General features: G+C 39.9%; 1 protein-coding gene across 2 annotated transcripts; it reads left to right on the top strand.

The window, feature by feature from the left end:
* The first annotated feature begins 34431 nt into the window (after window positions 1–34431).
* Window positions 34432–118249, top strand: CNOT6 (CCR4-NOT transcription complex subunit 6). Of its 2 annotated transcripts, none has more exons than XM_005208378.5 (12): window positions 34432–34799; window positions 53569–53682; window positions 90938–91124; window positions 93082–93167; window positions 105121–105210; window positions 105307–105375; window positions 106651–106808; window positions 107583–107737; window positions 108470–108624; window positions 109519–109749; window positions 111497–111699; window positions 113752–118249. In XM_005208378.5, exons 2-12 carry the CDS (start codon window positions 53571–53573, stop codon window positions 113962–113964), a joined length of 1659 nt encoding a protein of 552 aa, XP_005208435.1. In that variant the 5' UTR covers window positions 34432–34799; window positions 53569–53570; the 3' UTR covers window positions 113965–118249.
* The last annotated feature ends 25930 nt before the right edge of the window (window positions 118250–144179 follow it).

Raw genomic sequence — 144179 nt, 5'->3', positions numbered from 1 at the left:
ACCATAACTGTCTATAAAAGACTTAAGAAGGCACATTTAAATCTGATTACAGTGCAATTGACAAAACAAACTGGTTGCTGCTGTGTCATATAACACTTTCAGAAAACAACTAGAATTATGACTGATAATATTCTACTAGGACATATCAGATTTTTAGGAACTCCATATGATCTCTAGAATATCTGTATCATTTACCACAGAATATAACTTAAAACATTACTCATTTGACAACACTCCCCTTATATTATAACATACCAAGTGAACCTAATTAGTTTAATATCTCCTTTTGGGGTGTTTCAGGGTCCTTATGAAGCACCCTGAAGCTGAAACTCCAAACTTTGGCCACCTGATGCGAAGAACTGACTCATTGGAAAAGACCCTGATGCTGAGAAAGATTGAAGGCAGGAGGAGAAGGGGACGACAGAGGATAAGATGGTTGGATGGCATCACTGACTCAATGGACATGAGTTTGAGCAGGCTCTGGGAGTTGGTGATGGACAGGGAAGCCTGGCATGCTGCAGTGCAAGGGTCTCAAAGAGTCAGTCACAAGTGACTGAACTGAATTGAACTGATGAAGCACCCTAAAGTTAGATAGAGGTCAAAGGAATTTTATTAAAATTGAATTGGGAAGCCTTGTCAAAAGAACACTTAAAAAAAATTTTAAAAATACAACAGGACCATAGGTCACTGTGAAACTTAGCCTAAGTGATAATTAAAGATTTCAAAGGCAAATACAGATAGCTTAAAAGGTAAATAAACAAAATCTGTTATAAAAGGCAGTTTAGCATTTTCAGAAAACTTGTCTGTTTTAATAGAGAGAAAAGCCAAATTTATATTTTGCACTAGCTTAATTTTAAGGTTCATTTACTCAATTAAATTTGTTTTAAACTTAGTCAGTCCTAACTGATCATATACAAAACCCTTTTGGGGTTCTATTTTCCATAAACCTTTCATTATTTAACATACTTTAGCACAATTTTAATTTTTAAGTTGTAGAATATCTAAAGATCATTAAACATATTTCTAAAGGTACACGCAAAACTCTTGTCTCATTTGTACTTTCTTTCCTCAAAAGTTTCTTCACACTGAGTTACTTTCCCTGCTGACAAATTTGTAACAGATGTAATACCTTATTTACCTCATGTTAAACCTAGGCACAATTAAAGTACTATACTTAATATTATATTTAATATGTTGATGACTCACAACATGTCTATATTATATATAATTAGATCAACAAGCTTAAACATTAATAAAATGAAAGTGAAAGTCTCTCAGTCGTGTCCAACTCTTTGCAACTCTGTGAGCTTTACAGCCATGAAATTGAAAGATGTTTACTCCTTGGAAGGAAAGTTATGACCAACCTAGATAGCATATTGAAAAGCAGAGACATTACTTTGCCAACAAAGGTTCTAGTCAAGGCTATGGTTTTTCCAGTGGTCATGTATGGATGTGAGAGTTGGACTGTGAAGAAGGCTGAACGTCGAAGAATTGATGCTTTTGAACTGTGGTGTTGAAGACTCTTGAGAGTCCCTTGGACTGCAAGGAGATCCAACCAGTCAATTCTGAAGGAGATCAGCCCTGGGATTTCTTTGGAAGGAATGATGCTAAAGCTGAAACTCCAGTACTTTGGCCACCTCATGTGAAGAGTTGACTCATTGGAAAAGACTTTGATGCTGGGAGGGATTGAGGGCAGGAGGAGAAGGGGACAACAGAGGATGAGATGGCTGGACGGCATCACTGACTCTATGGACGTGAGTCTGGGTGAACTCCAGGAGTTGGTAATGGACAGGGAGGCCTGGCGTGCTGCGATTCATGGGATCGCAAAGAGTCGGACACGACTGAGTGACTGAACTGACTGACGGAACTGACTGAGCTATACAGTCCATGAAATTCTCCAGACTAGAATACTGGAGTGGGTAGCCATTCCCTTTTCCAGGGGATCTTTCCAACCCAGGGATCGAACACAGGTCTCCTGCATTGCAGGTGGTTTCTTTACCAGCTGAGGCACGAGGGAAGCCTTAAATATTAATGCCAGGTACTAATTTGATGTTAAATATTTCCAAGTTCATGTGAGCCTGAAACTCATTTTGTTGGGGCCAGTGTGAGTAAAGCAGGAGAGACACCATCGTGAAGCCTGTCATCCATCTTAAAGACAGGATGTGAACTGGGCCTGAACCCTGCCCAAGAGTGAGGAAACCATTGCTAATGAATACCAGGTCTCCTGGAGACTTCCCTCCCTACAGATGGCAAACAGAGATTGTAGTTGAGGTCTGGCTGCCCCTATTAGATTAACCATGGAGACATCCCCCCTTGATGTATAATCATTGTCCCCCCATCACCAACCTTAACTGTTTGTTCTCCTAGCACCCACTTGTTGTAAAACTCAATCATATACAACATACACAAAGAGTTTGCTAACACGTAACCAGTCACATAGCAGGGGGCGTGGGGGAGCAGGAAGTGGGGGCGGGTATAGAACTGGGCCTTTCAGAAACACCAGGGTCCTTGTTGGGTACTGATTTTCCTTGGACCTGCAGGCATAATAAACTGTACTCCATTGTCTTGAATGTCCTCTGAGGTGTGTTTTGTGACTCCAGATTCCACAACATTTCAACTTCTCTTTTATTTAGAATTGTTTGGTTTGTAAGCACTTATTACTTTTATTTAAGCTAATTAAATAGAGCTCTTTTACAAATCAACCATGACAGTGCTATCCAAAGACAAAGACGCATACAAATACAGGGAGGCCTCAATTCTTCTTTCAAGATTTCAGTCCTGAATCAGGTATAGCAATGTAAACCCATCAGTTTACAAAAGAGGTTGGGTTAAAATTGGGTTCTGACAGTTGGAACAAATCAAACTCACTTGGCTAGATAGCTAAATATTTACCAAAAAAAAGCAATTTCTAATTACCTTGGACAAGCCAATTCTAAAGTACTTTACCCTATCTAAAATTTGCATTTTAAAAAGACAGCAGAGATAAAGGTTCCTGAGAAGATCAGATAGGACATTTGCATCTCAAAGCTACAGACAAGTTTTTCCTGCTGTTGTTCATTTGTTTAGTCTGTTCAACTCTTTGCAACCCCGTGGACTATATCCCGCCAGGCTCCTCTGGGCATGAGATTTTCCTGTCAGGCATACTAGAGTGGGTTGCCATTTCCTTCCCCAAGGGATCTTCCCAACCCAAGGATCAAACCTGAATCTCTTTTAAGTCTCCTGCATTGCAGGCAGATTCTTCAGCACTGGGCCACCAGGGAAGCCCAAGTTCTTCCTAAGATGACTTTGTTACCCTTTGTTTAATATCTACAAGCCTCTTAATATAAACAAAGGAAGGTTTGGGGAGTAGTAAAAGGATTTTTGGAGCCACCCTTCTGGTCTTGTAAAGACTACATTTGTAAAAACAAGGACAATTTTGTTTTTCCTTTTTGTTTTGAAAGAATTGGGTGGCTACTTTAAAACTGAAGGACTGGCATACCCATTTACCTATGTTGAAAAATTTTACTTTTCCTTCTTTGGCTTAGGGGAGAAGGCCTCTTGGGAAGACTAAGAGGCAACACCTTGGCTCCTGTAAATCAATCTGGACTTAAAGGGAAAGAGGTGAAGGTAACAGGATTCTTCAGACTGAAGAATCCACCTCATAGTCCTGCTGGGAAGGCAGTGACCAGGAAAGTGGGCTTGAACCAGTATGTGCCTGACACAGTACACGGAGTTTTCTTGTCGGGACAGATGCTCTAAGAGCCTGGTCTGTTCTGTGACCCTCTTATCCTGTCATGTTACTACTGCTGCTAAGTCACTTCAGTCGTGTCCGACTCTGTGTGACCCCATAGATGGTAGCCCACCAGGCTCCCCTGTCCCTGGGATTCTCCAGGCAAGAACACTGGACTGGGTTGCCATTTCCTTCTCCAATACATGAAAGTGAAAAGTGAAAGTGAAGTTGCTCAGTCGTATCTGACTCAGCGACCCCATGGACTGCAGCCTACCAGGCTCCTCCATCCATGGGATTTTCCAGGCAAGAGTACTGTCATGGGAGTCTTCAAATGGCAGGCGCCCTAATGGCTTTTAAGTGTCTGACCCCATGACCTCACCATATTGATTGGCCTGGTCCTCAGTTTAAGGGAGGAAGAGGAAAGGAGAGCCCTCACCCACTTGGGTGGCAGCTACCAGGGCACAGTGGGCTGTGAGCCTTTAGAACACACAGGAGAGTAACCTCAGCCAGAGTTCTTCAGTCACTCCCACAGCTACTCACCTGTTCACAGAGGGTGTAAAGGAGAAAGAAACAAACTGTAGAGGAAGCCTTAGAGGAAACAGTTAGTACCAGATGTCCATGCATCACCAAAGTAGCCAGAATAAGCCAGAACCTCACCAGCCAGAAAGTCACATTAACTAACATGATTTCCCAGGCTCATTAGACTTCTGACCTTTCTCTAAAAGGTTGGAGTTTTCCTTCACAAGGGAAGCTCTCTAAACTGGAGCTGAAACTCCCCATTGTCAAATTTACCAGGGACTCCTATAGGGGAAATTAGAATCAAATGTTTCAAGTCCAGGCGAGCCTGTAGGGTTATTCATTATCACAGTGTTCCTCTACTTTGCAAGGTGCTTCTAATTGTGAGACTGTAACATGCACTCCAAAGAGCTTTCCTTTCAGTTCAGTACAGTTCAGTCGCTCAGTCGTGTCCGACTCTTTGCGACCCCATGAATTGCAGCACGCCAGGCCTCCCTGTTCATCACCATCTCCTGGAGTTCACTCAAACTCATGTCTATCGAGTCTGTGATGCCATCCAGCCATCTCATCCTCTGTTGTCCCCTTCTCCTCCTGCCCCCAATCCCTCCCAGCATCAGAGTCTTTTCCAATGAGTCAACTCTTCGCATGAGGTGGCCAAAGTACTGGAGTTTCAGGTTTAACATCATTCCTTCCAAAGAACACCCAGGGCTGAGCTCCTTCAGAATGGACTGTTTGGATCTCCTTGCAGTCCAAGGGACTCTTAAGAGTCTTCTCCAACACCACAGTTCAAAAGCATCAATTCTTCGGCACTCAGCTTTCTTCACAGTCCAATTGTCACATCCATACATGACCACAGGAAAAACCATAGCCTTGACTAGACGGACCTTTGTTGGCAAAGTAATGTCTCTGCTCTTCAATATGCTATGTATGTTGGTCATAACTTTCCTTCCAAGTAGTAAGCGTCTTATAATTTCATGGCTGCAGTCACCATCTGTCATGATTTTGGAGCCCTAAAAATTAAAGTCTGACACTGTTTCCACTGTTTCCCCATCTATTTCCCATGAAGTGATGGGACCAGATGCCATGATCTTCGTTTTCTGAATGTTGAGCTTTAAGCCAACTTTTTCACTCTCCTCTTTCACTTTCATCAAGAGGCTTTTTAGTTCCTCTTCACTTTCTGCCATAATGGTGGTGTCATCCGCATATCTGAGGTTATTATTTCTCCCAGCAATCTTGATTCCAGCTTGTGCTGCTTCCAGCCTAGCGTTTCTCATGATGTATTCTGCATATAAGTTAAATAAACAGGGTGACAATATACAGCCTTGATGTGCTACTTTTCCTATTTGGAACCAGTCTGTTGTTCCATGTCCAGTTCTAACTGTTGCTTCCTGACCTGCATATAGGTTTCTCAAGAGGCAGGTCAGGTGGTCTGGTATTCCCATCTCTTGAAGAATTTTTCACAGTTTATTATGATCCACAAAGTCAAAGGCTTTGACATAGTCAATAAAGCAGAAATAGATGTTTTTCTGGAACTCTCTTGCTTTTTCAATGATCCAGCAGATGTTGGCAATTTGATCTCTGGTTCCTCTGCCTTTCCTAAAACCAGCTTGAACATCCGGAAGTTCACGGTTCACGTACTGCTGAAGCCTGGCTTGGAGAATTTTGAGCATGACTTTACTAGCGTGTGAAATAAATGCAATTATGTGGTAGTTTGAGCATTCTTTGGCATTGCCTTTCTTTGGGATTGGAATGAAAACTGACCTTTTCAAGTCCTGTGGCCACTGCTGAGTTTTCCAAATTTGCTGGCATATTGAGTGCAGCACTTTCACAGCATCATCTTTCAGGATTTGAAAGAGCTCAACTGGAATTCCATCATCTCCACTAGCTCTGTTCATAGTGATGCTTTCTAAGGCCCACTTACCTTCACATTCCAGGATGTCTGGCTCTAGGTGAGTGATCATGATTATCTTGGTCATGAAGATCTTTTTTGTACAGTTCTGTGTATTCTTGCCACCTCTTCTTAATATCTTCTGCTTCTGTTAGGTCCATAGCATTTCTGTCCTTTATCGTGCCCATCTTTGCATGAAATGTTCCCTTGGTATCTCTAATTTTCTTGAGGAGATCTCTAGTCTTTCCCATTCTGCTGTTTTCCTCTATTTCTTTGCATTGATCGCTGAGGAAGACTTTCTTATCTCTTCTTGCTATTCTTTGGAACTCTGCATTCAGATGCTTGTATCTTTCCTTTTCTCCTCTGCTTTTCACTTCTCTTCTTTTCACAACTATTTGTAAGGCCTCCCCAGACAGCCATTTTGTTTTTTTGCATTTCTTTTCCATGGGCATGGTCTTGATCCCTGTCTCCTGTACAATGTCATGAACCTCATTCCATAGTTCATCAGGCACTCTATCTATCAGACCTAGTCCCTTAAATGTATTTCTCACTTCCACTGTACAATCATAAGGGATTTGATTTAGGTCATACCTGAATGGTCTAGTGGTTTTCCCTACTTTCTTCAATTTCAGTCTGAATTTGGCAATAAGGAGCTCATGATCTGAGCCATCGTCAGCTCCTGGTCTTGTTTTTGCTGACTTACAGAGCTTCTCCATCCTTGGCTGCAAAGAATATAATCAATCTGATCTTGGTGTTGACCATCTGGTGATGTCCATGTGTAGAGTCTTCTCTTGTGTTGTTGGAAGAGGGTGTTTGCTATGACCAGTGCGTTCTCTTGGCAAAACTCTATTAACCTTTGCCCTGCTTCATTCCGCATTCCAAGGCCAAATTTGCCTGTTACTCCAGGTGTTTCTTGACTTCCTACTTTTGCGTTCCAGTCCCCTATAATGAAAAGGACATCTTTTTTGGGTGTTAGTTCTAAAAGGTCTTGTAGGTCTTCATAGAACTGTTCAACTTCAGCTTCTTCAGTGTTACTGGTCGGGGCGTAGACTTGGATTACTGTGATATTGAATGGTTTGCCTTGGAAACGAACAGAGATCATTCTGTCGTTTTTGAGATTGCATCCAAGTACTGCATTTCAGATTCTTTTGTTGACCATGATGGCCACTCCATTTCTTCTAAGGGATTCCTGCCTGCAGTAGTAGATATAATGGTCATCTGTGTTAAATCCACCCATTCCAGTCCATTTTAGTTTGCTGAGTCCTAGAATGTCGACGTTCACTCTTGCCATCTCCTGTTTTGACCACTTCCAATTTGCCTTGATTCATGGACCTAACATTCCAGGTTCCTACACAGTATTGCCCTTTACAGCACTGGACCTTGCTTCTATCACCAGTCACATCCACAGCTGGGTATTGTTTTTGCTTTGGCTCCATCCCTTCATTCTTTCTGGAGTTATTTCTCCACTGCTCTCCAGTAGCATATTGGGCACCTACCGACCTGGGGAGTTCCTCTTTCAGTATCCTATCATTTTGCCTTTTCATACCGTTCATGGGGTTCTCAAGGCAAGAATACTAAAGTGGTTTGCCATTCCCTTCTCCAGTGGACCACATTCTGTCAGACCTCTCCACCATTACCCACCCATCTTAGTTTCATTGAGTTAGACAAGGCTGTGGTCCTAGTGTGATTAGACTGACTAGTTTTCTGTGAGTATGGTTTCAGTGTGTCTGCCCTCTGATGCCCTCTTGCAACACCTACCGTCTTACCTGGGATTCTCTTACCTTGGACTAGGGGTATCTCCTCATCTTCGCCCCTCCTGACCTTGAACGTGGAGTAGCTCCTCTAGGCCCTCCTGCGCCCACACAGCCGCGGCTCCTTGGACTTTGGGTAGCTCCTCCTGGCTGCGGCCCCTGGCCTCAGGTGGTGGGTAGCTCCTCTCCACTGCTCCTGTGCTGTCGCAGCCTGGCAGTCTCGGCTGCCGCCCCTGACCTTGGATGCGGGGTTGCTCCTCCCAGCCACTCCTGACCTCAGATGCAGGGTAGCTCCTCTCGGCCACTGCCCCTGACCTCGGAGGCGGGATAGCTCCTCCCGGCCGCCACCCCTGACCTCGGATGTGGGGTAGCTACTCTCGGCCGTTCCTGCGCTGTCACAGCTTGGCACTCTCGGCCGCTGTTCCTGACTTCGGACGTGGGGTAGCTCCTCCCGGCCGCTGCCTCTGACCTCGGACATGGGGTAGCTCCTCTCGGCCGTTCCTGCGCCATCACAGCCTGGCACTCTCGGCCACTGTCCCTGACCTCGAACGTAAGGTAGCTCCTCTTGGCCGCCGCCCCTCGGGCATGGGGTCCTCTCGGCTTCTACCCCTGACCTTAGACGTGGGGTGTTGGAGTTTTCTCTCTGGGACTTGGAAACGGCGAACCTGAAAGAACAACACTTGGACAGTCTCTGCAAGGACTGACAAGTTTATTTTTGCAGTAGAGCCTTTTTATAGGAACAAGGAACAAAGAGCTTAGAGCATACGGCCAGCAGAGCACTTACAAGGCTAAGACATAATCAGTAAAAGATACTTCAAGGAACAGCACATTCTTAACCACCCATGTGTTTATCCATGACCCATTTTCTCAAGCAACATCTTTAATGTTTAATTGTTAAATCTTGGCAGGGAGCATAGCCAAAGGCAGGAAATGTTTTTCAGCTATCAGAACATAATGCCTGGGTACTTCTGGCCCTTTGCCATTTTCCCAAGGACCTTCTCCTTCAAGGCTATTTTGCACTGCGCCTCCCAACATGGGGTATCTCCCTCCTCTCGGCCGCGCTTTAGTGCCATCACAGCTTTCCTTTAGGATAGATGAAATATGTCCCATTTTTATAAGTGTCATAATATTAAAACAGAAAAGATTTGGCAAATTTCAACCAAAACCAGCACAAATAAATTGTATCAATGCTCAGATGATCTGATTCCCAACTCAGGTAAATAAATTTACCTTACAAAAATGAACTAGTTTCAACTAGGGTAGGCTTACCCCCATAAGAACTTTTCCAATGAACCAATTCCAACTCAGATAGTCCAACATCTCCCCCATCCAACAGGGTAGCCCGACCAAATTGGCTTGTCCTGTAAAAGAAAAAGCCCAAGTTGAGGGTGAAAGATGTTCTTGGTGTGCACACCAGAGTGATCTACCCTACAGAATCAAGCCCATCAACTCATAACACAAAAAGCACACACAAAACCACAAGCAAATGAACTGCTATTGTATTGGGTAGATTTATTCTAAAAATAAGTTTTTTCAGTTCTGTTTCACAACTGCCAAGCACTGGGACAGTTGGCATTGTTTCAGGGAACCTTGAAAGAAAGATCCTCAGGACAAATGGTCCCAACAGCTGCTTAGGGCCGTGTCTCAATACTTCCTAATAGGGGCTGGCTAGCCATGAGCAGCAAGGCTCCTGAGTTGGCTCACCAAACTTGTTACCAAGTCCAAGCTCACTCTGCTTGTTGCACGATAGGCCAGTGAGATGTTGAGGCAAGGAATGTGACCTGAGAATCCTGAGAAGAGGAACATGAGCCCCTGAGTACTTGGGAAGCAGATGCTGACCAGGGACAAGGACAGATGCGGAACCAAAAGTCATGAATGACATCACTCCTAGTCCTCTGCCCCACTTGGTCCTGGCAGTGAGGTGGGCTTTAATCCTTGCTGCTCTAATGAGGAGACAGAGGGGCTCAGTCCTAAACAGACCCATCCCCTAGAAGGCTACTCCCCGGGCCCAGAGATTCGTCTCTTTTGTTCCCAGAAGTGTCCTGAGTACCCACTGCAGGGCCTGGCACAGGATGGACCACTCATCAATACTTGTGGAACCAGGGGAATACTTGCTGGTCACTAAGCAACCACTCTGAAGGGACAGGTGAGTCTCCTTTGGGGTGGCCCCAAGGCTATAATGTGGCTACTGCATTGTCTTTACAAGGAGACTGTATTAAGCATCAGAGATACCCAGGAGTGGGAATAGCTGTGAGGACCAGGCCTTTCTCCTTTTCCCATTATGGCCCTAAAGGCAGGATCCAGCCTGATTGGGATCCTGCACCCACTAACTCCAAGGGATGGGGTGAGCCTGAATGTTTGTTGAATGGACAGTCCTTCAGACCCTAGGAAAGCTGGTTTATGCAGGAAAGCATCAAGGCTGTATACCCAATCTCAGTCCCCTCCCCACCACTGCCTTCAGCAGCAGGTCTGGGCACCAGCAAGAGTGGAAACCCTGGAACCTTAACTCTGTGAAGACTCCCTGGACCTCCCTAGCACTCTCCTCAGGTGTTCTGGTCCTATCAGCAACTCTCCTCATTTCTGGGCTCAGGCCCATGACTCCTCCTGCCAATCTTTAACATCTGTCTCACATCCACACTTCTGAAGCCACCCTTATGCCCACTCAGCTGGATTCCCACAGCTGTGCTCCATGCTTCCAGCAGGACATCAAAGCTCTGGCTTCAGCCACTGGACTCTGAGCCCTGCTGTGCAACTCCAGGGAGAGGTGGAAACCAGTGCTCTCTGGGTCCAAGATGAAAGACACGAGTTGCTTGCATCAGTTGAAACCTGAGGGTGGGCTACAGGCATCCCTTGGCCAGGGGCTGGTCCCATCTCCAGGCCCACGCATCTCCTCAGGTTCTCCTGCCTTCTTCCAGCTCTGCGCTGACTCTCAGGAAGGTCCCAGCACTTCAGACTTCCACGTGCCCAGCTTAACAAACCTACAGGAAATAGTCCCTACAAAAGTCTTCAGATAGTGTCCTCTCATTCTGGGTTCAACGGCTGCCCACCTCAGAACCAGTAGCTTTGTCAAGGAATGGAATTCTCTAAATCAGTCTTTGGGCCTTGGCCCTGTGCTTAGAGTGGGGGTGCTGGGAGAGGTAATCTTGCTTGGACCCCATATACTGAGAGTGGGGCAGGGGAGATCTCCAAGGAAAACCTACGAAAAGAAAAGGTGGATGCTGAGTGGGCAGAAACAGCCAAGAGCTGTTTCACCAAAACACATTGGTGTCCGCTGTGTCCTCCAGTGGCACCCCTCAGCACGCCTCATGTCTCTACTGCTGATGCTGCCTAGACATGGCTATGGAACTGTGTCTGGCCACTGGATATGCCATTTGGGCTTCAGGGCCTCTCTTCTTTGTTCCCTCTGCATGCAAGCACCTGCCCCAGTCCCAGCCCGATAGGCCCTTTTGTGGGGAATAGCCTGAACCAGCTGAGTCCTGCAGTGGAACCCTCCCCACATTCCCCACTGGAAGAGTCAGTGAGGGGCATCAGGGCAGGGAAACATGCCTGACACTTAATATTCTGGAGGACCGAGTCCCAGCCTCTCTGGTCTCTAAATGGAGATTAGTGGCCCAGGAGTGATCAACTGAATTCTACTCAGAGGCCTTTGTGGCTTCCTGAGTCTGGTGTGGTCACCTGATGTTTGAGGCCCCCTATGTTCACATTCCCAAACCCTTCTACTCATTACCACGATTCTGACTTTAAGGATGAGGATATCTTCTTAAATTAAGGGTGAGGATAGCTGTGGGAGGATTATTCTTTGCAGAATAAGTCATTCTTGAATATAAGCTGGCCAATGTGTCTCCCAGGCAGTGCTTCTAATGAGGCAGTAAGCTTGGAGAACATGCCTTAGACATCCCTAGATGAGCTACTCCAGGTTGGAGTGGTTTAGGCGAACCAGATTATTGTTTTCAGGGACATAAACAGTGGTTCCTAAAGGTCATCCACAAGTAGAGGGTCCTCTGGAGTCTGGAGCAGAGGTAAGGGGTGAAAATGGTCCGACTGAATTCAGTGACTGAATTCAGGGGCTGACCCAGCTCCTCCTTCCCCAAGCTTCTTGCACCATCTCCCCACAACACCTGTTAAGAACACAGCGGTGAGGGGCAGGCCTGCTCAGGGCCTTGCCTCTTGCCCTCTGACAGGGCTAGGAGGGACAGCATTTGCTTTGGCTTCATTGGCTGATCAACACCCCACTCAAACCTGTACATTCAGAGTGTCAGGCCTATTCCACTCAGAAGAGAGCAACAGTGAGGGTGGAGAGAGTTCCCCAGTCCTTCCCTTGGTGGGACTGTACCTGATCCTTTCTGAGAGCAAGAGACCTGGAGGGCTTGGAGCATATCAGATCTAACAGTATGTGTGCATGGGGCTCCTGGCAGCCCTTGAGCACTGGGAACTTAGCCAAGGCACAAAGGGAAGACTTGGCACAAAGCCCCAAATTGATGAATGAAGTTCTGCATAAGGCCCAACATTGTCCATTCCAAGTACTATCTTAAGTGGCACAGACAACTGAGTTCAGTCCGGAGGAGAGCACTAGCGGGTGGGGCTCATCCAGGAAGCTCCTCAGAGAAAGAAGCCTGAAGTTAAGAGAAGGGGAAGCAGCAGGCAGTGTGTGTGGGTGAGGTCACAGTGGTGAGAAGGTAACAGGCAGGAAGCCCAAGGGTCTACAAACAGAAGAAATAGGCTGCAGGTGTCAGACATTTTTTATCTCTCCCTTAAGCTGCAGGAGGAAACAAACTACAAGTGTCAATTTTTTTTCCTTCTCTATACAAAATTAAAAGGAGGTTTCTCTTAAAATTCTGTGTTGCCGTGATGACACCTGGTTCCACCTGAACTTAACTTTTCTCAAACCTTGAACTAACCAATGTGTTTTTCTTATAGAAATGTTTTTCTTAACCTATGTTAATGAAACTACCTATTTGCTTTGGAATTTGCCTTTCTTCAAAATCATTCCACCTAAGACTAACTTTTTTTTCTTTTCTCAAACCCTGGGCTGATAATAGCTCAGCCAACCAGTATTCATATCAATTGTTTTATGGCTGGGGGATGACACACCTCGTGCCATGCTATGTCAAAAATGCATATTGTGGGAGAGGGGCCTCGTGAAACTCCCTCAGCCTTAAGGTGTCTTTCCTATCTGATTAATAGCTTTCTAACAGACATAAACGGAGAAGGCAATGGCACTCCACTCCAGTACTCTTGCCTGGAAAATCCCATGGATGGAGGAGCCTGGTAGGCTGCAGTCCATGGGGTCGCTAAGAGTCAGACATGACTGAGCAACTTCATTTTCACTTTTATGTATTGGAGAAGGAAATGGCAACCCACTCCAGTGTTCTTGCCTGGAGAATCCCAGGGACGCAGGAGCCTGGTGGGCTGCCATCTATCAGGTCGCACAGAGTCGGACACGACTGAAGCGACTTAGCAGCAGCAGCAGCAGCAGCAACAGACATAAAACATCTGTCTAAAGACTAAGGGCAGCACCCTGCTAAGGGGGGCACTCTTTCTGCCCTCTTCTGATGTCTATGTCAGAAGCTTTGTCTATCTCTTTTATAATTTAATAAAACTTTGTCACACAAAAGCTCTGAGCAACCAAGCCTTGTCACTGGCCCCGGACTGAATTCCTCTGCTCTGGAGGCCAAGAATCCCGGTGTCTTTCACAGCTCAGCAACAACCTTACAGTGGTACTGGGAGGCAAGAAACGGTGACTCAGGTTAGCAGCAGTAACAATCTTGGAACTCCCCAGGGTTTTCCAGAAGTCAGGGAGCCAGGGTGGAAAGGGTTATCCCTCCTGTCTCGTTCTTCCTGCACCAGCTCCAGCTAGGAAGCCCTGGGCAGATACCCAGGGGCAGCTGGCACACTCTGCTTTTAGCAGAGATTCGAGGTGGGCTGGGAGGACTAATAGGAGGGAGGAGGGCCTGGGGCCCTGAGCCAAGGCCCCGCCCTGCACTCAAGATAAGAATTCCGAGAGCTAAGGGGAGAGGGTGACAAAGGGGGCCAGCCCATCCAGCTATTGTGCAAGAAGAAAGGAATGTTTCTGGTCAAATTTCAAGGCTTGTGGAAACTGTTTACTGGTCCTGGGTTAGCTCCAGCAGACCCCCTCCCCACTGACCTAGATCTGAAGTATGGAAGATAAGGGAAGCATTTCTCATTGTCAGGGAGAAGAGATTCTCATCCCAGTTTACAGACAAGAACATTGGAACTCAAGGAGTTGATAAAGCAGCCAAAGGGTCAGGCAAGTGGGAGCAGGCTGGGAGAAGCCCAGGGTTTCTAACTGCTGACACTGGGCTGTGGAAGGAGGGGCTGGATGGGCTTATGCTGGGAAAGGGCAGACCTCTGGGGCAGTTGTGATTACTGACTTGGAGAACAGGAGGGTGAGAGTTGGGAAGACTGACAGGAGTCAGGTTCAGAAGCCAAGGCAATCTTGGGTCAGCAGGGGCAGAGCCATACTGTGGACTGATCCAAAGGGTATGGTCAGGTCAGGAGGCAGGGCATCAGTAGCGGCCCAGGAGTATCACTTGGATCCTACTCAGAGGCCTCGGGGGCTTCCTGGACCCAGCATAGTCACCCAGTGTTTTTGTGTTCACATTCCTGAACGCTTCTAGTCAATCCCATGATTCTGTCTTTCGATAGGTCTGTCTTTTATCTCACCGTAAGCACTTTCAGTCCCATCTCACGATTGACTGCCTGAACTAGTCTGTACTTACAAACTGCAGCTTACCAAAATTCTGAGCTTCTGCCCCCACTTCCAGTTTTATCTCACAAACGCCTTCCAGGAAGCACTCCTGCACCCGGAATTTCTCTGGGTCCTGGAATATATCAGTGAATCACTCAACACTGGCAGAAAAACTAGTGTGTGTCAGACACTCACAGAGAAAAAAGTACCTACCATCCTCACTTCTTGGAGCTGACATCGTTGAGAAGACAGCCAGCCAGGGGAAGGAGCAAATACACAATGGCAACTTTGACATGGACTAGTGAAGGGAATGATCAGTGTGTTGAGAATGGAGATGAGAGGGGAGGCCTCTCTGAAGTGGGGAGGCCTCTCTGAGGTGGGGAGGCAACCTGCTGGCATTCCTGCGTGGACCTGAGATGGAGCAGGAGGGCAGGAGGCTGGCGCTGCCTGTGGGGGATAGAGGCCCCGGCAGAGTGGACAGATTGTGTGCACTGAGGGCCTGATGGCAGGTTTGGGCTTTGCTCTTAGGTCCATAGGAAACCACCATAAACTCCTGGGAAGTGTGTAATAATGATAATAACCAATTTGAATTTGGGAAACTTCTCTGCCTGCTGTTGTGGGATGAACTGGAGAGTTCAAGGTTGGATCCTGGGACATATTTGAGGCCATGGAAGTCGTCTGGTTCAAGATGATATTCTTGGACCAGGGTGGTCGCAGTAGAAATAAGAAATAAATGGATTTGGGAAGCAAATCCTTCACTGCTACCCACCCTTCCAGACGGATTTCATTTGTACTGGGGACAGCCATCGCAGGTATGTTCCCAGTTCCCAAACCAAGCACTTCTTGCCAGATCTGGACCAACTCCCAAGCTCCTTCCAAACACTACACCTCAGGGTCCTCAGGCACCCCAAATCCCATAGGGCCAAACGAAACGTACATATCTCCCACCCTTCCCTCAACCCCTGATTGCCCCTGGCTCCTGTTTCTCCTCCTGCATACTCTATCAGAGGAATGTCACAACAGTCACCACTCTAGACCAGGGCCTTCAGACTTGAAGGTACATGTGTGTGTGCGTGTTCAGTCGCTTTAGTTGTATCCGACTCTTTGTGACCCTATGGACTGTAGCCCATCAGGCTCCTTCTCTAGGCAAGAATACTGGAGTGGGTTGCCATGCCATCCTCCAGGGATTCCTGGCCCAGGGATCAAACATGAGTCTCCTGCAATTGCTAAATTGCAGGCAGATTCTTTACTGCTGTTTACAGCATCAGACCTTGCTTCTATCACCAGTCATATCCACAGCTGGGTATTGTTTGTGCTTTGGCTCCATCCCTTCACTCTTTCTGGAGTTATTTCTCCACTGATCTCCAGTAGCATATTGGGCACCTAGTGACCTGGGAGTTCCTTTTTCAGTATCCTATCATTTTGCCTTTTCATACCGTTCATGGAGTTCTCAAGGCAAGAATACCAAAGTGGTTTGCCATTCCCTTCTCCAGTGGACCACATTCTGTGAGGAAATGGAAAAGTTCAGTTTTCATTCCAATCCCAAAGAAAGGCAATGCCAAAGAATGCTCAAACTACCACACAGTTGCACTCATCTCACACGCTAGTAAAGTAATGCTCAAAATTCTCCAAGCCAGGGTTGAGCAATACGTGAACCATGAACTTCCAGATGTTCAAGCTGGTTTTAGGAAAGGCAGAGGAACCAGAGATCAAATTGCCAACATCCCCGGATCATTGAAAAAGCAAGAGAGTTCCAGAAAAACATCTATTTCTGCTTTATTGACTATGCCAAAGCCTTTGACTTTGTGGATCACAATAAACTGTGGAAAATTCTTCAAGAGATGGGAATACCAGACCACCTGACCTGCCTCTTGAGAAACCTGTATGCAGGTCAGGAAGCAACAGTTAGAACCAGACATGGAATAACAGACTGGTTCCAAATAGGAAAAGGAGTACGTCAAGGCTGTATATTGTCACCCTGTTTATTTAACTTTTATGCAGAGTATATCATGAGAAATGCTGAGCTGGAAGAAGCACAAGCTGGAATCAAGATTGCCGGGAGAAATATCAATAACCTCAGATATGCAGATGACACCACCCTTATGGAAGAAAGTGAAGAAGAACTAAAGAGCTTCTTGATGAAAGTGAAAGAGGAGAGTGAAAAAGTTGGCTTAAAGCTCAAGATTCAGAAAACTAAGATCATGGCATCTGGTCCCATCACTTCATGGGAAATAGATGGGGAAACAGTGGAAACAGTGTCAGACTTTACTTTTTTGGGCTCCAAATCATTTCAGATGGTGATTGCAGCCATGAAATTAAAAGACACTTACTCCTTGGAAGGGAAGTTATGACCAACCTAGATAGCATATTCAAAAGCAGAGACATTACTTTGCCAACAAAGGTCTGTCTAGTCAAGGCTATGGTTTTTCCAGTGGTCATGTATGGATGTGAGAGTTGGACTGTGAAGAAAGCTGAGCACCAAAGAACTGATGCTTTTGAAGTGTGGTGTTGGAGAAGACTCTTGAGAGTCCTTTGGACTGCAAGGAGATCCAACCAGTCCATTCTAAAGGAGATCAGTCCTGGGGGTTCATTGGAGGGACTGATGCTGAAGCTGAAACTCCAATACTTTGGCCACCTCATGCAAAGAGTTGACTCATTGGAAAAGACTCTGATGCTGGGAGGGATTGGGGGCAGAAGGAGAAGGGGACAACAGAGGTTGAGATGGCTGGATGGCATCACCGACTCGATGGACATGAGTTTGAGTGAACTCTGGGAGTTGGTGATGGACAGGGAGGCCTGGCGTGCTGCAATTCATGGGGTTGCAAAGAGTCGGACATGACTGAGCGACTGAACTGAACTGAACTCTTTACTGCTGAGCCACCAGGGAAGTCCAAGGTACACATAAACCACCCAAATACAGGTACTGATTCAGCAGGTCTGGAAGGTCCAAAATTTCGAATTTTTGATAAGCCCCCAGAATGTGGCTTGTGGTCTTCCCTCTCCCTCACCCACCCACCTCCACATCCTATATACTTTTTGAATCTGCCGTCTCCTTTCTTCCTACCACACCTACTTTCAGGTCCCATGATCGCTAACTTGGGCTGTTTCAACACCTGCTGATCACTCTTCCTTAGGTTCATGTTGCTAAGGGGTGTCCCCAGGAGAAATCAAATGTTCCATGAGAAGTACTACTTGGTCAGGCATCTTGACCACAATTGCCAACAGGGTTCTTGCCAAGGGCAGGCTGCAGAGTTGAAGATGTTCCTCACCACCAACTCTGAGCAAGGCTGGAGGCTGTGCACAGAGTGGAGTCCTGCAGGGGCATCAAGATCCAAGCCAGCAAACGGGCTTGAACGGAGTCATCCCATCAACCCTGGGACCCATCGGACAGTGGACCCAAAGGTCCTGGGCTAAGGAAGGACACTACATAATGATCAAGTGATCAACCCAAGAAGAAGATATAACCATTGTAACTATTTATGCACCCAACATACGAGGTTCTTAGTACAAAGGTAAATACTAATAGCCATAAAAGGGGAAATCAATAGTAACACAATAAGAGTAGGGGACTTTAACATTTCACTTACACCAATGGATAGATCATCCAGATAGAAAATTAATAAGGAAACAAAGAGTCACATTTTGGGACAGCAAATTTTGCTCTTTTATGATATATGGACACACTGCACAGGAAACATCCCTAGGTCCTCCATAAACTAGTAGTGAAAGTTAATGATGTTTCTGGCATTATCATCTTTCACTTGATTTATGATAATTTTACAGGATAGATTTAAAGCAAAATTTTTTATTTTACTTTTTAATCCTAGCAAATTTTTAAATAAGAGATTATATTAGATGACAATACATTTTGTTTTTTTCTCTTTTTTAAATTTTTATTGGAGTATAGTTGCTTTACAATGTTGGGTTAGTTTCTGTTGTACAGCACAGTGGATCAGTTATACATATACATATATATATAGCTAATCTTTTTTAGATTCCCTTCCCATTTAGGTCACCACAGAGTACTGAGTTCCTTGTGCTATACAGTAGCTTCTCATTAGTTATCCTTTTATATATAACAGTATATATATGTCAACCCCAATTTCCCAGTTCATCCCACCCCCTCTTCTCCCCTTGGCAACTGTCAATTTGTATTCTACATCTGTGACTCTGTTTCTGCTTTGTAAATAAGTTCATCTCTACCAGTTCTCTAGATTCCACATATAAGAGATATTATATGATATTTGTCTTTCTCTTTCTGACTTACTTCATTCTGTATGATAATCTCAGTATGGAATTGGCATTCTTTTATTCCTTTGAACAAAATAAAATTCCATTGTATATATGTACCACATCTTCTCTATCCATTCCTTTGTAAATTATAATACATTTTGAATTGGGGAAAGAAAAGAATTAAAAACCCCAAACTTCTATCAGTCTCCTCAAAATAAAAATATATATAAAATTATATAAATATAGGTTAACTCTTCCCACTATGTAAATTGATGCTGCTGTTTGAAAGGCTTGAAAATTATTTTTCAAGTTTTTAACGTCCATCTCAATCCCTCAATAAAGTATAACTATATTTTCTGAATGCTAGTTTCTGGGAAGGCTTCCTTGGTAGCTCAGCTGGTGAGGAATCTGCCTGCAATGCAGGAGATCCCAGTTTGATTCCTGGGTTAGGAAGATGCCCTGGAGAAGTGATAGGCTGCTGCTGCTGCTACTTCTGCTGCTAACTCGCTTCAGTCGTGTCCGACTCTGTGCGACCCCATAGACGGCAGCCCACCAAGCTCCCCCATGCCTGGGATTCTCCAGGCAAGAACACTGGAGTGGGTTGAAGTGATAGGCTACACACTCCATATTCTTGGGCCTCCCCGGTGGCTCAGGCAGTAAAGAATCTGCCCGCAATGCGGGAGACCTAGGTTCGACCCCTGGGTTGGGAAGATTCCCTGGAGAAGGGAAAGGCTACCCACTCCAGTATTCTTGCCTGGAGAATCCTCATGGATAGAGGAGCCTGGAGGGCTACAGTCCATGGGATCTCAAAGAATCGGACACGACTGAGCGACCGAGCACAGTTTCTGGGAGAGAAACTACTCCACGTGCTCAATCAGCGGGTCTCAGATTTTCATAGTGTGTGCTAAAAATCACTTGTTAAAATGCAGATACCCTAGCCCCAATAGAGACTGTGATTCTGTCTCCTCTGGGGAATTAATATTTTATAAGAAAAAAACAACAAACCAAAAAAACCGTTCAGGAGACAAAGATGCGCATTCAACTTTGGTTCTGGCTGCTTTTCTTCCCTGATGCAAATGGCCCCATCTGGCGGTCTTAAGGTGAATTACAGGCACTCCTAAAGGAAGGTTACCAGACGAAAGGTTACCCTTTCTAGGGCAGGGTACAGGCTCAGGACATACAGTATCTCTTCTAATTTTCCTCAGAACTCCTTTCATGAGATAGCCTCATCCAATATCACTGATGGAAAAACTGAGACTCAGTAAGTAGAGGTGACTTGCCTTATTGATTGCTTTGCAGTTTCTACAAATATCATTAAGCCTGAAACTAATATAATGTTATTTGTTAATTATACCTCAATAAAAGTAAAGAGGAAAAAGAAAAGGGAGTATTGACAGTTAAAGGTTTCCACAGAGAAATGGGGAGTGGGTGAATTGGGTTGCAGCAGAACCTCCTGAGGTCCTCAAGGTCACCCAGCCCAAAGGGAGTTCAGGAACTATTGCCAGCTGCCCAGGGGGCCCAAAAGTACCAGGCTTGCCAAGGCCAGGGGCACCTACTCTCTCCCAGGACAGCTCTGTGGTGGCAGCTACTAGCCAGCAACCCTGCCTGGTTTTTCTTCCCTGTACATGCAAACAGAAGAACAAGAGCCATTTGGCACTTAAGGAAAGACTAATAGAATCCCCATATTGCATATTTTATCCTCACCTAAATGATGTCCACAGGCTTCCCTGATGACTCAGACAGTAAAGAGTCTGCATGCAATGCAGGAGACCTGGGTTTATTCCCTGGGTTGGGAAGATCCCCTGGAGAAGGGAATGGCTACCCACTCCTGTACTCTTGCCTGGGAAATCCCATGGATAGAGGAGCCTGGCAGGCTACTGGGGGTTGCAAAGAATCAGACACAACTGACTAACACTTTCATTTTTTTTTCCAAATACATCCACAACTTGCTTTTTCTTTCTGTGTGTTTTTTCAGATTCTGTTGCTGTTTAGTCGCTAAGTCATGTCTGACTCTTTGCAATCCCATGGACTGTAGCCCACAAGGCTTCTTTGTCCATGGGATTTCCTAGACAAGAACACTGGAGTGGGTTGCCATTTCCTCCTCCAGCAGATCTTCCTGACCCAGGGATTGAACAGATGCTTGAGAGGTGGATTCTTTACCACTGACCTTCCTCTTGAGAAACCTGTATGCAGGTCGGGAAGCAACAGTTAGAACTGGACATGGAACAACAGACTGGTTTCAAATAGGAAAAGGAGTACATCAAGGCTGTATATTGTCACCCTGCTTATTAACTTATATGCAGAGTGTATCATGAGAAAGACTGGGCTGGAAGAAGCACAAGCTGGAATCAAGATTGCTGGGAGCAATATCAATAATATGATATTTAATATCATCATAATATCAAAATTATAATATCAAATATCTCAGATATGCAGATGACACCCTTATGGAAGAAAGTGAAGAAGAACTAAAGAGCCTCTTGATGAAAGTAAAAAAGGAGAGTGAAAAAGTTGGCTTAAAGCTCAAGATTCAGAAAACTAAGATCATGGCATCTGGTCCCATCACTTCATGGCAAATAGATGGGGAAACAGTGGAAACAGTGGCTGACTTTATTTTTCTGGGCTCTAAAATCACTGCAGATGGTGACTGTAGCCATAAAATTAAAAGACGTTTACTCCTTGGAAGGAAAGTTATGACCAAACTAGAGAGCATATTGAAAAGCAGAGACATTACTTTGCCAACAAAGGTCTGTCTAGTCAAGGCTATGGTTTTTCCAGTAGTCATGTATAGATGTCAGAGTCGGACTATAAAGAAAGCTGAGTGCCGAAGAATTGATGCCTTTGAACTGTGGTGTTGGAGAAGACTCTTGAGAGTCCCTTGGACTGCAAGGAGATCCAACCAGTCCATCCTAAAGGAGATCAGTCCTGAATGTTCATTGGAAGGACTGATTTTGAAGCTGAAACTCCAATACTTTGGCCACCTGATGTGAAGAGCTGACTCATTTGAAAAGACCCTGATGCTGGCAAAGATTGAGGACAGGAGGAGAAGGGGATGACAGAGCATGAGATGGCTGGATGGCATCACCAACTCGATGGACATGAGTCTGAGTGAACTCTGGGAGTTGGTGATGGACAGGGAGGCCTGGCGTGCTGCAATTCATGGGGTTGCAAAGAGTTGGACATGACTGAGTGATTGAACTGAACTGAGCCACCTAGGAAGCCCTCTTTGAGATGTATTCATTGTAAATAAATCAAGTAGTTAAAATTTTCAAAATTCCTATGTATGCATGTTTCTCAATTTATTAAATGACATGTAGGTTGATTTGGTATGGCTTTGTTCTGGTTACTATAATTACAAATAATGCTTAATAGCCCTGTGGCTTTGAAAAGTTACTTCGAACCTCTCTGAGCTTTTGTTTACAGAAGCTCAGTTTACAGATATTGATCTGTAAAATCAGGGTAACATTAGGTTTGCAATTAGGAGTAAATGAATTCATAAATGTAAACAGCATGTCTCAATCAGGATAATTTTGTGCCCAGGGAAAATTTGGCATTGTCTGGAGACAATTTTGGTTGTGACAACTTGGGGAAGAGGCTGCAGCTGTTACTGGAAGGTAGGTTAGAGACTAATGTTACTCTGGTAGGCAGAGGCCAGGGATCCTACATTGTACAAGACAGCCCCCATGCACAAAGAATTATCCAGCCCAATATATCAGTAGTGCTAAAGTTGAGACATCCTGGAATAGTGCATGGTACAAAAAATGCACTCAGTAAACATTAGTTTTGAATTGGTGTTGGAGAATACTCTTGAGAGTCCCCTGGACTACAAGGAGATCACACCAGTCAATCCTAAAGGAAATCAGTCTTGAATATTCATTGGAAGGACTGATGTTGAAGCTGAAACTCCAATACTTTGGTCACCTGATGCGAAGTACTGACTCATTGGAAAAGACCCTGATGCTGGGAAAGACTGAAAGTGGGAGGAGAAGGGGTCGACAGAGGATGAGATGGTTGGATGGCATCACCGACTCAATGGACGTGAGTTTGAGCAAGCTCTGCAAATTGGTGATGGACAGGGAAGCCTGGCGTGCTGCAGTCCATGGGGTTGCAAAGAGTTGGACATGACTGAGCAACTGAACTGAACTGAAACATTAGTTATTTTTCAAGAGCAGCAGTGAAGATTCTCTTATTTTCTGTATACAAGCATAAGAATCTCTCATAGAAATAATCACTGCCTACAAATACTCATAGAACATTTACCAAAATTATTTTACTCAGCCATAAAGAGCACCTCAGCAAATTCTGCTGCTAAGTAATTTCAGTCGTGTCCGACTCTGTATGACCCCATAGACGGCAGCCTACCAGGCTCCCCATCCCTGGGATTCTCCAGGTAAGAACACTGGAGTGGGTTGCCACTTCCTTCTCCAATGCATGAAAGTGAAAAGTGAAAGTGAAGACGCTCAGTCGTATCCGACTTTCAGCGACCCCATGGACTGCAGCCTTCCTACATCCATGGGATTTTCCAGGCAAGAGTACTGGAGTGGGGTGCCATTGCCTTCTCCGCAGCAAATTCTAGAATATAGCAATTGTGCAGAATATTTTCTTACCAAGAAGCAGTAATAGGGAATTCAACTACAGAAGGAGAGCTTCTTCCTGCCCCACCATTACCTCTCACACATACTAGAATTCCAAGGCCACAAGAATTTTTAAATTTTGTAAGTAGCTCTTTTTAAAAAGAGTGACATAGAGTGAAATATTAATTTATAAAGTACTATCAATAATATATCATATATTAAAAGCTATTGAGCATAACCAAAAGAAAATGCAGGAATAAAACACACCACAATCTTATGAAATTTTATAAAATAAACATTTTTTAACTTTTTAATTGAAGTATAGTTGATTTGCAATATCACATTAAGTTTCAAGTGTACAGCACAACAATTCCACTATATACGTGTGTGTGTGTGTGTGTGTGTGTGTGTGTGTGTATATATATATATATATACTCTTTTTCAGATTCTTTTCCCTATAAGTTATTATATGATATTGAGTATAGTTTCCTGTGCTATACAGTAGGTCCCTGTTGGTTCCACACTTGGTTTTGATGTAACAAATGTTATCTTTCTTCTTCCCCTTCTTTTCTCCTTCTCCTCCTCCTTCTTCTCCACCACTGCTGACACCATCACCACCACCACCATCACTCAGCCCCATCCTGGGCTACACACTTCCATGTGTTGCTTCTTAACCGTTTTCACTGCAACTCCAAGAGGGAGAATTATTATTTTATAGATGCAGAAACTGAGGCACAGAGAGGCAAAGCCATCCACCAAAGGTCCTAGAGTCCCAGTGTGGTTGGGACTAGAGGGCAGCAAGTGAGCTGAGTCATACATGTGGAGGGTCTGCTTTGGGCTTGATTGAATGAAACAAAGAAAATTCAAAATAAATGAGTTAAGCATTCACTTCTATAAAGATAATAAGTAGTAAATACCAAGATAGTAAGAAGAGGAAAGTAATAACAATAAAAAATGAAATAAGAAACAAAAACAGCCCCAATAAATACATATTTTTGTAGCCCACCAAGTTCCTCTGTCCTAGGGATTTTCCAGGCAAGAATACTGGAACAGGTTACCATTTCCTACTTCAGGGGATCTTCCTGACCCAGGGATCAAACCTGAGTCTCTTGTGTCTCCTGCATTGGCAGGTGGGTTCTTTACCACTAGCACCACCTTGGAAGAGAGGTAAGAAACCCACAAAACAAAAATGCAGAGAAGAGGGGGGAAAACTTTCTGTTTTGGAGTACTTCCATGGTAGTCCAGTGGCTAAGACTCTGCACTCCCAATGCAGGGGGCCCAGGTTCGTTCCCTGGCCCAGGATCTATATCCCGCATACCGTAACTAAGACATGACACAGCCACATAAATAAATATATTAAAAAGTTTGGAAGCTAGAAAGCAGATATTGACACATAACTGACTTAGACTCCAGATAATCCACACAATAAGCCAATGAGGAAAGCTGAGAAACTCAATTAAAACCTTGGATTAAACCCCTGAACCACAACCTGAACCACGTGATCCACCAGCAGCCACAGAGCAGCAAAGTCCCTGGCTACCACAGTTCTCACTCCAAAAACAGTGCATGGGTGGTGGTGGTATCTGCCTGCAGCAGCAGCCAAGTCTCGGAGTGTCCCAAATCGCACAGTATAATCAGGGACTAGCAGGCCCTGCAATGGCACCAGCAGGAAAAATGCTATGCTTCCCTGACTTTCAACAGTGGCCAAAGGAAATCCAGCCCCAGTATCTTCTGCTGTAGACATCAGTTCAGTTCAGTCGCTCAGTCGTATCCGACTCTTTGCAACCCCATGAATTGCAGCACGCCAGGCCTCCCTGTCCATCACCAACTCCCGGAGTTCACTCAAACCCATGTCCATCGAGTCGGTGATGCCATCCAGCCATCTCATCCTCTGTCGTCCCCTTTTCCTCCTGCCCCCAATCCCTCCCAGCATCAGAGTCTTTTCCGGTGAGTCAACTCTTTGCATGAGGTGGCTAAAGTACTGGAGTTTCAGCTTTAGCATCATTCCTTCCAAAGAACACCTTGATCTGATCTCCTTTAGAATGGATTGGTTGGATCTCCTTAGACTGTGAAGAAAGCTGAGCACCGAAGAATTGATGTTTTTGAGCTGTGGTGTTGGAGAAGACTCTTGAGAGTCCTTTGCAGTCCAGGACCCAAGGGACTCTCAAGAGTCTTCTCCAACACCACACTTACAAGACTGGAGCAGTCTGTGGCTCAGATCATGAACTCCTTATTGCCAAATTCAGACTTCAGCTGAAGAAAGTAGGGAAAACCACTAGGCCATTCAGGTATGACCTAAATGAAATCCCTTATGATTATACAATAGAAGTGATGAATAGATTCAAGGGATTAGATATAATAGAATGCCTGAAGAACTAGGGACAGAGATTTGTAACACTGTACAGGAGGCAGTGAACAAAACCATCCCCAAGAAGAAATACAAGGCAAAATGGTTGTCTGAGGAGGCCTTACAAATAGTTGAGAAAAGAAAAGAAGCAAAAAGCAAAGAAAAGGAAAGATATACCCATCTGAATGCAGAGTTCCAAAGAATAGCAAGGAGCGATAAGAAAGCCTTCCTCAGTGATTAGTGCAAAGAAATAGAGGAAAACAATAGAATGGGAAAAACCAGAGATCTCTTCCGGAGAAGGCAAGGGGAAACCACTCCAGTAGTCGTGCCTGGAAAATCCCATGGGCGGAGGAGCCTGGTAGGCTGCAGTCCATGGGGTCGCTAAGAGTTGGACATGACTGAGCAACTTCACTTTCACTTTTCCTTTTTACGCATTGGAGAAGGAAATGGCAACCCATTCCAGTGTTCTTGCCTGGAGAATCCCAGGGACGGGGGAGCCTGGTGGGCTGCCATCTATGGGGTTGCACAGAGCTGGACATGACTGAAGCAACTTAGCAGCAGCAGCAGCAGCAGAGATCTCTTCAAGAAAATCAGAGATACCAAGGGAATATTTCATGCAAAGATGGGCACAATAAAGGACAGAAATGGTATGGACCTAACAGAAGCAGAAGATATTAAGAAAAGGTGGCAAGAATACACAGAAAAACTACACACTAAAGGTCTTAATGATCCAGTTAACCATGATGGTTATGATAGTTAACTGCGATCACTCATCTAGAGCCAGACATTCCGGAGTGTGATGTCAAGTGGTCCTTAGGAAGCATCACAATGAACAAAGCTAGTGCATGTGATGCAATTCCAGTTGAGCAATTTCAAATCCTAAAAGATGATGTTGTGAAAGTGCTGTACTCAATATGCCAGCAAATTTGGAAAACTCAGCAGTGGCCACAGGACTGGAAAAGACAGTTTGCATTCCAATCCCAAAGAAAGGCAATGTCAAAGAATGTTCAAAATACTGCACAATGCACCCATCTCACACGCTAGTATAGTAATGCTCAAAATTGTCCAAGCCAGGCTTCAACAGTTCAACCATGAACTTCCAGATGTTCAAGCCGGACTTAGAAAAGACAGAGGAACCAGAGATCAAATTGCCAACATCCACTGGATCATCAATAAAGCAAGAGAGTTCCAGGAAAACATCTACTTCTGCTTTATTGACTACACCAAAGCCTTTGAATGTGTGGATCACAACAAACTGTGGAAGATTCTTCAAGAGATGGGAATACCAGACCACCTTACCTGCCTCCTGAGAAATGTGTATGCAGGTCAAAAACCAACAGTTAGAACTGGACATGGAACAATGGACTGGTTCCAAATTGGGAAAGGAGTACATCAAGGCTGTATATTGTCACCTTGCTTATTTAACTTACAAGCAGAGTATATCATATGAAATGCCAGACAGGATAAAGGACAAGCTAGAATTAAGATTATAGGGAGAAATATCAATAACCTCAGATATGCAGATGACACCACCCTTATGGCAGAAAGTGAAGAGGAAGTAAAGAGCCTCTTGATGAAAGTGAAAGAGGAGAGTGAAAAAACTGGCTTAAAACTCAACATTCAAAAAATTAAGATCATGGCATCTGGTCCCACCACTTCATGGCAAATAGATGGGGAAACAATGGAAACAGTGACAGACTTTATTTTCTTGGACTCCAAAATCACTGCAGATGGTGACTGCAGCCATGAAATTAAAAGACGTTTACTCCTTGGAAGAAAAGCTATGACAAACTTAGACAGCATATTAAAAAGCAGAGACATTACCAACAAAGGTCTGTATAGTCAAACTATGGTTTTTCCAGTAGTCATGTATGGATGTGAGAGTTGGACCATAAAGAAAAGTTGAGCACCAAAGAATTGATGCTTTTGAACACTGGTGTTGGATAAGACTCTTAAGAGCCTTTTGGACTGCAAGGAGATCAAACCAGCCCATCCTAAAGGAAACCAGTCCTGAATATTCATTGGATAGATTGATGCTGAAGCTGAAGCTCTAATACTTTGGCCACTGATGCGAAGAGCTGACTCATTGGAAAAGACCCTGATGCCGGGAAAGATTGAAGACAGGAAGAGAAGAGGACAATAGAGGATGAGATGGTTGGATAGCATCACCAACTTGATGGACATGAGTTTGAGCAAGCTCCAGGATTTGGTGATGGACAGGGAATCCTGCTGTGCTGCAGTCCATGGGGGGTCACAAAAAGTCAGACACTAATGAGTGACTGAACTAAATTGAACTGGCATAAAAACACTTCAACAATCAATTACAAATTGTCTCAAAACACATGAAAAAAGTTTCAGCAAAGAAAAACATTTATAAAAAAAGAATCAAATGAAAACTGTAGAACTGAAAAATACAACATCCAAAATTTAAAACCTCACTGAATAAACACAACAGTAGGTTGGAGACGACAGAAGACAGAATCATTGAACTTGAAGACAATCTGAACTACAGAGAATAGACTGAAAAATAATAAACAGAGACTCAGGGACCTGTGGGTCTATAATAAAGGATCCATATAATCAGGGTTAGAGGAGCAGAGGAACATGTGGGACCAAAAAGATAATCAAAGAAATAATGGTTGAAAATCTCCCAACCTTGGTGAAAGACATAAACCTACAGTTTCAAGATTCAGAGAGAATCCCAAACATGAGAAACACGAATAAATCCACATCAGGACACATCACAATTATACTTCTGTAAACTAAAAACAAAGGGAAAAAATTGAAAAAGCTAGAGAGAAATAATGTACTATTTACAAAGCAACAGCAATTCAAATAACAGTGGCTTTCTGATTTCTCTTCTGAAACCATGGGGCCAGAAGGAAGTGGCATAACATTTTTCAAGTGCTGAATGAAAAACTGTAAACTCTGAAGTGTAAATCTGTTGAAACTATCCTTCATAAAAGAGAAGGCAATAAAAACATTCTCAGATAAAGGACTTCTAAGAGAATGTACTGCCAGCAGATCTATTCTTAAAGAATGGCTAAAGGGAATTCACTAGAAAGAAAGGAACTCATGACAGAAGAGACTGGGCCCTCAGAAAAGAAAGAAGAATGATACAATTAGTAAACAGAAGTAAACACAACAGATTATCCATTACCGCATGAGTTTAATTATATTTTATGGATGAAGCCAAAAGGTGCTATAACATTTAATGTATTGACAGTATAACTTTAACGGGGGTGCTTTCCTGGTGGCTCAGCTGGTAAAGAACCCACCTGCCAATGCAGGATATGCAAGAGATGTGAGTTTGATCTTTAGGTTGGGAAGATTCCCTGGAGAAGGAAATGGCAATCTTCTCAAGTATTCTTGCCCGGAAAATTCCATGGACAGAGGAGCCTGCCAGGCTATAGTCCAGGGGGTCAAAAAGACTTGACTCATTGGAAAAGACTCTGATGCTGGGAGGGATTGGGGGCAGGAGGAGAAGGGGTCAACAGAGGATGAGATGGCTGGATGGCATCACCGACTCAATGGACATGAGTTTGAGTGAACTCCTGGAGTTGGTGATGGACAGGGAGGCCTGGCGTGCTGCGATTCATGGGGTCGCAAAGAATCAGACACGACTGAGCGACTGAACTGAACTAGGCTGGTCATAACTTTTCTTCCAAGGAGCAAGCATCTTTTAATTTCATGGCTGCAGTCACCATCTGCAGTGATTTTGGAGCCTGCAAAAATGAAGTCTGACACTGTTTCCACTGTTTCCCCATCTGTTTGCCATGAAGTGATGGGACCAGATGCCATGCATGACCTTAGTTTTCTGAATGTTGAGCTTTAAGCCAATATTTTCACTCTCCTCTTTCACTTTCATCAAGAGGCTCTTTAGTTCTTCATCACTTTCTGCCGTAAGGGTGGTGTCATCTGCATATCTGAGGTTATTGATATTTCTCCTGGCAATCTTGATTCCAGCTTATGCTTCATCCAGCCCAGCGTTTTTCATGTTGTACTGTGCATATAAGTTAAATAAGCAGGGTGACAATATACAGCCTTGACGTGAAAGTGAAGTCGCTCAGTCGGGTCTGACTCTTTGCGACCCCGTGGACTGTAGCCCACCACGCTCCTCTGTCCATGGGATTTTCCAGGCAGGAGTACTGGAGTGGAGTACTGGAGTTGCTATTTCCTTCTCCAGAGGATCTTCCCGACCCAGGGATCGAACCTAGGTCTCCCACATTGTAAGCAAGATGCTTTACCGTTTGAGCCACCAGCGAAGTCCTCCTTTTCCTATTTGGAACCAGTCTGTTGTTCCATATTCCATGTCCAGATCTCACTGTTGCTTCCTGACCTGCATACAGATTTCTCAAGAGGCAGGTCAGGTGGTCTGGTATTCCCATATTTTAAGAATTTTCCACAAACTGTGGAAGAGTGGATTAAAAAATAATAACTCAACTCTATGTTCTTTATAAGAACCAATGCAAAGTTTGTAAAGTTTGTAAAGTTAAAAAATAAAGTAAAATTAAAAAAAATATATTCACTTCAAACATGATGACAGGGGTAGCTTCAAAGTAAAAAGATGGAAAAAATATCTCCAAACCCAGATGGCTTCACTGGAGTATTTTACCAAACATTCAAAGAATTAATAAATGATTTTAACCTATTTCAGAAAATAAGAGAGGAAGGACGCCTTCCAACTAATTTTATGAGCCTATACTATTCTGATCCCCAAATCAGACAAAAATAGCACAACAAAGAAAACCACAGACCATTATCCCTCATAAATTTAGATGCAAAAATCCTCAGAAAAATTTAGCAAATTAAAGAACATATTAAAAGATGATATACCACAACCAAGTGGGGTTTATCTTTCCAGTTATAAAGGTTGGTTACATATTTCACAACCAAGACTGAAGGTCATATGAACATTTCAAATTACACAGGAGAAACATTTGACTAAATTCAACAAGTTCATCATTCATGATAAAAATTCTATGGAATAAAAAGGGACTTAATCTCATAAAGAACATTTACAAAGCCAATAGAGAACATCATACTTAATGGTGTGACTTTCCCCATGAGACTGAGAAAAGAAGGCAACAATATCTGCTTTCACCACTCCTACTCAACATAATACTGGAATTTCTAAACACTGTCACAAGTCAGTTCAGTTCAGTTCAGTCGCTCAGTCATGACTCTTTGCAACCCCATGAATCGCAGCACACCAGGCCTCCCTGTCCATCACCATCTCCCGGAGTTCACTCAGACTCACGTCCATCGAGTCGGTGATGCCATCCAGCCATCTCATCCTCTGTTGTCCTTTTCTCCTCCTGCCCCCAATCCCTCCCAGCATCAGAGTCTTTTCCAATGAGTCAACTCTTCGCATGAGGTGGCCAAAGTACTGGAGTTTCAGCTTTAGCATCATTCAGACAAGGAAATGCAAAAAAAAAAAAAAAAAAAAAGAAGAAGAAGAAGACATCCAGAGTGGAAAGAAAGAAATAAAACTTTCTCTACTTGCAGACAACATGCTTGTTTATGTTGTAAACGCCAAGGAATGTATAAAAATCATCTAGAATTAATAAGTGAGTTCAGAAAGATGGCAGGATACAAAGTTACTGTGCAAATGTATTTCTATACGCTGATGACATTCAAGTGGAAACCAAAACTAAAGATACCACATAGAATTGCTCCAAAGAAATGAAACAGGTATAAATCTAACAACACATGCCCAAGATCAATATGGTAAAATTTATGAAATACTGATAAAGAGACATAACTTGTTCAAGATTTGAAAGATTCAACATAGCAAAGATGCTAATTCTTCTCAAACTCATTCACAGATTTACCACAATCCTCAACGAAATCTCAACAAGATCTCTTTTTATAAATATAGAACGGCTTATTCAAAATTTTAGATGGAAAGGCCCTAAAACAGCCAAAACAAATTAAAAAAAGAAAAGCGGGAGTCATCATTCTTTTAAATGTGAAGCGTTTGCTACTAGCTACAATAATATTAATAATATCATATTAGCAGAGGGATAGTCATATAGATTAATGGAACAGATAGAAAATGAAGAAATAGATCTATACAAATTTGTTCATCTACTTTTAACAAAGGAAAAAAATCATTCCAGTGAGAGAGAGAGAGGGTTTTCAGTAAATGGTGCTGAAGTAGGTACCTATAGCAAAAACAAAAAACCTTAAACTAATCCTTCAACTTTATACAAATTTTAACTCAAAATGGTGAGTTTTTACAAGTATGTAAAATGTAGAACTTCTAAAAAAAATATGATAAAATAGTCAAGACCTATTAGGCAAAGAGTTCTTAACCAAAAGTATGATTCATAAAAGGAAAACTTGATTAATTGAAACTTATACATTCTAAAACTTTTGCTCAGCAATTGACCCCATTAATGAATATGAAAAGACAAATTATGGACTAGGAAATATTTGCAAATCACATATTTGACAGAGGATTTGTGTGTGGAATTTACAAAGAACATCTCAAACTCAAGATTTAAAAAGACAAACAATCTAACTTTTAAAACAGGCAAAAAATATGCATAGATGTTTTATGAAATAAGATATGCATATGGAAAATAAGCACATGAAAAGACATTCAACATCATTAGGAAAATGCCAAATAAAACTGCATATCAAATAGAACTACATACCATTCATAATTACAGAAATAAATACAGTAATAACACAAATGGCGGTGAGGATGTGGAGAAACTGGATCCATGATAAATTGCTGCTGGGACTGTAAAATAATACAGAGTAATATAATTTTTGTAAATGCTATCTTGACCCCTTTTTGATGCCCTGGCTAGAGGTTGGTCAGTTTTCCTTCTTGAGCACCCAATTAAGCCCAAACTCCCAACTATTGATTTACTGGGCTCTCATACTCCTAGCCATTATTTGTTGTTTTTGATGTCAGTCACTAAGTCATGTCCGACTCTTTGCGACCCCATAAACTGCAGCAGGCTAGGCTCCCCTGTTCTTCACTATCTCCCAGAGTTTGCTCAAATTCATGTCCACCGAGTTGGTGATGCCCCTTCTCCTTATGCCTTTAATCTTCCCCAGTATCAAGGTCTTTTCCATGAGTTGGCTCTTCACATCAGGTGGCCAAAGTATTGGAGCTTCAGCATCAGTCCTTCCAAGGAATATTCAGTCTTGCTTTCCTTTTAGGATTGACTGGTTTGATCTCCTTGCAGTCCAAGGGACTCTCAACTGTCTTCTCCAGCAGCACAATTCGAAGCAGCAATTTTTCAGCGCTCAACCTTCTTTATGTTCCAACTCTCACATCTGTACACAACTGGGAAAAACCATAGCTTTGCCTACAGGGATCTTTGTCAGCATGTGATGTCTCTGCTTTTTAATATGCTATCTAGTTTTGTCATAGCTTTTCTTCCAAGGAGCAGGTATCTTTTAATTTCATGACTGCAGTCACCATCCACAGTGATTTCGGAGTCCAAGAAAATAAAATCTGTTCCTGCAGCCACTTTTACCCCTTCTATTTGCCATGAAGTGATGGGACCAGATGCCATGATCTTCGTTTACTGAAGGTTGAGTTTTAAGCCAGCATTTTCACTCTCTTCTTTCACCCTCATCAAGAGGCTCTTTAGTTCCTCTTCACTTTGTGCCATTAGAAGGGTATCATTTGCATATCTGAGGTTGTTGATATAGCTCCAGCAACCTCGATTCCAGTTTGTGAGTCATCCAGCCCAGCGTTTCACATGATATATACTCTGCAAATAAGTTAAAGAAGAGGGTGACAATACACAGCCTTGTCCTACGCCTTTCCCAATTTTGACCCAGTCCGTTGCTCCATGCATCTTTATTGGATTTTAACAGTCTGCAGGACGTGCCTCTCGCTCCTGTGCTGTGACCTTACTCCTGGCAGGCTGGAGCCTGATTCTTCTCTCGGCCCTGGTTGGAGCACAGGGCCTTGACCACTAGTTAACTAATGCACCTTCATGCAAACATCATCTATCAGCTCAGTCCTTTCTCTGCTCATTTTCAACCACCTTAATAGAACATCTTGATCTTTGAACACAGCTCAGGACAGTTACATCCGGCTAGGATCCCACCACCAGAATTGTCCTTGAATTTACTGGACTGAACGACCATTTATGGACTGAAACGGGCCATTAACTATTATTTTCTGTATATCTGAGGCCAGAAGAATCATTCACGACTAAATGTCTTGTCTTTATAGAAATCAACATACTGGCTAAGCGCGAAAGTCTGAAAGCTTGTCCTGTTTCCAAGTAACTGACAGGCCAAATGAAAGAGAGGGACAAAAATGAACAGCCTGAAACAAAAAAAAAAAAAAGAAGAAGAAGAAGAAGAAGAAGAAGAAGAAGAAGAAGAAGAAGAAGAAGAAAGAGTTAGTTGGAAAGAGTAGGAGCGTCAAGAAGATGATAAAGTAGAAACGACAGGCAGTAACAAGCGAAGAGAGCGAGAAGAGGAGAACTCAGACCCTGAGAGGCGGGCACTCATCACTGAGCCCCAGGGCCCGGGATAGGGAAGAGAAAAGGCGGGGCCTGCGGAAACTGCGAGCGGAGAGCGACCGCCCCGGATGCTGAGTGGTCGCGCCCTGCGGCGGTGGCCAATGGGCGCCCGGGATGTTGGAGCGGCAGCGTCAGTCGCGGCGCTCTCTCGCTCGCTCGCCGCAGAGGGGGTGAGCTGGGGGAGGGGGACGGCGGCCGCCGCCATGATGCTTGTTTGCTTTCAATGAAAACAAGGGGGACGCGGAGGAGGAGGAGGCGGCGGCGTCGGTGGCGGCGGCGTCGGCTGCGCGGAGGCGAAGGCAGCGGTGGGTGCAGCGAAAAGGGAGAGGCCGGAGGCCGAGAGGCCGAGAGGGCGTAGTGGCGGCCCGTCGAGGAGGCTGAAGCGGGCGGCTGACGCGGTGGATCTCGGAGGGGGAACAAAGAGCGGCGGCTAAGGCGGCAGAGGAGCGGCGACGGCGGCGCTGCAGCTGCGGGCGGGACTGGTATGGTGGTTCCACAGGTCAGACCCCGCTGCACTCACAGGGAGGAGGCGGCGGCAGCGGCGGAAGAAGGCGGCGCACCCCAAGAGGTGAGCGACACCGGCCCGAGGCCCAGCCGGGCGCTGCTCCTCGCACTGGCGGCGCACGGGCCGCTCTCAGTCGTGTCCCGGGGACCGTAGCGCGGGGCACTCTAGCGAGAGCACCTTAAGTTTTGTGGGCGGCGGGCCTGCAGCTTGGAGGAGATGCCGACTGTTGAGGGGTCCCTAGATGCGCATCTGTCGCGACCCCGCTGATTCCGGGACCGCGCCCCCGCGCAGAGTACGGGGCTGAGGGGTGTTGATTGACGGCGGGGGTAGGGGCGCGCAGAGGGGCGCCGGGGTTGGGGGGAATGCCCTGGCTCTCGACTCTGGCTCTGGCCACTCGCAGGAGGAGAGTTGATGTCTGGGACTCTCGGCCAGGATGGGTGGCAACTTTGGAGAAGAGGCAGTGTGGGATTGCGCGAAGTGTAGTATGGAACTTCGCAGTTACCGCAGAGCGGGAAACTGTTTGCCCCAAATGTGTTTAAAATTAAGTTTTAGGCAATTATTTTTTTGGGGGGGGGGCGGGGAATGGATTGGGAGGATGGGAATGACATGGTTAAAGAAGCCCTGAGCAGCAGATGGAGAGATTAGGATATTGCTGAGGACTCAGAGATACAGTTACTTGAAGCTTTTATGTTTAATAACCTAAATCTTATCTTTCCTCCTTTTTTCTAACTACCAGTAATTATTTTCTCCGGAAACTTTTTTCCTTTTGACTCTTCTCCTTCTATCCCTTTCTTGAAGAGCTTGCTAAGCAATACCTGTAATCGTTTCTTGAACTGTTAACTGTAAAAGACCGCGTTGTGAATGGTTATTTTGCTTGTCCTTTTTGGATGTGTTATTGTGCTAAACTGACGTTTAAATAATCTCCTTGAATATGAGTTACCATACTTATTTCCAGGTGGATTGCCCCATTAGTGGTAGTCCAGAATCTTCTTGCCTCTTTGTGTCTGGGGATTTTAATTTTGGGGAGGAAGAGAGTGAATATGAACAAGTGAAATATAAAATGGCATTTAATTACACTTTGTGTCTTTCTGAATGCACTAGAGTTTATCATCCCAAAACAGTTTTGTAGGCTATAGGAGCTATGTCCATTGATCAAAAGGGTTTGAAGGCTTGTTTTGTAATTGCTATCAGGGTAATTATTACAGTCTTTAGAATATGATGACTTTTAGAATAAAAATTGCTTAATATTTTTAGATCAGTGATCTGGTCCAGTCGACTTTAAACAAAAATTTTTTTGAATAGCTACTAATGAGGAAACAAACTTAGAAAGGTTAAAGCGACTTGCCCAAGATATTACAGTTAAGAGGGAAAGGACTAGGTTTTGTGTAAGTGTGAGAGCACATGAGAGTGATGTACTTGCCAAAGATTAGTTCTTTGGGGAGGGCAGAGTGTGTTTTAATAAATGGAAGTTATTTGAGGTAGTTGAGTCTGATCAGTTTCAGTAGGTGAAAAAGATACTTAATGAAGTGGTCAAAAAGGGAGGATGTGACAAAAGACAAAGTTTCTTGTGAAGCTAAGAAGATTTTGCATAGTTTCAGAAGTGTCTTCATCAGTGGTAATGTGTTAATAGATTAAGAAGCTCTTCTGAATGCTTATTTGTTTGTAGGGATTTTTAGTTTTCTTAGACCTTGGTGGCAAGGTAAAACTTTTCAGACTCTTGAATAGACATGAAGTTGGTTATAGAACTTAGTCCTGACTACAGATATTGGCATTTGCTTCTGTACTTGTGGTTTATAAATAATGTATTTTGGTTAGTGTTTAGGCATTCCACTGTGCCCACATTAGCCTTTTTTTAATGTTCTTTAAAGCATAAACCTTTTTCATGTTGCAGTGCAGCAGAAAGGGGTAATGTGTAAGGCATACTGGAATAAATGGTCAGGGCTGCTCACAACTTGTAGCTTTTGGGTCATAAAGCATGAAGACTCTTTAGCACCCTTGTAACTTTCTCATACTTAAGGTGCACTGGTTGAAAAACTGCTTTTAAAGTGTTTATTTGCATATAAGGTGGGGGCTCATTTAGGCTGCCTTAATCTTACCCTTCTCTGGGCTTTACCTCTCCCTCATCCATTTTAATTTTCTTGGTTACTAATGTGCAAGGAATAGTATATGCTGGACATAGTGTTGGACCCTGAGAATTAAAAAGTGAATAATAGTTGCTGTCTTCTTGTTGCTGTAGTCTTAGTAGGTGTAGAGAGCTGTGGGAGAATAGGAGAGAATGATTAAATTTGTAGAAGGTGTGGGAGCAGTTTACAGAAAATAACATGGAATTAGGTTTGTCAAACTGGGGAGACGGGTCTTTTCAAACGTAAGGAACTCTGGGTGCACTGAGGCGCCAAATGTTGGGGTAAGGCCAGTGGTGACATGTTACTGAAAAGGAGAGTGACGAGATGAGCCTGCAAAGGTATGTCCATCCTAGATTTTGAAGAACCATGCTTATTAAGCTAAAAGTGAGGTTTATATCTTTATCCTATAGGAAAGGAAAGAGCAAAATATTTTTCAGAGGGGAGCAATGTGATTTAGAGATCATTTAGGCATCAGTGTGGACAACTAAGTGGAGGCCTTACATATAAGAAAGTCACATTTGAGATAGTGTGAAGTTAGTGAATCTGAATCTGTTTTAAACTTAGATATATAGGGTATTTTGTTTCTGTGATCCCTTTTGTAGTGGGCTTGAGGACTCGGTTCAGTTGCTCTGTAATAACAGGGTAATTTAAAATGTTTTGAAGATTAAGAGCAATGAAAACAATGAAACCCATATAGTGTTACTGTAGGTAGGCATTCAGGCTTTTAGAACTTGTCTTCTCAGTTAGGCTGAGGCAGATTGTAGTAGTTAAGCTGGAAAAATCAAGCCTTTGCCCACCAGAAGTGAGAGCCACCAAGCTCAAAGGTTATGGCTATCCTGATGGTCTGTGAGGATATGGACTGTAAACATTTTGTGAAATTGGGTGGAGGACAGAGTTTTCCCTTCTGTATGGTGGTGGTGGTTTAGTTTCTAAGTTGTGTCTGACTCTTGAGACCCCATGGACTGGGGTTCCTGCCAGGTTCCTCTGGGATTTTCCCAAGCAAGAATACCTCAGTGGATTGGCATTCCTTTCTCCAGGGAATCTTCCCAACCCAGGGTTTGAACCCAAGTCTTCTGCATTGGCAGGTGGATTCTGAGCCACCAGGGAAGCCCAGAGCAACATATAGGTTCCTAAAAGTCACCATGGTAGGCAGAATTGTGCAGTAAAAACTATAGGCCTTTTGGGAAAAATGGTGCTGGGACACAACAGTCAGAACATTGTCAGTGACTTTATTTTTTTAAAAAGGAACCTGATAAAAATGGTAGCATAGTTTTAATCCTAAATGATTAAGGAATACATAAATACCACAGGTGCTGGAGAAGACTCTTCAGAGTCCTTTGGACAGCAAGGAGATCAAACCAGTCAATCCTAAAGGAAATCAACTCTGAATATAGATGGGAAGGACTGATGCTGAAGCTGAAGCTGAAGCTCCAATGTGAAGCTGATGTGAAGAGCTGCCTCACTGTGAAAAGACCCTGATGCTGGGAAAGATTGAGGGCAGGAGGAGAAGGGGACGACAGAGGAGATGGTTGGATGTCATCACCAACTCGATGGACAAGAGTTTGACCAAACTCCTGGAGATAATGAAGGACAGGGAAGCCTGGGGTGCTGCAGTCCATGGGGCTGCAAAGAGTTGGACACAGCAGCTGAACAAATACCATGATAAATGTGACACTTTACCTTGAAAAAGACCTGGTTTGCTTGTGGAAATGGGCATCAGAAGGGTTGCTGCTTGTGAGTTATTGTAAGGTGATGGAAAGAGGGTTACCTGAAATCAAATGGAATGTTATAATAACACCAGATGTGGATGGGTGTGGCTCAGCATATGTGTACACACAGACTGAACTGATGGAGCTGATAGGTGTTTTCAGGTGTGTGTATTTTGTAAATTTCTATGTAGCTCTGTTCAGCCAGGGGCAGGTTTCTGCCTTTTTCAAGTGTTTTTCTCAGACAAAATCGTATGTAAGCAAATGGCAATTTTGTGTTATGCTCAAATTTTCTAATATATTAGTTACGTTGGAACAGATTATTTTCAGAATAAAGGATACAGCAGAACTAATTACGCTTCAACATAGCATTTTAAAGTAGTGCTAAAACTCAATTCCAAAAATACCTGAAACACGCTATTTTAGACTTGATACTGTAATCGGGATGGTTGGAAAGCGTCACCGACTCTGGACATGAATTTGAGCCAACTCTGGGAGATAGAAGAGACTGGAGGAGCCTGGTGTGCTGCAGTTTATGGGGTCAAAAAGAGTCAAGACTTAGCGACTGAATAACAACAACAGTAGTAGGGCTTATGCTCTTGTATTTCAAGTGGGCTTATAATGGTGCAGAGAGAAAAACAAATGAACCAATAAAGCGCTCATCAAGTTACATGAGGAGTACACACAGTATTTGGGGGATGCTAAAGAAGGAACAGAGGCTTCCCTGGTGGCTCAGATGGTAGAGAATCTGTCTGAAATGCAGGAGACCTGGGTTCAGTCCTTGGGTTGGGAGGATTCCCCTGGAGAAGGGAATGGCTACCCACTCCAGTATTCTTACATGGAGAATTTCATGGACAGAGGAACCTGGCCAGCCGCAGTCCATGGGGTCGCAAGAGCTGGACGTGACTTAGCAACTAAATCACCACCGCCAAAGAAGGAGCATCTAATTCTGCTTTGGAAACGGGGGAATTCATCTCAGAGGTCTTTGGGCTGAATTTTGAAAGTTGAATAGAGATTTGTTAGACTGAGTGGAGGCATTTCAGTGGGAAGAAAGAGTATGTGCGAAAACAAGTTACGTACAACTTGGACTGTGAAACAGGTTGCAAAGATGTAAGGGACAGGAGGAGTTGCCAGAAATAGTCTATGAATGGTCTTAGGCTCTTTCTTAAAGTGTTGGGATGTAAGTTTGTATATAATAGGGATTCATTGAGAGTTTAGGTGGATGGGGTGGGGAAGTTGTATGTGTGATATACTTTTTCAGGAGACATAGTAAAAATGTGAAGGCTTGACGAAGAGGGTCAAGAAACTGGGGTCAGAAAGTCCTTAGGACTTCACTTAAGTCCTTATGAGAGAAATACTCTAGAATTGTTAAAGCCTTCATGATTTATATGGTCAGCATTTTTTGAATGATTTTCTGTCTTAGTTTTCAGGGGGAAAAAGGACTAGAAGGTCAAAATTGATTTCTAGTATACTAGAACTTCCCACAATGATTGTATGTATGACTTAGCAGCTAGAATAAATGTTGAATGTCTCAAAAGGCCAAAATTGCAGTGAGATATGGTGTGGTCACTCACGTAGAGCCTGACATCCTGGAGTCTGAAATCAAGTAGGCCATAGGAAGCGTTACTACAAACAAGGCTAGTGGAGGTGATGGAATTCCAGATGAGCTATTTCACATCCTAAAAGATGCTGTGAAAGTGCTGCACTCAATAAGCCAGCTAATTTGGAAGACTCAGCAGTGCTCACAGGCCTGGAAGAGGTCAGTTTTCATTCCAATCCCAAAGAAGGACAGTGCCAAAGAATGTTCAGACTACTGTACAATTGAGCTCATTTCACAATGCTGGTAAGATGTTGCTCTATATCCTTCAAGCAGGAACTTCAGATGGACAAGGTGGATTTAGAAAAGGCAGAGGAACTAGATATCAAGTTGCTGACATTTGTTGGATCATAGGGAAAGGAAGGGAATTCCAGAAAAACATCTAGTTCTTCTTCATTGACTATGCTAAAGCTTTTGACTGTGTGGATCACAGCAACTGTGGAAAATTCTGAAAGAGATGGGAATACTAGACCCCCTTACCTGCCTCCTGAGAAACCTGTATGCAGGTCAAGAAGCAACAGAATCTTACATGGAACAACTGACTGACTGCAAATTGGGAAAGGAGTATGACAAGTCTGTATATTGTCACCCTGCTTATTTAACTTATATGCAGAGTAAGTACATCGTGCAAAATGCCAGGTTGGATGAATCCCAAGCTGGAATCAAGATTACAGGGAGAAATAGCAACAACCTCAGATACACTGATGATACCACTCTAATGGCAGAAAGTGAAGAGGGCTATAGAGCCTCTTGATGAGGGTAAGAAGAGAGTGAAAAAGCTGGCTTAACACTCAGCATTCAATAAGCAAAGATCTTGGCATCTGGTCCCATCACTTCATGGCAAATAGAAGGGAAAAAAGTGGAAGCAGTGATAGGTTTTATTTTCTTGGGCTCCAGAATCACTGTGGATGGTGACTGCAGCCATGAAATTAAAAGATACTTGCTCCTTGGAAGGAAAACTATGACAAACTTAGACAGCATTTTAAAAAGCAAAAATATGTTGCCAACCTAAAGTCCATATAGTTAAAGCTATGGTTTTTCCAGTAGCCATGTATGAATGTGAGAGTTGGACCATAAAGAAGGCTGAGTGCTGAAGAATTGATGCCTTTGAATTATGGTGCTGGAGAGTCCCTTGGACCACAAGCTGTTCAAACCAGTCAGTCCTAAAGGAAATGAACCCTGAGTATTCACTGGAAGGACTGATGTTGAAGCTGAAGCTCTATCTTCAGCTAGAGCTTTGGCCTCCTGATTCAAAGAGCAGACTCATTAGAAAAGCACCTGCTGCTGGGAGAGACTGAAGGCAAAAAGAGAAGAGGGCAGCAGAAGAGATGGATAGAGAGCATCACTGAGTCAGTGGACATGAATTTGAGCAAACTCTGGGAAATAGGGAAGGATAGGGAAGTCTGGCGTGCTGCAGTCCATGGGGTCACAAAGAGTTGGTTGTGATTTAGTGAATGAAAGACAACAAAAAGGGGTAGCTATAATAATGTGATCGTAAGAGAGGAAAGAGCAATTAGATGATTGAAAATCTGGCCAAAGATAAGAGATGAAAAGGTTTCTGTTGGCAGCCATCATTGTTGGATTGGTTGTTGCTTGTCCTATGCTAAGAGAAAAGATTTAGATTTAGTACTGGTGGTTGGCTCTCCTTACCTTTTTGATCTCAGTGATCTTTCACCACCCAAATTTTGACTCAACGCCCTTCATATTAGTTGGCATTCAGCTTTGTTGATTAGATCATAAATCATGATTGTCTTAATATATTCTCTTGCTCTGTACTTCATATTTGACTTAAAATATAGAAATTAAGATTTCTACACTGAGAAATATTTGTATTTTAAATTGAAATTTGTGGATGACCTGTATTTAGTGTACCTTTGTAGTTATATTTTGAATTGATTTATTGAGTTGAATTTGCTAGTATTTGTCCATTTTTGACCTTCAAAATTGGTAGTTTCCTGTGGTGTTGCAGTACACTCTCGCTTCTCTCTGTATTTTATATTCAATCATGTTATTAGGCACAGGCACATGGTTAGAACTGCATTTTATCAGCAGTCTGTCATGGTGGTTGGTGGTTTAGTTGCTAAGTTGTGTCCGACTCTTGAGACCCCATGGATTGTAGCCTGCCAGGCTCTCCTGTCCATGGAATTCTCCAGGCAAGAATGCTGAAATGGATTGCCATTTCCTTCTCCAGGGGATCTTCCTAACCCAGGGATCAGACCTACACCTCCAGCATTGCAGGCAGATTCTTTACTGCTGAGCCACCAGGGAATCCCCCTTAATAGCAGTCTAGTAAACTCTTATAGGCAGTTGGTTATTGACTGGGCACTGCAGATGCAGACGGGTATGCCAGTCTTCTCCTTTGAGAAATTAGACTACTACGTCTGCTGTTTGACTCTGTATTTGGAGGATTATTTTATCATAATTTAAAAATCTTTTTTGCAGAGGTTTTACTGGTTGTAAGTTTTAGTTAAACCAATATGAACTTAAAATGAGAAGTGTTAGTTGGTCAGTCATGTCTGACTCTTTGCAACCCAGTGGACTGTAGCCTGCCAAACTTCTCTATCCATGGAATTTCCCAGGCAAGAATACTGATGTGGATTTCCATTCCCTCCTTAAATTTATTTTTATTCTCCATGAGAAAAGGATTTAAGGAATTGAGATTTTGGGACGCAGGAGAAGGTAGTTACTGAAACCTTAAATTTTTAGAAATACCACTGCAATGTTCTTTGCCTTTTTCATTCTCATCCTCTTATGAGTATACTGTGCAGTTTTTCATAGACTAACAAATGTGTATGATATCTGATTAATTGAATTCAGAGTAGACAGGCTGTCTTCCAGCATGTTAGACCTTAAAGATTTGTAAAAATGTAAGACAGTGTCACTCTTCTTGCAAAATTTTGCTTTGTTTTTGAAAGTAGTTACTCTTCATTAAAATGCTGTGGTTAACATGTGCTAGGTTTATTATATTTAGTGAGTTAATACATGCCGGAGTCCAGCTCAAGCAGCCAGGGAATCAGCCTGAAGAGATGAGTGGTGTCGGCGGAAAATGATGCAGCCTCCAACCCACTCCAGTGTTCTTGCCTGGAGAATCCCAGGGACGGGGGAGCCTGGTGGGCTGCCGTCTATGGGGTCACACAGAGTCGGACACGACTGAAGTGACTTAGCAGCAGTAGCAGCTGACTCAAGGTGCGGGACTGCATGTTTATTTCAAGCTTCAGGTTTTCTTTTATACTTTGACAAAAGCATTAGGTCAGAGGTTTGACATTTTCAGTTCCTCTTCACCCAGATTATTGTCTCATTGTTGTCCTTCAAACAGAGTTCCTGATTACATTATAACTCATGCTTATGTCTGGGCTGCATACCACATTCCTCAGTTTATTTCTTATCTTTCTAAATCCTGCTTGCCCCTAGTATCTTAAGCTCACTATCTCCTAAAAAGGCTTATAGCTATCTCTAAAATTCCTAATCCCTACAAGCTATAGTAAAATATGCTAACACTACAACATTCTTTAAACTTTTAGCTTCTAACTATTCTTAATTATTCCTAAACCCTAAACTCTGCAGACTTCCTTTGCCATAAACATTCCCCTCACAAACAGGTCTTAGATAACAATCCTTCCCATGGCCTCGAGCTGCAGCCTGCGTGCTCATCCTGGAACGTTCTTTGTAAAGATCCTTGAATGAATGTCAATAGTTACTTTATAGATTATTTTCTGGGCACAACTGCAGAAGGCTTTATGCTTTCTCATGCTTCTCTCAAGAACAATAAGCACCTTAACATTCTTTCCAGCCAACTCAACCGAAGAAAGGAAAAAACAAGTCAGAATCACAAGGCCTAACTCCTTCATCCTGGGACCGTGCCTGCGGGACAAGGAGAGGGGGTTGGGGCCATGCCTCCATTTTGTCAGTAATGCCTAACATGGCTCCCGACAAATACACTTTTAAATTCCTTAGTTCTTATTTCTAATACAGTAAATATTGATAGATAGAACTCACATACAAAAGGTCTTTGAGGTACTTGAGTATAAGGATCCTGAGATGATAGCATTTGAGATCTGCTGGAGATGGCAATGGCACCCCACTCCAGTACTCTTGCCTGGAAAATTGCATGGACAGAGGAGCCCGGTAGGCTACAGTCCATGGGGTTGCTAAGAGTCAGACACGACTGAGCTACTTCACTTTCACTTTTCACTTTCATGCACTGGAGAAGGAAATGGCAACCCACTTCAGTGTTCTTGCCTGGAGAATCCCAGGGATGGGGGAGCCTGGTGGTCTACCGTCTATGGGGTCGCACAGGGTCGGACACGACTGAAGCGACTTAGCAGCAGCAGCAGCAGCAGTCTTAAGTATTAGGCAGAGTTTGGGAGTAGAGAATATGAGTGAAGAGTGGTTTGTAAAGATGATATATCTGAGAAGGCAACTCAAGGACTCATGGTCTTAGTAACATAATATTTGAAGAATGAACCCAGAAGATCTTGGTTTCATCAGTGACAGAATTCTAGAGTTGTATGAGGCATTGGTGTACCGCTTGCAACTATATTGTCCCAGGTTCAAATCCTAGCTCTACTATTAGGTTGGTGCAGACACAATTGCGGTTTCAGACTGTGAATCATTATAACTAGGCTGAAACACAAATCTTTATTAATCAAAACTGTTGACCACTTCTGGCTGCAGGCCTTGCAGTTTTTGGTACATCTCATTGATTTGTTGAGCATACTTCTCAGATGTAATGGTTTTGCCCTGATTCAGAAAGCTGTAGTGGATCAGACTGGCAGCAGACCACCAAGTTTGGCTTTGGGAGAAGCTTTGGAGCTTTTTGGTTCAACCACTGTTGCCAGTTGTTGTCTAAAATCCACGTTTCGTTGCATGTTACAATCTGATTGAGAAATGGTTCATTGTTGTGTAGAATAAGAGAAGATGACACTTCAAAACAATGATTTTTTAAAAAAATTTTCGGTCAGCTCATGACCCACTTAACCAAGCTTTTTCACCTTTCCAATTGCATCACACACTGAATGACTGTAGAAAGCTGGACATTGAAGTCTTTGGCAACTTCTTGTGTAGTTGTAAGAGGATCAGCTTTGATGATGGCTTTCAGTTGGTCGCTGTTAACTTCTGATGGCTGCCCACCACGCTCCTCATCGTCAAGGCTCTCGTCTCCTTTGCAGAACTTCTTGAACCACCACTGCACTGTATGTTCATTAGCAGATCCCCAGGCCAAATGTGTTGTTGATGTTGAGAGTTGTCTCCCCTGCTTTACAACCCGTTTGAACTTGAAGAAGAAAATCGCTCAAATTTGCTTTTTGTCTAACATCTTTTCCATAATCTAAAATAAATATAAAATACATAGAAAGTAATGTCAAGAGCACGGGAAAAAAAGGCAAGAAATGTGTATTAAAATGATGTATAACATAATCACATTTATTTAAGAATGTATTCCAATATCAAACAGCAAATTTCAACAGTGCTAAAACTGCGATTACTTTTGCACCAACCTAATACTAACCAAGTGTGTGTGACTTTGGGCAAGTTACTTAAATGTAAGAGCCTCAGTTTCCTCATCAAAAGTAAAAAGAGGATAGCGCCTACTTCATGGGCTGCTATGAGAATTAAATCGAGATAATACAAGGAAATTATTGCATAATGGTTGAAAGCCAGACTGTTGGATCAGATTTGAGTTAAAGTCTCAGTTGTGCCACTAGTACCTGTGATCTAGACAAGTGACTCTCTGACCCTTCCTTTCTTTATGTATGAAGAGAAGTAGTATTTATTTCTAGGAGTTGTGAGGATTAAATGACATAATGTATGTGAAGGGGCAGCCAGTTGGTGAGTGCTCAGAACGTGTTAGCTGTTATATGCCCTGTGCAGAGTGTGGCAGACAGGCACCCAGCAGTTTTGTCATTACTGCCACCTGTTTGAGGTTTGCTCTCATTTTGCTCTAGTATGTCACTAAGATTATACAGTTTTTACCTTTAAGTTTGGGCTTTCCTGGTGGCTCAGTGGTAAAGAATCTGCCTGCCAGTTCAGGAGATGTGGGTTTGATTCCTGGGTTGGAAAGTCTCCTGGAGAAGGAAATGGCAGCCTACTCCAGGGCTGTAGCCTGTTCCCATGGACAGAGGAACCTGGCAGGCTACAGTCCATGGGATCGCAAAAGAGTAGGACACAACTTAGCAACTAAACAACAACATTGACTGAGCACCTACTATTTGCCAGGCTCTGAAAATATAAAACTATTTAAAATGTAAGTGCAAGGATCCTATAGTAGAGTAGGTGAATGAGATGTAAAAAAAATTAAGGTGGGGTTAAAGAGGCAACATTAGAAATACCTTCAAGGTTCAGAATAGCTCAAAGCAGGAAATTATAGACTCCTGTGTTGGTGAGGGATAGGGAAGGAGTCCTAAATTAATGTTTGTAAAAAGAAAGGTTTGTAGTGTGATTACACTGTTGTAAGGTTTTTGTTTGCAACTCCCTCCCCCAACCCCGTAGATTAAGATCCAAGATCATGTACATGTTTCCTGCTTATTTTTTCCCAGCACCTGACAGAGTGCTTGAAACAGAAGCAGAAGGTGCTTAGTAAATATTTGTTGAATGAATGATTCTGTAAAGAAAGCTTCCTTAAGGAAGCATGATTCAGTTGTATTGAATTGCCCTTTTTTTTTATTATTATTTTTAGTTTTCTTTGAAAACCTGATTTTGAGTTTGAAGGAAAGAATGTTTAGACCACTTTATTAGTGTAACATGCTAGGTCTGACACAGGACGCTGGGAGATAACAATTGGACTGATAAATGCTGAGTAAATGTGTGGTGTGCAGAGGAAAGAGGAGTGGATTTGTGCCTTTGTTGGGAAGGGCTTACAGGGGCTCTGATGTTAACTTGAGTTGCTGTGAAGGGGATGAGTAGGAGTTTCGAGTGAAGGTTGTCTGGTGAAAGGATTAGGATGTATCATTGAAAGATTGTCTTCGAAGTAGGTATGCTTTGATCAACTTCGGACTTGATAGAATGATGCACATGTAAGTGGCTGAAGATGAGTGAGAAAATAGTGCCCTAAATCCAGGTCGTAAAGGACTTTGATGTTAGGGTTTTAACTAACTAGGTAGGCAGAAAGGGCCATGTTAGAGTTTTAAGCAGGAGAGTTACATGGGCAGGCATCAATCAGGAAGATATAGAGAAGGTTGTTTAAAAGTTGTAGTTGATAAATGAGGGTGTGAATTAACTTTAATAGCTGTAAAAATGGAAAAGACAGGTTTAGAAGTCCTGAAGAGGTAAAAATTAGTTGGATTTAGTGAAAGATTTGTTAACACCTAGTGAAAATTTGGATTGGAAAAAGTCAATGGGCACCAAGGCTAGTGGCACTACCTTTTGTATATTCCCGAGCTTATAGTTCTTTGAGGAGCCTGATCAATAAATAAAAGGGTCTTTTTTTGAGAAATGAGTCTATTTCTCCTTTTTTCCCTTGCCTGCCTTTCCTCTGCCCCACTCACTCTTTTTCTTTGTGTTTCTGAAAGAAGTAAAACACCAAGAATGGAGGAGAAAATGTAACAAACAAGAAAGGAAAAGAACTTACCTTTTTGTCTTGTCAGTTAAGATTGGCTGTAATTTGAAATTGGTCATTTGTAGTGATATGGATGAACCTAGAGTATGTCATACAGAGTGAAGTAAGTCAGAAAGAGAAAAACAAATATATATTAACACACACACACACACACACACACATATATGGAATCTAGAAAAATGGTACTGATGAACGTATTTGCAGGACAGGACTAGAAACACAGACCCAGGCAATGGACTTGTGGATGTGGGGAAACAGATAGTGGGACACGTTGAGAGAGCAGCACTCACATACATACACGGCCGTGTGTGAAATAGATGCTAATGGGAGCTGCTGTGGAGCACAGGAAGCTATGCTCCATGTTCTGTGATGACCTAGGGAGTGGGGCTGGGGGCTGCGATGGAGGCTCAAGAGGGAGGGGATCTATGTATGCTTACATCTGATTCATGTTGCTGTAGAGCAGAAACTGATGCATTATAAAGCAATCATACTCTAATTAAAATATAAAAAAATTGGCTATGACTCAAACTTATTTCCCTTGGGAAAAAAATCTGGCCATTACAATTAAATTATTTAACTTTAGAGTGTCTTTTAACAAGTTTTTATACATTGCTGCAATAAAATCTCATAATAATTTATTAATATTTCAAAATATGAACTAGGTATTAAATGTTTCTCCAGCTGTCTGCAGAATGTTGTTGTGGATTTGTGGATCATTCATTACATCTCATTATATACATCTCTTCATTCTCTTCAAATCTGTAATAGTTCTGACCCCAGTTTGTTGAAGGTAGCAGACCAGTTATCCTGGAGAAAGTCCTTCATTGCAGTTGCTGCTTTGGTGTCATCTAGCCAGTTGCTCTGGGCTTCCCTGGTAGCTCTGCTGGTAAAGAATCCACCTGCAATGCAGGAGACGCCAGTTTGATTCCTGGGTCAGAAGTTCCCCTGGACAAGGGATAGGCTATTTACTCCAGTGTTCTTGGGCTTCCCTGGGGGCTGAGACTGTAAAGAATCCACCTGCATTGCAGGAGACCTGGGTTCGATCCCTGGGTTGGGAAGATCCTGTGGAGGAGGAAATTGCAACCCACTCCAGTATTCTTGCCTGGAAATCCCCATGGACAGAGGTGCCTGGTGGGGTACAGTCCATGGGGTTGCAAAGAGTCGAACGTAACTAAGCACAGCACAGCACAGCCAGTTCCTCCAGTTCTGAAAAGGGTAAACATTATTGGTGTGTATTTCATATTCTGTCAGATCAAAAGACCCACAGTGTCTGGTTCTGCCCCTTACTAGTGTTGAGAAGATTGATGAAGAGGTAATAGTTTATTCCTCTGTTGAACATTTTCTACCTTATAATCAAAAAACAACCTGGGTGGTGGTGTTACCTTAGCATTATGCCAGTGCCAGTGATTCATCCCAAGGTTTTAACTCAGTTTATAAGTCTTTGTTTTAGAAAGGCTCATTGGGAATTGTGAAATGATATTGTTTTTATTTTTTCATACTTCATTTATTGTCTTTCTTTTGTAAAATAGGACTTTTTTTCACCTGGGCCATTTGATGACTGAAATAGAGTACCCATTGAAAGGATAGATGCTTAAATCTTTTTATTTAGTACTAAATTTCTTAGTTTGGAAGCTGCCTCAAATGGTGTTTGACTTGCAGTTAGGGTCCCCCACCGGACCCCTTCCCCTCTCCTCCTCCCTCCACTTCTCTGTTACCCTTTCTCCTGTGTATTTTTAAGCCATTTCATAAAATCTTTAATAATGTAAGCGTATCTTTCTGTCTGGTAAATAATGTCCTGTATTTCTTCAAGGTAAATAATTATTTTATTCTAAGATAATGAAAAACCATTTCTCTGAGGTCTAGATCAGGGACAGATTTTATGCTGCCAGGATCAGTAATGATGTTTGGCATTGGATTGGGGGAGTTGAAGATTGACTAGTCTGGGGTTATATACATGCTGACTCTGGCCTAGCTATTTTTTAAAAGTCTTGTAATTTTCCTTGGCAGTTTTCCAGTCAGTTTTGAAAACCTTTTACTCTTTTCAGATAGTAATCTGCAGCGACATACTGTATTTTTTAGAGAGCAAGAGCTGCTTGTTGATTTCAAGGCCTGAGGAAAAATCCTGAATTGTTGGTGTTCTTATGTCCTTTTTACTACCTAGTTTCCAATACTGTGTTCTGTTGGACTCCAAGAAAAATGGATGGAATTGCTTAGTGGGCAGATACGCTTCTCAGAAGGGCTTAATTGTCCAGTTTGCTACCATTTCTTTTATTCTCTCATGTTCTTTTCGCACTCTTGGGGATTTGGAAAATAAAGACTGTGCCTCTTTCAAGTTTAGAGTGATGTGCTGTCTCTTAAATTTTAAGACAACCCATCACATGTCTTGAAAACTCAGAAAGGGAGTGGCTGGCTGCCTAGGCAGAAATCATGACTCTTGATGGAATGACCCCAGGTCTAAGACCTGGATTTCAGGTTTCAGTCCGGTAATACTTTTATTTATTCTCTGAAGCATGAACTCTGGACATTGATTCACACTAACTAAGCTTGCATGAGATTGGTAAATCAGTCTTCTGAACTTTCACTAAGTCAAATGATTTAATAACTCAAAGGGAACCCTCTTACACTGTTGGTGGGAACGCAAACTGTGGAGAACAGTGTGGAGATTCCTTAAAAAACTGAGAATAGAACTGTCATACAAACCAACAATCTCACTGCTGGGCATACACACTGAGGAAACCAGAATTAAGAGACACATGTACCCAAGTGTTCATTGCAGCGCTGTTTACAATAGCTGGGACATGGAAGCAACCTTGATGTCCATTGACAGATGAATGAATAAGGAAGATGTGGTACATATACACAATGGAATATTGCTCAGCTATAAAAAGGCACACATTTGAGTTATTTCTAATGAGGTGGATGAAATTGGAGCCTAATATATGAAGTGGAGTAAGAAAGAGAAACACCAATACCGTATATTAACACATACATATGGAATTTAAAAAGACGGTGATGATGATCCTATATGCAAGGCAGCAAAAGAGACAGATGTAAAGAACAGACTTTTAGAAGAAGGGGAGGGTGGGATGAATTGAGAGAATAGTATTGAAACATGTATATTACCATATGTGAAATAGATGACCAGTGCAAGTTCAGTGCATGAAGCAGGGCACTCAAAGCCAGTGCTCTGGGACAACCCAGAGGGATGGGTTGGGGAGGGAGAGGGAGTGGTTCAAGATGGGGGGACACATGTGCACCCATGGCTGATTCATATCAATGTATGGCAGAAACCATCACAATATTGTAAAATAATTATCCTCCAATTACAGTATATTAGTTTAAAAAAATAGCTCATAGGACCAAAATACTAACCTTAGCTGAACACAGCAGCTTATCATTAAATTCTATTTGGAAAGCCAGTGAAGATCAGATGGTTGCTTTGTAAGTAAAATCTAGTCAGAACAGTGGCATTTGAGTGATCATAAGGACTCGTAAGGGATGTTGTCATTAAGCTCTGGTCGCCTTACACAGTGTTTTGTTATTACTGGTATATTCATATGATTCACAGTAGGCACTTGCTTTGCCAGCTTGTCCTCTAGATGGAATAGGAACAGTTCTTGACAGTATAGGTCTTTGTTAGGTATGTTTTGTATTAGTCTAAAAACTTCAGTCATTTCTATTCTGGAGAAATCAACATGTAGGAGAACAGTTTTATTAACAATATTTAACAAAACAAAAACTAGATATTCTGTTTCTTGTGCAGGTGGTTAGTCTCACTATTTACTTACCTTTTTCAAAAAGGGATTACTTACCTCTTCCTGTGTTTTGACTACATAGTCAAAACCATCTTTGTGTTTGAAAAATAGCTCTAGTTCTCATCAGTACAGAAGCGGCATAACATAATGAAAGTAGCTTTAGCCCTTTTCTAATTTTTTTACTGTGTAAAATATACATAACATAAAGTTTACCATGTTAACCATTTTTAAGTGTAGCATTCAGTGTTATTAGATACATTGATGATGTTATGCAGCCATCACCATCATCCTTCTTTGCAACTCTTTTCTTTTTGTAAAACTAAAACCTCAAACCCATTTAGCAGTAACTCCATTTGAGGTAAGTAATTGCTGACTGGCTCACTTTAACTTCATATGATAGTGGGTTTTTCTCCAGCTTTGTTTAGCTGTGTAAGGTATCCAGAGTAGGTGTTCAATTCAGTTGCTCAGTTGTGTCCGACTCTTTGCTACCCCATGAACTGGAGCACGCCAGGCTTTCCGATCTATCACCGTCTCCTGGAGCTCGCTCAAACTTCTGTCCATCGAGTCGGAGATGCCATCCAACCATCTCATCCTCTGTCATCCCCTTCTCCTCCTGCCTTCAATCTTTTCCAGCATCAGAGTCTTTCCCAATGAGTCAGTTCTTCGCATCAGGTGACCAAAGTATTAGAGCTTCAGCGTCAGTCCTTCCAATGAATATTCAGGATTGATTTCCTTTAGGATTGACTGGTTTGATCTCCTTGCAGTCCAAGGGACTCTCAAAGAGTCTTCTCCAACACCACAGTTCAAAAGCATCAATTCTCTGGTGCTCAGCTTTCTTTATGGTCCAGCTCTCACATCCATACGTGACTACTGGAAAGACCGTAGCTTTGATTAGACGGATCCTTGTTGGCAAAGTAATGTCTCTGCTTTTTAATATGAATTTTAAAATAACCACAAGCAAAATGAACAGTAGTCCCAGTATCAGCTTAGATATAATTCTTCCAGTTTGTCTGATTCTCATAAATGTTTTTTACATTTAATTTGGTCACATTAGACCCAGATGAGGTTTATACATTACATCTGATTGCTGTGCCTCATAAGTCATTTAATATCAGTTTCCTTTTCATATAATTTATTTGTTGAGGAAATTGGGCCTTCTGTCATGTAGAACTTTCTGTTGTCTGCATCTGGCTGGCTGTATTCTTGTGGCATTATTTTAATAGTTAAGAAAAAATTTTTTTACTCATAGTAAAATATACATAGCAAAATATGCTATCTTAATAATCATTTTAAGTGTGCAGTTCAGTAGTGTTAAGTATATTCACATTATTGTGTCTTATGTTACTTTTACCATATTCCTCCGTCTCCTTACTTGGTATAAACTGGTTCCAGATCTAGAGAGGCTTATTTGATTCAAGTTCAGTCTTGTAATTTTTTTTTTGGATGAAGGGGCAAGAGTGTACATAGTATTGACATATAAGTCTAGTTGTCCTGAGATTGATCCTTGGGTTGAGGTCTTACAGCCTGATCTATTTAAATGTTTTCCATTGGACATTTTTCACCTGATTCCTTTATTAGCCATTAACGGTCATCCGTTTTTTTCATTAGAGGTTGTGAAATAGTGGTTTTTCTAATTACGTAACTTTCTTCATTTATTAGCTAGAATTCTGTTAAGAACATTTCCTCAACTAGTTTCTGCCAGAAATGCTGGATAAATACTTGATTCTTTCCCTTTATTTTCCAACTTCAGGTGACAGGTTTTTTTTTTTTCTTCCATCAGAGTTTTGGAGTCATACAGTTTAAAATTGATTCGTAGTCTTCCTTTTGTTGTTCAGATTGTCTTATCTTGGCCAGTGGGACCTCTTCAAGCTAACTCCTATGCCCTTCACAGCTAGAGCATCTTTCTTAGTGTCCAGGCTTGTTTATATTTTTCCAATCCCATTCTTGAAATCTTCCATTTCTTTTAGGAGTTCCTAGTTTGTTTTGGTGGGAAATTGTGTTTAGAGATCATAATATGGATGTCTACTTTTAAAAAAGATGTTATTTTCAGTTATTTGACTCTTTCAAATATTGATTGGTTTCTTTTCTTGATTCAACAGGCATGCCCAAAGAAAAATACGAGCCCCCTGACCCTCGGAGGATGTACACAATTATGTCCTCTGAGGAAGCAGCAAATGGAAAGAAATCTCATTGGGTGGAGCTTGAAATAAGTGGTAAGACATACACGGCTAAATTTATGGTTTGGAAGTTAAGATCTAGTAATGCCAGTACACAGGGAAGCAATGCTGTATTTTACCAATGCTGATTTGTCTTAGAAGCTGAAATGTTCAGTAGGAAAAACATGGTTTGAGTCAAAGTTCAGAACCCATTCATTGCTTATTTTCTCACTGTCAGTGTCCTTTTATAAAATCAAGATGATAATATCAAAGATGAAATGAAAATAGCATATGTAGTGATTAGTATACAAAGGTTTGTCCTGTTCGTTAATTCTCTGATGACGTAGGGTAGGGATTTTTGTGTTATCCAGTTACAGGTTTCCAATGAGGTGGGGAATGCCTGTTTGGCTGTAGATTCTGGGATAAATTTGTTTCTCCTTATTTTCTGAATTTGTGTTTCAGTCTGAGTCTCTGGGGACAGCCTTGTTCAGAAACACAAAATCTTGAAAGAGTTTGAAGCAGCTCTCAGGATTCCCTTCTGCCTTTAATGCAAGTCTTCAAAAATATGGCCAAGGGGCGTGATTGCTTCTTAAGGCAACCAGGGCTAAAGAAATTTTGTGTTCATGTTGGCCTAACATGCCTCCTCATGCTTTCCTTCTAGTTTTTCTTGACTGTTGCTTTCTGAAATAATATTGACCAAATTGTCTTTTCTTTCACCTGGCTGCCCTTGATATTTTTAAAAGTTTAATGCAACAAACATACTGAGTATATGCTATGTGTAAAACATTTTCCAGGTGCTGTACTAGGCATATGTAAGATATATAGATGGGGGGGAAGGTCTGTTTCATTCTGACGCTTTTGACATATTACTGGGCGAGAGGAAGGGACTATGCCAGTGTGAGTAACTAATAGACAAAATACAGCTGTGAAGTCTAAGTAGAAAAGTGCTGTACAGAAAGCAAAAGGAGGTAGTGATAGTAGCATCTCTCCCCTGTCAGCTCCAAAGTTCTGATTAATTATTGAGTAAACCTAAGCACCTTCATGCAGCCTTGGTAGAGGTTGGTACCTATATGGGTCTCTCCTGTTTTCCCTCTTCCAGTTTCTGGAGTGCTGGTGTAGAGTGGTGGGAGAGTGAAATTTCTCTCTTCTTTTGGCTGTCCTGTCAAATTTGATTTTCTCTGTCAGAGAGCCTTTGAAGCATAGGCAATTACCGTTCCAACTTCCCCTTTTAATTTCTGCAGGGTTGGTATTTAACTATATTTTTCTTTTTTCAGTCTGTATTAGCAGTTTTTGAATTACAAGTCGTTTGCTTCTAGGAAATTTGGATAATCTATAAAGTGCACTTAGGTTAGTGAGGTTATATCTCTGAGGTAAAGGGGATTTTTCTCTGTCTGCTCACTCTACCTTATGTTTGGAACTCAGTGGCAATTTGGAGTCATTGTTCTCTGCTTACTCTGAACTTTGGGAAGAGATCTGTGTAGAAGATAGGAATGAAAAGGAGAGATTTTTCCTTTAAAATAGCATTCTTAACAGTTTTATCTTTACCAAGTGTTGTGGAGGATAAGCTGTTGATTGAATAGGTCTGGTGGAATAAGACCTTGTAATTAACAAAACCACTATCAGGAAGGTCACTTTATTATCTTAATACATGAATATAAACTCCAGTGTGTAGAAATTTTCAAGACTGAATTCATTTCATGCTAAGATTAGAGTTATTTCAAGGCTAGAGTTATCATGTATATTATATACTCTAGCATTCCTTAAGATCTGTGATACAAAATTCTAGGGATCTGAGGTCACTGAATTCTGGACCTGAAGTAATCTCATATATTCTTCTGGTTCTGGGGAGATGAGTGGTTAGATCTTGTGCCATTGGAGGTAGCCAGATAATCCAAATGGCTGTTAGTCATTTACTTTTTTAAAGAAGGCCATTTTTTTAATGGTAAAATCAAACACAGATAAAGAAAACCCCAGAAGCATATTAGTGAATTATTTTAAGGCCAGAAGCCTAGTAATACCCAGGTCAAGAATTAGAAGTTTTCTGATCAGTCCAATAGGCATGAAACGCATGTGGCTACTGAGCATTTGAAATGTGCTTAGATTAGTCCAGGGCTTCCCTCAGTGGCTCAGTGGCAAAGAATCCTCCTGCCAGTGCAGGGGCCATGGTTTCCATCCTTGGTTTGGGAAGATCTCACATGCCTTGGAACACCTAAGCCCTTACACCACAACTAGTGGCCTGTGCTCTAGAACGCATGCTCTGCAACAGGAGAAGCCATCACAATGAAAAGCCTCTGCTTGCAGCAACTAGAGAAAGCCCATGTGCAGCAACAAAGATCTAGCACAACCAAAAATAAATAAAAAATCTGAAAAAGAAATGTCCTTAGTCCAAACTAGGATGTAGTCCAAGTATAAAACATATGCCTGATTTCAGAGAATTATAAAAAAGAGATGTAAAACCCTTTGTTAATAACTTGATATTAATGAAATAAATGTTTTAGATATAGAGGATTAAATATTATATTACAGTTTAAAAAAAAGGAATTAGAAGTTTTTCACTTTTCCCAGAACCCCTTCCACACCACAGCCAAACACAATCCCTTCCCCACTCCCCAAAAGTAACTGTTACTCTAACTTTTATAGTAATCACTTCTTTTGTTTCCTTAGGGCTTGCCTGGTAGCTCAGATGGTAAAGAATCTGCCTGCAATGCGGGAGACCTAGGTTTGATCCCTGTGTTGGGAAGATTTCCTGGAGGAGGGCATGGCAGTATGGCAATACATTTCCAGTATTCTTGCCTGGAGAATCCCCATGGATGAGGAGCCTGGCGGGGTTGCACAGAGTTGGACACGACTGATAACTAAACACAAGTGTTAAGAGTTTAGTGCTCAATTTACATGTTCCCTGTCCATCCTTTTCGTTACAATTTATCTGTTGAACTTCTTATTACCCTGCAGTATGTATTCTCCTGCATGCAGTTCAACATGTTTTTCATCCATATTTGCAAGTAGGATGCAGAGACTTGATCAAGAGTTGGATTTAAGACCCTTGACAGGACTGAAGACTGCGTTATGTGTGTGGTATTATTCTTTTTCTTTAGGAGGCACATAAGATAAAAAAGCCTTCTTTTCTACTGATGTTCAGTGCCTAGAGCCATTAATTTTTTGAAGGTTGCAAAATAGTGATACTCTTTTTTTTTTTTTTAAATTAGATGAGCTGTATCTGTTAAGAGATACTTTCCCTCATCTTAAAATTTAATTTTATTTTATCTTGGGCTTCCCAGGTGGTGCTAGTGGTAAAGAACCCTCCTGCCAATGCAGGAGACACAAGCAATGCTTGATCCTGGGTTGGGAAGATCCGCTGGAGGAGGGCATGGCGACCACTCCAGTATTCTTGCTTGGAGGATCCCATGGACAGAGGAGCCTGGCAGGCTGCAGTCCACAGGCTCGCAAAGAGTCGGACACAACTGAGTGACCTATGATGCACACAGTTGATTTATTCCCTCATTTATTAATTGATTGCTCAAGATATAAATTTGTATAGGAGAGGTAGAAAAGAATGCTTCTTTCTTTCCTTTTATTTACGAGTTTTCAGGATAACCTGTTGTCCTTTGAAGGTGACCAATCAGATTTTTAAAGTTTCATTTTTAAAGTATCCAGTGGTTTAAGAATCCAACTTCCAATTCAGGGAATTCAGGTTTGATCCTTGGTCCAGGAACTAGGATCTCACATGCTGCAGGGTGATTAAGGCCTTGTGCCACAACTACTGAGCTGATGTGCCACAACTGGAGAAGCCCCCGTGCCACAAGGAATAATCCCACGCCTCAGCTGAGGCCCTACCGATCCAAAAATAATTAAAGAAATAAAGTATTTTACTATTATATTTGGGTTTCAAACATATGCTGTGAGTTGTCATTATTCCTCTTTATTTTATTGCTTAAAATTGTCCTGTTTTGCCGTAGGCTTGATGGCAGTCAGATTTCTTTTCATTATTCAGTTCAGTTCAGTTTCCCAGTCGTGTCCTACTCTTTGTGACCCCGGGGACTGCAGCACGCCAGGCTTCCCCATCCATCACCAACTCCTGGAGCTTGCTCAGACACGTCCATCGAGTTGGTGATGCCATCCAACCTTGTCCTCCTTCGTTCCTTTCTCCTTCTGCCTTCAATCTTTCCCAGCAACAGGGTCCTTTCTAAGGAGTTGGTTCTTCGTATCAGGTGGCCTGAGTATTGGAACTTCATCCTCAGCATCAGTCCTTCCAATGAATATTCAGGACTGATTTCCTTTAGGATTGACTGGTTTGATCTTGCAGTCCAAGGGACTCTCGAGAGTCTTCTCCACCCTCACAGTTCAAAAGCATCAATTCTTTGGTGCTCAGCTTTCTTTATAGTTCATTATTATTTTCTCTTTTTTGCTTAGATGCTCAAAGAATTTTTTCCCTTTAAAGTCAGTAATTTTTACTTGAATATATTTTGGTATTGGTTGTTCTACTTTGATATTCTTAGGTATAGTATGCTCTTTCAATGTGTAGTTTGAGTTTTTTCTCTTTTAATTTCAGGGAAGTTTCCTTGAAATTAAAATAGCTTGAATAGCTTTAGTGTTTGTTCTGAGTCCTTTCTTCACTTTTTCTTTCAGAGAGGTTTATTCTCTGAATTTGAATATTTACATACTTGTCTCAGAATCACTTTAAAGACAGAGTACAGTAAGTTCACTCCCTTACTGTTGTACCATTCTTTTACATGTACAGTCAGACAGTCGTTCAGCCACCATCACACTTACAATATGGAATGATTTCATCACTGCAGAAAACTTCACCCTGTTCCATTTTAGGCAGACTGTCCCCCCACTTTCAGCCCCTGGAAACTACTGAGTTTTAATTTTTTTTTTTTTTTTTGACTAAACTGTTTTAGGTTCATAGCACCTTTGATGTAAAGTACAGTGTGTGATCCTTCCACTGTCAACATCCCCCACCAGAGTGGTGCATTTGTTACATCCATGAATCTGCTTTCGCACCCCAAGTTCATAGTTTACTTTAGAGTTCACTCTTGATATTGTAGATTTTTGGGGTTTACACAAACATATAATGACATGTATCCACCACTGTCATATCATACAGAGTAGTATAACTGCCCCGAGAGTCCTCTGTGCTCTCCCTGTTCATTCCTGCTTCACTCTGCCTGAACCCCTGATCTTTTTACTCTCACCATTGTTTTGCCTTTTCTATCCTTGGGATCAAACAGTGTGTAGACTTCTTAGATTGGGTTCTTTGACTTAGTAATATGCATTTAAGTTCCTCCATGTGTTTTCATGGCTTGATACTTCATATATTTTTAGTGCTAAGTGATATTCCGTTGTCTAGATATATCACAGTTTATCCATTCACTTACTGAAGGACATCTTGATTATTTCCAAGTTTTGGCAATTATGAATAAAGCTGCTACAGATGTCCACATGCAGGTTTTTGTGTGTTTGATGTAGGTTTTCAGCTCCTGGGTAAATGGCAAGGCGCGTGATGGTGAGAATGTTTAATTTTGTTAAAAAAAAAAAAAAAAAAAAGCCAGACTATTCCAAAATGGCTATTATTTGGCATTTCCACTAGCAGTGAATGAGAGTTCCTATTGCTCTATATCCTCTCCAGCATTTGACATTGTTCTGGGTTTTGCCCATTATAATGGGTATGTATAGTGGTATCTCATTGTTATTTTAATTTTCATTTCCCTGATGATAAATGATTAAGAGCATCTTTTCATATACTTATTTACTATGGACATATCTTCAATGGCAAGGTGGTGTCTGTTCAGTTCACCCCCCCAGTTTTTTTTTTTTAGATTTTTTTAAAAATTATTTTTAATTGGAGGATAATTGCTTTACAATATTATGTTGGTCTCTGCCATACATCAACATGAATCAGCCATAGGTATACATACATCCTCTCTCTCTTGAACCTCCCTCCCTCCTCCCACCCCATCCTGCCCCTGCATCATACAGCAAATTTCCATTGGCTGTCTGTTTTACATTATGGTAATATATGTGTTTTCATACTACACTCTCAATTCATCCCACCCTCTCCTTCCTCCACTGAGTTCATAAGTCTTTTCTCTGTCTGCAGTCCTTTGCTGACCTGCAAATAGGTTTATCAGCACCAGACTTAGCAGCAGTAGCAGCGTATATACACATTAATTACAATACTCTTTCTGTCTTCATTCTATATAAAAAGTTCTAGATTCAGTCATTAGGACTGATTCAAATGTGTTCTTTTCTATGGCTGAGTAAAATGTCATTTAATTTAGATGACCATTACATTACTACTGTAGGCATGAATCCCTTAGAAGAAATGGAGTAGCCCTCATTGTCAACAAAAGAGTCTGAAATGCAGTTTTTGGGTACAGTCTCAAAAATGACAGAATGATCCTGTTCATTTACAAGGCAAACCATTCAATACCATAGTAATCTAAGTCTATCCCCCAACCACTAATGCTGAAGAAGCTGGAGTTGAACGGATCTATGAAGAACTAAAGGACCTCCTAGAACTAACACCAAAAAAAAGATGTCCTTTTCGTCACAGGGGACTAGAATGCAAAAGTAGAAAGTCAAGAGATACCTGGACTAACTGGCAAATTTGGCCTTTGAGTACAAAATGAGGCAGGCAAGGGCTCACAGTTTTGCCAAGAGAACAGACTGTTCATAGCAGACACCCTCTTGCAACAATACAAGAAACAACTCTATGCATAGACATCACCAGATGGTCCATACCAAAATCAGATTGCTTATACATTTTGCAGCTGAAGATGGAGAAGCTCTAAAGTCAGCAAAAACAAGACCTGGAGCTGACTGTGGCTCAGGTCATGAGCTCCTTATTGCCAAATTCAGACTTAAGTTCAAGAAAGTAGGGAAAACCATAAGACCATTCAGGTATGACCTAAATCAAGTCACTTGTGATTATACAGTAGAAGTGACAAATAAATTCAAGGGATTAGATCTTATAGAGGGCCTGAAGAAATAACAGATGGAGGTTCATAACATTGTCTAGGAGGTGGTGATTAAGACCATCCTCAAGAAAAAGAACTGCAAACAGGCAAAATGGTTCTCTGAGGAGGGCTTACAAATAGAAGAGAAGCGAAAGGCAAAGGAGAAAAGGAAAGATGTATCCATCTGAATGCCGAGTTCCGAAGAATAGCAAGGAGAGATAAGAAAGCCTTCCTCGGTGGTCAGTGCAAAGAAATAGAGGAAAACAATAGAATGGGAAAGACTAGAGATCTCTTGAAGAAAATCAGAGATACCAAAGGAACATTTCATGCAAAGATGGGCTCGATAAAGGACAGAAATGGTATGGACCTAACAGAAGCAGAAGATATTAAGACGTGGCAAGAATACACAGAAGAATTGTACAAAAAAAGATCTGAATGATGCGGATAACCATGATGGTGTGACGACTCATGTAGAGCCAGACATCCTGGAGTGCAAAGTCAAATGGGCTTTAGGAAGCATCACTATGAACAAAGCTAGTGGAGGTGATGGAATTTCAGCAGAGATATTTCAAATCCTAAAGGATGATGCTATGAAAGTGTTGCACTCAATATGCCAGCAAATTTGGAAAAATTTGGAAGTGGCCACAGGACTGGGAAAGGTCAGGTTTCATTGTAGTCCCAAAGAAAGGCAATGCCAGAGAATGTTCAAACTACCACATAATTACACTCATCTTATGTGCTAGCAAAGTAATGCTGAAAATTCTCCAAGCCAGACTTCAACAGTACATGAACTGAGAACTTACAGGTGTTTAAGCTGGGTTTACAAAAGACAGAGGAACCAGAGATCAAATGGCCAACATCCATTGGATGATAGAAAAAATCAGAGAATTCCAGCAAGATATCTGCTTCATTGACTACACTAAAGCCTTTGACTGTGGGGATCACAACAAACTGTGGAAAATTCTTCAAAAGAAGGGAATACCAGACCACCTTACTTGCCTCCTGAGATACCTGTATGCAGGTCAGGAAGCAACAGTTAGAACTGTACATGAAACAGTGGACTGGTTTCAAATTGGGAAAGCAGTATGTCAAGGCTATATATTGTCACCCTGCTTATTTAACTTATGTGCAGAGTACATTGTGCAAAATGCTGGGCTGAATGAAGCTCAAGCTGGAATCAAGATTGCTGGGAGAAATATCAATAACCTCAGATATGTAGATGACACCATCCTTATGGCAGAAAGTGAAGAGGAACTAAAGAGCCTCTTAGTGAAAGAGGAGAGTGAAAAAACTGGCTTAAAACTCAACATTCAAAAACAAAGATCATGGCATCTGGTCTCATCACTTCATGGTAGATAGATGGGGAAACAATGGAAACAGTGATAGACTTTATTTTTGGGGGGCTCCAAAATCAGTGGAGCTGGTGAGTGCAGTCATGAGATTAAAACATGCTTGCTCCTTAGAAGGAAAGCTATGACCAACCTAAATAGCATATTAAAAAGCAGAGAGATTACTTTGCTGACAACGGTTCGTATAGTTGAAACTATGGTTTTTCCAGTAGTCATGTACAGATGGGGAACTGGACCATAATGCTGAGTGCTGAAGAATTGATACTTTTGAACTGTGGTATTGGAGAAGACTCTTGAGAGTTCCATGGAACACAGGCAGATCCAACCAGTCCATCCAAAAGGAAATCAGTCCTGAATATTCATTTGAAGGACTGATGCTAAAGCTGAACCTCCAATACTTTGGCTACACGCGAAGTAGTGAAGTGAAATCTCTCAGTCATGTCCAACTCCTTTGCGACCCCAGGGACAGTAGCCTGCACCAGGCTCCTCCGTCCATGGGATTTTCTAGGCAGGAGTACTGGAGTGGGTTGCCATTTCCTTCTCCAGGGAAGAACTGTCTAATTGGAAAAGACTCTGATACTGGAAATGATTGAAGGCAGGAGGAGAAGGGGACGACAGAGGATGAGATGGCTGAATGGCATCACTGACTCAATGGACATGAACTTGAGTAAGCTCCGGGAGTTGGTGATGGACAGGGAGGCCTGGCGTGCTGCGATTCATGGGGTCGCAGAGTCGGACACAACTGGGCGACTGAACTGAACTGAAAATGTCATTGTGTATATGTACCACAACAACTTCTTTATCCATTCATCTGTTGATGAACATCTAGGTTGCTTCTATGTTCATGTTGTTGTTTTACAGTCACTAAGTTATATCTGACTCTTTGTGATCCCATGGACTGCAGCATGCCAGGCTTCCCTGTCCTTCACTATCTCCTGGAGTTTGCTCAAACTCATGTTCATTGAGTCAGTGATGCCATCCAACCATTTCATCCTCTGTCTCCCCCTTCTCCTCCTGCCCTCAATCTTTCCCAGGATCAGGGTCTTTTCCAATGAGTCAGGTGTTCGCATCAGGTCACCAGAGAATGGGAGCTTTAACTTAAGGTTTGCATGGGTCCTTCTAATGAATATTCAGGGTTGATTTCCTTTAGGATTGAGTGGTTTGATCTCCTTGCTGTCCAAGGGACTCTCAAGAGTCTTCTCCAACACCACAGTTAGAAAGCATGAGTTCTTTGGCACTCAGCCTTCTTTTTGGTCCTGCTACTGAGTCCAGGCTAAATCTGTTCATAGCAAGTCAGTGAAAATCAGATGAGGTGTTGGGACCAGGAAGATGGGTGCCTCCTGCCTCAAAAAAAACTATCATGTTGGGGCCTGGATGTCAGATTCTTTTATGGATCAGGGATGAGGGGAAGTGAGGAAACAAAGTAAAAAGATCATTTCATTCCGGCAAATATCTCTTAGAATGGCAATACTCAGGTAGGGGGATATATTAGTTTCACTTTTTCACAGTCATTTCATGGGTAGTATGAAATGGAATATTGCCTGTCATACAACAAAGATGCCACATTTATCTGTGATTCCAGCCTCTCGAATTGTGAATTTCTGGGGCGAGCCTGTGAGCAGAAAATGAAGGATGCCTCGTGCCGTGCCTCATGCTGAGCCATTTGCCACACAAATGATTTAAGTTGTCACAGTCCTTCACAGGTGGGCTGGGTCAGGTTATCTTCCTGAGGCACACCATTATGTATGCTTAATAACAAAAAGGGTTAAAGTCACAGAAGCTGTTCCAGTGTAAATTCAAAATTAACCCTTCTTGGTTACAGTCCAACTCTAGTATCATTACGTGACTGCTGGTTTGACGATCCAGACCTTGTCAACAAAGTAGTGTCTCTCCTTTGTTAATACGCTGTCTAGGTATGTAACAGTTTTCCTTCCAAGGGCCAAGTGTTTTTAATTTCATGGTTGCAGTGATTTTGGAGCCCAAGAAAATAGTCTGTCATTGTGTCTGTTTTTCTTCCTGTCTATTATCTATGAAGTGATGGGACTGGATGCCATGATCTTAGTTTTTTGAATGTTGAGTTTTAAGCCAGCTTTTTCACTGTCCTCTTTCACCTTCACAAGAGGGTCTTTAGTTTCTCTTCCATGTCCTAGCTATATACAATAGTGCTGCAGCAAACATTGGGATACATGCGTCTCTTTCATTTATGAAAGAGTATATGCCCAGTAGAGGGATTGTTGGGTCATATGGTGTGTTTTACTCCTAGTTTTTTTAAAGGAATCTCCCTGTTCTCTTACTGTTCTCCATAGTGGCTGTATAAGTTTATATTCCCACAAACAGTGCAAGAGAGTTTCCTTTTCTCCACTCCCTCTCGAGTATTTATTGTTTGTGGATTTTTTGATGATGGCCATTCTGACCAGTGTGAGGTGGTCAGTGTAGTTTTGATTTGCATTTCTGAAGGAGATCAGCCCTGGGATTTCTTTGGAAGGAATGATGCTAAAGCTGAAACTCCAGTACTTTGGCCACCTCATGCGAAGAGTTGACTCACTGGGAAAGACTCTGATGCTGGGAGGGATTGGGGGCAGGAGGAGAAGGGGATGACAGAGGATGAGATGGCTGGATGGCATCACTGACTCGATAGATGTGAGTCTGAGTGAACTCCGGGAGTTGGTGATGGACAGGGAGGCCTGGCCTGCTGCGATTCATGGGGTCACAGAGTCGGACACGACTGCGACTGAACTGAACTGAATACTGCTTGATGTTGAGCATCTTTTCATGTGTCTGTATGTCTTCTTTGGAGAAATGTCTGTTTAGGTCTTCTGCCCATTTTTTGATTGGGTTGTTGGTTTTCCTGATGTTGAGCTGTATGAGCTTTTTACATATTCTGGAGATTAATGATTTGTCAGTTGTTACTTTTGCAATTATTTTCTCCCATTCTGATCTTTTAATTTTGTTTATTGTTTCCTTTGCTCTGCAGAAACTTTTAAGTTTAATTAATTCCCATTTGTTTATTTTTGTTTTTATTTCCATTACTCTAGGAGGTGGGTCAAAGAGGATCTTGCTGTGATGTATGTCAGAGAATGTATTGCCTGTGTTTTCCTCTAAGAGGTTTATAGTTTCTGGTTTTACATCTAGGTCTTTAATCCATTTTGAGTTTATTTTTCCATATGGTGTTAGGAAGTGTTCTTGTTTCATTCTTTTACACGTAGCTGTCCAGTTTTCCCAGCACCTCTTATTGAAGAGACTTTGCCCATTTTTTCATTGAGTTGTTTTCCTGTTGAGTTTTAAGAGTTCTTTGTATAAATAACAGTCCCTTATCAGCTATATATTTGCAAGTGTTTTCTCCCAGTCTGGCTTGTCTTTTCATTCTCCTAACAGTCTTCCATTGAGCAGAAGTTATTTTAATGAAGTCCAGTTTATTCTTTCTTTCACAGATTGTGCTTTTGGTATTATGTGTAGTCACTGGAGAAGAGTGAAACAGAGACCAGAAAGAGACGCCATAAGTGCCAATAGACCCACATAAATATGCAGTCAGTGCAGACTCAAAACCATGTGGGTTTTCTCCTGTGGTGTTTTCCAGGAGCTTTATGGTTTTATGTTTTATGTTTAGTTCTATGATCCATTTTGAGTCCGTTTTTATGAAGAGTGTGAGGTTGGATTTTGTTTTACTCGTGGATGTTCCAGCACCTTTCATTGAAATGACTTTTCTCTATAGTATTGCCCTTGCTCCTTTGTCAGAGATCAGTTGACTGTATTTATGTGCATCTGTTTCTGGTTTCTTGTTCATTCTGTTGCCAATACCACAGTCTTGATTACCGTAACTTTGTAGTATTGAAGTCAGGTAGCATCCAAATTTTATTCTTCAGTTCTGTGTTGGCTATTCTGTATCTTTTCCTCCTCTGTATAAACTTCAGGATTAGTTTGTCAGTATCCACAGAGTAACTTAATTGGCATTTAGAAGTCTTATTTATGTTCATTTATCATTTCTTAATACCTTTCCAATCATTTTGAAATTGTAGGTGATAGTTTTGGGGTGTGTTTGGTATGTTTTTGTTGTCTATAGAGAGTTTTTCCTGCTTCTTATATATATGTTTTCCTGTTCCTTATATATGTTTTTCTTATATAATTTTTAGAACTATATGACAACTTTTATAGGATTTGACCTTTTAACTTGTTCATTTTTATTTAAATTTAATTTTTATGAACTTTTAGGTGTGCTTCAGGATAGTTTTTCTAACTTTAGAGCTCCTTCTCCTGTGTTTTTTGTTTGCAGAGTGTTCACAATTGTGGTAATGTATTTTATTTTCTGAAACTTTCTGGTTCTGTTCCCTTCTTTCATTTTTATCTGGACTTTGCCCCCCTTTATCTCTTTTATACCCGTCCTACTTTATTTTATTTCCTATTTTTTTGAGTTTTTTTTTCTTTTTTCTCAGTCTGGGGCCTTGGCTGGTCAGTTTGGAGAAATTCTGGGACCCAGGCTACTGTGAAATGAAGTTATCTCCTGCCATATCAATAAACAAGAAATGTCACAGCCATCAGCAATTTCGGGCCTCCACATGTGAGTGAGGGCTCTCAAAACGGAACACAGAGCAATCCAGCACAAGTTGCCACCTTTCCCCTGCCCCGTGTGGTGATTGCTGAGGCGCTCAGAGGAATGGAGGCAGCAGCCATCCCCACTCCTTAAGGTGAAGGTGGTGAACAAGGCATTAAGGATGTAAGCAATCAGGAAACTGGATTTGGCCCCAGATAGCTGAGATGCATATGACAGGAATGAATTCAGTGAGCCCAGAAGCTTGCATTTTCCCTTACAGAGAGGAATAGCAAATTCCTTAACTCAGTATCTGAGTTTCCTTACCTCGCAGTAATCTTTGATGTTCAGACTGCCTGCTCTCTTTGTTGTAAACTTCGTTGCAAACTGACTCCCCCTTCAGTGTCCTCTTCAGGTCTCCAGAGCTTTCAATCTGTGTAGTCTCTCCTCTTTGGGGCTTTGCCTTGTCACCTATAGTCACCTTGGCATCTTTGGACTCCCAGCATCATCTCTTCAATTTACATAATGTTGCCAGACTCCATTTGGCAATGTACTACTCCTTGTACTACTTTGGAAACTGTAGCCATAAAGTGGAACAGACTTAAGGGCTCACCTTGTTTTCCGTCTCATCAGTGATCACTGTCCTGTGTTGCCTATTGTCTGTCCAGTGCCTTAAACTCAATATTTCATATATTTGTCCGGTTTTTTAGTTGCTTTAGGTGGGAGGGTAAATCCAGTTCATGTTACTCTATCTTGCTGAAAATTAAGTCTGTCAGTTTTTTTTTTTTTTTCTGTTTAAGATTGTGTTTGGTAACTCCAGTATCTAAATCTCCTGGGCATTCTGTTTTGTTGTTTCTCTTTTTCTTCTGTTTTTCATTTGTTTGGTCTGGTAATTTTTATTAAGTAATAGGAATTATATGTTAAATGGCAGCATAATTTGATGGTCTGAATGGTATTCTGTTTCTTAGGAGTGAATTTTCCTTTTTGTTTGTCAGACAGTTCTGTAAGGAGTGACCTTAATCTAATCAGGGATTCATTCATCTCATTTAAACTTGGTGTTGGCAGGGGTTTTAAGAGTTGACTTACTGCAGAGTCACCCCTATTCCATTTATAGATGCCAGCTGGAATCTTGATGGTTAACAAAATCAAATTCCTTAGTGGTTCAATTGCTGTTTTGCGTTCCCAGCTGTGTAAGAGGACTTAACGTTGTGCTCAACACTTCACCCTCCCGGCCCCAACTTTCATTTCATCTGCTTGCTTCTGCTGCTTGTGATTCAATGCATTCCTTTAGAAGTAATGTGGTGGGATGTGTCTCACTCATTACTTCTATATTTGCTTCCCTTTTCTCCAGGTTCTTTGTCTCTCATGTCTTGCTGCCTCTATAGTCCTCCATTTCTTTTGAACTCATTTGTGGTGGTCTTCCTCTTTTTTTACTTAGTTTTTCTTTTGCCCAGCGGGATTATTGGTCAGCAACAAATGACTCTCATTATAGTGTTGGAAATGCTCTCAAACAGTGTTGGAGGAATAAAACAGACAATTGAAAATGGCTCCGCAAGGTAGTCTTTACTTCTGCAGAAGGATGTGCTACAGACTCAGGTCTGGGAGCAAGCACACCAAATGGGAAGTCCACTTGGTCTATTCCTAAGGTGCAGATTGCCTCCCCTGGCTCCTCATAGATTGAGGACCACAGAGTTTTACAGTCTTTCCCAGACATTGCCTAAGTTTTTTTATTGGACAATTGATAACTGTTTTCCCCACCCTTTTAGTTCTTTGCACATGTCCAGGGTAAAGCCTGCAAACTTAGCCTGCCGAAATGTTCTTATGAGGAAAGAGAATCAGGACATGAAAAGAGCAAAGGATTGATACCTAGCCACCATTTAGGAATCTTATTCACAAGCTGGCTATATACCTTTCTGTTCAACTATTCTAAGAGTGAATCACTTCTTTATTTCTTATACCTTCTCCTTTGATAGAAAAGACTATAAAGTAAAAAGTGAAGTTGCTCAGTTGTGTCCGACTCTTTGTGACCCCATGGACTGTAGCCCCACCAGGCTCCTCCATGCATGGAATTTTCTAGGCAAGAGTACTGGAGTGGGTTGCCATTTCCTTCTCCAGGGAATCTTCCTGACAAAGGCATCAAACCCAGGTCTCCCTCATTGTGGGTGAAGGCTTTACATCTGAGCCACCAGGGAATCCCAGAAAAGACCATATCTTTCTTAAATAATTGGAAACAAATACAGATGTGTACTAATTTGAAAATTCTGCTTAAAGAATCTGCAGATACCAAATTTCTTTTCCTGTTCCTCATTTGGTGGTGGTCTTACTGTTTTTTCATTGTGTGGGGTAACACTGGTTACCTGTTTTTAGGTACATCTGTAGCCCAGAATAACTGCTTATTCCAGGCTTTTGAGGTAGCAGTGTAGGGCAAGGACAGTATACCGATCAGAGCTGCTCCCAGGAATCTTCCAGTAAGTAGAGCCTTAAATCTGCACTCCTTGGTAGTCGCACTCCTTGGTAGTCATTAAATGATCTTAGAACTAGGTGACCTGGCTGTAGGTTACATATCAGTCTTAACTACTTTGTGACATTTTCCAGCATTTTGAAAGCTTGAGTTTATCACAAAGTTAATCTCTATTCAGACTTAACTGTTTTCCACTGGAAAGTGATAGACCATGTCTCCCAAATTCTGAATCAAATATTTCTGATTAAAAAAAATTTTTTTAAATATTATTTTTGGTTCTTTGATAATGTGGTAAGTAACTCAGAGTCAGGTAGCTTTCATTATGTTATCAGCTTGTGCATGCCCACCCTCTGGACAACCCTGGTGTCTGCTGTATGGAAGTTCATAGTGGGGATGGGTAAACAGGAGAGGAGGGAGACCCAAGGAGATACAGCAGATACTGAATGGTGGCTCTGAGGCCATCATTAGAATCACTTATATGTCACTCATTCATTTATTGAAACTTTGGTGGGACAGAAGAGTTCAGTAATCCAGCAGACTGTAGGAAGAAATTCCTTCAAGAAGGTACTTAATCAAACCTTGATAAATACAAGGGAGAAAGCTTGAACTGTTTGTCATTTTTAAGATTGTCTTAACCAGGAATCACAGAAAGCATCCTTAAAATAGCTGACTTTCGAGTTAATGATATTAGGAGAGGGTGGAGTTAACATCTTAGGAAGAGGGGACATGGAGAATATAAAGTACCATGGAAGTCTCTCATCCCCTTGTTACACTTCCTAGCAATCACAGGCACGTGACCATTCACATACAGCTTTATTAATTTCTTTTGCATGCTTTTAGAGTCCCTCTATGTATATATAAAATAAATTCTTGTTCCATCCCTTATTTTTAACTCAAAAGGTGTTGTACATTATATACAAATCTGCACTGGGCTCTTTCTTTAAACGTAACATGTTTTAGATTTCTTAACATGTATATAGATAACTCTCCTGTATGTTTTAAACTCCATATATTCTGTCACATGTATACTGTAATTTCATTGGTACAGTACTGATGTCTGACAAGCAGTGCTGTAGTAAATAAACTTGTAGGTGATTTTGTATTTCTGCTAATAAATCTATAAGTCAGAGGGTATATGCATTTATAGTTTTGACAGATGTAATGATTGGATGGGAAGAAGAATAAAACAATGATTTCTTACTATTTTACTATAGGGAGTCAAGTGTAAAAGTGAAGCATGCAGTTAAAACTGTAAAGAATAAGCTTTAATGTTTTTTAGAACTTAGCTTAACCATAGAGGGATTTTAGAAAATCTTCTGTAGCAAAAGAAAACAAAATTTGAAGGTCTGTATTCCCATTATTTTTTCATTTTTTCTTTTATTAAATCAAATTTAAAGAAGCTTTCAGTCCATTTTCAGTGCTTTTTATATTAACATATTAATGTGATAAAATGGTAGTCATGCTAGGTGATAGAATTTTGTTTTTTTAAAAATGATGCTGTGTTACCACGTGGTAGAGCTACTTAGTGTTAGTTCAGTTCAGTCACTCTGTTGTGTCTGCCTCTTTGCAACACCATGGACTGTAGCTCTTAGTGTTAGAGCCAGACTAGAACGTAAGTCCCCTGACTTGAATGCATCATTCTTTTCTACATCACACTGTGGTGGTCATTTTATTTTCAACTAACATTTTCACCTTTCTCTCAATTTTTGTGTTTTTCCTAATACTTAGTTTTAGTCTTCCCATTCTCAAGTTCTAGGCTTTTTACTTTGAGCTATAATCTTTTGCTTAAATCAGATCTGTTTAATTTGAACAAGCTGCATCTTTTTGTTGCTATTGGGACATGAAAATGGCAACCCACTCCGGTGTTCTTGCCTGGAGAATCCCAGGGATGGTGGAGCCTGGTGGGCTGCTGTCTTTGGGGTCGCACAGAGTCGGACACGACTGAAGTGACTTAGCAGCAGCAGGACATGAATTCCTTCCCACAAGAGTTCAGCAATGTGTATATATACCTTGGCGATTGCGGTTTCCTTTATGAATTGAAATTTTTGTTAACTCAAATGCTTGGTGCATTAAGTTCATTTTCTCCCTCGCCAATCCTACTATTTTTAAACTAAGCATTATTTAATCTGTATTTAATCTGCCAAGTGTTTTCCTTAGCACCCTTTGTGTATTTTAATCTGGTCTCTTTCCTTCCTTTTAATCCAATTTGCAAATCTTAAAACTGAATCTCCTTTTGTAAGCTTGCAGTCTCCCTTGCTAGAAGCCTGAAATCCTAGTCTTGAACTTCAACAGGAGTTTTGACTGGAGAAAAATTAAAATTACCACTGTTTCCAATTATAGTTGATTCTCATTATTCACTGTAGTCATGTTCTATATAACTACCTGAATTAGCAAATACTGAACTGTTACTCTCAGATGAAATCGTTAGGTTCCTAGCAACCTTTGGTGGTAGTATTTCTGTCAGTTGATGATACATAAGCTGTTTGACATGTGTTTCTATTTAAAGACAACTTATTTAATGTATGTTGTCACTCATTAAACTCAAGACCAGCAACACTGTAACTTGTGCCTGAAGGAAGCTTATCTAAGGCATATCACACAGCCTTGTGTTTAGCACTACACTTAAGGGCTGTTATCACTCATAAAGCAAAAAAATGCAAAAACTGGCAGCAAATAGTGAAAAAGATAACTTGTTTACATTGTGAGAGCAGCAACAAGAAAGAGTATTACCTGTTGGACCTCAGCTGGAACCTTGGGCAACTCCAGTTTTTACTACTCTGTGCTTATTTGTGAATGACTATGAAATTGTAAGAATTGATTTGGCAATTAGAAATAAATTTGAAGTGAAGTGAAATGAAAGTTGCTCAATTGTGTCCATCTCTTTGCAACTCCATGGAGTGGGTAGCCTTTCCCTTCTCCAGGGGATCTTCCCAACCCACGGTTTGAACCTAGGTCTCCCACACTGCAGGTGGATTCTTTACCAGCTGAGCCACCAGGGAAGCCCAAGAATACTGGAGTGGGTAGCTTATCCCTTCTCCAGTGGATCTTCCTGACCCAGGAATCGAATCAGGGTCCTTTCCATTGCAGGCAGATTCTTTACCGCCTGAGCTATCAGGGAAGCCCAGGGAATAGGCAGATTTGCAAATACAGAATCCAGAGTAATGAAGATCAGCTGTAATTCCTGATACTAGAGTTTCAGAGATTTAGTCAAGATTTCTTCCTTGTTTTATCTCAATCTGCAAATGAGAGATAGTGATTTCTCTATAGATAATCCTAATTATAACACCCCAAAAAGATGTCCTTTTCATTATAGGGGACTGGACTGCAAAAGTAGGAAGTCAAGAAACACCTGGAGTAACAGGCAAATTTGGCCTTGGAGTACAGAATGAAGCAGGGCAAAGGCTAATAGAGTTTTGCCAAGAGAACGCACTGGTCATAGCAAACACTCTCTTCCAACAACACAAGAGAAGACTCTACACATGGACATCACCAGATGGTCAACACCGAAGATGGAGAAGCTCTCTACAGTCAGCAAAAACAAGACCAGGAGATGACTGTGGCTCAGATCATGAACTCCTTATTGCCAAATTCAGACTGAAATTGAAGAAAGTAGGGAAAACCACTAGACCGTTCAGGTATGACCTAAATCAAATCCCTTATGATTATACAGTGGAAGTGAGAAATAGATTTAAGGGGCTAGATATGATAGACAGAGTGCCTGGTGAACTATGGATGGAGGTTCGTGACATTGTACAGGAGACAGGGATCAAGACCATCCCCATGGAAAAGAAATGCAAAAAAGCAAAATGGCTCTCTGGGGAGGCCTTACAAATAGCTGTGAAAAGAAGAGAAGCGAAAAGCAAAGGAGAAAGGAAAGATATAAGCATCTGAATGCAGAGTTCCAAAGAATAGCAAGGAGAGATAAGAAAGCCTTCCTCAGTGATCAATGCAAAGAAATAGAGGAAAACAACAGAATGGGAAAGACTAGAGATCTCCTCAAGAAAATTAGAGATACCAAGGGAACATTTCATGCAAAGATGGGCTCAATAAAGGACAGAAATGGTATGGACCTAACAGAAGCAGAAGATATTAAGAAGAGATGGCAAGAATACACAGAAGAACTATACAAAAAAGAGCTTCATGACCCAGATAATCATGAGGATGTGATCACTGACCTAGAGCCAGACATCCTGGAATGTGAAGTCAAGTTGGCCTTAGAAAGCATCACTACGAACAAAACTAGTGGATGTGATGGAATTCCAGTTGAGCTCTTTCAAATCCTGAAAGATGATGCTGTGAAAGTACTGCACTTAATATGCCAGCAAATTTGGAAAACTCAGCAGTGGCCACAGGACTGGAAAAGGTCAGTTTTCATTCCAAGCCCAAAGAAACGCAATGCCAAAGAATGCTCAAACTACTGCACACTTGCACTCATCTCACACGCTAGTAAAGAAATGCTTAAAATTCTCCAAGCCAGGCTTCAGCAATATGTGAACCATGAACTTGCAGATGTTCAAGCTGGTTTTAGAAAAGGCCTAGGAACCAGAGATCAGATTGCCAACATCCACTGGATCATCGATAAAGGCAAGAGAGTTCCAGAAAAACATCTATTTCTGCTTTATTGACTATGCCAAAGCCTTTGACAGTGTGGATCACAATACACTGTGGAGAATTCTGAAAGAGATGGGAATACCAGACCACCTGATCTGCCTCTTGAGAAACCTATATGCAGGTCAGAAAGCAACAGTTAGAACTGGACATGGAACAACAGACTGGTTCCAAATAGGGAAAGGAGTACGTCAAGGCTGTATATTGTCACCCTGCTTATTTAACTTACAACATGAGAAACGCTGGGCTGGAAGAAGCGCAAGCTGGAATCAAGATTGCCGGGAGAAATATCACTAACCTCAGATATGTAGATAACACCACCCTTATGGCAGAAAGTGAAGAGGAACTAAAGAGCCTCTTGATGAAAGTGAAAGAGGAGAGTGAAAAAGTTGGCCTAAAGCTCAACATTTAGACAACTAAGATCATGGCATCTGGTCCCATCACTTCATGGCAAATAGATGGGGAAACAGTGGAAACAGTATCAGACTTTATTTTTTTGGGCTCCAAAATCACTGCAGGTTGTGACTGCAGCCATGAAATTAAAAGATGCTTATTCCTTGGAAGAAAAGTTACGACCAACCTAGATAGCATATTCAAAACCAGAGACATTTGGCCAACAAAGGTCCGTCTAGTCAAGGCTATGGTTTTTCCAGTGGTCATGTATGGATGTGAGAGTTGGACTGTGAAGAAAGCTGAGTGCCGAAGAATTGATGCTTTTGAACTGTGGTGTTGGAGAAGACTCTTGAGAGTCCCTTGGACTGCAAGGAGATCCAGCCAGTCCATTCTGAAGGAGATTAGCCCTGGGATTTCTTTGGAAGGACTGATGTTGAAGCTGAAACTCCCAATACTTTGGCCACCTCATATGAAGAGTTAACTCATTGGAAAAGACCCTGATGCTGGGAGGGATTGGGGGCAGGAGGAAAAGGGGATGACAGAGGATGAGATGGCTGGATGGCATCACTGACTTGATGGACATGAGTTTGGGTAAACTCTGGGAGTTGGTGATGGACAGGAAGGCCTGACGTGCTGCACTTCTCGGGGTTGCAAAGAGTCAGACACGGCTGAGCAACTGAACTGAACTGAATTATACCTAATCTGTTTGCTAATCATCCCTTTGATTTCAGGGAGCACCAATGAGATTCTTTCTGTTTCTTGGTATTTAGCAATTAAGAATTCTGGGCACTTTAGAATGAATTTGCCTATCAAAACAGGGCTCTTAACTTAGACCAGAATAATCCCAGCGTTTCTGAAGTCACTATAAACTGCTTAAAATGGAATGCAAATTTTTGAGTGCTCATGAATATGTTTAGTTTTTATAGAAAAATAAATAGATATCATCAGAACCTCAGAAAGTCTGTATTCTTCTTTGACCTCTATCAGAAAATTAGGAACCTTAGTTTCTTGAATAGCCTAGTTCTGTCAATAGAGATTTATCTTTCTCTACAGTATGTTACATTCTTTTGCTTTTGTAACTGTTGATCTTTTAAACCAACATCTTTTCCCAAATGGAGTACTGTAATGTTTTGAAATTTGCTTTTTTCCTCTTTTTTTGTTGACCATCTTTCCATATCATTGTATATAGCTCTACTACATTCTCTTTAATAGCTGCAGAATATCATTGTGTATATGAGTCATAATTTAAGTATACTCTATTAATAATCATTGGTTATTTCACATTTTTCCCTACTACCAATAGTATATATTTCTTGGCATTCTTGAATATATTTTTATAAGATAAACCTCTAATTGTAGAATTGTGATAGGGCAAAGAATATTCAAAGTTAAATTTTAGTAGCTATTATTACAAGATTGGTTTAAAATATGGTTGTATGTTTCCCATAATGAATGTGTTTTTCCCTCTTAGCCTTGCCAGTACTGGGTATTAATCTTCTTACTTTGCTATTTGCATTGGTAGCAATGTTTTATTTAGATTTGCATCTCTTTTATTACTGAAATGAACTTTGTAAAATGACTGACCCTTTGTTTTTTATTAAGTTACTTGTTCTTATCTGTTGTTCATTTTCCTATTGCTGATTGCTATTTTGATTATGGAGCTCACATAAAAAAATCCTGAAGTTGGGAACTTTGTCTTATTACCATTATGTTGCCACGCCACACTAGTCACTAAATATTGGCTGAATTAGTGAATGTTGTCTCTTTAGCTGCCAAACACGTTGGCAACTCCACCATATACAGTTGAGCCTTGAACTTGCCTGTTTGAACTGCGTAGGCCCACTTAGGTGCAGATTTTTTTCAATAATGTGTACTACAGTACTGCACCATCTAAGGTTGGTTGAATCTGAACAGAACTGCATATTAAGAGGACTGGCTATAAGTTATGTGTGGGGGACTCCGCATTGTTCAAAGATCAACTGTAGAGGTTATCTCTTCACTTACTTAGGACTCCTTTCATTTTTTTTTAGCATTCTTTTGTAGTTCTTAGTATACTTGGATTCTGCACTTTTTTGTGTGTGTGTCAAATTTGTCCCTAAGTGTTAACATAAGTTTGATAGATAATAATATATAACTGTGGATAATTCTTCAAGAGAAAGGAATACCAGACCACGTTACCTGAGAAACCTGTATGCAGGTCAAGAAGCAACAGTTAGAACCGGACAACAGACTGGTTCCAAATTGGGAAAGGAGTATGTCAAGGCTGTATATTGTCACCCTCCTTATTTAACTTACATGCAGAGATCATCATGCGAAGTGCCGGGCTGAATGAATCACAAGCTGGAATCAAGTGTGCCAGGAGAAATATCAAAAAACTCAGATATGCAGATGACACCACCCTCCCTTATGGCAGAAAGTGAAGAAGAACTAGAGAGCATCTTGATGAAGGTGAAAGAGGAGAGTGAAAAAGCTGGCTTACAACTCAACATTCAAAAAACTAAGATCATGGCATCCGGTCTCATCACTTCATGGCAAATAGATGGGGAAACAATGGAAGTGATGGACTTTCTTTTCTTGAGCTTCAAAATCACTGCAGATGGTGGCTGCAGCCATGAAATTAAAAGAGGCTTGTTCCCTGGAAGAAAAGCTATGACCAACTTAGTAGCATATTAAAAAGCAGAGACATTACTTTGCTGAGAAAGGTCTGTCTAATCAGAGCTGTGGTTTTTCCAGTAGTCATGTATGGATGGGAGAGATGGACCATATAGAAAGCTGAGCGCTGAAGAATTGATACTATTGAACTGTGGTGTTGGAGGAGACTCTTGAGAGTCCATTGGACAGCAAGGAGATCAAACCAGTCATTCCTAAAGGAAATCAATCCTGAATATTCGTTGGAAGGGCTGATGGCTGAAATTGAAGCCCCAGTCCTTTGGCCACCTGATGCAAAGAGCTGACTCATTAGAAAAGACCCTGATGCTGGGAAAGATTGAAGGCAGGAGGAAAAAGGGATGACAGAGGATGAGATGGTTGGATGGCATCACTGACTCAATGGACATGAGTTTGAGCAAGCTCCGGGAGTTGGTAATGGACAGGGAAGCGTTGCCGTGCTGCAGGCTGCCGTGGGGTCGCAAAAAGTTGGACACGACCTAGCGACTGAACTGAACTGAATTGTAAATGCTACAGTTTTAAAATTTCAATTCCTCATTGTTCATTGCTAGCATACAGATATACAGTAGATATTTTTGTATATTGATCTTTGCTGTACAACTTTGCTAAACTCACTACTGGTAGCATTTTCATAGATTCCATAGGATTTTCTTACATAGATTATTTGATATTTGCAAATAAAGATTTTTATATCTGCCTTTTTAATTTCTCTTGTCTTGGAATAGCTAGAACCTACAATATAATGTTGAATGGTAGTGGTGAGAGTAGATATATTTGCTTTGTTTCTGACCTTAGGGAAAGAATTTATTTATCACTACGCTTTTTGTAGATGCCCTTCATCAAAATTGAGGAAGTTCTTAGCTTACTGAGCATTTAAAAATTTTTTTTCGTGTATAAGGGGATTTATTTTTATTAAAATTTAAAAAAATTCGTATGTTTATAGAGGTTACACGCTGTTTACAGTTATTGTATGATATTGGCTGTAATCTCTGTGTTGTGCAGTCCATCCTTGTGGCCTTTCACACAGAAGTTTGTGCCTCTCACCCCAGTATTGCCCTCCCTTCCCACTGGTAGCTGCTAGCTTGTTCTCTGAATCTGTGAATGTACCACCTTTTTGTTATTACACTAGTTATATTTTTTAGATTCCACATATAAGTGATACTGTACAGTATTTGTTTTTCTCTGTCTGACTTAGCTCACTTAGCTCAGTACCTTCAAAGTCCATCCATGTTGTTGCAAATGACAGAATTTCATTAATGGCCAAGTGGTATTTCACTATATATATATATTTATCCATTCATCAATTGATGGACACTTAGGTTTCTTCTGTATCTTAGCAGTTGTAAATAATGCTGCTACAAAGATTGGAAAGCATGTATCTTTTGGAATTCGTGTTTTTGTTTCTTTTGGATATATATCCAGGAATGGAATTCTGGGTCCTATGGCAGTTCTATATTTAATTTTTTGAGAAACCTCATAATGCGTGTTCACAGTGGCTATATCAGTTTACATTCATACAGCATTGTAGAAGGGTACCTTTTGCTCCTCATCCTCACCAACATTTCTTATTTGTGTTCTTTTCAGGGATAGCCATTCTGACAGGTGTAAGGTGTTATTTCATTGTGGTTTCAAGAAGAAATTAAAGAATTATTCTGAAGATAGTTATCCCATTTTCTGAAACATGACATGATGGGGAATTCATAATTCAATAGTCAGTCATTTTTAAAAGGTAATGAATACAGCTGACCATGATAGTATGCCCCTTCATCTTTTAAATTTGGCTGACTTTTCTCATTTCACACTATCTGTCCCTTACTAATCAGATAATTTAGTTAATTTTCAAATAAATCCTCTTAAACCTATCTTATTTTTCCTTTTATGCCCAGTCTTTGCCCCATTAGAAATATTTGAGGGACTTCCCTGGTGGTCCACTGGTTAAGACTCCATGTTTCCAATACATGGAACTCAGGTTCAGTCCCTGGTTGGGGAACTAAGCTCCAACATGCAATGCAGTGCAGCCAAAAAAAAAGAGAGAGAGAAGGAGCGAAATATTTGAAATGAATATTAAAGAAGGGAAAATGTAAGACTGTAAGACATGGGAAAGTTGAGACTAGTCTTATTGGACAGCTTCCTTTTAAATACCCAATCAAATCCTACATTAAAATGTGCTTCCAACTGCTCTGGTCTGAATATGTATTTCCCTAAATTCATATATTTATCCAACCAGTCCATTCTAAAGGAGATCAGTCCTGGGTGTTCTTTGCAAGGAATGATGCTAAAGCTGAAACTCCAGTAATTTGGCCACCTCATGTGAAGAGTTGACTCATGGGAAAAGACTCTGATGCTGGGAGGGATTGGGGGCAGGAGGAGAAGGGGACGACAGAGGATGAGATGGCTGGATGGCATCACCGACTCGATGGACATGAGTCTGAGTCAACTCTGGGAGTTGGTGATGGACAGGGAGGCCTGGCGTGCTGCAGTTCATGGGGTCGCAAAGAGTCGGACACAACTGAGCAACTGAACTGAACTGAATGATGAGTAATGTTGAGCTTCTTTTCATGTACCTGTTGGCCATCTGTATTTGCTCTTTTGAAAACTGTCTATTCAGTTCTGCCCATTTTTTAATCAGGTTGGATTTTTTTTTTTGGCTGCACTGGGTCTTTGCTGCTACCCACGAGCTTCCTCTAGTTGTAATGGGTGGGGCCGTTCTCCACTTGGTGCGTGGGCTTCTCGTGGTGGTGGCTTCCCATGTTGCAGAGCACAGTCTCTAGTGCACACAGACTTTAGTAGTTGTGGTGTGTGGGCTTAATTGCCCCGAGGCACATGGACTCGTCCCAGACTAGGGATCAAACCCAAGTCTCCTGCACTGGCAGGTGGATTTTTCAACCACTCGACCATCAGGGAAGTCCTGGTTGGTTGTTTTTTTGATACTGAGTTGTATGAACTGTTGAATATGTTGATATTAATGTTAATATTATGTTGACAGGCCATAACATTTGCAAATATTTCCTCCCATCGAGTAGGTTTTTTGTTTGGTCAGTGGTTTCCTTTGCTGTGCAAAAGCTACTTAAGTTTAATTAGATTGCATTTGTTTATTTTTGCTTTTATTTACTTTGAGACAAATCCAAAATAAAAATTATTGTTGTGATTTATGTCAAAGAGTGTCCTGCCTATATTTTCCTCTGGGAGTTTTTCAGTATCTGGTCTTAAATTTATTTATTTATTTTTTTAAATTTTATTTTATTTTTTAACTTTACAATATTGTATTGGTTTTGCCATATATCAAAATGAATCCGCCACAAGTATACATGTGTTCCCCATCCTGAACCCTCCTCCCTCCTCCCTCCTGATACCATCCCTCTGGGTCGTCCCAGTGCACCAGCCCCAAGCATCCAGTATCGTGCATCGAACCTGGATTGGTGACTCGTTTCATATATGATATTATACATATTTCAATGCCATTCTCCCAAATCATCCCACCCTCTCCCTCTCCCACAGAGTCCAAAAGACTGTTCTATACATCAGTGTCTCTTTTGCTGTCTCGTATACAGGGTTATTGTTAACCATCTTTCTAAATTCCATATATATGCGTTAGTATAAGATCATGGCATCCGGTCCCACCACTTCATGGGAAATAGATGGGGAAACAGTGGATACAGTGTCAGACTTTATTTTTCTGGGCTCCAAAATCACTGCAGGTGGTGACTGCAGCCATGAAATTAAAAGATGCTTACTCCTTGGAAGGAAAGTTATGACCAACCTAGATAGCATATTGAAAAGCAGAGACATTACTTTGCCAACAAAGGTTCGTCTAGTCAAGGCTATGTTTTTTCCAGTGGTCATGTATGGATATGAGAGTTGGACTGTGAAGAAGGCTGAGTGCCGAAGAATTGATGCCTTTGAACTGTGGTGTTGGAGAAGACTCTTGAGAGTCCCTTGGACTGCAAGGAGATCCAACCAGTCCATTCTGAAGGAGATCAGCCCTGGGATTTCTTTGGAAGGAATGATGCTAAAGCTGAGACTCCAGTACTTTGGCTACCTCATGCGAAGAGTTGATTCATTGGAAAAGACTCTGATGCTGGGAGGGATTGGGAGCAGGAGGAGAAGGGGACGACAGAGGATGAGATGGCTGGATGGCGTCACTGACTTGATGGACGTGAGTCTGAGTGAACTCTGGGAGTTGGTGATGGACAGGGAGGCCTGGCGTGCTGCGATTTATGGGGTCGCAAAGAGTCAGACATGACTGAGCGACTGATCTGATCTGATCTGATCTGATACTGTATTGATGTTTTTCTTTCTGGCTTACTTCACTCTGTATAATAGGCTCCAGTTTCATCCACCTCATTAGAACTGATTCAAATGTATTCTTTTTAATGGCTAAGTAATACTCCATTGTGTATATGTACCATAGCTTTCTTATCCAAATCTATTTTGAGTTTATTTTTGTACATGGTGTTAAAGAATGTTCTAACTTCATTTATTTACATGTAGCTCTCTAGTTTCCCCAGCACCATTTATTGAAGAGATTGTCTTTTCTCTGTTGTATACTCTTTGACAGAGAAGGCCTCCTTTGTCATAGGTTGACCATGAGTGTCAGAGATTGATATAGATTGTCACGAGTGTCATAGATTGTCATGTCATAGATTGACATAGATTGTCATGAGTGTCATAGATTGTCATGAGTGTCATTGATTGTCATGAGTGTCATAGATTGACATAGATTGTCATGAGTGTTATAGATTGTCATGAGTGTTATAGATTGTCATGAGTGTCATAGATTGACAGAGCTTGTCATGAGTGTCATAGATTGACTTAGATTATCATGAGTGTCATAGCTTGTCATGAGTGTCATAGGTTGACATAGCTTGTCATGAGTGTCAGATTGACAAAGATTGTCATGAGTATCATAGATTGTCATGAGTGTCAGATTGACATAGATTGTCATGAGTGTCAGACTGACATAGCTTGTCATGAGTGTGATAAATTGACATAGTCATGAGTGTCATAGATTGACATAGATTGTCATGAGTGTCATAGATTGTCATGAGTGTCATAGATTGTCATGAGTGTCATAGATTGACATAGATTGTCATGAGTGTTATAGATTGTCATGAGTGTCATAGATTGACAGAGCTTGTCATGAGTGTCATAGATTGTCATGAGTGTGCCGCTTTATTTCTGGACTTTCTGTCCTGTCCTGTTTTTGTGCTGCTACCATACTGTTTTGAGTCCTGTGCAGTAGGACTAAAGTCTGGGAGTATAATTCCTCCTGCTTTGTTTTTCTTTCTCAAGATTGTTTTGACTGTTTGAGAGTCTTTTCGGTTTTGATACAAATGAAAATTTCTTTGTTCCACTTCTGTGAAAAATGCCATTGGTAATTTGGTAGGGATTGCATTCAATCTGTTGATTGCCTTGGATAGTATCATTTTAGCAATACTGATTCTTCTAATCCAAGAACATAATATACATTTCTATCTACTTGTATCTTCAGTTTTTTTCATCTTTAATTCAAGATTATTTAATTATAAAGCTGGATAACTGGAAAAGAATTTTCCATTAAAAATAGTTTCAGAGCTAGAAAGTAATATAATGGTTAACAGGTTATGACTTTAGTACAGTGACGTGATTGAATAGAAATGGCTTGAATCTTCTGGATGCATTAATCTACATTTGCTGTTGGTTCAGAAATTTACAAATAAATTTCAAAATAAATTATGATTCATCTTGATTTTTCTTTCCAAATCCACAAAATAAAGGTTTTCCTGATTACCAGTTTATCATGCAAGAGACAAGTAAATCTCATGGCACTACCCAGAAATGTGTACACCTTAGGAACTTCACAGCAACTGGCTTCTTAACAGGAAGACAGTGAGAGTCTGATAGTTTCTGGAGTAGTCTTTTGCCTCCTTAGGTAGGTTTACTCCTAGGTATTTTATTATTTCTGAATAAAAATAAATGGGATTCTTTCTTTAATTTCTTTCTGATAGTTTGCTTTTAGTGTATAGAAATGCAGCAGATTTCTGTATATTAACTTTATATCCTGCAAGTTTACTGAATTCATGAATGAACTCTAGTAGTTTTCTGGTGGTGTCCTTAGGATTTTCTGTGTATAGTTATGTCATCTGCAAAGTAGTGACAATTTATTTCTTCTTTCCTAATTTGGTTCCTTGTATTTCTTTTTCTTGTCTGATTGCTGTGGCTAGGACCTGCAACAAGACTGTGTTGAATGAAAGTGGGAAGAGTGGGCTTCCTTGTCTTGTTCCTGATCTTAGAGCCATACTCCCCCACCTTTTTGGCACCAGGGTTGGTTTGATGGAAGATAATTTTTCCCAGACCAGGAGATTGAGGGAGATGGTTTCAGGGGGATTCAGGTGCATTGCATTTACTTTGCATTTTATGTCTATTATTATTACATTATGATGCAGAGTGAAATAATTACACAGCTTGCCATAATGCAGAATCAGTGGGAGTCCTGAGCTTGTTTTCCTGCAACTAGATGGTGCCATCTGGAATGATGGGAGACAGTGATGCCCACCGTGTGTTGCTTGTGTCCAGTCTACTCTAATCTCGTTTCAGTTGCTGTCACTGCAGAAAACCCCTTTTTACAAAGATAGGATGTTGGAAATGGAAGCAGGCTTTTCAGTGCTTTTGTGGCCATCTCAGGCTATTCCACCTTGATTTTAATCCAGAATGTATGGAGATTTGAACGTGTCTCAAACATACTTTAAAGGCCAAATCGTTTGCTTTCTCAAGCAGTTGATCCTTTTCTAGCAAGGACAAAGTCGTTTCACCTGTCTTATTCACAGATGGGTTGTGGATCTATTCCTTCCCAGTTCAGGGTCTTTTGTGGTTGGGAAGTAATTCTCAAACTTACTTGAAAGCTGAGACAGGTGATCATGCACCAGCTGGGAGAAAGAAGGCCCTGGCTCAGTCTCTTTGAAAATCTCTGCCAATGTTTGAAACATGTCAGAAATCCCCATGTTCAGTTGTCATCCCCATCATTCCAGTTTGGTGTTGAATGCAACCATTTTTGCCATTTCATACTGTTCCTGGGGTTCTCAAGGCAAGAATACTGAAGTGGTTTGCCATTCCCTTCTCCATTGGACCATATTTTGTCAGAATTCTCCACCCTGACCCATCTGTCTTGGTTGGCCCTATGTGGCATGGCTCATTCATTGAGTTAGACAAGGCTGTGATCCATGTGATCAGTTTGGTTAGTTTTCTGTGATTGTGGTTTTCATTCTTTCTGCCCTCTAATGGATAAGGATAAGAGGCTTATGGAAGCTTCCTGATGGGAGAGACTGATGTGGGATAAACTGGGTCTTGTTCTGGTGGGCAAGGCCATGCCCAGTAAATGTTTAATCCGATTTTCTGTTGATGGGTGCGGGTGTATTCCCTCCCTATTGTTTGGACTGAGGCCAAACTATGGTGGGGTTAATGGTGACCTCCTGCAAAAGGACTTAAGCCAGCACTGTAGTATTCAGTGCCCCTGACCCCATAGCAGGCCATTGTCAACCCACGCCTCCGCCGGAGACTCCTGGACACTCACAGATAAGTCTGCTCAGTCTCTTGTGGGGACACTGCTCCTTTCTCCTGGGTCCTGGTGCGCACCAGGTTTTGTTTGTGCCCTCCAAGAGTCTGTTTCCTCAGTCTTGTGGAAGTTCTGTAATCAAATCCCACTGGTCTCCAAAGTCAGATTCCCTGGGGATTTTCAGTCCCTTTGCTGGATCCCCAGGTTGGGAACTCTGTTGTGGGTCCTGGAACTTTCTTAACACTGCAAGGATTTCTTTGGTGTAATTGTTCTGCAGTTTGTGGGTCGTCTGCTCGGTGGCTGTATGGTGGGACTAATGGCGACCTCCTCCAAGAGGGCTTATGCCACATGCCATGTGTCCCAGGTCTGCTGCAGCCAGAGCCCCTGTCCCTGCAGCAGGCCACTGCTGACCTGTGCCTCGGCAGGAGACACTCAGACACTCAAAAGAAGGTCTGGCTCAGTCTCACTGGGGTCTCTGGGTCCTGGTGCACACAAGGTTTAGTTTGAGCCCTCCAAGAGTCTCTGGTGGGTTTGGGGTTTGATTCTAAATGCAGTTTCACCCCTCCTACCATCTTGTTGGGGCTTCTCCTTTGCCCTTGGACCTGGAGTATCTTATTTTGGTAGGATCCAATGTTCTCCTGTTGAAAGGCAGAAGAACCAGAGATCAAATTGCCAATATCCATTGGATCATAGGAAAAGCAAGAGAGTTCAGAAAAACATCTGCTTTATCGACTGTGCCAAAGCCTTTGACTGTGTGGATCACAACAAACTGTGGAAAAAGAGATGGGAATACCAAACCACCTTATCTGTCCCCTGAGAAATCTCTGTGCAGGTCAAGAAGCAATAGTCAGAACCGGACATGAACAACAGACTGGTTCCAAATTGGGAAAGAAGTAGGTCAAGACTGTATATTGTCACCCTCCTTATTTAACTTATATGCAGAGAACGTCATGCGAAGTGCTGGGCTGGATGAAGCATAAGCTGGAATCAAGATTGCCAGGAGAAATATCAATAACCTCAGACATGCAGATGACTCCACCCTTATGGGAAAAAAAGAAAGCGAAGAGGAACTAAATAAAGAGCCTCTTGCTGAAGGTGAAGTAGAGTGAAAAAGCTGGCTTAAAGTTCAACATTCAGAAAATTAAGATCATGGCATCCAGTCCCATCACTTCATGGCAAATAGATGGGGAAACAGTGGAAACAGTGACAGACTTTATTCTTTTTGGGTTCCAAAATCCCTGCAGATGGTGACTTCAGCATTAAATTAAAAGATGCTTTCTCCTTGGAAGAAAAGCTACAACAAACCTAGTCAGCATATTAAAAAGCAGAGACATTACTTTGCTGACAAAGGTCCATCTAATAAAAGCTATAGTTTTTCCAGTAGTCAGGTACAGATATGAGAGTTGGACCAAAAAGAAGGCTGAGTGCCGAAGAATTGATGCTTTTGAAGTGTAGTGTTGGAGAAGACTGTTCAGAGTCCCTTGGACCGCAAGGAGATCAAAGCAGTCAATTGTAAAGGAAATCAGTCCTGAATATTCATTGGAAGGACTGATGCTGAAGCTGAAGCTCCAGTACTTTGGCCAACTCATGTGAAGAACTGACTGACTGGAAAAGACCCTGATGCTGGGGAAGATTGAAGGCAGGAAGAGAAGGGGATGACAGAGGATGAGATGGTTGGATGGCATCATGGACCTAATGGACATGAGTTTGAGCAAGTTCCAGGAGTTGGTGATGGACAGGGAAGCCTGGAGTGCTGCAGTCCATGGGATCACAAAGAGTTGGACATGACTGAGCATCTGAACTGAACTGAAAGAAACCAACAAGCCACCTAGTCATGGCAACCACTCTGTCCATGCATATACAGACACAAAATGACCAATTCTGTTTCTCTGATGTGTAATCATTTTTGAATAGTTCTGCAGCTGTGATGTTGTTGCCACAAAAGTGTATATAACATACCCTCATGCACGTATCACACAGAGACAAGCACTTTTGTCCTTTTGTGAACATCATAGACTTTCAACCTGGGTTGCGTGCAACAGTGACTTACTGATCCTTTCTAATAATGGTGCTGTTTAATCCATTCGTCTACTTATGTCGTTAGCCTAAAGAGGAACTCGTGTCACCTTTTGAACTGCAGCATCTCCTAAAAGTTCATTATAAGTGAACTTTAGCAGCAGTCAGGATCAACTCTTCACCAATAGTAAAGGGCTTTTAGTTTTAGCAATGCAGTTAGCCACTAAGAATGATGCTCTCAGTGCAGACACATTTGATGATGTGGTGGCCTTCAGTAATTGCTTCTGTTTTTCATATTTGCATGTTTATTTTTTAACTCTAAAGCCTTGTTGTTTAATGAAGTATGCTTGGTCTCCATATGGTGAAGCAGTTCTCATGGCTTCATGGCTTCTTGGATAACTGGTTGCCACATATTACATAAAGTGGCCTTGGAGAATGTGAATCACTTGTTGCAATGAACCCCTAATTTAAATAGGACTCTGGTATTTAAAATACAGCTTTCTTTTTGTTAGTAGTCTTGGAGTCTTCTGCTGTCTCATCATGGGTCTTTCGCTTTGTTCAAAGACACTCTCTAGCAACGTTTGTGTTTTACTCATTTTGGCTGGGATTACCTTGTGGGCTTACCAAAACTGACTGAGACAGTATGCAGTGCAGGAAAGAGGCACAGATGGAAGTGGTAAAGAAGATAATGGGTGGGCCACTCATGGACTAAAATAGTGTCGAATTCTGACTTAAAGCCTGCCACCAGATGCAGCTGTACAATTGAAGTATGTCAACTTACTTGCAACTGTAAACCCTGACACCAGATGCTGCTTAACTGTCTCTTGCCACTCACTGATAGGGATTTGATAGGAGTCTGCAAGCAGTTGATTTATTATAGTCTCTGAGAGTCAAACCTCTCTGCTGATGATAATGTGTATTTGCAGCTGCTCTTCAGTGCCAGCATCAGTGCCTCAGCTCCACCTCAGACTCTCATAAGGAGCTCAGAGTGTAGATCCCTTGCATGTAGTTAACAGTAGGGTTCATGCTGCTATGAGAATCTAATGCCACTGCTGATCTAATAGGAGGTGGAACTCAGATGGTGTTGTCAGCAATGGGGAGAGGTTGTAAATACAGATGAAGCTTTCCTTGCTACCCCAGCCATTCATCTGTGCAACCCAGTTCCTAACAGGCCATGGACCAGTGTGAAGATTGGGGATCCCTATCTTAGAGGGAATGCTTGCAGGTTTTCATAGTTAAGTATGATGCTAGCTGGAGAGAACCCACAATCTCTGGAGAGATTTTTTGTCATAAATGGATTTGAATTTTATCAGAAGTGTTTTTGCATCTGTTGAGATAATCCGATGACTTTGTAAAAGATTCATTCATTGATTCATTCATTTTTGGCTCTGCTGGGTCTTCATTGCTGCATACGGGCTTTCTCCAGTTAACTGTGAGTGGGGTCTGCTGTTCATTGTGCTCGGCTTCTCATTGTGGTAGCTTCTTCTGTTGCACAGGCTCTGGGATGTGTGGGCTTCGTCGGTTGCTGTTCTCAGGCTCTAGAGCACAGGCTCTGCAGTTGTAGCACACGGGCTCTTTTGCTCTGAGGCATGTGGGGTCTTCCAGAACCAGGGTATATTCCTGTACTCTTGAATGTTTATTCTGCTGCTGTCAGATGGAATGTTCTGTATGTTTATCAACTAAGTCAGTTTGTCTAATGTGTCATTCAAAGTCTTTGTTTCCTTACTGATTTTCTCTCTGATGCCTTGTCAGTTGTTACTGTTGGTTTCTCCTTTTATGTCTGTTGACACATTATCGACCAGGGGAATTTTTACACAAACTAACGCCTGTGGCTGGTGATTTGTTATGTAAGTGAATGTTGACATGCTCATGTTTGAGTAAATACTAACAAGTTTTTTTTTTGCACTTAATGTATTTATTTGAAACTTTGTACATGTGTTTCTAAAGCCTTCTAATATTTTGTTAGCATGTGATAGACAGTACATCAGGCATCTCTGTGCAGAGGAACAGAACATCTATTACAAATATACCGTTTCATTGTGCTTTCCCTGGGAAGCGCAGACTCTCCACTTTCTGGCAGGATTCTTTTTTAGTCCTGTGGGTATTATCTCCTCTAGAACATGTTCTTTTATTTTACCTGATAGTTAACAAGGTGGATCTTTGAAGGGGGCTCTTTTTCAAATGAGAAATTTTGTGATATGTCATTTCTGATAGTTTTACAGTAATAAACTTGTGTTTATAATATTTAGAAGGTTGACAAAATCTTAACGGAGCAAAATGTGAATGATAATGACAACCACAAGTTGTATAATGAACCCTTGATAAGTTTTAAGTTCTAACAACTTCGCACAGTGATGTTAATTGTACCACTCTCTAAAACTATTGATCTCCCTGGTCAATAACGCACAGGTAACAAAAGACATATTAATGTGTCATTGGTCAATACTGTGTTAGTATTTGCGTTATGTATTGAGGTTTGTTGGGTGCATATATGTTTACAATTGTTATAAATATTCCTGGATTGATACTTTAATCATTATGTGGTGTCCTTTTTTGTCTTTTCTAACAGTCTGTATTTTAAAGGTGATTTTTCTTTTTTTTTTTTTTGGTATGATAAAAGTATTACTACTCTGGCTTTCTTTTGGTTTCCATTTTGCATACACTTCCTTTTTTCATTCAATCACTTTGTGTGTATCATTAGTTCTGAAATGAGTGTCTTGTAGGTAGTATATTTATGGGTATTGTTTCTGCTTCCATTCATCCACTCTTATCTTTTGGTTGGAACATTAGTCCATTTACATTTAAGGTAATTATTGATTTATATATAATCAGTATTACCATTTTGCTCATGGTTTTGTTGTTTTTTAGGTCTTTTTGCCCTGCTTTTATTCTTTGTGATTTGATGACTGTCTTTAGTGTTGTTTCAGTTACTTCCTTTTTTTTGTGTATATCTATTTATACTTGGTTTGCAGTTAACCGTGAGGTTTTTATATAACAGTCTTCATTTGGCCCCAGTAGCTCAGCAGTAAAGAATCTGTTGGAGATGCAGGAGACACAGGTTTGATCCCTGGATCAGGAAGATCCCTTAGAAAAGGAATGGCAATCCACTTCAATATTCTTGCTGGGAAAATCCCAAAGACAGAGGAGCCTGGCAGGCTATTTAGTCTATGGGGTCGCTGTAATTTTTAAAAATTATTTTTAAAATAAAAATGAAAATTTTTAGTTTGTGCTGAAAAATCAACTGATAGGAGAGGTTTTTAAAAGTCAGAAATGGATACTGATTTTGTCAAATGCTTTCTTTTCTGAGAAAACATTTTTTAAATTATATTTTTAAAATGTTCAACAAACCTAGCATTTTCTGGCACAAATCTTACTTGGTCATTATCCCTTTTAATGTATTGTTGGATTTGTTTTTGTTAAATTCACATTTATGTTCATGAGGATGTTGTTTTGTAGTTTTCTTGTCCTAGTGTTGTGTGGTTTTGGTATCAGGATGGTGTTGACCTCATAATGAGTAGGAAAGTATCCTTTTCAGTTTTCTGGATGAATTTGTATAGAATTGTTTTTAATTCTTCTTTGAATGTTTGGTAATATTCACCAGTGAACCCATCTGGTTCCAAAATACTCTTTATGGAAAAGCTTTTTAGATACATTCATAATGTGCATTTGTCACTACCATCCATCTCCATAGCTCTTTTCATCTTGTAGTTTGCCTTCACTTTTGACAATATCTCTCTGGGTTGCTAGATCGTTGCATTAATGTGGGAATTTTTCTGCCTATGTGTTTGTGTGTCTGTCTGTCTCTCTTTTGGTGGCGGCTATAATTGGTAACAGTATAATTCACACAGTTCACCCACTTAAAGTACAAATTCAGTAATTTGTATATATTTTGTTGTGCACCCCTTACCATAGTTAATCTGAGAACATTTTCATGGTTCCCAGAAGAAACCCTGAATACACTAGCAGTCATTCTCCATCTCCTCTTAACCATGTGTTCAACTTGAAAAGTTCAATATGAGCGTCTGTGCTGTCTTGTTCAGCTGTCTAGCTTTTGACAGTATGGAATATAATTAAAGTGACTTTTAACATCTCTACTAGTTGTATCATTGTTATCTCTTGTGGACTGGTCTTAATTGACTGATTTACAGTCTCTTTGTGTACCTAGTAATTTTTAATTAGGTGCCAGATATTGTGGATTTTACCTTATTAAGTGCTGTGTGAACCTGAGTGATGTGTGAACCTAGGGATTATCACCTCTGCTCCTTTTGGGTGTTTTTTTCCTCTGGCTCAGGCAGTTTCTCACATGCATCTGCTGATTAGTTGATAACTTGAGGGGGCAAGTCAAATCTCTAAACCTCTTTCTTCATCTTTCTCCTCTCTGGTACTCTGCCTTTATAAATTCTAGTCATCTTGGCTTCCCTGGACGTTCGCTGTGTATCCTGTACTTGGGGGAGATCAGTGTTCTTCCCCTGGAATCCCCTAACTGTGCTGAACTGTTCAAGAAGTAAGCTCAGATAATAGTAGACCTGACTTGTTTGTTTCCCTTCCTTAACGGATCACTCTCCTGCCTTGATTGGTGTCTGATCTCTGAAATTGGTTGATTCATGTATATTAGACTTACTACTATAAATTACTCATACTTTTTCTTTTCATAGCTGAGGCTAATTAAAGGATAAAGTCTTTTAACTATTGTGCTCTTAAAAATAACAATGTAATCTAAACACTGATATATTTCCTTAAATGAGTTGTGGTTAGTTTGCTAAGTGGAGAGTTAATTCTTGTCCCATTTTTTTTCTTTTACAGGAAAAGTAAGAAGCTTAAGCTCATCTTTGTGGTCACTAACTCACTTGACAGCTTTGTATCTGAGTGACAATTCCCTGTCCCGCATTCCTTCAGACATTGCCAAGCTTCACAATCTGGTGTATCTGGACCTGTCCTCTAATAAAATCCGAAGTTTACCAGCAGAACTCGGAAACATGGTATCACTCAGGTATACAGATTCAACTCAGTGCATAGTTGTATACCCTTAAAACAAAATATTGTTATATCGTTAGGAAACACAACTTTGTTAGGAAACACCACTTTGTTAGGAAACAACATTGTGAATTTAATGTTATTTGAACAAAATTAAACATGAGGTTTTAAACAAGAAAGTTTTCTGGGAAAATTGAATGTCAGCTAATAAATCATAAGTCACGTAGATCCATTGCCTAACACTTATTTCATTGCTGTTTTGTATAATATACTTCATATTTGAAACAAAATTTTAAGACAAAGTGGAACAAACAGATACAAAGTGTTTGTGTTATTCCATATATGCACACACTTGTGACACAGTTGAGGTGCTTTTTCTCCACTAAATTCTGGGGCCCCTTATCCTTAATACAGGATCTAAGAAGTCATTGCCAATTAGTAATATCTTTTTGGCTGTCCCAGGGCTTCTGTGCATGATAGTAACAAAGATGGGACTTGAAAGAAGCTAGAATTAGTGATTGAATGTGGGGGACTGTAGTGTGGAGTATAGGAGGCAGATAGAATGTGGAGTCATACAGAGTTCAGATTAGAAACTTTGTCGTTTAAAAATTGTGTGATTTGGGGCAAGCTTCTTATAACCTTGCTGAGTGTTCCTTCATCTGTGAAGTTGCTGTAATAAGGACCCAGCTGAGATCAGCAGTATTTGGGATACTGACTAAAAAGCTATTAGCAACCCTGTTTGGCAAATACTGTATTAGTAAATGGTGATTCCTGTAACCTCTGTTTTCTAAGATAGATGAGATTTACTCAAGTTGAATATAAAGCCAATTTCTAGCTATTATGTTAATCCTAATGGAAAATCTTGTACCATTTCATATTATCTGCCTTAAAAAAAAAAATTACACTGACTTTTTCTGCTGCTTTCTATCATTTCCTGCATAATAAAAAAAGGTATAAGGACCTTGTGAGAGGTGTTTTTTTTTTTTTTTTTTAAACCTCTGTTGTTTCCAGACAGCCCTTTGACAATTTCAGGCTTAATGAGTATATACCATGACTTTTAATCCTCTGAACCAAATTTACTCAAAGGACCTCCTTTCCTATGTGATATATGTGGAAATAACAGGTATTCAGAACAAGTTTTTCTTGTTCATTTTATGGCCTCACCAACCTCTGGTTTTACTCAGTAGTAACCAAGCTTCTTTTAAATTCTAAGAACCAAGGATTTCAGAAGTAGTTCTCATTCACATGTAAAAATTGACAAAACTTACAATTGACAAAAATTATAGGATATTACCATTATCTTCATATTGGATCTTTCTTTTTTTTCCTACTGAAGGTGTCTTTCATAGTTAAATTTTGTATGCAAAACAAATCATTGAAATAATCAGTGGTTATTAATATAGCTGCCATTATTTATAAAGTGAAACAGTAAATTTGGAAAAATATTAATCATAAACTTATTATGCAGCTACCATAAAGTATTTTGTTTCGGCATGATATGATCACTTAAATTCTATTTTCACAGTTTACATGTTAGGCGGGGTTTTCATTTCCACTTTCTGGAATATGTGTGAGAGCCTTCCATCTGTGCTGACCCGGGCAGTCTCTGGACTGTGCCAATTCAGAGTGTGTCACCAGCTTGCAGTGAGATACACAGCATGTATCTGTTGAATCTCATGCTCTTAAAAAATGGGCTTATATTTTGTTGCTCTTTTTCTTTCTCACTTTTACAATAATTGATTTTTTTCCCCCCCTGTGTTTTATAAATGTATGTCTTTGGCAGTTTGTGATTTTTTTTGTTGTGTCTTTTTTTTTTTTTTTAAACCACATGAGAAGCACTGTACTAGACATTAGCTTATAATACTAAATTTGTATTAAGAATTTATATTTTTATATTCCTAGAAATCATATTGTTGATTTTAGCTGTTAAAGTTAATATATCTTTTGACTTCCTGGAATTTTTACATCTACAGGGAACTCCATTTAAATAACAACCTGTTACGAGTTCTACCTTTTGAGCTGGGAAAACTGTTTCAGTTGCAGACTTTAGGCCTGAAAGGTATGACTTCCCGTATTTGTGCTGCTCATGGTTTATATGTATGTCTTTGAGTCTGAAGAAGGCATAAGGGAATCTTTGCCGGGATTTGCAGTTCATTCTTACCCAGAGTGCATCAGTTTGTTAGATGCAGCCCACTAGTTTTTTCTCTTTTTCACTGATAGCTTGTCTGCTAGTCCTTTTATTGTTTTTTCCTCCTAGCCTAGCATTGCTTTTCTTGCCCTTATTTCAGTCACCTCTGTTTTGGTTATACATTCTTGATATCAGACTTTATTTCATCATGCTGTAAAACAGCTTATTTCTTTTTTTAATGTTCAGATCTCAAAAAGCAGAGATTCTTACAAAGTGCAGAAAACAGAAAATTTTGATCCATTTGAATCCTCTAATATAAAGACCAGTATTTAAGCATTTTTTAAAAAATCAAAAAAAAAATTGATTTATAAGGACTTCATTAATATGTTAGAACTTGGGGACATAATTGACGTAGTAAGAAGTATTAAGAAATATTTTTTTAAACCAGCAAGGTTAAAAGTTATATTTTAAGTGTATGTTAATGCCTGTAATTTTTTTTTTAATCACATTATGATTGTTCACTAGTCTTGTACACGTGGCCAGCTTACTCTATAATTGATTCCTAAATAGAGAGCACAGGGAGACTTCCTTCTCCGTCAGGTGGCTGTGGCTCTGCCCTTGTACTGCAAGAGGCCTGCGTTCGGTCTCTGGTTGGAGAACTAAGATCCCACATGCTGTGTGTTGTGCCGCCCCTTCCACCCCAAAATCACATGGTTAGGTCTTCAAGAATTTTACTTATTAAAAATAGTTATAGAATGAGGTTTTGTTTATATAAATCCATGTCATATTATAAAATTAATGTTATTGTTCACAAAAGCAATTGGAAGAAAATAAATAATACCTTTACAAATATATGTAAACCATGTTCAACAGACATCACCTTTATAAATGGTTCTTTGGAAAGGTTTTATCTGTATGGTTACACTGGGTGAGGCCTCTTAAAATGGATGTCAGGGAAATGTGAGTTGCAAAAGCCTTTTTCTGTTCTATTTCCCTATGGTAAGTCTGATTTATTCTTATTTTCCTGTTTTTAAATTTGAAAAACAGAAAAATATAAAATGTAGCCAAGTGTAATCCATATAAGGACTACCAGAATTAGCAATATTTTGTCACTTTTGTGTCTTTTTTTTAATGTAAAAGAAATAAAACGTTACAGAATGTTAAGGCCCTCTTCTTTGTTCCTCTTCTAGTCTTTTTCTCCTCTCAGGGGCAGCTACTGTTGTATGTCCTTCTGGTTTAAGGTTTTTTTGTAATCTTATATATATATTTACAAACCTTAGCCTATATTCATTTCTCTAAAGATTTTGCTGTTGTTGTTCAGTCACTAAGTCATGTCTGACTCTTTGCGACCCCATGGACTGCAGCACGCCACGCTTCCCTGTCCTTCACTGTCTCCTGGAGTTTGCTCAAACTCATGTCCATTGAGTCTGTAATACTATCCAACCATCTCATCCTCTAAAGATTACAAACTTTATTTGAGGTTAGGGTCATTGGTCACAGGTTTTACACTGATTTAAGGTATGTAAAAGCCTGTGAAAGTAAATGCTGGGGATGGGTAGGAAAGTCTTTATGGCACCTTCAGTTTTGATTCCTTGGTCTTCCATTTCAGAAAGATCCTTTACCATTTGACATTTGTGCTGTATGATTCTCTCTTGGAAGTATAGTTTCACTGAGGTGTTTGTATGGCTCAGCAATTCTGTTGGACATTGTTACATATCTGTCTATAACAGTAGTCTTTTCACTTAATTTCACTGTTTTAAGACAGATCTCTGTTATTTTCCTGAGCTTTGCAACTTTGCATTGTAATGTTGTGCTAGCTACTAAAAAACAGTTACATTACCCTTTCTCTCTGAAAACTTTCATAATTTCTCATATCACTGTTCATTATTTGAAAGAGAAAATGTATCACTTTGTTCAAAAATCAAGTCTATTTGCCTATATCATCCATTCATACAGAGCCAGAGTATTTCTGCCATGTAAATCGGTTCATAGCATTTTCTTTAAAGTTGTTTGCCTAAGGCTAGCATGTGTCACTTTTTTTTTTTTTTTTAAGTTTTTCCATGTTCTTCAAAATTGTTCTACTGTGAAAGATAGGACTATAACCTTAGATGCACATTCATTTTTTAAAACAAATTTTGAGGTACTTAAAAGATTCACATGAACCTGTAAGAAATTATGCAGAGAACAATTCATATGCCTTTACCAATTTCCCTCCAGTGATAACATCTTTCAAACCTATAGTACAGCTTCACAACCAGGGTATTGGTTGGGAAGCTCCCCTGGAGAAGGGAATGGCTCTCCATTCCAGTATTCTTGCCTGGAGAATTCCATGGACAGAGGAGCCTGGCGGGCTACAGTCCATGGGGTCACCAAGAGTTGGACACGACTGAGCAACTACACACATGCACAGTCAAGGTACAGAACGGTTCCATCACCAAAGGATCCCTCCTGTTGCCCTTTAATAGCCACACTTGCTGCTTCTTGCCCCAGTTCACTCCTTAATTTCTTACAACCACTGAAAAAACTTTCTGTAATTTTGTTATTTCAAAAATAATATGTAGAACTTGCTGGTGGCTCAGTGGTACAGAATCTGCCTGCCAGTGCAGGAGACAACAGGTTCGATACCTGATCTGGGAAGATCCCACATGCCTCAGAGCAGTTAAGCCCATGTGCCACAGTTTTGAGCCTGTTTTCTAGAGCCTGCGAGTCTCAGCTCCTGAGCACAAGTGCAACAGCTGCTGAAGCTCAAGCACCCTAGAGGCACTGCTCTGCACAGGAGAAGCCACCGCAATGAGAAACCCGTGCTCCGCAGCTGGAGAACAGCCCCTGCTTTTTGCACCTACAGAAAAGCCTGCACAGCAGTGAAGACCCAGTACAGCCATTAAATTAATTAATTAATTAAATTATTTTTAAAAATACTATGTAAATAGAATTATGCTGTGTCTAACCTTTTGAGATTTTTTTTTTTTTTAATTCAGGTTAATTCTTTGGAAAGTCACCCAGGTTGTTGGGTGTTTGCTTGATTATATTGATGAGTAGTATTCCATAGATATATATCTTCATGGGTTGTTTAACCATCTTACTGGGTGTTTATGGAGGCTCCATTTTGCAGGTCTAGTTGATTAGATCATTGGCTGTTGGTGTTTTGTCCCTTCTGGGGGTGGGACTGAAAGTTCCAACCTTCTAGTCACATAATAGTTCTCTTAGCAATCAGCCCTGTCTTTCAGAGAAATCCAAATATCACCTCATTAACATAAAGCATCTTTATCAATCTCATCACTTAGGAAATTTCAGAAGTTTTAGGATCTGTGTACCAGGAACACCAGACAGAAAGTAAATATATATTTCTTATTGTAAATCATACTATCACACAGGGTATTTTATATAGCAGAAGTCTTAAATTTTGATGAAGTCCAGTTTATCAGTTTTTTTGTTTCTGGAGCTTACTTCTGGTGTCAAGTCTAAGAACTCTTTAAAATAGCTCTACATGCCCAGTTGCTCCAGCACCATTTGTTGAAAAATTTATCCTCCATTGAATTGCTTTTGCACTGTTTTTGTAAATCAGTTGAACATATCTATGTAGATTCTCTTCTTTTCATCAGTCCCTGTGTCTGGCCTTCTGCCAATATCACATAGGTTTTGGAACTTGAAATAGAGTAATAAGTCTTAATAGATAGATTGATTCTTCCTCTGCAGTCTTCTTAAAAATGGTTTTAGCTATTCTAGTTCTTTGGCCTTTCCATATACATTTTAGAATAATTTTGTCTGTGGTTATAAAAAAATATTGCTGGGATTTTGATAACTTGTATCAAATTGGGGAGAACTGACATCTTTACTATGTAGTGTCTTCCAATCAAGGAATGTGCTATATCTTTCCATATATTTAGATCTTCTTTGATCTTTTTCATCAGTGTTGTATAGTTTTTGGTATATAAGTCCTGTAAATATTTTGTTAGACTTAATACTTGTCTTTTTGTTTGAGTGAATATAAATCATAATGTATTTAAATTTTGCTGTCTTTGTGTTCATTCCAATATTTGTGTGGTGTGTTAAGTGGCTTCAGTTGTGTCTGACTCTTTGTGACCCTATGGACTGTGGCCCAGCAGGTTCCTCCGTCCATGGGATTCTCCAGACGAGAATGCTGGAGTGGGTTGTTGCAGTGCCCTCCTCATGTTCATTCCCTGTATATAGAAATATAATGGATTTTTAAAGTTTTATTTTATATCCTTCTACATCATAGAACCCTATTTTAGTTTTAGGAGTTGGTTTTTCTTTTTTTTTTTAATAGGTTATTTGGTAATTACAAATTTTTTTTCTATGTAGAAAATTAGTTACTTGCAAACAGGAACAAGTTTATTTTATTTTTTCTAATATGTATGCTTTCCCCTCCTTTCTCTTGCCTTATGGCACTGACTGACTAGAACTTCCAGCGCTATGTTGAGTAAAAGCTGTGAAAGCAGATATCCCTCCTTTTACTTGATCTTAGAAAGTATTGTTTTCATTTATGAGTATAATGTTAGCAGTAGATATTTTGTAGATTCTCTTTATCAATTTGAGGAAATTTCCTTCTGTCTTTTTTCTGAGCATTTAAAATCATGAACGGGTATTAAATTTTCTCAAATATCTGTTTTATATCAGTTGATATGATGTAAAATGTAATTTTTCTTCTTTAGCTTGGTAACTAATTTTTGAATATTGAACCACGCTTGCATTCCTGGAATAAAATCTGCTTGATCATGATGAATAGTTTATTTATTGCCCATGTGTGTATCCTAATATTTTCTTAAGGATTTTTGACCCTCTATTCATGAGATATGTTTGTATTTTTGTTTTTTGTTTGCTTTATACTCACCTTGCCTGGTTTTGGTATCAAGGTGATACTCAGTTCAGTTCAGTTGCTCAGTCGTTGTGTCCAACACTTCGTGACCCCATGGACTGCAGCACACCAGGCTTCCTGGTCCATTACCAACTCCCAGAACTTGCTCAAACTCACGCCCATTGAATCAGTGATGGCATCCAACCATCTCATCCTCTGTCGTCCCCTTCTCTTCCTGCCTTCAGTCTTTCCCAGCATCAGGGTCTTTTCCAATGAGTCAGTTCTTTGTATCAGGTGGGCAAAGTATTGGAGCTTCAGCTTAGCATCAGTCCTGATGAATATTCAGGACTGATTTCCTTTAGGATTGACTAGTTAGATCTCCTTGCAGTCCAGGGGACTCTCAAGAGTCTTCTCTAACACTACAGTTCAAAAGCATCAATTCTTTGGCACTCAGCTTTCTTTATGGTCCAACTCTCACATTCATACATGACTACTGGAAAAACCATAGCTTTGACTGGATGGACCTTTGTTGGCAAAGCAATGTTTCTGCTTTTTAATATGCTGTCTAGGTTGGACATTAACTTTTTTTCCAAGAAGCAGGCATCTTTTAATTTCATGGCTGCAGTCACTATCTGCAGTGATTTTGGAGCCCAAGAAAATAAAATCTGTCACTGTTTCCATTGTGGCCCCATCTGTTTGCCATGAAATGATGGGACTGGATGCCATGATCTTAGTTTTATGAGTGTTGAGTGGTAAGCCAGAGTTTTCAGTCTCTTCTTTCACTTTCATCAAGAGGCTCTTTATTTAGTTCCTCTTTACTTTCTGTCATAAGGATGGTGTCATCGGCATATCTGAAGTTACTGATATTTCTCCTGGCAGTCTTTATTCTAGCTTGTGCTTCATCCAGTCCAGCATTTCACATGATGTACTCTGCATATTAGTTAAATAAACAGGGTGACAATACTCAGTCTTGACATACTAAAATTACACTTGGAGACATTAATACCCCTCTCTCAAAAATTGATAGAACCAGACAAAAGTCCACAAATGCCATCAGTCCAAGAGGTATTAGACAAATATACTGGATATAACTGATATTTATAGACCACCTACCCAATAATAGCAGAATACAACTCCTGTTCAATGCCCAAGGGACAAAAAGGTTCATGCCTGGGCCATAAAACCAAACACCCACAAATTTTAAAGAAAGGACAATAGGAAAATGTAAAATTACACTTGAAAGGACAATAGAGAAATCTAAAATTACACTTGGAGACATTAATACCCCTCTCTCAAAAATATTTTGAGTTTTGTTACTTAATGAGTACAGATTCAGAATTGCCAGTTCTTCTTGAGGATTGGCCCTTTGTCATTACACAAGACCACTCATGCTGTGGTAATTTTCTCTGAAATTTACTGTATTTGATATTGATATAATCACTTCTGCTTTTATTTGATTAATATTTGCATGATTTTATTCCCCATCCTTTTCCTTTCAACCTGCTTAGACTGGTATATTTGAAGTGAGTTTCTTGTTTATAGCATATAGTTGGGTCATGTTTTTAAATCCATTCTGCCAATCTCTCTGTTTTAATTGGTATATTTAGACCATTTACACTCACTGTAATTATTGATTTATTGGGGCTACAGCTGCCTCTTCATTTTTTGTTTTCTATTTTTTCTCCTTGCTTGGTTTTTTGTTTTCTTTTTCTTGCCTTTCTACGGTTATTTGAGCATCTTTTTATATTACCGTTTTAATTTGTCTAAGAACATTTGAATGATCTATTTGTATATCTTTAGTAGTTGTTCTTTGTTTCTTTGGTATTTAGCTGGAATAAAGATGCTGCTATCTATGAGTTTTGTTTTGTTAGGTTGCCGTTTCCTGGTCCTTCAGCTTTTGTTGGATTTTTTTTTTTTCCTTGTTCCCATTTATATGTTCAAGTTGCTGGCTTTTTCAGTTCTGTATCTGGCGTATGTTAGGCAAATAGTGAATTCAAGGAGTTCTCTACTGTGTTCCTCAGGCCCTGATCATTCTGCCTTCTTAACCACATTTCATTCAGTCTTATGTTTCTTTACAGAGGCTTTAGTTGTTTTTGATAGGAAGAATAGGGAAAAGTATGTTTACTTCATCTCTTCAGAAGCAGCTTCTCTCAACTCACTTTTCTTCCTTAATTTTGAGGGCTCAACATCATGTTTTAATTGCAGAATTGTGTTGTACTTTTTAAGTTTACCCTATGTATATTATTTTTCCAGGCAATGAAAAGCCAGATTAATTATAAATTTAAAGGAATTTCAAAAAAGTACACGTATGTTGTGGGAAATACACCATTTGACTTCATCCATTTATTGTTATTCAGCCACTCATTCATGTCTGATCTTTTGCAACCCCATGGACTGCAGCACACCAGGCTTCCCTGTCCTTTACCATTTCCCAGAGTTTGCTCAAACTCATGTCCATTGAGTCAGTGATGCTATCCCACTATCTTGTCCTCTGTTGTCCCCTTCTCCTGCCTTCACTCTTTCCCAGCATCAGGGTCTTCTCCAGTGAATTGGCTCTCTGCATCAGGTGGCCAAAGAAATGGAGCATCAGCTTCAGCATCAGTCCTTTCAATGAATATTCAGGGTTGATTACCTTTAGGATTGACTAATTTGGTCTCCTTGCTGTCCAAGGGATTCTCAAGAGTCCTCTCCAGCACCACAGTTTGAAAGCATCAATTCTTTGGTGCTCAGCCTTCTTTATGGTCCAACTCTCACATCCATACATGACTGCTCGAAAAATCATAGCTTTGACTAGGCGGACCTTTGTCGGCAAAGTAATGTCTCTGGTTTTTAATGTGCTGTCTAGGTTTGTCATAGGTTTCAAACCTTCCAAGAATCAAGTGTCTTTAAATTTCATGGCTGCAGTCACTGTCTGCAGTGATTTTGGGGCCCAGAGAAAGAAAGTCTGTCAACGTTTCCATTGTTTCCCCATCTATTTGCCATAAGATGATGGGACTGGATGCCATGATCTTAGCTTTTCTTTTTTTTTTTAAATTTTATTTTATTTTTAAACTTTACATAATTGTATTAGTTTTGCCAAATATCAAAATGAATCCGCCACAGGTATACATGTGTTCCCCATCCTGAACCCTCCTCCCTCCTCCCTCCCCATACCATCCCTCTGGTTCGTCCCAGTGCACTAGCCCCAAGCATCCAGTATCGTGCATCGAACCTGGACTGGCATCTCGTTTCATACATGATATTTTACATGTTTCAATGCCATTCTCCCAAATCTTCCCACCCTCTCCCTCTCCCATAGAGTCCATAAGACTTTTCTGAATGTTGAGTTGTAAGCCAGCTTTTTCACTCTCCCCTTTGACCTTCGTCAAGAGGCTCTTTAGTTCCTCTTCCCTTTCTGCCATAAGGGTAGTGTTACGCATATCTGAGGTTATTGGTATTTCTCCTGGCAGTCTTGATTCCAGCTTGTGCTGCATCCAGCCCAACATTTTGCATGATGTACTCTGCATATAAATTAAATAAGCAGAGTGACAGTATACAGCCTTGCCATACTCTTTCCCAGTTTGAAACCAGTTCATCGTTCCATGTCTGGTTCTGACTGTTGCTTCTTGACCTGCATACAGGTTTCACAGGAGACTGGTGAGGTGGTCTGGTATTCACAACTCTTTCAGAATTTTCCACAGTTTGTGTGACCCACATAGTTAAAGGCTTTAGTGTAGTCAGTGAAGCAGAAGTAGATGTTTTTCTGCAATTCTCTTGCTTTTTCTGTGATCCAGTCGATGTTGGCAATGTGATCTCTGGTTCCCCTGTCTTCTAAATCCAGCTTATACATGTCGAAATTCTTACTTCACATACTGTTGAAACCTAGCTTGGAGGATTTTGAGAATCACCTTGCTAGCATGTGAAATGAGTGCAATTGTGCTGTGGTTGGAACATTCTTTGGCATTGCCCTTCTTTGGGATTTGAATGAAAACTAACCTTTTCCAGTCCTGTGGCCACTGCTGAGTCTTCCAACTCTGCTGGCATATTAAGTGAAGCACTTAAATAGCATAATCTTTTAAGATTTGAAGTAGCTCAGCTGGAATACCATCACTTCCACTAGCTTTGTTCATAGTGATGCTTCCTAAGGCCCACTTAACTTCACAGTCCAGGATGTCTGGCTCCAGGTGACTGATCACACCATCGTGGTTATCTGGGTCATTAAGATCTTTTTTGTATAGTTCTTCTGTGTATTCTTGCCACCTCATCTTAATATCTTAGAAAGTCAGATCCCTGTCCTTCACCATCTCCTGTATTTTGCTCAGATTTATGTCTGTTGTGTCGATATCATCCAACCACGTCATCCTCTGTCACCCCCTTGTCTTCTTGCCGTGGATCTTTCCCAGTGTCAGAATGTTTTCCAATGAGTCAGCTCTTCACTACAGGTGGCCAAAGTATTGGAGCTTCAGCATCAGTCCTTTCAATGAATATTCAGGGTTGGGTTTGATTTCTTTAGGCTTGACTGATTTGATCTCCTTGCAATCCAAGACACTCTCAGGAGTCTTCTCCAACACCACAGTTTGAAAGCATCAATTCTTCAGCACTCTGCCTTCTTGATGATCCAACTCTCTCATCCATACGTGACTCCTAGAGAAACAATAGCTTTGACTATAGGGACCTTTGTTGGCAAAGTGATGTCTCTGCTTTTTAATACACTGTCCAGGTTTGTCATAGCTTTCCTTTCATTGAGTAAGTGTCTTTTAAGTTTCACGACTGCAGTCACTGTCTTCAGTGATTTTTAGAGCCCACGGAAATAAAATCTGTCACTGTTTCCACTTTTTCCCCTTCTGTTTGCCATGAAGTGCTCGGACCTAATGCCATGGTCTTAGTTTTTGAATGTTGAGTTTTAAGCCAGCCTTTTCACTCTAGTCTTTCACCCTCATCAAGCATCTCTTTAGTTCCTCTTGCTTTCTACTATTAGAGTGGTAACATCTGCAAATCTGAAGTAGTTGATGTTTCTCTTGGCAATCTTGATTTTAGTTTGTGATTCATCCAGCCTGGCATTTCACATGATGTATTCTGTATATAAGTTAAATAAGTAGGGTGGACAGTATTTAGCTTTGACCACCTCCTTTCTCAATTTTGAACCAGTCCATTGTTCCATGTCTGGTTCTGTTACTTCTTGTTGACCTACATGTAGGTTTCTCAGGAGACAGCTAAGGTGGTCTGGTATTCCCATCTCTTTCAGAATTTTCTAGTTTGTTGTGAGCCACACAGTCAAAGGCTTTAGCATAGTCAATGAAGCAAAAGTAGGTATTTTTTCTGGAATTCTCTTGCTTTCTCTGTGATCCATTGGATGTTGGCAGTTTGTTCTTTGGTTCCTCTGCCTTTCCTTTTTTATATCCAGCTTTTACATCTGGAAGTTCTTGTTTCACGTACTGCTGAAACCTAGCTTGAAGGATTTTGAGCATAACCTTGCTATCATGTGGTATGAGTGCAGTTGTACAGTAATGGGAACTTTCTTTGGCATTGCCTTTCTTTTGATTTGGAATAAAAATTGACCTTTTCCAGTCCTGTGGCCACTACTGAGTTTTCTGTATTTGCTGACATAGTGAGTTCAGCACTTTCTCAGCATCATCTTTTAGGGTTTTAATTAGCTCAGCTGGAATTCTGTAACCTCAGTAATTGCCTTTAAATATTTTTTACGCTAGAAAGTAGTAAAAAAGATAGTGTTAAGTGTAATCTGGTTAGAATGGGATGCTTACCTGGTACTGAGAAATTTTTAGTTGACTTCATTTTCTCAACACACTCATAGCGTCCTGGTAACTTTCAAGTTATAGCTATCTGTTTCATAGGATTATGACTAAATGAAAATTTCAGGACTCTGGTATCTGTAAAGAACTGTACACATATGTTGTAACTTGTCTTCCTGTAATTAATACTTTGCATTTATAGGAGCACCTTTTACCTTTACAGTTATTAAAGTTGTAGAGATCTTAAAAGCCAACTAATTTAGCTGTTCTTCCCACCCATGTAATCTGGCTTTTTATGAAGGATATTCCACTATCTCACAGGTCAGGGCGTGTTATCTTAAATAGTTCCAGTGCTTACCATCCACTTCTCTTCTGAGCTGGTTTTCTGTTAGATCCTGTCCCTTGTCCTCATTCTGCTTTTTGTGTCTGTTCTTTCACAAGAGAAAAGAATAAATGCAAATTGCTTTTTTTCTCTGTTTGGTGATGATTCTTAAATTCCCTACTTAAAAAAAATTTCAAATGACTAAAATGTCTTATTATTTTAAGTGTCTTCAGTCTATAGAATTTACTAGTCTGTCTTAAAATGGAACATGGATAGGAACTTTGGTTTTAAACAGTGTACTGTGTTGTTACTTCTCGTATGTAAGAAACCCTTCTGAGAGATTTCAGACTCTTAACAGTACATGTAAACCATTGCATTTGCTTTCATTTTTGGCACTTATGAAACAGTGATTGAATTTGCTGTTGAAATACTGCTCTGGGGTTTTCCCCCTTTGTTAGTGAGTTAATCTTAAACCAAATCTGTCTCATTTTGCTATTTCATTCTTTAGAATTTTGAAAAATCTAAGTGCTGGACTGCATTTCTCAGTAGGATATTTCCTTATTAACTCTGTAGCATTCTTAAATTATGATTCTCAGGTTGATTATATTGGCTCTCCCCTTTCCTTCTCCTAGTCCTTCTTCCCACTCTTCCCCAATCCCGTTTTACTTGCTTTTGATCATTATGAAAGTGTTGAAGAGGCAGGGTCAAATGCAGAGCACTATTAGATATCTTCTAGATTGACATCAGTCCATTAGTAATCATTTTTGGATACTTCTATGTAATGTGGTATGAATTATTTTTACTCTTCACATCAAAAACTGAAAAAAGTATTTTTTCTAGTTTGATATATTGAGTTAATATATATATATATATATATATATATTTATATATGTGCTTAATATATACAATTACATAGTTAATACACAAATGATCTGATAGTTTTGGTATATTTTTAAGTTTTAAAATATTTTAATATTTGTCTTTGTTTCATTTTGCCTATTTTAAAAATATTTCCAGGAAATCCACTTACCCAGGACATATTGAACCTCTATCTGGAGCCAGATGGAACAAGAAGGCTACTGAACTATTTGCTTGATAATTTGGCAGGTACTGCAAAAAGAAGTAAGTGGTCATTTGATTAAACCGTTTTTTTAGAAAGACGTCTAAGAATATTGTTTAATTTTGTGTTTTATGTTCAACTAGTTGCAACAGAACAGCCACCTCCAAGATCTTGGATTATGTTACAAGAACCAGACAGAACACGGCCAACTGGTTGGTAACCTGATTTTTTTTTTAATCTTATTTTTACTTTGTCTTTATAAACCTAATAATATTGTTGGTATGCTTTAGATTATGGGCCGTATTACAGTAGAACGCTTAAGATTGATTTGGTTTGAAGATAATAATAATAATAATAATAATAATAATAATAATAATAAAGGCTTGTGTGAGTGAAGTGGAAGTCGCTCAGTCATGTCTGACTCTGTTCTCATAGACTGTTGCCCGCCAGGCTCCTCTGTCCATGGGGATTCTCCAGGCCAGAATGCTGGAGTGGGTGGCTGTTCCCTCCTCCAGGGGATCTTCCCAATCCAAGGATCGAACCCAAGTCTCCCGCATTGCAGGCGGAATCTTTACTGTCTGAGCCACTAGGGAAACCCTGGTGTAACTGGCCTGTATATAATCATTGTCGAGGAAAGTTTGGTATAAGGCAGTACTTCTCAGCCAGGGGCGGTTTTATCCCCCAGAAGACATTCAGCAGCATCTGGAGATATCTTTTCATTGTCAACAAGTGGTAGATGTGCTCTTGGCATCTTGTGGCTAGAGATCAGAGATGCTGCTGTGCATAGCACAGCCCTCAACAACAAAGAATTACCTACTCATGATGTCCATGGTGCTGCTTTTGAGAAACTCTGCTCTAAAGTATTGATCAAATTCAGTTATAATAAACACACCCAAATCTTTCTATATTGTAATTTCCCAAATTCTACAGTATTCCAGATGTATGATAATACAAAATTATAAGATAGCGAAAACACCTACTTGAGAGAGAAATCAAGCTAATGACCTCTAATCTTTTAAAATTGTATGAAAATAGTTTGGGCACTTCTGTCAGGGGTGCAATGGTGTTCTTCTTTCATGTAAATTAATAGTTGCTTTGTAGAAGAAAAGCAGAGATGGCTGTTAAGAAAAAACTTATGTTTTCTTAGTTAAATGTCAGAGTACATTCTACATTAATAATTGATGAAGTGGTGGAGGGAGCATAGAAATGAGGAGTCTTGGTCTTAGAAGCTGAAGGACTCAAGATCTTAGTCTGTTTCCTTTTGAACCTTCTGTCTGTACTTGTGTAGTGGGAAACACAATTATTATTTATATTTGTTCATATATCTGTTCTTCCTTTATTATCTGACTTATGCCATGTCTGGCATATGGTAGCTTTTCTGTGAATATATTATTGAATAAATAAAATCAAACTTAGTTTTAAGTGAAACAAAATTAATTTTTTTTTTCTGCCACGTGTGTGAATAAGTAAAGTTATCTTTCCTACAGCCTTATTTTCTGTCATGTGCTATAATGTTCTTTGTGATAAATATGCGACCCGGCAGTTATATGGCTACTGTCCATCATGGGCACTAAATTGGGACTACAGGAAAAAGGCCATTATTCAAGAAATCTTGAGTTGCAATGCTGATATCATAAGTCTTCAGGTAAGTCATCAGAAGAATACTTGTTTAAATTGCAGAAATGCCCCTTGATCAAGCAAGGAATAGCTTGAGTATGCATTGGCTTTAGCGGTTCTTAAAATACAGACTTTTCCTGTATTGACTGAATTCCGGGAACATTCACTGCATCCTGTGCTTTTAGCACTGTGCTGCCAAGTTAAGCAAACGGGTTAAGCTGGGTGTTTTGGTGTTTGCTATTACAGCTAAATGTTTACCTGCTCCTCCCTTATGTCCCTCCACACTATTTTTAATTGGGTGGCAATGTTACTGAAACTGTGGCACTGTCAAGGTATAATTTTGCTTTACCACCAGTGGTAATTGAATAATTAGGGCCAAGTGGAAAGAACATTGAATCTGGTAGACAGTAACTGGGTTCTCAGTCCAACCCTCATAATAACACGTGACCTTCGGCAAGTGACTTTCTCTTTGTGGTCTGAAACTTGATCTGTGGAGTTCCTTCTACTGCTCTGATTTTTGTTTACCCCAGTTTTAAAATATAAGAAAATACATATGCATAGGGGTATATGGCTTTCCATTCTTTACTCCTAAACAGCAAAGAGGTACTTTATCAACTGGTACCTGTAAAATGACAAGTAGGTGTTATGATTGATTTCAGATAAATTACATTGAAAAGATGTAATTCTTCATTCTTCAGATCAGTCCTTTGAATTTATTTTAAGATCTCAAACTGTACATATAAAGATAGTGCATATGACTGGATTTTGTCTTATGAAATAACTGCTGTTTACAATTTTTCAGGAAGTTGAAACAGAACAGTATTACAGTTTTTTTCTGGTAGAACTGAAAGAACGTGGCTACAATGGATTCTTTAGTCCTAAATCTAGAGCTAGGACAATGTCAGAACAAGAAAGAAAACATGTTGATGGCTGTGCAATATTCTTTAAAACAGAAAAGTAAGTCATCTTCTTTCTTTCTTCTTTTTTTTTGGGGGGTGGGGGCGTCCATGCCATGTGGGGATCTTAGTTCCCTGACCAGTGATTGAACCTGTTCCCCTGCAGTAGAAGTCAGAGTCCTAACTACTGGACCACCAGGGAATTCCCCAGTCATCTTACTCTTAAAAAGAAAATATTCTCTGTATTTGCAGGATGAGGGTCAAGGGAATGGAAATTAGTTGGCAACTAAGAGAATGAGGCACCATATTATTTCTCAAGAAAACAGTACTGTGATTTAAAGGGTTTTGTTTTGATTCATCAGAAAAAATGTTTTTGGAAGACATGTTGAAAGTTCTGCTATTTTTTCAGGTGTCTTCTAGGGTTTAACTCCAGTTGTTAATTGAAACACTTTGTAATTGCATTCCCTCTGGGATGGTAGAGAGATTCTTAAGCCCATACTTTGGAAAAAAATTATTTTAAAATTGTAAGAGGAAATATTCCAACATGAAACCTAAATAGAAAATGACTGCATTATCTTAAGTTGTAAAAGTTTTTCAAGATGTTATTTGTATCTGTGGCAGACTGAGAGCAACTGAAATGGACATGGGAAGCTTAGTGCTAAGTGTGGAGGATTTTCTATAATGTAATTTACATGTCATCATATCTGTTAAGGAAGTTGGGGGGAAATTGCATTTACCACAAAACGAATGTCTTGGTATTCCCAATTTTATATTTGTGTGTGTTTTGTTTTAGATTTACTTTGGTTCAGAAACACACTGTTGAATTTAATCAACTAGCCATGGCAAATTCAGAAGGGTCTGAAGCCATGCTGAACAGAGTCATGACAAAAGATAACATAGGAGTTGCCGTACTGCTAGAGCTTCGAAAGGAATTGATTGAAATATCATGTGAGTGACCTTTCCACTTCCTGTAAAATTTGGCTTCCAAAATGGAATAAAAGACAGAAAATGTTTCATATTAATACTCTTGTCTAATGCCTGAAGAAATTCAGAATTTAAATCTTTTCTAAAATCTCATATCCATTTTTCTCTACCACAAAGCTCAAGAAGAGGAAGCATTGCCTAGAAAAATATTTCAAATCTTAAAAGGCATAAAACAAGGTTTTTTTCTGCTTGAGAATTTTTCACATAAAATGCTGAAGTAAATAATTAGTTAAAATAACTGCTCAGAGAGAAGAATTCTGTACACTTAATACAATTTCTTGGAAACAGGGATATTTCTGTGTTGACTTCTCTTCCTGACCTGCTTTTAGTCATTATTTTAAAGGTCTTAAGTCTTGGAGAAATGGACCACTTATTTCAAATTAAATGTATATTTAGAGAGTGATCATCATGCTAAGAACTGAGACTTCCATCACTTGAGGAGCAGTTGGAAATGGGGATATTTAATCTGAGGGATAGAAAAGATGAAAGATGGAACTTAGTGACTGTTTTAAATGTTTTTTAAGAAAAAGGATGTCCGTTTAATTTTGTGATGCTCAGTTTAGGATATCTAGAAGATCAGAAGTTTTAAGGAGCTGGAACTATTTAAAAACCAAGCTGTCCCAAATAGAATGGGCTCTCTTTGTTCAAAGAGTGAATACCCTGTGCTGGAAGTACTCATCTCAGAGGCCAGATGTCTGTTTCTCAGGTTTGTTACAGAGGGTAGATCAGTTTTCAGATGGGAGATTTTCAACCAGATTTTAGCGTTCTTTTTTTATTCCCAGGACTCTGAGATATTACTTGCTTTCAGAGCATGTGACAATATATGGGCTTTGTTTCTTTTCTTTTTATCTAATATAGCTGGAAAGCCACATCTTGGAACAGAAAAGCAGCTTATTCTTGTGGCTAATGCTCATATGCATTGGGACCCTGAATACTCTGATGTGAAGTTGGTTCAAACGATGATGTTCCTCTCAGAAGTGAAGAATATTATTGATAAAGCCTCGAGAAGTCTCCAGTCCAGTGTATTAGGAGAATTTGGAACTATTCCACTAGTGTTATGTGCAGATCTTAATTCTTTGCCGGACTCTGGTAAACAAAACAATGCTATTTTACATAGAACACTTGCTGACTTAAAATGCTTTTGTAATGTGTTGTTTCTGATAATTCCAAATCTAGTCAAAATGAAAATTCAGTTTATAGTGGCCGCTATCAATCAGGTTAAAAAAAATTTTTTTTTTGTGGAGTAGGGAGACCATTTTGAAAATGAAATGGTATTATTACCACTTCATTATAAAATGAAATAGTAAATGGTAATGGTATTATCCTCTGGTACCTCCAGAGGAAGGATGTTAATCATCTTCAGAAAACACATGGGCATATTTTATTATCCTCATGTTATATGTATTGCAGACTCTGAAAAGGTTATTAAGACAGACTCTGGGATTCCAGCATGTGGTAATAAAATCCAGTTTAAATTTGACCATATATCACACAATCTCAAATTTTGGTAGACTTGATTAGAAACATTGTGCTCCTCAGGTGGAATTTGAGATTTTTCTATTTACAGAGGTCAGACAGTGGTTTTAACAAAAAAGGATCAAGAATGTTGATATTTAGTCACAGAATGGAAGAATACACAAAGCCTTATTCTTAAACTTTTCCATGGATAGTACAGTGAGTAACAACCATACTTTCTTGGATACTCAAGAGAACTTTTCCTTGAACTTACTTGCATGCATAAATGCATGCATTCACACACATATACACTTGGAGTAGTTAAATTCAGTGACATATTGCTGCTATCACAACAGATGAAAGAAAAGATAATGAAATTAAATTTATGTTAAAAATCTGTTTTCGGGGAAATAAAGGTGCCAAACATCCACAATTCTTTAGTCCATCTCATCAAAGCCATCTGGGGATTACTGGAAAATTCTTTGCTTTTCATCCTCTTTAGCTACAAAATATGTGAGGGGCAAAGAGAGACTCTTGTCACATGATACAGATCTTAAGACTCATTTCTGTGTTGCATTGCAATAACAAAACACATGGGAAAATGTCTAGTTTTGCTAAGTGATTAAATGAAAGTTAAATATTTGCAGAGCCCACCTTATGCCTGTGTGTGTGCTAAGTCACTTCTGTCATTCCGACTCTGCGATCCCATGGACTGTATCTTTCCAGGCTCCTCTGTCCATGGGATTCTCCAGGCAAGAATACTGGAGTGGGTTGCCACACACTCCTCCAAGGCATCTTCCCAACCTAGGGATTGAACTCAGGTCTCCCGCAGTGCAGGTGGATTTTTTACCATCTGAGCCACCAGGGAAGCCCCCTCTTATGCTTAGCACACTGGAAAAATAGTGTCCAGAGATGGTGAGATGGCTCTGTCATTCTTTCATAATTCATGTATTCATAAGCACCATGAAGCCTAATCTTGGTATTTCATACTAACCCTGAACAGAAGCCTACATACCAAGATGTTGATTGTGGTGTTAATTTTTTTTAAAAAATAGGAATAACATGAATTTTTTTTAAGAAATAGGAAACTGGTTTAACAAATACTATATGTCAGCCCTGTTGTATTACACAATTATTAAAAAAAATAATTGAGATGATGTAAGTTCATATGGTACAGTAAAGTGTAAAATATTCACTATAATTAAAACCATGGAAAAATGTGTTTATACAAGTTTTGGCAAAGGTGGAAAATAGTGAAACATTTTAAAAAGTGAGAATACGTGTGATTTAAAACTTTACTATTGAATTGTCTGTTTAGTTATGTATTGCACATTGTATATTATACTTAACAATGCAGAAAGTACATTTATATTCTTTATAGGTGTTGTAGAATATTTGAGCACTGGTGGAGTAGAAACAAATCATAAAGACTTTAAGGAACTGAGATACAATGAAAGTCTTACAAACTTCAGCTGTAATGGGAAAAATGGGACAACCAATGGAAGGATCACTCATGGCTTCAAGTTAAAGAGTGCCTATGAGAGTGGCCTGATGCCTTACACCAATTACACATTTGATTTTAAGGTGAGTCTTGAGATGAATAAACATTTAAAACTCCATTTTTTTTTTTCAAGAGCATTTTATAATTTTGTGATGGCTTTAAATGTTAACACTCAGAATGGAATTAAGCCATCTTGAATTAGCTGACAGCAGTATTCTTACGTAGAATTCCATGTGATTAGAATTCTACCTCTACTTTATAGATATTATTAGAATCATTTCCAGGGTTAGAAATCAGATGAAATAATGATATTAAATCCTGAGTTACCTGTCATCTCTTTAGGGCTTTTTTTTTTTTTTTAATGGGCTCATTACTAACAGCTGGATATGCAGGACCATTGTATTTTATTTGATGTTAGTTTGATGTTCCATTTCTTTTATTTCATTATAACTGAAACAGTACTATTTGAGAACCAAAATGTAGTTTACTATTAGCTGTTGTAAATTTTTTACTACACATATTGTTTATATGCCTTCTTATACAATTAATGGATTATTACAATATGGGGTTTTTTTCCTTAGTAATTCTCCTCATTTTTATTATCTGTGGTTGTTTAGGACTTGTGTTCAACTGTCCTTTTTTGCTATCTTTTGCATTTTTGCTCTCTTAAATCCTAGTTTTCCATTTCTAACCTGCTGAAAAAATAATCATTCAGGTTAGATTGTCTTTTTTTTTTTTTTTTTTATCAATGCTACTTTCTCAATTCATCCCACCCTCTCCTTCCCCTTCCTTATTGTCTAATAAGACAATAAATTGTCTTATTAGAATAGTGTAAATACTTGTGTTAACTGTTGCTTAATTTTAGAGGGGAGGGTTATTTAGACTCCTTTGAGAAACTGTTGAAAACTAAAAAAAATTTTTATTTGACTTTTGAGGATCTACAGAACTGTAGATAATGATTTAACACTGGGAAGAGATGAGTATGTATAGTTAAAGAGAGACTAGAGTAGACTGGACAAAACTAACATGTAAATGATGTTAGTAACCAAAGAGGTGGAAAACCATGACAGTATAAGGAACTTAAATGCCAAGGAAAGAAAGCCTTTCTAGGGAAAGAGGAGTGAGTGTTAAGCTTCAGAAAGATTTGCTCAGAGTTGTCTGTAGAGATGGTCAGAGAAACTAGAATATAATGAGTTGAAGAGTAACTGAGCAATGAGAGAGAAAACCAGCTACAGATTTTCGTTTCAAGGAGGTTGATGGCAGGAGAGGAGAGGATGATAACCAAAAGGTGGGAGAGATTAGAGGTGTTTCCCTTCTGACTGCTGTTACTGGTAGAAAGTTGGGAAGAATTTAGAATGTGCTTAAATACTTTGGCCAAGAGCATGTAAAGGACAGACTGTTACAGTTACTGGACAGAGAGGAGCAAACTAAGAGTATCCTAGCTGTGTGCCGGATGCTGTGCCTGCATGCTGTTGAAGGTGTGAAAGGCAGAGATGTGCTTGGCCTTTGTGACATCATGGTCTGGTGGGAACGTAGATCTCAGCCACACAAATGAGTATATAGTTGCACTTTAGGGTATGCATTAGCGAGGGAAAAAATCAGCTGGTAGCTTTAAGTGGATGAGGGTAGGATTCCAGAAGGCCTTGGGAAAGTAATTAAACTTGGCACTTGAAGGTTAAGAAGGATTTAGCCAGGTGACAAGTAGAAGAAAGTGTTCCAGACATGTGCGGAGGCCCTGGAGGAGGATGGAGCTTATCACCTAAAGGAATTGTACCTCAGTTCACACCCTGCTTCCCCAAAAAGGGCTAGTGTGGCAGTGGAATAGTGAGCAAGGAAAAGTGTCACAAATTAAGTTAGGAAAAAGAAGCAGAGGCCATATCATGAAGGATTCTTTAGGTCTCGTTAAAGATTTTGAAACGATCTATATAAGAGGAAGAATGATTACCATCCCTAAGGTTTCTTCATTCTCAATTTGGGGATGCTATTTGATCTGTGTAATAACTGCCATTTTCTACAGGCCAGTAAGTTTCTTTGTTTACCAAACATGACTGGGGATATGTCTTGAAAGTTCTCAGTAGTTCAGTGTCATTTTATGTGTCATTTTCTTATTTTTCTTTTTGCCTTCTGTTTTTCAGGGTATAATTGACTACATCTTCTATTCTAAACCTCAGCTGAACACTTTAGGCATCCTGGGACCTCTGGACCACCATTGGCTAGTTGAGAACAATATCAGCGGCTGCCCACACCCACTCATCCCCTCTGACCACTTCTCACTTTTTGCACAACTGGAGCTCTTACTGCCTTTCCTGCCCCAGGTTAATGGCATTCACCTTCCTGGCAGGAGGTAGTCAAGTACCTTCAGAGGATGACCTCAGTTTTACTCGTAAACTTGTAAAAATTCTGAATATAGGGGAGTGAGGTATGGCCACTTAGATTTGTTTATTTGTTTGTTTTTTCTTAATGATGATTTGAGTTTTCAGTCTGATCATTTGATAAGGATATAGTATGAAAGCCAGGTGCTAGCAAACAAATTCTGAGCCCAGTATGCTTTATATACTGTTAGACAGGGATTGGTGTGTTTGCACCTATCTTTAATTTGTTGCAAATAATTTTCCTGTTTCTTCTATCCAATATAATATTTTCATGCCTTGAAATAGGAAACTGAACAGCATATTCTCTTTGCACAGAAATCTGTAGCACTACTTTTTTGAGGCCAGTAATAACATCCAGAGATCATTCTTCCATACTTTACTCCCTCCTTTTTCAGACTTGTTTGTAAAATATAGAATTTGAATTTAGCCTTTATGATTGTATATGATCCACAGAAGACCTGATTTATGAAATTTTGTACTAAAAAAATCAGATTTGGAAATGATTGTATTGTAATCTAAGGCTAAGGTTTTTTTTACCTGTTTCATGTGTTATAAAGCTTGTAAAAGAAGTTGCAACAGACTTTCTCTGCTGATGATTTGCACTGTTAGGGTTTTGTTAGCCCTTTTGTACTACTTTGTTTTTAAATTGAGAACATTGCTCTTTAAATTTAACTCTGTTTAAAGTTTAGGACATTTGCTTGGACTAGAGACAACTTACCGATGAATTCCTGGATTTTTGCAAAAAACTATTTACCAGGACAGATAATCTGAGTAGTGAATGATCTGAAGGCATTTATGGACTGAATGTGTAATGGTTGATGTATGTACATTCTGATGTTTTTAAATCCTTAACTTTTTTAAGTTAAAAAATTATGGCTGCTTAGGTACAGCTTCTTAACTCCTTTTTGAGACACTTCTTGTCCTATCTCCACTGTGCCTGCCTGAATTTGTTCCCACCAAGCACTGCCTGTGCATGCAGAGAAAATCTGTGCATCCTCTTTTGTATTTTTTAAATACTGTTTAACATTTGTGAGAGTTTTATGAAAATCCTTTTGTATGAGCTGTGGGTTTTTTCCATTGTGAAGCATTGAATATCACATTTTGGAACGTGTTCATAGGGTGGGGAGCCCTGGGTCTTTGTTTGCCAGACCCAAGCACTGCTTCTTGGCGTCATTGCACAGTGCTGTTCGTCACCCAGAGTACTACTATCATGTGAATTCTTTTTGTTTTCCATGTATTCCTTAGTTTCCATGTTTTTAAAAAATCATTCCCTTTTTTTAAAAAAGAAAAAAAGTAATTTTCCGTTTATGAAGCAGTATAAAATAAATGAGATGTATTTTCAAAACAGGTCCCTAAGACAATACTTCAGATCATTTTTAAAGTGACCAAGTCATTTTAATATGTCAACCAAGATAAAAGATATTATACCTTGTATTTTGCCTGTAGTGCCATTAGTAGAATAGAGATTAAAGCCAGCTTTAACTTTGCAAAGTTAACTCCTATATGTTCTGTTCTCATTCATTCATTCTCTCAAAAAACAAATGAATTCAGAGGGAACTTGGTCTAACTGCTTTTGTTTCAGCTGCAGGCAGGGAAGCAAAAGGACACCATGTATCCAGTGAGCATTAAGAAGAGAAATTGTTGAATGTTAATAACAGTTTTTATACAGAGAATGAGTCATTTTGGATAATGACTTAAAATTTTATGAAAAATGTTTAGCACTTAAATGTGCTTATTCTAAGAGAAAATAAAATTACATACTGTTTAAGTAAAAGATTCTTTTTTTTTTTCCTTTAAAAAAAATTCTACAAAAGGTTTTGATCTTGAATCTTTGTCTGGGACCTGGTTTTTCCTTTGAGGTTTGCTTTTTCTTTCTTTTTTTTTTTTTTAAAGATTTTGTTGTGATAGTTTTTTATTTTTTGCCTTTTGTTTTAAGTTGTGCTGACACCAAACACATCTGGTTTATAATCAGTACATTGGAAAGCTGGTATTATTGATATAGAACCAATGCATAGCTTTCTTTAGGGTTTCTTTTTGGGTTTTTGTAAAGTGTGAATAAAAGGTGTGTTTACTCATTTTTCCTAAACACTGTGTTGGTAGTGTGCATCATGACAGTTTCCAGCAAAGGCAAGCTGGAGCTGGCTGGACTGAGGAGATGAAGGAAACTGCTTGAGCTTTATGGAAGAAGGGGAGAAGCACTTACTCTGTTTTTAATGGAGGATGTATTCTTTTCATAGATGCTGGAACTAGAGTGCACTTGTTAGATGCTAAAGGTTTGAGCTTTACACAAAATATTTTCATCTGTATTTGTTATTGTCTACAAAATATTTTAATTTGGAACCAGCATACTAAGATATAATGGCTGGTTATGTCTTGAAAATATTTGTTCTTGCCTCTTCTAGGCATACTGCATTCTGTGGGTCAGTTTGAACAGCTTCTCCACCTTATTAGATAGTGATAAATTGAACCAGGATTATAGATTTACAACCATAAGCTTCAAAAGAGAAAAAATAATTTCAGTCTATAGTGAATAAATGATCACACCAAAATAGACTGAAACTTTGGTTAAGCAAGGTTTGTGTTTTAAATATTTTCTGTGTTCTGGATAATTTCCAGTAATCCGTACTCCCTAAAATGCAGTAAAAAACAAAAAAAAAACTAGTAAGTTTTCACAGTATAGGTTTTCTTCAAAAATTCTGTAACAAACATATTTAATGTGGTGTTGCCATAATGTAATTTCAGTGTTCTTACAGGATAAATCCATCTTATGAATATTTTGCAGAAAATTTGGGGTATATTTTCTTTTTAATGATCAGAAATTCAGAGGTGCTCAATTCCTTGTAAAATCTCTTGACATACAGTTTACTGTATTAGTGGCTGATTATTTATGCTTTATGAACTTAAATAATGTTCATGAAAATTAACTTACGGCATAATTTTAAGTTGTAGAAATAAATTGTTGATTGCAACTTAACAGTCCTAGAAGATAAGCAGGGAACAACTCCAAGAAGTGTTTTCTATTTTACTTGATTTAGTGACAACCAGGAAAACTTGAGTTAGCACTTTGAAACCTAAGGACATGATTAAATTGGGTGGAATGCACTTCTAAATGTTGAAATTAAAATTTCAAAGCTCTTCTAAGATGTCAGGTTTTCAATAATAAGTTTTAAGTTTTTGTATTCCACTTTTTACTACTTAAACTTACAGAATTTCCATAGTAACTTTTAAGGTTTGGGGGTTATGCTATATAAGTACAAGAACCATCCTGGGCAAAACAACAATTTACAGCAGATTTGTTCTTTTAATGAAACAATAAGAATACCCAGCAGAGATGCTGCAGAGAATTCAAAGAACCTTTATAGCAATTGTTTATCCCCCACTTGTAAACAGTGTTTTAAGATGTTCACTTTGCTCTCTTCGGTTACATAAATTTTAGTAACCATTCTATTGAAATAGTGTCTAAAATAGAGTATCTAGTCTTTATTCACAGTACATTATATTATGTAATGCACTGGACTAACTTTTGTTTACCATTCATGTAACAAAACCCAGCACGTTATCTGCACTAAACTCAAGGAATGTCCCATTTGCCTAGGCAGCTCTTTAATAAGGGTAATGGGAAACTGAATATGACCTATGGACTGATGGTAACAAGGGCTTTTACTGTTCTTTTCAGTGGAACCTTCATTGTAACTAGCTAGTATTATATTTATATACAGGGTCTCTTTTCTTTACTGATGTATTTTCCTACTCATAGCCAACCAATAAATTCAATTATCTGTTTCAAATATTTTTAAAGTGTAATTTGTATAGCTGTAGTACTGAGGTTTGAGGAGATACACGTTAATCAGCAGACCACCTGTTTAAAATTCTGAGTTCTCTGGAACAGAGTTGTAACTCTTTGAAAGGGAAGAGTGAACAGGGCCCATGATGTGAGAAGATGGTGTGAAATTAAGGATCTCCTTATTGCTGTGTTATCCTGTGTAACACATCTTTGCCAAAGATCAGTTTTATATTTAGGCAACTGATGGTCCTTTTGCATTTAGGTTTTTTGTTGTTGTTACCATATACCTCATAGCATAAGAAATGGGCTCATGTGTCTTTCATCCTTTGGAATGAGCTTGACGTATTTTGAATAAATGCTTTTAAATACAGTAGCAAACATTGTATTGGTGGGGTTATACTAATTAATTAAATGTTTTAATTGTTACATGTATATTTTGTTGTATATATAAACTTTTAAAATGTCTGATTTCTCAACTCTTCAGAGCATTACGTCTATTTACTTTTTAGAAACTACTTCTTTAATAAATAAATGTAAATTTTTATGTAGATGCTGGGAAAAAAATCCTTTAAAAATACAGCACAATTTAGATAAAATGTTTGCTGAGATGTCCAGTTTTTAAAGCAGGCATTTTCTAAATAATCGTTAATATATAATTTTACATCTATAACAGAAGAATTTTGCTAGATATGAAGAAAGATCTCTGGGATTACAAGGTGACTGAAGACCAGTTTCTACAGTTACTTTAGGAACATTAACATTTTAAATCAAATGAGTACGGAGATGTCCATTTTCTCACTTTCTTTGAACTGCACACTTCAAATAACTTGAATCTGTTCAAAAACTACTGAATTATTTTGGGCCTGTCATGAAAAACTTTGTTCACTATACCAACATGACTGTTAAGTGATCCCAAGAGCTCTTACTGCCAGATACTTTTCAGGCTTACCAGTAAAGTGAGTTTAAGCTGTGGGATCTCAGAGCCTGCTTCATTAATTCATTAATTAAAGACTTTTGACTCTTATCCCTGTAGCCCTGGTGATTTTGGTATCTCCCCTTCATGGCAATCCTGCTAGTAACTTTTTTCCCCAAGCTTTGTGTAATTCTTGAAAGTATGGTCCTTGAAAGACATTGAAAAGGGATGCTGCTGTGATCAAATTCAGGCAGAAGAAATCTGCAAAATCGTAGGACTTGCTTTCCTTTTAATATTCATAGTGATGAAGATGTGAGGGGTATGTGCTCACACTCTGAGCTTTATATGGGAAGTAACTTTCTCCTCTCTCCATTAACATGATGCCTCCTAGTGGTGCCTTTGAATAGACCTGATGAGTGGGAGAACTGTGTGTACTTGGTCCCTTTTGATTAATCAATTTTCATTAATCTACTTTTCCTACTATACTGATCAGCGTTACTAGTACTATACTGATCAGTGGGCTTCCCTGTTAGCTAAACGGTGAAGAATCTGCCTGCAACTCAAGAGACCTGGGTTTGATCCCTGGGTCAGGAGGATCCCCTGGAGAAGAGAATGGCAACCCACTCCAGTATCCTTGCCTGGAGAATCCCACGGACAGAAGAGCCTTGCGTGCTATAGTCCATGGGGTCGCAAAGAGTCAGACACGACTGAGTGACTAACACATACATAAATACTGATCAGTACTCATTGAGAATTTCTTCTTTTCAACCCCATGTTTAGATTGGAAATAGAGATTTATGAGACATGTCTTCTGACTTTAAGTTGTTCATGGGTCATTATAATCTAGTGTAATACGTGCTAAAGATATACCAGGTATGAAGGGAGCAAGTCTGTCTACGTGGGTCTATAAAGTCTTCAGAGGTGTCTATAAAGCTGGTTTTAAAGGACTAAGAGCTTGTTTACTGTATGACTAATAGGAGCTGTATTAATTAACATGGTGTATTAATATAGTAGGAGCTGTATTAATTAACATATATTAACATGGTGAGGATCTTTCAGTTGAAAGTGCCCTAGTGTGTTGTCTGGAACACAGTGGGCATCTTTGAACTTTGAAGCATGTACTAAAGTTTGAATTTCATCCTGTAGGTGGTGGTAAAGAGCCACAAAGGGTGTTCAATGGGAGTAGCATTAGCCAATTTGTGTTCTGGAAAGGTCCTAGCAGTACCGTGGAGGGTGGATTAAAACAATTACTGTTAGCTGGTTTTCTTGTGGTCCATTTGTCAGATGATAAACTGAGAAGAGATTGCAGGGCAGTAAGAGTAGAAGGGAGATTTGACATATTTAGGAAATACAATCAGTGAGAAACTTGATCTCTGCCTTGTGGGAGAAAAGACAGGTAAGTGAATTTTGCTCATTCATTCATTATTTCCATTAAAAAAACCCTGACTCAAGATCTCTTACTTCTTTACCACCAAGGCCCTTGTTTTTCAGGCCCTTTACTGGCCTGACAACATTTAGTCAAACATTTTTTTCTCACGTTTCATTTTACTTCATTTCCCAGTATAATTCATTCAGATTTTAGTCTGCAGAAGAGATCCAGTGTGCCTCTACTAGACAGTTAAGTAATTCTGGAAAATAATAGAAGATAACATTTGATGCTAATTTGATTGTTTTAGCTTGTTTCTTCTAGGCTGTTTATGTCCTTGAAAATGCCATATGTATAAAAAGAGTTTTTTAAATCTAGATTACTAGGTAAGATTATTCTTTAGAAGATGTTTCAGTAGAGGAACCCTTAAATGGGAGGAATCCAGCCATTCTAAACCCACTTGTTTCCCCTCATGCAATGAATTAGACTCTTCAATATGATGCCCTCTAACCACATGGTGTTGGAGCACTTGAAATACGGCTAGTGTGATTGGAGCTGTAAAATGCTTTCTGTTAAGTGAAACTTCATTTTGATAGGACCACATTTCCCTTTATCTCTTGCACTGTGCTTGTTCATCCTACACATAAAACATCACCAGTTGATGTCAAAAAACTGGTTCTGTTCTAATTGTGATTTACTAACCAAAGTAATACGTGTTCATCCAAATGCTTTATGCAAGCAGCACAAGCCACTGTGCCTATGCGAATCACAATTAGTAATTGAGATACCTGTATTCATTTTGATATCATTAAATTATTTTTTCTAGTTCAAAAATAAATATGAACAAATTGCTAAATTTAAAATCAGTTCTACTAATATAGAACTGAGCTAGTACCACAACTGGAAAAGACTGGGAGATGAATTACAGTGAAATAATAATTGTAATTTGTGCACAGAGCAAAAGAAAAACTTTTTATGCAAAAGTAATAAAATGAACAATATTAAGATATATTGTGTTCAAATGCATATTGGGTTTGTTGTTTTAACAGTCAAAAAAGTATGGATGAAATTAATCACCTGAAATCAGAATTAAAAGTCCAACAGAGCAAGAGGTAAGAACTTACATACTTGGCTAGCTAAAAAAGATCTTGTACTCAGGCAGAGAAAACATTTTTTGATGGATTTATGGTTTATAGTATGGAAATCTTGTTGGAAATTGTGGAAAAGACAGTGTTTTACAAAGATGAAATATATTCAGTTAAGCAAGCAGATTACCTATAGACTGTAAGACCTTTCTGATAGTACTAAAGATTAGTTAATTCAAAATTGAAGTATTGGGTTGCCCCAAATGTTTGGGTTTTTCCTTAAGGAATATGTTACGGAAAAACCTGAATGAACTTCTGGGCCAACACAATGTTTTTTTTAGCTTTAGATGAGCTATGATGTAAAAGACACTGCTCAGTTAACAGTTTGTATGCTTTATCTTAAAGGAGTTCCAAATGTACCCGAAAAAGGTGAATTCTTAGCCTAAAAAAAATCACTTGTGGCATGTTTCTGCAACTTTGACATCTGCTGAAGAATTTTGCTAGATATGAATATAGAGGTTTCTATCACTACAGAAAGTGTTTCTGCTATGTCAGGTCAAAAATCTGGATTTCTTATGACTTTTTTAATAAGCCTGGATTTCTCTTACTGTTTTGTTTCATCTAGTGATGCTTATTGCAAATAAGCTTTCTGAAATAGACTCTTTGAAGAGCGTCACAGTTGTCAAAACTTGATCGGTATGTAGGTTCAAATCCAACTGCCATAACCAGTTTGTGATAAAAGACAATTTAATGATCTTGTCTACCTTAATGCTCATTGGTTGAATTGTTAATTTCTAACAATGATTTATTGTTCTGTTAATCCCAGTTTTGGATTTTCTTGCCAAATATCCAGTAGTCAAAAGCAAAACATGTCAGTATAATACACATTTTCTTGCCTGTATCACAGTATATTAGTAAACCAATACTGAAACTCCAAGGAAAGGAAAAACCTGTCACATTCACAGCCAGGTGCAAAAATCTGTATTGAAGCATGATGATACAGATCAAGAAATGGGAATTGTACATATTTTCTGACATTATTTAAAAATTTTCATTGTAATCAGGCATTTTGTAAATTTGCAACAAAAGCAACCAGAAAACTTTGAAGAACACTGTTGATATTAAATGAGTTTAGAGTTTCTTTACAAATTATGCAAATACCTTTTTAAATTTGATTTAATCTAGAGTTGACAAGGATTGATACTTGAATAGAAAAGTTAAAAATTGATAACCTTTTGCTAAAAAGTTAAATAGGTTCTTCTACAAAATATTTGTTGCTGTGGATCCAAAAAGAAGGTCTTAATGACTTTCAAGTAGTTGATTCAGTTGTGGGAAAATAAGTACATTTCAAGCAATTTGGATATATGAGTCTGCTTAACTATGAACTCAGTTATGAAATGGAGAGCAAAATTTATAAAAATTAAACTGTTACACTGGAAAATACTTAACACAAAAAGGAATAAATGAACAGCAACCCAAAAAAGCATGAGAAGCTGAAAAAAGTAAAATGGTAGACCTAAGTCCAATAATGTTAAATGTGAATGGATTGCTTCTATCAAAACACAGAAGATCAGACTGGATAAAGATAAACATGATCCAACTAATTGCTGTGTATAGGAGACATACTTTAGATTTAAAGATACAAATAGTGAAAGTAAAAGGATGGGGAAAGGTGTCAGGCAGACAGACTATCAGAAAGTTGGAGTGGCTATACTAACATAATAGGCTTAAAAACAAAATATGCTTTTAGAAATAAAAGGAGGCATTTTATAACAATGCGCAGCACCAATGATAAGCAACCTCAAACTACAGGAAACAAACTGACAAAATGGAAGGGAATAATGGACAATTCAACAGTGATAGTTGGACACTTTAATTATTGTTGCTGTTTAATCACTAAGTTTTGTCAGATTCTTTGCAACCCAATGGACTATGCCCCACCAAGTTCCTCTGTCCATGGGGTTTTTCCAGGCAAGAATTCTGGAATGGATTGCCATTTTCTTCTCCAGGGAATTGCAGGGAGATTCTTTACCCCTGAGCTACCAGGGAGGCCAAAACACCTTTAATACCCCACTCCCCAGTGGCTTAGATGGTAAAGGATCTGCCTGCAATGTAGGAGACCTCGGTTTGATCCCTGGATTGGGAAGATCCCCTGGAGAAGGAAATGGCTACCCACCCACTCAAGTATTCTTGCCTAGAGCATTGCCTAGATCACAAAGAGTCAGATACGACTGAGCAACTAACACACTGTCAATGGATAGAACCAGGGAGACCAACAAACAGCAGACTCTAAACACTGCAAGGCAACTAGATCTAACAGATACTTGTAGAACACTCCACACCAGAATGCATGTTGTTCCCAAGTGCACGTGGGACTTCAGTATTCCATAGGCTACATCAAAAGCAAGCTTCAAAATTTTAAAAGAACTAAAATGAGAAGTATATTCTCCAATCATAATGAAGTTAGATACTTTGGAAATGTATGGAAATTTGGAAATATATGGAAATTAAACAATACACTCCTAAAAACCAAAGGGTCAAATGAAGAAAGAGAAATTAGCAACACTTTGAAATAAATGAAAAAGGATAACATACCAAACCTGATGGGATGCAGTCAAAGCTTCATAAAGGGAAATTTATAGGTATAAAAGTCTAGATTAAAGAAAAAATAAGAACCCTAACCTTTCAGTTTAAGACACTGGAAAACAAACAGCAAAGTAAACCCCAAGCAAGCATAAGAAACTAATGATTAGAGCAGAAAAGAATGAAATAGAGAATAAGACAAATGAGAAAGGAACAAAAAATGTGGTTCTTTGGGAAGATCAACAAAATTGATCAAAGAACACTCAAATTAGTGAAATCAATAAAGGGGAACATTACTACCAAATTTACAGAATAAAGATTATTATGGAATACTATTGTAAATGAATCAAATAACAGACAAATTCCTAGAAAGACACTATCAAAACCGATTCAAGAAGAAATAGAAAAAGTTGAATAAACTTCAGGAAAGAGATTGAGTTAATAATGAAAAAAAGCTATGAAGAGAAAATCCCAGACAGATGGCTTCACTGGTGAATTTTAAGAAAAGTAACAATTCTTCACAAACTCTTCCAAAATTTGAAGAAGGAACACTTAACTCATGTGAGGCCAATATTACCCTAATACCAAAACCAGACAAAACTATCACAAGGAAAGAAAACCACACGCTAACATCACATAGGAATATAGATAACAAAATTCTTAATCTAGCAAAACAATCCAGCAAAATGTTAAAAGATCATGCACTATGACAAAGTGAGATTTATCCCAGGGATGCAAAGTTGGCTTATGATCCCCAATTAATGTAATAGACTGTAATGCATGCAAAAATGATTACTACAACAAAGCTAATGGAGGTGATGGAATTCCAGCTGAGCTATTTCAAATCCTAAAAGATAATGCTGCAAAAGTGCTGTATTCAATATGCCAGCAAATTTTGGAAAAGAGCAGTGGCCATAGGACTGGAAAGGGTCACTTTTCATTTCAATCCCAAACAAAGGCAATACCAGCTGCACTTATTACACATGCTAGCAAGATAATGCTCAAAATCCTTCAAGATAGGCTTCAGCAGTATGTGAACAAAGAACTGCCAGATGTACAAGCTGGATTTAGAAAAAGCAGAGGAACCAGAGATCAAATTGCCAACATCTGTTGGATCATAGAAAAAGCAGAGGAATCCGCTCCCCCACCCCCAAATCTGCTTCATTAACTATGATAAAGCCTTTGTGTGGATCACAATAAACTGTGGGACGTTCTTAAAAGAGATGGAAATACCAGGCCACCGTGGCTATCTGCCTCCTGAGAAATGTGTATGCATGTCAAGAAACAACAGTTAGACATGGAATGGTGGACTGATTGAAAATTTGGAAAGGAGTACATTGAGGCCATATATTGTCACCCTGCTTGTTAACTTCTATGCAGAGTACATCATGTGAAGTGCTGAGCTGAATGAATCATAAGCCAGAATCAAGATTTCCAGGAGAATTATCAATTGCAGATGACACCATTCTAATGACAGCGAAGAGGAACTAAGGAGCTTCTTGATGAAGGTGAAAGGGATAGTGAAAAAGCTGGCTTAAAACTCATTCAAAAAACAAAGATCATGGCATCTGGTCCCATCATTTCATGGGAAATAGATGGGGAAACAATGGAAACAGTGACAGACTTTATTTTCTTGGGCTCCAAAAGTCACTGCAGATCGTGACTGCAGCCATGAAATTAAAAGATGCTTGCTCCTTGGAAGAAAAGCTATGACAAACTTAGGCAGCATATTAAAAAGCAGAGACATTACTTTGCCAACAAAGGTCCTTCTAGTCAGGGCTGTGGTTTTTCCAGTGGTCATATATGGATGTGAGAGTTGGACCATAAAGAAGGGTGAGTGTCAAAGGAATGATGCTTTTGAACTGTGGTGTTGGAGAAGACTCTGGAGAGTCTCTTGGACAACATGGAGATCAAACTAGTCAATCCTAAAGGAAATCGATCCTGAATATTCATTAAAAGGACTGATGCTGAAGCTGAAGCTCCAGTACTTTGGCCACCTGATGCAAAGAGCTAAATCACTGGAAAAGACCATGATGCTGGTAAAGATTGAGGGTAGGAAGAGAAGGGGGCAATAGAGGTTGAGATAATTGGATGACTTCACTGACTCAATGGACATGAGTTTGAGCAAACTCTTGGAGATAGTGAAAAACAGGGAAACCTAGTGTGCTACCGTTAATGGGTTTGCAAACAATTGGACATAACTGAATAACGATAACAATGTCAAAAGGCAAAGGACAAAATGAGAGGAATAGAATAGGCACAGAAAAATTATTTGACAAAATTTAGACTCTTTCATTGAAAATAACAACAAAAACTGACTCGCCAAACTAGAAATGGAAGAGAACTTCCTCAACCTGATTAAAAGCACTTACAAAGAGGCCACAGCTAACATCTACTTAATGGTGAATGATTGAAGACTTCCCCCTGAAGATCAGGAAGAAAAGAAAAGTCCACTCTTAACACTTCTATTCAGTGTTTTATTAGATGTTCTAGCCCAGGGAAATTAGGTAAGAAAATGAAATAAAAGACATTTTTTATTGTTTGTAATACCATATGGCATGTGTTATTCTTTGGAAAGATCAACAAAATTGATGGGCCTTTAACTATACTGTTAAGAAAAAATAACACTCAAATTACAAAAACCAGAAATGAAATGGCTAGATTACTACCAGCCCTACAGAATAAGAAGGATTATTATGGAATCCCATGAACACTGGTATGCTGATGAATCTGGTAATACAAGTGGAATTGATTGGAGAGGAAGAAGTAAAACTATATTTGCAGTAACATAATCTTGTGCATAGAAAATATTAAAACCTGTTAGGACTAACATAAATTCTGCAAGATTACACAATAACAATATCAATATACAAAAATCAATTGTATTTCTACTCACTAGCCATGAACTATTCCAAGTTAAGTATAAACAGTTTTATTTACAATACTTTAAGCAGTAAAATACTTAGGAATAAATGTAACAAATGCACAACTTGCACACTGAGAACTAAAACATTGAAAAGAGACGTAATTAAATGGAAAGTCTTTTCACACGTTGGCTGTGGTGCTTCGTTTTTCATATTCATCCTTAGTTTGCTGCGGAATTTTAGAGGTAACTTCCCTACTGCTTGCCAGCGCCCTCTCGGCTTATAACCTTTAGGGTTTTGAATGACGTGTTTTGAAAATCTTAATACTGTTAGGATGACAGTACCCCCCAAATTGATCTACAGAGTCATTTCCATCCCTAACAAAATCTTACTGGCTTTTGTTTGTTGCAGAAGTTGACAAACTGATCTTAGAAATTTCTACCAAAACCTGAGAGACCCCAACAGCCAATCTTTAACAAATTTGGAAGACTCAAATTTCTTGATGTCAAAACATATTACTAAGCTACAGTAATCAACACACTGTGGTATTGGCATAAGGAGCGTATATACATCAGTGGGATTGAATTGAGAGTCTAGAAATAAACTCTTCCGTATATGGTCAATTGATTTCAAACAGAGATACCAAGATACCTCAATAGGGTAAAGAATATTGTCTCCAACAAATGATGCTAGACACCCGAATATCTACAAGTAAAAGAATGACGTTAGACTTATAACATACACCATATATTTACAATTAACTGACAAATGTATAACATTAAATGTAAAGGCTGAAACTACAAAAACTGTTAGGAAAACACATAGGTATAAATCTTCATGACATTGGACTAAGGTAGTAATTAACTTAGATAAGACAACTTTTAAAGCACAAGTAACCAAAGACAAAAATAGATAAGCTGAACTTAAAAACTTTTGTGCTTCAAGGGAAAAAGTAAGACAACCCATAGAAAGGGAGAAAATATTTGCAAATCATGTATTTGATGGGTCTAGTCCCCAGAATATATAAAGAACACTTACCACTCAACAGTGAAAAGACAGCCCAATCTAAAAATGGTTGAAGGATTTGAATAAACATTTCTCCAATGTAGAGTGACTTCTAAGGGGTATAGTTTCTTTGGGGGCTGATAAAAATGTCCTGAGATTCAGTAGTGGTGATAATTGCACTACTCTGAATATTCTAAAACCTCTGAATTTACTTTAAAAGGGTAATTTTATGGTATATGAATTATCTCAAAAATAATACATGTGTGTCAACTTAAAAAATTACACAGCATGAGAGTTGTGAGTTAAGTTTTATTTGGGCCAAAATGCAGACTATAACCCAGAGAGAGCACCTCAGAGAGCTCTGAGAAACTGCTCCAAAGAAGCGGGGGGAAGATCAGTATATATGTTGTCTTTTTTTGCTTTTTGCTTTTTTTTTTGAAGAGGGAGTACATGTAATCAGTCACATTTTTTTTGCGGGGTGGGTGGGGGGCAGGTTTCTGCTAGTTACCATGAAGGATTTTAGTGCTTTTCTAGATATGAGTATAAATAAGAATTGGGTTCATAAAATCAGCTCTTGCAAGTATCTAACTGTCTGAAAACCTGTTCTGCCTGTTTTCCCAGACCACAGAGTGCCTCACTTCTGCTCCTGGTGTTTGAAAATCAGCAGCTGCAGCAACTCATGATGTAATCCTTGTAGATGACAAGTGCCCATTTATAATTGACAGGGTCCCCTCTTGGTCATAAATTATACCATAATTTGTGAGGCATTTCATGACCATTTTGTCCCACAGTGCTAGGAAGGCTCATTTCTAGGTCTGGCAAAGATTTTACTAACTCAGTGTGCTGTTACTGAGCTAGGTCTTATCAAAAGTAACCAAAGGACTCAAGACTGTTACTAATCTCTTATAGTCCAGGAAAAATTCCTTCTTGTTGTGTCTTCCCATAGCTACACTATTGCAATCATTGATCTCATATAAAACTACATATTTCTGTCAGGAGCTCAGTCACACATTTGGTAATGCAAGAAACAACAATTTAATAAAACAGGCAAAGTACAAATAACATCACTAGCAGTATTATTAAAGTCATAAGTAATAATTAAGTGAAGAACTTCCATTAGGTGCTGCCCAGTATATTCTCAGGTTGTCTAAATTAGTCTATTTTATACCTGCCGGGGTCCTGCCCCGGCTGATCCAGGGTATTCGAAGCGGGGACGGCGTCGGCGACCTATTTATTTAAATATTTTATCAAAGATATAAAGAGTAATAGGATGAGGATAGCTCAGTAGGAAAATTCAGTGGAGAAAAGAGGCTGAGTAGCTTGGTTTACGCGGGAGACCAATAAAACTTCAAGACAAGAAGTTTGCACCACTTACGTAGGCCGCAGGCGTCCTTCCATTCTCCCGAAGGAGAGGAGACACTGAGGCCTCCCCGGTCGGATCTTAGAAGCCCAGGCATAATTAGTAAGCATGGTGGGTTCCGCGCTCCAGATGGAGACTTAACCAGAGTGAGAGAGAGCGCGACATGGGGAGACCAGTATTTCGAGAAACTGATCCCAATTCTTTATTTTCCAGAGTCTGTTTTTATACACTGAGATGTTACGCAAAAGTCACGCGGGGTCAGCAGTCCTGACTTTTATCAAAGTCAGGTGCTTCATACAAATGTATACAGAGGTCTTAGGGGTGTTACATCATCTTCTGGCCAGGGGGGCCTGCTGACAATTTACGACCCTCTCCTTGTGACAGCGGTCAGTCAATCAGGACACTTATTTCTCCAGGGCTGATTATTCTCAAAACAGACGCCACCCAAATAAAGTTACATTCCTACAGGGTGAGGGTGTAGTGGGTTTTAGTTAAGGAAAGAATTTACTTAGCCTAAGGTCTAACGTGATTAATATCAAAGGTTAATTCTATATATTCATTAATGTGTGTAAGGGCAGGGGATATGGAGACTTAGCAACAAACATTGGCTCAACAAATGAAAAACCCTTCACCAACACAATTTCTAATTAGCCCATTATACTTATACTAATAGTTTTCTAACTTTTCTAAGGAACCTGTTTTTAGAAGGTTTAAAGCATCTTGTGCTGTGAGCGATCACATGTGGCCGGACAAGCCTGTCAGGCAGGCCAGAGAACCTTCAGAGGAGTTTGTAGGTTAAAACACTCTTATCACGCCCAGGAATTATTATAAACTGGAGCTCTAAGTTAACTCCTTCTCCAAAAGAGGTGGTGGGGAACAGCCCCCCGTAAAGTCAGAGGTGTAGGTGAGCACAAAGTAGTAAAGTAGGCAGGCTCTGGTTATGGGGGTAGACGCTCGAGGATTTCCAGGGGGACTCCTGAGGCTCGATCCCGCCTTTGCGTATGTCGAGCCTCCTTCCTCATGACCTTTGCCATGGGCGGAGTACCTCACTCTGGCCCCCAACATATACCAGTCTTTTTCTTTAGAGGAAATTATATGTTGGTCCTGTCCATCAGCTTTCAAGGTGGCACAGTGGTAAAGAATCCACCACCCAGTGCAGGAGGTGCAAGAGATGTGGGTTCAACCCCTGGGTCCAGAAGATCCCCTGGACTAGGAAATGGCAACTCTCTTCAGTATTCTTGCCTGGAAAATTCCATGAACAGGAGAGTCTGTGGCTTACAGTCCATGGGGTCACAAAGAGTTGGACATGACTGAGCGTGCGCGCACACACACTGTCCATATGGCTTGCAGTCTTGTTTCCTAGTGTTATTGAACTGGTTATCCTCAGCACAATTTCATTATTCCCAAGATAAAGGGGGGGTCTTAAAACTTAAGTGAACACAGCTTGATTTTAACCACATAAATCCATCCCATAATTGTGGGAGGTTTTATTCCTTGGCTGAACTTTTGCTTGCTGTTCAATCAGCTTGAGTAACTAGAAGAAAATTCACATCTATTGCCAGGGTCAGAGCAGGTATTATTAATTGGCCAGGTAAGAGGGTCCAAATCAGTAATACCAAGAATGGTCTGAATAGGACTGAGCTTTGTTTCTTTTAAAACAATTTCCTAAGGGCTATCCAATCAGAGCCTTGGAGGGGAAAAATCCACCAAAATAACCCCAAAGTATTAGACATAGGTAATTGACCACAAACACAACAATTGAATTGATTTTTAAAATTAGCATAGGGTTTTGTCCATGACAGAAAACATTTAATTTATATGGAAAGGTCTAAGAAGTCAAGGGAGAAGGCACTGGCACCCCACTCCAGTACTCTTGCCTGGAAAATCCTATGGACGGAGGAGCCTGGTAGGCTGTAGTCCATGGGGTCGCAAAGAGTCGGACATGACTGAGTGACTTCACTTTCACTTTTCACTTTCATGCTTTGGAGAAGGAAATGGCAACCCACTCCAGTGTTCTTGCCTGGAGAATCCTAGGGATGGGGAAGCCTGGTAGTCTGCTGTCTATGGGGTAGCCAGAGTTGGACATGCAATGGCACCCCACTCCAGTACTCTTGCCTGGAAAATCCCATGGACGGAGGAGCCTGGTGGGCTACAGTCCATGGGGTCGCAAAGAGTCCGACATGACTGAGCGACTTCACTTTCACTTTTCACTTTCATGCATTGGAGAAGGAAATGGCAACCCACTCCAGTGTTCCTGCCTGGAGAATCCTAGGGACGGGGGAGCCTGGTGGGCTGCCGTCTGTGGGGTCGCACAGAGTCGGACACGACTGAAGTGACTTAGCAGCAGCAGCAAGAAGTCAAGAAAACATTAGAAATGATCATGCAAGTCATGTCCAGCATCTTGGGTAAGCTGTCTAATTCTGACATCTCATTTCAGGTGGAAGTACAGTTTCTTCAGTTTGAGCATTGTTTTAAGGTGAGTTTGAGGTTATCAGTCCTTCCTATAGAACAGTACAGTGCAGGGATCCTGTTGAGGGCCTTTGTATCTGGGTTGTGGTGAGTCTATTAAATGATGCCTTTTCCAATATACATAATTTCCTGGTTGAATGTTGTAGAGCATCTGATCTTCATCCAGAAATTACTAAGATAAGCTTCAGAAATATTTTTTAATGAATCAGTTAAACTTTACATTAATGGAGCATAACAACAAGGAATTATCCGGAAAGTGAATCTTAGTAATACAGACCTCCATTAAATTGGAAATAAGTATTTATTGAAACATCTTTTTCTCTCTAAAATCACCTGCATCTCTACCAAATATATCCAAATTAAAGACTAATATGTTTGTAAAATATGTCTAGTGTCAAAAAACTTGGCCTGATAATTTATATAACTATAATTCATCATACAGGCCTTTTGCTTTCCTGAAACTTTTATGAGGAGTCTCAGACTGAACTTTTAAAATATCACTCAGAGCTAAGAAAGTCATGCCAATGGCTTATCACAGATCCCACCTAACAGATTTAGGTGAATTCCTTCCTTTTCAAGGTCCCCAAAATACCTTGAGGGACTTCCCTCGTGTCTCAGTGGTAAAGAATCTGCTTGCCAAGTGGGAGATATGGATTCTATATTTGGATCAGGACTATGCCCTGGAGAAAGAAATGGAAGCCCACTCCAGTATTCTTGCCTGGGAAATCTCGTGGACAGGCAGGCAGGTTACAGTTCATGGGGTCGCAAAAAAGTTGGACATGACTTTAGCGACTAAATAGCAACAATAACAAAATACCTTGAGGTTTCTGTACCTGCTAGTGAGGTAGTCTTGACAATTTATCTGATAAACCTGCCAGGGCCTAAGAGTTTAAAAATCTCTGGAGGGAACAGATAGAGAAAAAACATTTCAATTCTGCTTACAAATGTATAATTTACCAAATTACTGTGAATCATAATTAGTTTGAGGGTAAAGTTTCCTTATACATAGAAAAAATTTAAACCAGATAGAAACCGTAAGAATTATAACCGTATTCACCAGTTCACTCAGTCTTATGTAACTAACTCTCTTAGCTAACAGTTTATGAAGCCATCAGGTTCTCATTAGGATTTTTAATTTTCTTAACTAGTTCAGCATTATGGTCTAAAAGTCAGAAACTTGTATTTATCCAAAAGTTCTTTCTGTTAATCTTGGAGGGGAAAAATTTTCCCAAAGGCTTTATAATAAAACCACAACTGCCTATAATGACAAAGACTTAAGACATTTAAAATCTGATCGCAATGCAATTGACAGAGAGACTTGATCACTGCTGTGACATATAGCACTTTAATAACTAGAATTATGACCTATAGCATTTACAAGGATATGTCAGATCTTTAGAAATTCCATATAATCTCTAAAATGTCTATATTAATAAGCATTTATCCTCAATATAACCTGAGAAGATTACTCATTTAACAATACTTCCAGGTAATTTAACATATCAAATACAACTAATTAATATCTCTCTTTGGGATGTTTCAGGGGCCCTTTGAAGCATCCTAAAGTTAGCAAGAGGGCAAAGGACTTCATTAAATTTTGATTTAGGAAGTTTTGTCAGTAAATATCAAAAGGGTTTAGAATAATAGTCAGATAGGATTATATGTCACTGTGAAAAATAGTTGTTCACTTAGCAAAATAACAAAAGATTTCAAAGCAAGGACAGAATAGATCACTTAAAGGGCAAACAACTTAAAATCAGTTATCAAAGGCAGTTTAGCATCTTAGTAAAACTTATCCTCTTAACAGAGAGAAAAGTGAAGTTCAAGCTTTATACAGCTTACTTTACTTTTTTTAACCTATCAGTAATTATTTTTTTTGCATTTTTAAACAATTATTTAATTTAATTGGAGGATAATTACTTTACAATATTGTGAGGGGTTTTGTGATACATCAATATGAATTGGCCATAGGCATACATTTGTCCCCTGCACCCTGTACCATCCTCCCAACTCCCTCCCTACCCCATCCCTCTAGGTTGTTACAGAGCAATGGCTTTGTTTGCCCTGTGTCATACGTCAGACTCCCAATAGTTGTCTATTTTGCATACAGTAATATATATGTTTCGATGCTATTCTCTCAAATCATCCCACCTTCTCCTCACACTAAGTCCAAAAGTGTTCTTTACATCTGTGTCTCCTTTGCTGGCCTTGCACATAGGGTTGTGAGTATGATCTTTCTAGATTCCATATATATGCATTAATATATGATATTTGTCTTTCTCTTTCGGATGTACTTCACTTCGTATAATAGGCTCTAGTTTCATCTACCTCATTAGAACTGACTCAGGTGCATACCTTTTTATAGCTGAGTAATATTCCACTGTGTATATGTACCACAACTTACTTATCCATTCATCTGCTGATGGGCATCTAGGTTGCTTCCATGTCCTGCTGCTACTGCTAAGTCACTTCAGTCGTGTCTGACTTTGTGCGACCCCATAGACGGCAGCCCACCTGGCTCCCCCGTCCCTGGGATTCTCCAGGCAAGAACACTGGAGTGGGTTGCCATTTCCTTCTCCATGCCCTAAGTACTGTAAATAGTACTGCAGTGAATATTGGGGGACATGTGTCTTTTTCAATCTTGGTTTCTTTAGGGCATATGCCCAGTAGTGGAATTGCTAGGTCATTTGGTATTTTTATTCCTAGTTTTTAAAGGAATCTCCATATTGTTCTCCATAGTAGTTGTATCAGTTTGCATTCCCACCAACAGTTTAAGAGGATTCCATTTTCTCCAGCATTTACTGTTTGTAGGCTTTTTGATGATGGCCATTCTGACCAGTGTGAGATGATACCTTGTTGTGGTTTTGATATGCATTTCTCAAATAATGAGTGATGTTGAGCATCTCTTCATGTGTTTATTAGTCATCTGTATGCCTTCTTTGGAGAAATACCTGTTTAGGTCTTCTGTCCACTTTTTGATTGCATTGTTTGTTTTTCTGGTTTTCAGCCACATGAACTACTTATATATTTTGGAGATTAATCCTTTATCAGTTGTTTCACTTACTATTATTTTCTCCCCTCCTGAGGTTTGTCTTTGCACCTTGTTTATAGTTTCCCTTGCTCTGCAAAAGCTTGTAAGTTTAACTGCGTCCTACCTATTTAGTTTTGCTTTTATTTCCATTTCTCTAGGAGATTTGTCATAGAGGATCTTGCTGTGATTTATGTCAGAGAGTGTTCTGCCTATGTTTTCCTCTAAGAATTTTATTGTTTCTGGGCTTATATTTAGCTCTTTAATCCATTTTGTTTGTTTTTGTGTATGGTGTTAGAAGTGTTCTAATTTTACTCTCTTACATGTAGTTGTCCAGTTTTCCTAGCACCACTTGCTAAAGAGACTGTCTTTTTCTCCATTGTATATTTTTGCTCCTTTGTCAAAGGTGTCCAAAGGTGTGTGGATTTATCTCTGGACTTCCTGTCTTGTTCCAATGGCCTATATTTCTATTTTTGTGTCACTACCATACTGTCTTAATGACTGTTGCTCTGCAGTATAGTTTGAAGTTGGGAAGGTTGATTCCTCCAGTTCCTTTCTTCTTTCTCAAGATTGCTTTGGCTATTCAGGGTCTTTTGTGTTTCCAAACAAATTGTGAAATTATCTATTCTAGTTCTGTGAAAAATACTGTTGGTAGTTTGATAGGGATTGCATTGAATCTATAGATTGCTTTGGGTAGTGTAGTCATTTTCACTATATTGATTCTTCCAATCCAATGCTGGCCAGAAGAGAATGGTGGGATATACTTAAAGTGATGAAAAACCTGCAATCAGGATTTCTCTACCTAGCAAGCATCTCATTCAGATTTGATGGAGAAATCAAAAGTTTTGCAGGTGAGCAAAAGCTAAGAGATTTCAGCACCACCAATCCAGCTCTTCAATAAATAGTAAAAGAACTTCTCTAGACAGGAAACACAGAAAAAGCCCTTAAGCAAACCCCAAACAATAAAGTAAATGGTAAGGGATCATACTTATCAATAATTACCTTAAACATAAGTGGGTTAAATGCTCCAACCAAAAGACATAGACTGGCTGAATGGATACAAAAACAAGACCACTATATATGCTATCTACAAGAGACCCACCTCAAAGCTAGGGACCCATACAGACTGAAAGTGAGGGCCTGGAAAAAGATATTCCATGCAAAAAGAGACTAAAAGAAAGTAGGAGTAGCAATACTCTTATTAGATAAAATAGACTTTAAAATAAAGACTGCTATAAGAGACAAAGGACATTACATAATGATCAAGGGATCAATCCAAGAAGAAGGCATAACAATTATTAGTATATTTGCACTCAGAATAGGAGCACCTCAGCACATAAGGCAAATGCTAACAACTATTAAAGGGGAAGTCAACAGTAATACAATAATAGTAGGGGACTATCATACTCCACGCACACCAAGGGACAGATCATCCAGACAGAAAATTAACAAGGAAACAGAAGTTTAAATGATACATTGGACCAGTTGGACCTAACCAACATCTACAGGGCATTTCACCTCAAAACAATGGAGTTCACCTTTTTCTCAAGTGTACATGGAACATTCTCCAGGATAGATCACATCCTGGCCCACAAATCAAGCCTTGGTGAATTTTAAAACACTGAAATCAGTTCAAGCATCTTTTCTGATCACACACTGTAAGATTAGGTATCAACTACAGAAAAAAAAAAAATTTATAGAAACACAAGCACATGGAGGTTAAACAACATGCTTCTGAATAACCAACAGATCACTGCAGAAATAAAAAAGGAAATCAAACTATGCCTAGAAACATGACAACCCAAAGCCTATGGGATTCAGTAAAAGCAGTGCTAAGAGGGAAGTTCATACCAATACAAGCCTGCCCCAAGAAACAAGAGAGACATCAAATATAAACCTAACCTTACACCTAAAGCACATAGAAAAAGAAGAACAAAAACCTACAAAGTTAGTAGAAGAAAAGAAATCATAAAGATTAGAGCAAAAATAAAGGAAAAAGAAATGAAGGGAACTATAGCAAAGATCAGTAAAAACTAATAGCTGGTTCTTTGAGAAGATAAATGAAATAGACAAACCATTAGCCAGACTCATCAAAAAAAAAAAAAAAATGAGAAGACTCAAATCAATAAAATTAAAAATGAAAAAGGAGAAGTTACAACAGACAACACAAATACAAAGGATCATAAGAGACTACTATGAGCAACCATATGCCAATAAAATGTGCACTTAATTGGCATAACTGAAGGTTCATAATTGTTGTAGGTACCCCATTTTTTCTTAATGATTGTGAAAAATTGGTCAGCCAGTGTAATAAGGACATTTTTATATAACTCTGACCAACTTAGACTGTCTTTTGACTAGAGTAGCCAAATACTCATCTAGGTCCAAATCCTCCATCTAAGAGGTGTAGTTAAGCAAAGGATCATTTTGGTGGTTAGAAAATGATTTAAATGTCAAGTCAGAATATTGCTTTAAAGTTTTCTCAAGCATTTCACCATAGTTCAGAATTGATTCATCTGATCTTTTCTTGCACTGTTGAATCTGTCCAATCTACATTTTTTGAAAAAGCTCTGGGATAAGTTTGAGTAATTTCTGTGCTCAGTTCAGTTGAGTCGCTCAGTCGTATCCGACTCTTTGTGACCCCATGAATTGCAGCACGCCAGGCCTCTCTGTCCATCACCAACTCCCGGAGTTCACTCAGACTTACATCCATCAAGTTGGTGATGCCATCCAGCCATCTCATCTTCTGTCATCCCCTTCTCCTCCTGCCCCAACCCCTCCCAGCATCAGAGTCTTTTCCAATGAGTCAACTCTTCGCATAAGGTGGCCAAAGTACTGGAGTTTCAGCTTTAGCATCATTCCTTCCAAAGAACACCCAGGGCTGATCTCCTTTAGAATGGACTGGTTGGATCTCCTTGCAGTTCAAGGGACTCTCAAGAGTCTTATCCAACACCACAGTTCAAAAGCATCAGTTCTTCGGCACTCAGCTTTCTTCACAGTCCAACTCTCACATCCATACATGACCACTGGAAAAACCATAGCCTTGACTAGACGGACCTTTGTTGGCAAAGTAATGTCTCTGCTTTTGAATATGCTATCTAGGTTGGTCATAACTTTCCTTCCAAGGAGTAAGCTGCTTCTAATTTCATGGCTGCAGTCACCATCTGCAGTGATTTTGGAGCCCCCCAAAATAAAGTCTGACACTGTTTCCCCATCTATTTGCCATGAAGTGATGGGACCAGATGCCATGATCTTTGTTTTCTGAATGTTGAGCTTTAAGCCAACTTTTTCACTCTCCTCTTTCACCTTCATCAAGAGGCTTTTGAGTTCCTCTTCACTTTCTGCCATAAGGGTGGTGTCATCTGCATATCTGAGGTTATTGATATTTCTCCTGGCAATCTTGATTCCAGCTTGTGCTTCTTCCAGCCCAGCATTTCTCATGATGTACTCTGCATATAAGTTAAATAAGCAGGGTGACAGTATACAGCCTTGACGAACTCCTTTTCCTATTTGGAACCAGTCTGTTGTTCCATGTCGAGTTCTAACTGTTGCTTCCTGACGTGCATATAGGTTTCTCAAGAGGCAGGTCAGGTGGTCTGGTATTCCCATCTCTTTCAGAATTTTCCACAGTTTATTGTGATCCACACAGTCAAAGGCTAATTCCTTGCATTTAGTGCAAGCCTGTTGTTCAAAATACATTAAGGGATTGTCCCCACCTGCTTTCTTTATTCATTCCCTTGCTTTGTTTTCAGAAACTAACAACTGTATTAATTGATATATTAATAGATTTGAATACCCAGGGTCATAGGACTGGGTGGTTAACTCAAATTCCTTAGAAAATTGCAATGCATCCTGACTTAGCTAAGGCTAAGCTCTAGGTTCTGTTTGGGTCCAGGGTATGTACATAAGGACTAAGGACAGGTCACCTCTTCCTATGATGGGCTTCTCCTTAAAGGGAGAAATCACTTCTGATTTTTTAAATCCTCTTTTGCTGGAGAAAGGGGAGCAACAGGAGGCTGAAGAGTTGGAGGAGAAAAAAAAGATAGTGTCTGGGCCAGGCAATTCAAATAGAAGAAGATACATGGGAGAAACAGACAGAGAGTACTTCTAGTGACCTTTTAAAATTCTGATATAGTTTCAAGCAATCTTGTTGTTTTCTACAAAGAAGTTACTCCATCATTTCCTCTTTTAGAAACTTCTAAATATAAATAAAAATACCAATCCATTCAGTATGTTGATCTTATGGCCAGCATTATCTAATGTATGTGTAAAAATATCAATTTTGGAATATCAAAAGAACATCAATTTGACCATTTTAGGTTGACATTTTCTTTAGTATAATTTTCCCAATTAACTAGGTACTTGCAAGTATGAGTTTTGTATGTTCATAATCCTGGCCAAGGTGTGTTTTAGAGGTTGACTTCTGATGGCCCTTATTTCTGTGTTTGAGAGGTGCTATTTCCCATTTTAAAATTGGATTTGTCAGGGATAAAATTTACTAGTGAAATTGTGTGGTGGACCAGCTTGTGAGCTTATCTCCTCTAGTCATCACTCTCTATAGAGTCATTTCAGCCCTCTTACATGTCTTGGTTTTTCCCTCGGCAGCTTAAGACCAGCATGGGTGATTGGATCATTGAATGCAATATTAGTTGTGATCCCCGATGAGCAAGTGTTTTAGTTAATGAGTGGGTTTCCCTGTGGGACCACTACACAGTATGGGGACTCTGCCTCCACCACTCCTGTAAATTTTTCAGTTGCCTGAGAAAGCCAGAACCTGCTGAGAGTCTTGTCACTTTTCTTCAGAGCAAAGTTCTCATATCTTCCCAAATCTTGACAAATTCTATTAAGGCAGCTGAATTGAGGAAGACTGCCAAATCAGCCTCTTACCTAACCACTCAGTCAAGACTGTCTCCCACAACTTAGAAAACTCTGAAATCTTTCAATCAAGGCTGTCCCCCCAGTATCTTTTACCTGGTGGGTATTCCCTGGTAACTTTCAATTAGCACCCACCCCCACACCCCCCGCAGTTTCCACTGGAAAGATTCACCAGTATCTTTCAACTGGCTCCCTCTCCCCAGTATCTTTCAACTGGGAGAGGGCAGATATCTGCTATACAACACCAAATAAAGCTCAGGATCATCAACCAGTATGGGAGATCCAAAAACCAGGACAGACTTACCCAAGTTTTTCTGGACTTTCTGAGGAGGCAGATGGGCACAAGGGCCTCTGCTGCTACAGACTCCAGTTCTTCATAGAGTTTAGGTGAAGGAGAGACGTCCACTGTGGGTCCCTTCATGGTCACTGTAAAACTTTCAACTTAAAAAAAAAAAAAGGCACAATGTAAAGGCTGTGAGTTAAATTTTATTTGAGGGCAAAATAAGGTCTGTAGCCCTCAGACAGCACCCCAGATAGCTCTGAGAAACAGCTCCAAAGAGGCAGGGTGGGGGCAGGGAAGATCATTTTGGGGAAGGGGGAGCACATACAATCAAGCACAAATTTTTTTTGCAGAAGGTTTCTGCTATTCACGAGGAGCAGGTGTCACCATGAAGGATTTGAATGCTTTTCTAGATATGATTATATACAAAAATTGGGTTCATAATGTTGCTCCTGAAAGTGTCTAACTATCTGAAAACCTGTTCTGCCAGTTTTCCCAGAGCACAGAGTGCCTCATTTTTGCACTCCATCTTGAGCTCCGTACAGTGGCGTGTTGAAAATCAGCAGCTGAAGCAGCACATATTTCAGTAATCCTTGTAGATGTCAATAACAAGTGCCTACTTGTAGATGACAAATAAAATCATTTTGTATGATTTCTTCTGGGACTTGAATTCTTTGGTCACTGCATTTCTGACATTCATTCATGTTAATACATGCAGTTGTAGTAGCAAATGTGTTTTCACCGTATATGATACTGTATTTTGTGAATATTCCAAAATATATTTATTCATTCTTCTCTGCAAATGTCTTTGAATTGTTGTTTCTAGTTTGCTTCCTCCTTACCCCTGCTCTTAAAAATCATTCTGTTCTGAACATTCTGGTAGGTGTTGGAGTACAAGAGCTTCTCTGAAGTATTAACCTGAGGGTTGGAATTGCTAGGTGGTGATGGAATTCCAGTTGAGCTATTTCAAATCCTGAAAGATGATGCTGTGAAAGTGCTGCACTCAATATGCCAGCAAATTTGGAAAACTCAGCAGTGGCCACAGGACTGGAAATGGTTAGTTTTCATTCCAATCCCAAAGAAAGGCAATCCCAAAGAATGCTCAAACTACCGCACAATTGCACTCATCTCACACACTAGTAAAGTAATGCTCAAAATTCTCCAAGCCGGGCTTCAGCAATATGTGAACCGTGAACTTCCTGATGTTCAAGCTGGTTTTAGAAAAGGCAGAGGAACCAGAAATCAAATTGCCAACATCTGCTGGATCATGGAAAAAGCAAGAGAGTTCCAGAAAAATATCTATTTCTGCTTTATTGACTATGCCAAAGCCTTTGACTGTGTGGATCACAATAAACTGTGGAAAATTCTGAAAGAGATGGGAATACCAGACCACCTGACCTGCCTCTTGAGAAACCTATATGCAGGTCAGAAAGCAACAGTTAGAACTCGACATGGAACAACAGACTGGTTCCAAACAGGAAAAGGAGTTCATCAAGGCTGTATATTGTCACCCTGCTTATTTAACTTATATGCAGAGTACATCATGAGAAACACTGGACTGGAAGAAGCACAAGCTGGAATCAAGATTGCCAGGAGAAATATAAAAAACCTCAGATATGCAGATGACACCATCCTTATGGCAGAGAGTGAAGAGGAACTCAAAAGCCTCTTGATGAAAGTGAAAGAGGAGAGTGAAAAAGTTGGCTTAAAACTCAACATTCAGAAAACGAAGATCATGGCATCTGGTCCCATCACTTCATGGCAAATAGATGTGTAAACAGTGGAAACAGTGTCAGACTTTATTTTTCTGGGCTCCAAAATCACTACAGATGGTGACTCCAGCCATGAAATTAAAAGACGCTTACTCCTTGAAAGGAAAGTTATGACCATCCTAGATAGCATATTCAAAAGCAGAGACATTACTTTGCCAACAAAGGTCTGTCTAGTCAAGGCTGTGGTTTTTCCAGTGGTCATGTATGGATGTAAGAGTTGGACTGTGAAGAAGGCTGAGCGCCGAAGAATTGATGCTTTTGAACTGTGGTATTGGAGAAGACTCTTGAGAGTCCCTTGGACTGCAAGGAGATCCAACCAGTCCATTCTGAAGGAGATCAGCCCTGGGATTTCTTTGGAAGGAATGATGCTAAAGCTGAAACTCCAGTACTTTGGCCACCTCATGCGAAGAGTTGACTCATTGGAAAAGACTCTGATGCTGGGAGGGATTGGGGGCAGGAGGAGAAGGGGACGACAGAGGATGAGATGGCTGGATGGCATCACTGACTCAATGGACGTGAGTCTGAGTGAACTCCGGGAGTTGGTGATGGACAGGGAGGCCTGGCGTGCTGCGATTCATGGGGTCGCCAAGAGTCGGACATGACTGAGCGACTGAACTGAATGAACTGAAATCAAGCACATGTTTGACTTACTAGATATGCTTAAATTTGTTCAAAGACTTTGTTCCCATTTACTCTCCCATTAGCAGTATGTGAGGCTTTTTTCATCATTCCACAACTTGCTGTTGTTCAGTCGCTAAGTTGTGTCCAACTATTTGGGAGCCCGTGTGGTGAAGGTCTTCACTACAACTTAGCCAATGCTTGTTTTTGTCTGATTTTTAATTTTTGGTAGTCTGGTAGGCATATATTTCATTGTGGTTTCAATTATATTTCAGGTTCCTCTTATGATTTTATGCCTATTGAGTGTTTTGTCCTTTTCTGATTGATGCATAATTCTTTGCATACTCAGGATACTTATCTTTTATCAATTATATGTGCTGCATATATTCTCTCACATTCAATCTTTTTATTTTTTTGACTTTGTGTTTTGAAATATTTCTAACACATGCAGTAGTGTAGAGAACAACTGGAAGAAGGCAATGGCACCCCACTCCAGTACTCTTGCCTGGGAAGTCCCATGGACAGAGGAGCCTGGTGGGCTGTAGTCCATGGGGTCATGAAGAGTCGGACACAACTGAGCAACTTCACTTTCACTTTTCACTTTCATGCATTGGAGAAGGAAATGGCAACCAACTCCAGTATTCTTGCCTGGAGAATCCCAGGGACGGGAGCCTGGTGGGCTGCCATCTATGGGGTCACACAGAGTCAGACATGACCAATGTGACTTAGCAGGAGCAGCAAAGAACAACTGAATGAACTTGATTCACCCATCATCAAGCTTCAATTACCACTATATAACTAATCTTGTTTCAACTAGCCTATCTGTTGTGTACATCCTGGGTTATTTCAAAGCAAAGTCCAGACATCATATCATTTAATCTATAAATATTTCAGTACATATTTCAAAGTGATAAGCATTTTTAAAAAATGTTTATCAATTTTCAGAACACTGAGTTGATTTCCTTGTATCTCTGTTACCACACAAACTATTTCCCCCATATCAAAATCATATGGATTTTAACAAGCTGGATCATGGAAAAAGGAAGAGAGTTCCAGAAAAACATCTATTTCTGCTTTATTGACTATGCCAAAACCTTTGACTATGTGGATCACAATAAACTGTGGAAAATTCTGAAAGAGATGGGAATACCAGACCACCTGACCTGCCTCCTGAGAAACCTATATGCAGGTCAGGAAGCAACAGTTAGAACTGGACATGAAACAGCAGACTGGTTCCAAAAGCCCCTTGATGAAAGTGAAAGTGGAGAGTGAAAAGGTTGGCTTAAAGCTCAACATTCAGAAAACGAAGATCATGGCATCTGGTCCCATCATTTCATGGCAAATAGATGGGGAAACAGTGTCAGACTTTATTTTTTTGGGGTTCCAAAATCACTGCAGATGGTGACTGCAGCCATGAAATTAAAAGACGCTTACTCCTTGGAAGGAAAGTTATGACCATCCTAGATAGCATATTGAAAAGCCGAGATATTACTTTGCCAACAAAGGTCCGTCTAGTCAAGGCTATGATTTTTCCAGTGGTCATGTAAGGATGTGAGAGTTGGACTGTGAAGAAAGCTGAGCACCAAAGAATTGATGCTTTTGAACTGTGGTGTTGGAGAAGACTCTTGAGAGTCCCTTGGACTGCAAGGAGATCCAACCAGTCCATTCTAAAGGAGATCAGTCCTGGGTGTTCCTTGGAAGGACTGATGCTAAAGCTGAAACTCCAATACTTTGGCCACCTGATGTGAAGTGTTGACTCATTGGAAAAGACTCTGATGCTGGGAGGGATCGGGGGCAGGAGGAGAAGGGGATGACAGAGGATGAGATGGCTGGATGGCATCACTGACTCAATGGATGTAAATTTGAGTGAACTCCGGGAGTTGGTGACGGACAGGGAGGCCTGGCGTGCTTCGATTCATGGGGTTGCAAAGAGTCGGACATGACTGAGTGATTGAACTGAACTGAACTGAGTGAATTTCATCTACTCCACTTATTACCATTACTGATGTTCAAGTTACCCCAACTTTGGCTGGTGGGAGCTGTATTCAAACTGTTCTCTGTGTCTTTTTGGCACAGTCTCAATAGTCTTCAGTAACTTCCTTTTGTTCTACGTGGAAAGATGTTTCAGGTTCATCTTTCACATTTCCTGCTACAAACCTGGAGCCAGCCATTCCTTGAAAGATCCCTGG

Source organism: Bos taurus, chromosome 7, assembly GCF_002263795.3.
Source record: "Bos taurus isolate L1 Dominette 01449 registration number 42190680 breed Hereford chromosome 7, ARS-UCD2.0, whole genome shotgun sequence".
NCBI lineage: Eukaryota > Metazoa > Chordata > Mammalia > Artiodactyla > Bovidae > Bos > Bos taurus.
Note: the sequence above shows the minus strand (reverse complement) of the source record. Positions and strands in the feature narration are given on the sequence as shown.

Excerpts from the sequence above, each read along its gene's own strand:
- CNOT6 (XM_005208378.5), top strand. The coding sequence starts at position 53,571 with ATGCCCAAAGAAAAATACGAGCCCCCTGACCCTCGGAGGATGTACACA. Across the intron at positions 53,683-90,937 it reads GGTGGAGCTTGAAATAAGTG|GAAAAGTAAGAAGCTTAAGC; the intron begins GTAAGACATACA and ends TTTCTTTTACAG. Across the intron at positions 111,700-113,751 it reads ATTACACATTTGATTTTAAG|GGTATAATTGACTACATCTT; the intron begins GTGAGTCTTGAG and ends TCTGTTTTTCAG.